The sequence below is a fragment of the Microchirus variegatus genome (genome assembly GCF_963457635.1).
Source record: "Microchirus variegatus genome assembly, chromosome: 4".
Taxonomy (NCBI): domain Eukaryota; kingdom Metazoa; phylum Chordata; class Actinopteri; order Pleuronectiformes; family Soleidae; genus Microchirus; species Microchirus variegatus.
Genome location: NC_139805.1, coordinates 9,998,173 through 10,132,413, shown reverse-complemented (window position 1 = coordinate 10,132,413; position 134,241 = coordinate 9,998,173). Strand labels below are relative to the sequence as shown.

The window sequence follows — 134,241 nt, the reverse complement described above, 5'->3', positions numbered from 1 at the left end:
TTGTTAATAATTATGATCGTGAGTCTGCAAGATTTCTGGCCTGACTTTGCTTTACATTTTTGTGATCATTATATTAATATAATAATAATTATAGTGAGCTTTATTTAGAAACTTCACAATTAATATGCACTTGAATTGTACAGGAGCTGGAAAAGTGTTCCAGTTCTTGACCCAGGTGTGTTCCAGCTGTCTGAACCAGTGAGTAGGTGCTAACACTTCAGAGACCACATCAACAACATCAACAACATCAACAACATCAAATTCACTGGTGAGGATGTTAAAGATAACACCCTGGCTTTCTTGGACTGTGCCAAGGATCAAAACAGTTAATGACTGATGTGGTTTTCGAGTGATGATAAGAGTGAAAAGTAAATAATTCACTTGTGTATGTCACTGTATAATTTACTTTACATTGTCCTTCCCCACCCCTCCACTCCTTTTGATTTGCCATGATCCGTATTTGCTTGAACTCATTTGTATGCTTTATAACTTAGGTTATTTATGTGTATATTTATTTTCACTACATTTGTTTGGTTATAATTTGTGTCTGTGTATATTTGTCAGTGCCTAAGGGGCGGTGCTCTCTCCACTTCTTATATTACACCCATGCACCAGACTTTACTACGGGTCACACATATCAGTCAGGAGAGGTGAGGGTGTCAGTGGCGCCAAGATCCTCTGTGGACAGGATATTTCACTCAGTGGTGAATTTCTGACTATTTTTTTCCCTCAATGCAGCCACCATTTGCTGCTGATATTCTCTGGCCGTTATTTGTGTGTGTATGAAACTTTATTCCTATATACAATACTTAGGAACTCACTATCATGCAGTTTTGGGGTTTGTGGAGAGTAGATGACTTGGTAAGTAATGCAGATGCATTTTTTCTGTTAATTTTTTTTTTTTTAACTAAAGACCTAATTGTATTTTTATTTTATTTATCCTTTATTTAGCCAGGAATGTCCCATTGAGATCTATTGATCTCTCTGTGGTTCTCAAACTGTGGTACACTTGCTTCCTCTACAGTGGTATGGGTACAGTGACATACAGGGTATGTGATTGGAATGGAGCTGAGGAATTTTGTGTGTAAAAAATGAAACAAATAATTGTAGTCACCTTACCTCTCTTAATCACCTATTTACCTAATGTTAATCACCTCATCTTAATCTAATTTCACTAGTGTCTGGATGATGAGAGGGCAAATTATGTTATTGGGAATAAATCTGCCTCCTGTAAAAAGTCTGTAGTTGACTATTTTAACGGTGATGTTACTTCAAGAGGCATAATTAGAATCTTGGATGTTGTAAATGGGCAGTATAAATTGATAGCGTTATCATATTAGCAAACAGCTGCTTTATTACACATGCAGGAGACACAGACCTGAGACCAGATCTTTCAACTTGAAGGTTGTGTGTTCGATTCTTAGCCCCGCTATTCTACATGCCGATATGGGCAAGACACTTAACCCCACATTGCTCCTGACGGCTGTGCCGGCAGCGTGTGAGTGGGTAAGAAAGTGTGAGTGAATGCGTTTGAATGGGTGAATGGGAACTGTAGTGTAAAGCAGCTTTGAGTGGTCATCAAGACTGGAAAATCGCTATATAAACACAAGACCATTTACCAAAACCATGCAGTTGCCCCGACTCTAGTCGACACAAGCCAGTTCTATAATATTAACAGTATTCGGCACATGCTTCCTTTTTTATAATGATTCAAATCTCACTTCATGTTACATGAGTGGGAGTAGTAACTTTGATTTGCTGATATATATACACACACCTGCACCTGTACAGTCAGTCTCCTTAAAAACACAATTTATGTTTTGGTGCATACCATCCATGGATGTGAGAATAGATCACGTTCCATTCAATGCCATGTGTGAACAGTCATACTTCAGATCTCTCTCAAGCAACTGGCATCATTTCACATTTGTGATATTGGCCACAAACAATCTAACAGCATGATTATTGTTCTTCTTAGCTGAGAACAGTTACATTTGGAGGTAAATGTCCCGTTCTTTAGCTGTAAAATGATCCACTATAATGTTCACCAGTTGCATTTGGTGCTAAGCTGGTTGTTGTTAATCTGTGCTTTTGCTAGTGAAAACGGCAAAAGTGAATAAAAACTGTGCAGACTCAGGCTGTGAAGTCAATTTGCTGAAATGCACTCACAGCGTGAAGTGTTCACCTTCCTCTCCACGCTTTGCAGTCGACTCTTGAGTGTTTGTGCAGTACTCAGAGCTCACAGCAGAGTGAGAGCTCTTTGTTTTCTACACTCTTCGTGTTGGCATGAACAGCTGAAGTCAACCAGTGCACTGGATCTCATTCAGACATGTTGTGCATTTGGTCTTATTGCATAACATAACCTGAGCTGCCTGATCAACTGGATAGGGAGCAGAAATACAGCGTTTATTAAACCACTGAAAGTGTTCACACTAGTCACTTATTGCTACTTCACTTAGGAGTGTACTTCCTTAAAATATGTTCAACAATTCAGTTTAACTGTCTTGCATATACACTTGTTTCATTCCCACAACTGTGTGTGGGATGATTGTATGCAAATATGTATTCGTAAAACGTGTCATTAAGTTTGCAAGTAAAACAAAAACACTGTAATAAAATGTATAAACAAAAAACATATTTCATATGTCCACCTTAAAATGAGGCCCCCAATCCCTGAGTAAACTGTGAACGGTTATATTTTTCTACTACTTAGCCTTTCTGTGTGTAATTTCACAGGACACAGAAAGCACGACACTCCAAATGAATCATCTGATAATTTTCACTACATTCAGCCCTGGTTACCCATCATCCACTTCACTCCCATTAGGTGAAGCTGAGTGGGACTGGCTCCTCAGTGAGGGTCCTCATGGAATTAGAGGTTCTCATCCACCTACCAGTCTTACACAAGGCTCTTTACGCACTCTCGTTTCCACAGAAACTCATTCATGCTGCAAACACAGCTTCCTTACATGGGACACACACACAAAAAATCTAATTCTGTTGTGCTCAAGTGTTCGGTCTTTTGCATCATTTGCAGATTTATAGTCCCTGGAAATGTCTCCATGTCTGTGGTAAATGATGATGATGTTGAATTGCTGAACCACTTGAGCACCTGAGAGTAAAAAATATTACACGGTCGCTACAAAATACAACACAGTTGCTGACTCTTCTCGCCAATATTAAAAACCCATACTGTCCTGGAACTGATGACTCAAGGTCTAAACTAAAATCTAAAGGTGACCCTGGATCTGCTGCTGTTTTTTCCTTTACCTTGAGTACACCTTTCTCAAAGCCACACGAGGACTAAGTTGCAGCGAAAAATATTTTCTAAAAATGCATCCTAAGATTTGACTTTTAATTTCTGTGCATATAACCCTGTACTTTGTGATACATGCAGTTAGCATGTATGGTTATGTAGCTGTATATATAACAAACTCTCCCTTTATGATGGCTTCAGTGCTGCGTTTGTGCTGAAACTATATTTTACGGAGGTGTTGGTTCAACTTTCTGGTCTGTTTAATAGTTGCATTTGACTTATTTTGTGTTATGTAGACATCTGATTTTAGTTTTTTTATTTACCCAGTGTATTTCAAAGAGGACGGGCTGGATTACAATGTCTATTAAACACTATTATCTTCTCGAAGGCCTTATTTATTTATATGTCAAGGTTCAAACTTCTGACTTTTCTCCTTGTTCAATCAAAATCTAGAAAATGAAAACACATACATTGAAACACCCATAAGACCTACAGAATAACTCCCTTGTATATATACTAAAAGTCTTTTTTATTTACTATGAAAACATATCAATAACAATGTAATATTGCGATACAATGCTGTGTCAATACACACTAAGAAATCAAAGTACGAGACTGCTTTGTACCCTGATAGGGTACAACTGGAGCGACAGCAAAAGGTACAGTCTTGTACTTTGAGTTCTTAGTGTGTATGTGACCAGCTGTTTTATCTTGTAATGTGTCCTGCTTTGCTCTTTCACAGTTTTGTCACTGATATTAAGACGACGCTGGCCTCAGCAGATCTTCATCAGTCTCACGCTAAAGGCGCCTTGGTGTTATCAGGGTCAAAGGGCAGAAGCACGGGACCATCTTCCACAGGTCAGCCAGATAATCCTGCTTCATTATCTGTCGGTGCAGAGGTCCCTCAAGTTTTAGCATCAACAGAATAGTTACATTAAACATTATATACAGAGTGATTCTGTATTTGTGCAGCAAGAGAGTTGCACTGGTGCAAGTTATTATTATTCTAAATGGAGTCATACTCTTTGTCAAATTAAAATGCTAAAGCCACAAGTTAATGGCAAACTGGTTTGAGGTTAAAAAACGTATTGCACATTCCTGTCTGAAAATATTGTCCTCCAATCAGAAAATCATGTTCTTAAGCCCCCTGGTGGCATTTAACTCTAATTCACGCATGTGATTTCACTGGTTTCCTCTTCAGTTTTTGAAAATGTGTCAAAAAGTCAATGAGCATAACAGTAAACTGTACCAAACTTAGGAGAAATCATTCATTGATAAAAAATGATCCGATAAATAAATGATATCAGTTGATATGTGTTCATCGGACTTGCACTTGTAAAATATAAATGAATATAAATATTTAAAATTAAACATTACAATCAAATGTCTATGGTGCAGCAATCTAGTCCTTTGTTTTTACTGATGTAATTGAACAAGGATGAAAAAAAAAGAGCTTCTTACAACTGAAATCATTTTTCCTAATAAATAGAGCAGCCATATCTTACAGGGAGATTGTCATTATCTTTACTTTAAATAATAAAACAGTTCAAACAAGTTTGTCAACTGCACTTTAAACCATGTAACCTTTATTCCTTTTTTCTTTTGTTTTACCCTAGGTGAACTCACCAAACTGCACTGCACCAAACATAGTAGAACAAAGTCACATTATTTACATATACCATTTGAAAAGAAGGTGTGCCACTGCGTCTCTTCACTGCTGTCTGTCCTGCAAACAGTTGGACTGGATAATGAGATGTTACGCTGTGTAAAGGGCTGCTGCAACAGCAGAAGTTTGGGCCGTGTGTAACTGCCACGGGTTGGTTATCTTTTCCTCTCTCATTCATTTTACTAATAATAATATAATATAATATCTAAAGACTTTCCACAGTATCCAAATAAGACACAGTATGAAACTGATCATAGGTTAAATCAACATATTGTATTAACAGAAAAAACATACAGTTCAGCTTCTAATTTGGTTGTCTATTGATCCGATTATTTTAAGCATAGATTATAATACATATATCATTTGGTAGTGCCTCAGTGTCAGAGTGACTGTATTTAACCCTGCAGGGACACCTTGTAGCGTGTTGTTTTGCAGATAACAGGAAGAGGGCGCTGTTCTGTTTGTGCAATTTTCCTTAGCGACAATGTCAAAATGACATTGAATTGATTTTCATGGCACCCTTGCCTCTAGGTCTCATCATCACATGCCTTTGGTTTTGTTCCAGCTCTGTGTGTAGCACGGTCTCACATCAGATTTGAAATTAAAAATGTGACTCAAACCTTTTCACCGTGTCACATGAGGAGAATCTGACTCACATCTCTATCCACAGCCGTCAAGGCAAATTGAAACACATGGTCACAATAATAAAAAAAAAAGATAAACAAAATGTAGCTGAGCATAATTTAACAGTCATAATAGCTTAAATGAAGAAGGCACTGGAGGCTTGACGGTAATCACACCATCAGGACAATATTTGTCCTGCTCTGGTTTGGTTTGGTTTGAATACAAAGTACAGGACACATTCATGCCATTTCCCTCTGAGAAGCCTGATCAAGCTGTTTCACCACATGTGGTAATTTGATGGACTCCAGTCCCAGTGGAAAATCTCTCATACATCTTGACACACTGATGTGTGACCTCATTTTGTCCTCTAAAATGATATTACAAAGATTGGAACAAGACAGACAAACATTACACTGAAGGAGAAGGTGAAGTCATTTGAACACACAATTCCCAATTGGACTGAAGAGAAAGCTTTGGGAATACTAACAATATATATTTGCATTTCTATTTTTATTGTTAATTAGTTTTTTCCCCCCATTAATTTCCTGAAGTAGACTACTGTAGACATGTGACTTTGCATACGTCTCAAATGTCACACTAAATGTTCAAATTTCACTATCCAGTTTTCCACAATGTGTTTTTATATTCACTGGTATTTTTCCCTCATACATCTTACAAGTAAACTAAGCCAACTTCAGGATAGAATATGTGCCATAAAAGCTGATGTATGAGCCTACGATGAATGTCCTACTTCTGTGAACCAGCACAGACTGATGTGAATGGCTCGTCCCAGCTGGAAGAATATTTGTCACTAAATCTCACATAGGTATTGTTGAAATGTCAGTAAATGTTGGGGGTTAATTCATTAAAATGTCTACGTAGGATATGGATCTGTCTCTAAAGCTTTTTTTTTTAATATGATGAGAGTTTTGCACTATAATAAAACACAGTTTTATGCCTTGCCTGAAAATAGTTTCGATAATTTTGTTGATTCAATTGGTGATTTAATTTAACACAAGAAGAATCAAACCAGGTTAATGTAAGATGCATGTAGACGAATAAAGTAAAAGCAACAATGCTACACAATAAACAAATATACTCAATCACTAGTGAAAGTCCTGCATTTAAAGTCTTAAATAAAAGTACAGAGGGATCGACATAAATGTGTGATTCAGTGTTATTCAACTGCTGATCACTGTTACTGAGCAATACAATCACCAGTAGGGTGGAAGCTGCTCATGAAGGAGATCATTTAAGAACATTGGCAATATTTATTTGAGATTCCGCTTCATGTTGACATGATCATGACATAATTTAGGCGGATTTATCAGCTGCACATTTATACTTGCCAGAGCTCGTGACTGTTGAGGGTTTTTGACCAGAATCTTTTATTGAAACCAGTCGGGGATGATATTGGCATGTGGCACATCATCATACTGAAAGTAACCATTAAAAAGATGAGCAGACTGTGGTCATGAAAGGAAGTACATGGCCAGACTGCAATGGCCCCTTAAATAAGCTGGGGCCTTCACACAATGATTGGTTGTATTATGGGACCCAAGGGTGCGAGGAGTCATCCATGCAAAGAGTCACAGCAGCAGCAGCAGCAGCAGCAGCAGCAGCCGCCTCCGAGACAGTTAACACAAGGCAGGGGTTCCATCTGCAGTCTTTAAGTGTTGAGTAGTTGAGTAGTAGTAAGTATTGAGGTAGACAACATTTTCAAGTCATACTACTAATAATAATAATCAGTTTATTTTTCCGCCAAAAATAGTTGCCCCTAAAATTCAATTCATCCTGGTGTCAAGACATGATTTGATGGTTAAATTGTGGACCATATAAGCTTGCTGTCCAGGTCATCCTCATTGTCTCTCACATGTACCCATTCATTCATTCATTTATATCTATATATCTATAGACATACAGAAACATATGTTTATTTAAGGTGGCATTGAAATGTTAAATTATGTTTTACAATGTCCATTGTGTTGGACTGGAAATAATACACTTATAGGTTACTAAAGCTCTATTACTAATAGACTCACTAGACTCTTTATTTATCACAGCTTATCACATAACCCTTTTCCTGAAAGAGTTACTCAGAATCTGACTGAGCTGATTAAAACAAATGAAAAAAATGGGTGTCTATTTGGGTGTAATGTTCCTTTAAAGACTGATTCCCCTGCAGCTTCGTCACTGCGCAGAACAGTTTGAACCAAAAAGCGGAGTGACCTTCCTCCGCTCTCAGTCTGACAGGGGCAGCACTGAAGCGATAAGCCGGTCTCAGCTCCCACCGTCAGCCGCACTTGCCTCAGAATGAACAACAACTTAGTCGGAGATGAAATCGGGTAAGAGCCATTTAATAACGCTTTCAAGTGTGAACGCCGTAGTAACGGACAGGTAGTCTGCTCTGCTCTGTGGTCAAGCTGTCATCCGACAGCTAACGCTAGCTAACAAGGCTAAGCTAACCATAGAAACTCGCTAGCCGAAAGACGCAAAGACGGGCAAAAAAAAAGTGAAAGTAGTAAGTGAAGTAGCTCCGCGGTTTATGGTGCCGTTAGCAAAATAGCACCGTTGGCTTCAGCGGTGTCACTTCGCTTTTCATTGGGACTCGTGAAAGTGCACTTAATTGTCTCAGTGTTGTTTTCATTTAGCTTGCAGCAGCTCAACTAGCATAGCTGCCGCTTGCCAGCGAAGCGAAACTCTCCTCTTCTCGACTCGGGCACAGTGCGAGGACATTTAGCGGGCACTGCCGGAGGATGGAGCATCCTCGTCCGCAGTGACCCTCCGCTTTTGTCACAGTCGCTGCATTTATGATGGCTGCGTTACAGCAGGGAGCCAGGCGACAAGATCGCCCAGCAAGTGTGGCACTGTAGTGCCTTTTAAAACTGCTGTTAAACTTCCAGCACCGGGTTCAGCGGTCCGCATGCAGCTGCAGAGCCAGAGCAGCCGCTCTCCTCTCCCCCTCTCCCACTGGAAACACTCGGGTTACAGTGGTGGAGGTTGGCTGCTGCAGCATCTGGAGTCCGCGCTCAGTCCTGTGTTAGCCCTCTGAACACCGTGGCTCTGTCCCGGAGTAACCTACGTGGCAGCAGGTTCATAAAAGACCTTTATTGCCGAGGTCATTACAGTGAGGACAGCCACGACCAGGGCTGGATCTGAACGGGTAAACGTGCAGGATATTTTTGCATGTTGCAAATAGAGACGGACCTATACATTTTTAATCAAGCTTATATATATTTATTTTTGGACATTTAAAACAATTATTTTATTCTGTTTATTCTGATTATTGTGTAAGTTTTTTTTTTTTTCCATTTACAATTTTCCAAAACATAGCGTTTGATCTCCTGTTTCATTTAATTCGTGCATTATTATATTTTTTATTAAAAGTATATTATTGGACTCCAGTGCAGACAAAAAATACAGATTGGCAAGACATGGTCTGTCAACAAAAAACAAAACAACCCCCCCCCCCCAAAACATTCAATATAATTTTCCTGTCATATTTAATCAGATCGAGGAGAAATTATAACTGTATTTAAAACCAAAAATATTGACAAAACAATCAACAACGGTAAAAAAAACCAAATCAGTATATTTCTTTTAAAACACATCTATTTCCATTAAGAAGCTCTCGCAATAAGTGGATTGTGGTGAATTTCCATTATGGGGATTTGTTCAGTAACTTTCAGAATACAAGCATGAATACAAACAGATGTCTGTATTTTCTACACATTTTCTCAAAGTGTACAGATGCAAACAAGAAAGGTGAAAGAATAGACAGAAAGCCCTGTCCGTTAACATTTATAAATAATAATAAAAGAAATGCATATAGTTAAATCTTTACAATTATTGCACAATGCACTAATGGTTTATCTTTGCTATAGTTGTGAAATTGTTAATCTTCACCTCCAGGACATAAGTGCTTTCAGACTTACCACTGGACAGACAGCATTTCATATAGCATCTGTTTTGCCTTTGTGTGAGACACTCTAATGATGCACAAGCGGTTATGTCTAACACGGACTCAGACTAATGATGAATGACTGACTGGTGGTACTTTGTCTATTGTTCCAAGGAAACTTTTTGTGGGTGGATTGGACTGGAGTACCACACAAGGTAAGTTACGCTTAAAAGGCTCAGAAACCTTATGCATAAACCAGTAATGATTTAATGAATAGAAATGTTTCTGGCTGTTGTCGTTTCATCTTTATCAGACTGGAGAATGTTTTCTTGTTCACTGACTTGTCAGGACCCTAAGTAATTAAACCATAACTTCAGGTCACATTTGGTTTGCACTTGAAATATTGGGTGCGTGGAGTAATATTTTGTTTTATTCAGGGAAAATAATCGTATGACTGTGCGGAGACGCACACAAATAGTGTTTTTGTGAAGCTTGGGGGATAATGTAAAATGTAAATGTGTCCTGTGGAAGGTCATGTTCGCAGCACTTGGTACTGAAGGTTGAAAGAGTCATATTGACATCAGTAAAATACTGATGTGTGTATTTTACTGATCTGTGTAACTTGCAGGTTACTTCCATTTCTGCCACACAGTCACCGTAATTACAGATGCTACCAAATGTTGTGTGACTAAATTTGTATATTATATTAATAAGTCATTGAATTGAGAGTGACAAATCCGGGTTATATATTACATTTATAAAATATCAAAAATCACTGTAGTGATAATGTATAAATATCATAATTTAAAGTAAACAAAATAGCTTATTCTCCTTTTTGCCATTTTATAGTCTGTGATGCTCAGTCGCACTGCCCTTGTGGTAGATCCCGCATGATAGATTAGGCCACATACATTCTCCTCTCATTTGGAGCTGCCCAGAGTAGGTCCAGTTCAGTTCATCTCATGCTTGGCTGGCCATTGTGTAACTTAGCACAAAGGTTTGTCTGTGAAATAGCGCTGTTAACAATAAGATCTTACCCACAGCACTGTGTTACTACTCTGTGCTTGTGTCCCTGGCGATGCCCTGGGGCTTCTCAACAATGAACGAAGCAATTTCGATAACTCCAGTGTGACTCCTCGTTTGTTCAAACTTGCACGCTTGTTTCAGTAGGCGTGTGCGGGCATTACAGTAGCTGGTTGCACATTTGTTGCCATTGAAGATGACAGTGGTCCAGTGCTATGTTTTTGTGAATGTCAATATGCGACATGAACACAGATGCAGTTCCCAAAATTCTAGCACATGTGCAGTTTTACATTCAGTCAGGTTTTGGTCCCAGTTACAGTTTTAGCTCAGGTTGGTGATAAGTTAAAAATCATTATGACGCTAAACCTGGGATTAACCTTGCATATTTGCCACATTATTGTATTAATTTTTTTGAAGCTCCTCTCTTACTTCATCTCTCTCCTCTCTCAGAGACACTTAGGAACTACTTCTCACAGTATGGGGAAGTAGTAGATTGTGTCATCATGAAGGACAAAACTACAAATCAGTCACGAGGCTTCGGCTTTGTTAAATTCAAAGACCCCAATTGTGTACGGACGGTGTTGGAGACAAAGCCACATAATCTTGATGGAAGAAATGTGAGTATTTTAAATCAAAGGACCAGAATAATCTGTCTGTCCTTTGTGCGAGGCAAATTAGTAACAGCATTTCATTATTAACAGTAAGTAGAAGTTATTCAAGGAGAAATACAAGTTTGAGTTGGGTCGCACCTTACTGCAGTCATTATTACAGATGTTTATTACCCAACAAGGTGTTCCTGTTCACAGTTAAATTAGTAACATTGACAGTTAAATCTAGATTGCTCAGAGATGAGAAACAAAGGTTTTATGAATGTTTGCCTCCTGTGTTTATTACAGGGTATAAACTCTTGCCACATTATGTCAATTAATACAGGCCATGACATGTGCTGATCTGTAGTATGAAACAATGAGCATTTGAAGGTACTTTTACTAAGAGAAAATGTTTTATTTCTCTCTGCTCTCAGATTGACCCTAAGCCATGCACCCCCAGGGGAATGCAGCCTGAAAAGTCTCGAACCAAAGAGGGCTGGGTAAGAGGAATCTGATTTCTTCTGGGAAGGCTAGGTATTTTTCCTGGACTACGGCTAAGGCCACTTTCAGATCAAGCTTTTCTCCTCTTGAGGTTGAGCTCAGGCTTCAGTTCAAGGGCTATGAGAAGACCTTGAGCTCATTCAAGTTTACTTTATTTTTAAATCAATAAAATGTATTTTATTTTACATATCAAGTGCATATGCTTTATACCTTTGATGTCATTTGAGGTCTTGTATATGCACATATATCATTTTAATTAGTCTCTATCTATTTGTGAGCTCAACCATACAACAGTATCAGCAGATAGCCTGTCTGTTTCACCTTGTTAAACACTGGAATTTTAAAAACACTTTTGCATTATCTTTTTTCAATTTTCACTTTTTTCTTTTTCTTTATGTTAATCTAGTTGTTCTAGCAAGTGTCTTATTTACAATTACATTTTTAAAAGCTTAAAAATTGAAGATACTATAATATAAATCATAGAAAATAGCTTTCAGCAGTGTAGTTTTTGTTAGGCTGAAATCCCTGCACCAACTATGGGTCGATCAGCAATGCCATCAAGCCCCTGCAGCTCTTTTATATTCATTTTGTTCCAAGCCAAGTGTTAAGTTATTGCTGTCAATAAAACATTTCTATAAGTCGCACAAATTGCTGTATGCACAGATTCTATATGTTGGAGGCTTTTATAAATGAGACCCTCCTCTTCCTCCTGGAATTTAAGTCGTACAGTTGGTACAGAATATTTTTTACTGACAAAGCAAAAGATATAATTGGTAAAATCATTGTCGCTGTAAGCAGCCTCTAGCATATATAGCAGGAGTGGAGTGCACAGCAGTGCTTACTGGATGAGAGTAAGTGGTGGAAGCAGTGTTCTCTGATCTGTGGAGACCAGTGTTTGCATTGACATGACATGTTAAGAATTATACCCCAGGGCAGGAGAAGAACCTAATTTCTTCTGCACTGTTTGAATAGATGATGGCTAACTGGCCCCCACCTAAAGCAATCCCTCACACACATTGATATCCATACACTCCGTTTTCTTTCAGAAGGGCAGCAAAGCTGATAGCAATAAATCAAAGAAGATATTTGTAGGTGGAATCCCCCATAACTGTGGCGAGCCTGAACTCCGGGACTATTTCAATAGATTTGGAGTGGTGAGTATTGTCAATTGCATGGCGCAAATCAGTTCATATTGTGATTACATTGCTTTAATGATATGACATTGAACAGGTTCAATACTACAGTGTGTTTTCTATTTTAGTGGGGTGTGGTAGGACAATGATATAATTGTCCAAATTAAGGCTTAATATTTAATTGGAATTTAGAAGGGAACCTGACTGGTTTTCTAAATGGAGCCACTGTTTCCCTTTGTCCCATTCAAGGTCACAGAGGTGGTAATGATCTATGATGCGGAGAAGCAGAGGCCCCGAGGTAAAAGCTGATCCCATTTTTTTCTCTCCATACCTTACCATCTTAAATCTCATGGCAGACTATTCTGGCCCAAAGAGAAAAAATCCATTCAATTAAAGCACTGTAACAATTAACAGGAATTGTCTGTATGACAAAGACACATGATAAACATAACGTATACAATGAAACACAAACACAGTCATTGCTGTGGGCATTATAGAGTATGAGGTGAAAAGATATCACAACATTCTTTTCTTAAACGTAATGGCAGTGCCTTTGGTTTATGCTAATTTGTTCAGTATTACGTGTAATAGCCTCACATTAAACAGTGGCAGGTGGTGTCTTTGCACTGTCTTTCATGACCTTGTGGGACATTGTCTCCCTGTTTCATACACACATTTCTACTCACTGCTACATTTTCCTGAAAATAAATCATTGTCCAGCCACTGTTACAGTTTTTCTAAACCCACTCTGATATAGTCACATCAGTGAATGATTTTCAAATTCTCAGTCATTTTCTGTTGCATGGCTTTTCAGTTAATTATGTAAAATGAAGAAATGTCTTATTCAGAATATGGGATGACGGTTATAAATGTCCATTATAATGCCTTCACTTAAATTAAACAACTTCAAATAGGGAAGAGACATACTAACTGAAGCATAGATAACACATTCTCCAAAATTCACAGTACTTTATCACAACATGCAACTGGCACATTGAGAGCCCGTTCACTATCTACAGACATTAATGTCTGATTATAATAAAATATTGTCAACATAACTACAATGAAAACATTTAAAATGTGGGCTCTTTCATAGTTTCGGACATGACAGTGACAGATGTTAATATCTCGCAGGAGTTTTATGCAAATAAGTCATAATTGTTTAATGTGTGCGTGACATGACAGCATGGATGGCTTCACCGGGAGTCAGACCCGCGCTACCAGCAGTGTTCTGGTCAGACTCGGTCTGCTGAGTTCCAGTCACACAGTTGCCTCATCTGCATCTGCATTTGTCCTACATAGCAACAATGCAGTGGTAACTGACCCTAAACATGTATTACTGCTACCATCAAAACACCACCCATTCTCTGTTGGGAGAAACCCAGAATAGTTTGTCATTGATATTTAACATGCTGTATCAACCATTACACAATTTTTAATAGTATAAATGATTTGTCATACTAAAACCATTAGACCTTGAACATTGGTGTAAGTTTTCTTTACCTTGATTTAGATGTACTCGATAGATTTATCTTAAACCGCATAGTGTGTGTTTTCCCATAATATGTAGAAAGTTAAGTATTTTTGTAAGTAAGCCCTTTCTATTTTTCTTTCTTCTGTCCCCCTTCTCTCTGTGAATGGTTTGATTGTGATTAACTGTCTCTTAAGATTTGTCTTTTCTCCTTTAGGTAATTGTGCATTGACTGGTAGCACAGAGGTACAGGCCAAACGTAAAAAAATACCCAGCTTTTTTTTTCACTTGATCAAAACGGGGTGTCCACAAAGTTGCATCAAACTATTAATTGGGCTATAAGCATAACCGTTTCTTCAGACCTTCACATTATTTGAACTATTTAAGTCTGTATTTCTAATCTTAGTATTTATTTTTGACGGAAAATAGACATCTAATTTTGACTTGAATTACACATGATTTTTTGGCCAGTCAGTTGTGTAAAATATTAAGAAATAGCTGAAATTGTATTGATTAATTTATTTTAAAATGTTTGCCATTTTTGCATAGAAACAAACATTTGGTAATACATTTTCTAATTATGTCCTAGTTCTATAACATAACCTGATTGGTAATTGGTTCATAGTTAGTTTTATTTGTATGCAGAATTATTTAGAGCCTGTCTGTTTCATTTATAGCTAATTTCTAGTTTGAGTAACAAGCCAGAGATTAATTTGTGTCTCCAAGCCATGTCTCTGTAACCGAGATGTGTCAAAATCTTTTATGTGTCAACTTTGAGCTTTGAATTTAGATCAAGGACGGGTCAATGACAGATGTTATTAATGGTGCCAGATCCTGAGGTTTGGGAAATGGTTGACTTGTTACTAGACGTCTCTAAAATCTCTGTTGTCTCACAGGATGTACAGTTGGATTGAGGTTAAGTCCCCAAGTAGAGACTTACACACAACCCAATTCTGCCACAGAGGAAAGTTAATCAAGTTGAAAGTAGATCACTGCAGCACGCGGTGGCCTGCTGCTAAAAGTTTTGTGACAGATAGAGTAGTTTACTTAACAGTTGGTGCAGCTGCTGGGCTTTACCTGTGTGTTGATGAATGTTGTGTATCCCCCTTTTGTAAAGTATTTAGCCAATTTGGCAACTTGTCACTTTGGGTAACCAGTTATGGCCTATATCTTTGTGTTATTGTTGAGAATTATTCTAATTGTCCATTTTAGGCTTATCCTGGCTGCCTCAAAAGTAAAATACTGAAATTGGGAAAGCTTGGAGAAAGCTTTAGGCATTCTACAGTTTATGTTTCTTCATATTTTTGTGATGCATTAACAATGGCTGTTGCGAGTGTGTGCTCCAAAGCAATTTACCAAGGGACAGATCAAGGTGGGGTTTGGATGAAACAGCATGAAGTAACACTATGTAGTACTGGTTCAATTGGCATTTATCAGTGTTGGAGGATGAACGAGAATTTAATTGCAATTGAAGTGATGCATTTCTCTTTGAATCAAATGCTACACCTGTGATTCTGCATGTTTAGCAGGTAAACACTCTTGTACACTCTTGTTATCTTTACAAAATATTTCTCTGCGCAGTAAAGAGAAGTTTCCCTCAATTCCCCAGGCTTTAGTCTTGGATTTGTGTTGTTCTGCAAGTCTGCGACATCATCCGAACCCCAGGAGCCTCTTGCTCAGTCTTGACGGATCCTCACTCTGCTGGAGCCCAATACTGTTCTCCATCTTGTGTTGTCACAACCCCCTGCTACCTTGATTCACTCTTGGTCGTTGGCTAGGTTTTGGATTTATTACTTTCGAGGCCGAACAATCAGTGGACCAGGCTGTCAACATGCATTTTCACGACATCATGGGCAAAAAAGTGTGTAGTTGTAGTTTTATTTTACCCTTAATATCAAACAGAGGCTTGGGCGACAGAAAGAATTGTACTATTAAGCTGTTTTGACTTTTCCAAGGGATTTTCAGTACTGACTGAAAAAACATATAGTAGAAATGAACATTTAAGATGGTAAAAATGATAATAATCAGGCTTTTATCTGCACTATTAGTTTCATAGTTTTTATGTAACTCATCCTCAATAAATGCCATTATATTACAGTTTCAATTGTCGCCCAAGGCTTTGTTTCAACTGACCACTCCTTTAGGATGTTGTTAGTGTAATAGTACTCAAAGCATTGCAGTTCTACTTTATTGTGGCCTTTTATGTCCCAATGAAGTGAAAATGAAATAAAATATAAAATTATGCTGATAATATACTACAAATCACCTAAAGGATTGGTCCATTCTCTCCTGTTTCTTTTGTTTTCTGATGTTTTGTTTTCAGGTCACTTACACATCAACATGCATATATTTTATTATTTTTTTTAAAGTTAAAGAAAAAAAAAAACTCAGTGACCTCAGTTTAAGAATCTCCATACTGTGTCCCCTAGTTTTCCCGACAAAAAAAATCAAAAGGGTGTCAGTAAAATGCTCCTTAAGATGAGACATTAGCCTCACAGTTGCAGCTTCAATTCATTTAGAGTTTACTTTAACTCGGTGTATGCACCAGATGGATGTGGTTTACAGCTCAAAGACAATCCAGACGATGTCATATACGCTGTCCGTCTGGAAATAAACAACAAAAACAAATAAGGAAACAAAAAAAACAATGGTGTAGTATTTAAGCAAACTTCATAAACTTCGAGCATCTTTTCTACTCTTCTGATGTGTGACAAACACCACACACCTGCCTCCTCAGCTGAACAAACCAAACCAAAGGCTCATTGCATATAGAGTTTTCTTGGACATGCTCATTAATTAACAAACCCCAAATTTTCCCTAGTAATGATAGTTTACAATTGGCAACTTTTAAACTAAAATACTGAGATACCCAAAGAAAGAGTTTCCATTTCGACAGTGTAGTAATTTATGGGCATAAGAATATGATCTTAGTCAAACACAGAGTACTTATTCCCACTCTGTCAAATAATGTACTGTATATCCTTTGACATTTAAGTATCAGAAATATTTTATGGTCAGTCTGCCATACATGACACACCGTGATGACCCTTATAATTTATTATTAATCTTGGGTTTTATTTTAAGTAGTGTCCATATTTGGTGGTGATTGTTGTGGCTTTTCCTCACATCCATGATCGTTCTGCTGCATTTCAGTGATTTTTCTTAATGGAGCTTGAAGTTCTTGTATTGGTGCTAATGATCACAATCTGTTCTTTTATTTGAGAGTGGACAGTTTGAGATGACAAGCTTGTCAGATTGCAATCCCACTTCCTTGGTAAATGATTCAGTCTAACCTGTGTGTTCTCCGATGGTATCCCTCCTTCTTGACTTTGTCCTGGTTTTCAGCAAGAAACAAGGCTTGACTTAATCCATTGTTCTTGACTTGACATTACCTTACACTGGGATTTGAGGGAGCCTTGGAGATATGAGTTACAAAATTAGAAATTGGAGCACATCAAACTGTGGAACAAATCCCAGCTCTGCTGTTGGGGACCGTACAGAAGTCATGGTATCCATCACTCGTAGCTGTGATGCCCACGGGAGAACATGCGCAGGTTGCTGCCGGCGGCAGCGAGGCCACTGCCGGAAACATGTGCATGTAATTAGGTCGACAGAGAAGGAAGAGGAGGCTTGGGGAAGGTGGCAACACCTTAACGCAGGGAGGAATTTGCAATCCGTTTTCCTCCTGCAAGGTGACCCCAATAACTCAACCGCTCATTCTATTTCTGGTAGGCTCCCCCTTAGTCTCAGCCTGTTTCCTTGCTCTGGTTAACTGCTGGTAGCTTTGCCTAGTTACAGACAAGAAAGTTTTTATAGTGGGGCAATACCTTAAAGTCTCACTCAAGGCATCAAACTTTTTAATTGGATGCTACAGTATTATTTATAAAGGAGGGAATGATTAAAGTCAATTTCTGAGCAGAATTAAATCAACAGTGTAAGATGGTTCATTTGAGTGCCACATTTTTTAATGTGTGTATATTATAAAAGAAACATGAGGTCATCATGCTGACTTTGGAGGCAATGTGCTCAATTTAACATTATATCACATTTTAAATTCGAATTTTTTCATTTTTGACACAGTATGAAGATTCATTTTTACATTTCAAATACAGTTCATTTGTTCTATCTGCATGTTTACTTTATGTTCTGTCAGAACTTAGATACAAATTCCTTTCTACAACACCTTCCCTTCAAAAACATAATATTCCAAATACAATTTTAAAAAGTATATGTTCTTTATAAGATTAGCAGGAAAAAGGTAAGTTATGTCCTTCCATTAGATGTCTTAATCATATACAGGGCAGACTATTTGAGTAAACAATCTATGTCTCTCAGGTACATCCTAAGAAGCTGAAATCTATATAAAAAAGCTTTATCATTTACATGTGCTGTCTTTGCAATATGATTTCATTAACCCTAAAATGCTAAATAATAGGTACCTGAGACACATAGCTGTGCATTTCCTCTGGTTACACAGTAATGTTAACTAATTTAGTTGTCCCACATTACTCTTATAAACATAAAGTGATACAGTTCAACCTGGCCCAAACTATTAAGTTTCAGTATCAGAGGTAGGGCAGGTCTGTCTAGGTGAGGGACGTCAGGATCCTGCACTGGTGTTGCCAAATGTGTCCTCCTTGTCCTTTGTCCAGGTGGAAGTAAAGAAGGCTGAGCCTCGTGACAACAAAGCTCCTGGCCAGCTTGGCCCTGGCCAGTGGGCACCCAGGGGCATCTTGAGTGCAGCTAATGGTTGGACAGCACAGCCTGCCCAGGGCTGGCAACAGGCTTACGGGCCACAGGGTGAGTGGGAACAAGTCCCAGAGCAGAGCAGAGGGTGTGAGGCTTTCTGTTCAGAAGAAAGCCTAGTAAAGACATTTGAAAATGTGTTTAATCCTCTGTTCTGACATGAACCTTGTTCATGGTTGTTACTGCTTACATTGTTTGAATGTTATATTGAATTATGTGATTATGTGTTTGGCACTCAATCCATTTTTTTTTTTACTTTTTACAGGAGTATGGGTGTCAACTACTGGACAACCTATAGGTAATGCATTTGCCCACACACAAAGCATATTTAGTATTTCCAGTCCAGTGTGTTTTTTGTTTAGCAGTGCATTGATCACATTGCAGATAGACATGTGCTTACCATGTGATTGTGGTCTTATCTTGAAATTCTTGTGTAGAGGAAAAAAGTCTGCAATGAGTGAGGCCAATACGCCGATGACAGTTAACAGCACGTGTTATCACTGATTCATAATGGCTGAGGCTGCTGATAATATTCTGCTCGAGACAGATGGCAGCGTTGAATGTATTCCGGCCTCCCTCTGCTATTGGTCAGGCTCAGTTTCATATCCCCACCTCCGGGTCAACCTGCAGGACTTGCTGCAGTATCAGCACCATACTCACTCAAACTGTACCTTCTGTACCGCTAGGTGCCAGATAGTGTCCTGTGAATTAAATTCTTCGAAACCATTTGCGATCTTGTCGTTGACAGCTGTTCTGTAAGACCGAACTAATGCAATTCAGATGTAGTGTTTGCTTTGTGCCTGTCATACAAGCCTGTGGGGGCAGTGTTATGATCTGGGGCTACGCCAGGTGGTCAGGGGTAGGTTGAGCAACATTTAGTTTCCAAAAATTAGGTCAGCCAGGTTTTTCAGCATACATTTCATGATCACAGTGTCGGGATGCACCACTTATGTACGAGAAAGGACTGAACACAGCTTAAATATTAGCAAGCTGTCAATGAGTTTAAATTTGATTATTTTAAAAGTGCATAGGTTTCTTGTGTTTTCTTAATGTGTTCCAATAAAGTGATGGAAGCATAATTAGCATTACCAAAACAACAAATCTAATGGTGGCCTGAACTGATATTTATTTTACACATGTCTAACAAATGGTTCTGTTCTCTGTTGGTGCAGCCGGATATGGACCTGCATTGACTGCAGGCCGGGGAACACCCACACAGCCTCCATCACCTTTCAACGCGTTCCTGGTCACAACACCCGCAGGTGGCTTTGCTGCACCTCAGGGCTACCCTCAACAGGGCTACAGCACAGCACCTCATTTTGGTCAGTAGTACAGGACACACTCACTCATCACACTATGGCATTTAGTTGACATTACTACAGAGTGAGAGTCAGATGACATGTGTAAGGATACACTGTGATTGAGGCAACATATAATAAGTTTTGCCTTTTCTTTGGAAATGTCAAATGTTTTAGTTGAGTCAGAGTCAGGTTTTCCTGGCAGCTTTGCTGTTGTAGTGGTCAGGGAGGAACCTTCATCTTATCAGACATGGACAGATGCTGTGTGAGCTGCATGAAATGCTACCGAAAAGGCTGCGGGGAGGATTTTCAACTTGCTCCAATTAGTTGTCACCAGGCCAAGCTACTGTATTGCATCATGAACAATATATCATTAAAAATATTTAAATAAAATATAACAAATGCCCCGAGCAGATGACAAATTAATCTCATAGGTGCTACATTTGGTTTGGTTAAACAACTTTTATTCATGCAGACTAAAACCAGTTCATTTGTTGGTGAAACTGATCAATATCTTGACTTGTAATAGTTCTCCTCTGTTATAGTATAGTTAACTGTATTTTTTTTTTCGAACAAAATGGTCATTATTGGTGACAGGAGTTGTCTTATTATCCAGCAGGTTACAGTTTTGGCACACCCCAAGCAGACCAGTATGCTCAACAGGTTCCTCCTCCACCCAACACTCCAGGAACTGCACCTCTGGGCTTTGCCCCCGCCACCACACCAACTCAGGACTTGAGCAAAGCTCCCGCTGGGCAGCCTGACTTCTCTTATAGCCAGTATGGTAAGAAAAGCCTTGTGCATCAAGAAGTTTGCTGCCCTTTTCTCTCCCATTTAAATCAGCTCTCTGCCTTGTCCATCTCCCTTGGTATTAATGGTTTCAAGTACAGTCCATTTAAGTTCATATTTACAATCCTAAAACAAGCTGGGCTTGCTCATGGTTCCATTTAGCTTGAACAGCTACACATGCATACATGCTTTTTGCATACATGAACCTCCCTGGCTCTACCTGAAGATGCTGCTCAGATTTGACCACATCCAGGAGTCTTCAGCAGGCATATCTGTCAAGTGTTTCCAGTTGGGCTGTGGATAGGTAAAACATTGGTAGGTTGGAATTAGATCATCCTGCCTTGCAGTGTTTTATGTTTTGTTTTGCATTCTTATTACAATTTGTTTTTTTAGGGGGTTGCAACCTTCTCCTGACAGACTGTACCTGACATTTGACTTGATTCAAATACTCCTCCCTCTCTTCTTCCCTGTGTGCGACTTTGCTGGTTTCTTTTCCTTGACTTGGTACAATCGCCATAGAAGAGCACCAGCATGATAGTGTTGTGTTTGTGAAACCTTTTTTGGGAGTAGGCATGTCCAACCTGCCAAGCTACCTATCAAAATGTTTTAACATTTTCATCACAATTTCTCGCAGCTTTGCATGTTCTTTTTGCGCTGATTGTAGGAACAGATATTAGAGCTTTGTGCAAGTCATTTTGATATAAATGTAGATAATGATTGATGTGCCTCATTATTTTCTATAAGTTACATGCTGTATTTACGGGTAGAGATCATGCTAGGAGCGCAAATGGAGGCTGAAGGTTTTTAGCTCTGAACCAGAACACAGATACAGGGATCCAGGGAAAAAGGAACAAGCTTTGTCTTCACCAACATTTCGCCCTTTCAGCGACATAATCACACTTTCAGGCAAGAATCAAATACTCATTGAATAGCTACATGCAGTTTTTTTTGGCTGGCTAGTATTTTTCTCCTGACTTTGCTTAAAGCAGCTTCACACTGCTGGATCTATAGTCACATGATCACTGTCAGTCATGACAGGTGCCCCTTTTGTAAGGTGCTATCTGCCATCCAGCTTTTTGTCTTTAGGTAGAAAAGACAGCAGGGAGTCACGATGGTTATGTGAAATGAGCAGAAAATCAGAAATACTAATGTTCTAATCCAATCTCACATCCCAACAATAAAGTTCCGACACAGTTATTTAAAGTTAGCAAATGGTTGATGTTGGATAAGGTGATGTGAGGTAATCCTTTATTAGTCTTCCCTTGGGGGATATTTATTAAGGCAAATTAGGTGAGTTTGTATTCAGTCAAGGTTCAGTTTGGCTGTCAGGAGTGGGTTATGTTGAGAGTAAGGATTAAAACCTCTGGTTTCATATGTAATTTAGTAAATTATTAACAAACCATTTTCTGATGCATACCATATATATTTAGATGATTCCCATCTCTCCATGCACAGACAAAATTTTAATATAGTACACCATGAAACTTATGAACCTATTTCGTTGTGGGATTTTTGTCAAAATCCCTCAGTGAATGGAAGAACAATTAGGAAATGTAAGAAATGACTGCTAAGCAACTATCTTTGATAATGTTTGTTAATTGTTTCCTAACCTACTATTTTTGTGCTGGTTTTAAGAAGAAAGATCACTAATGGAGTACATGTGGCAACTTTTGGATGTTTAAATGCCATTTAATGGCCCTAAGTTATTTTGCTGCTCCTTTTGATGTCACGCTACTCAGAGAACTATAGACCTGTGCCTTTCTAAGAAACGACTCACAACAATGCTATGTGATAAAAGGATAAATCTGGCATTATGCCCATCTGAAAGATGTTTCAAGATAATTGCCACACCGTGCTGAAATGAAAGACAAGTTGTTGTGGGTTGTGAGATCTGAGCTGAATCCAAAAATTTATGGTATGCATTGGAAGATATCAGTGACATGTATTCAAGACATATTTGGCGCATTACAACATGCAGAACTTCTGGCGTTGTTCTAGTTCGCATTTCCTAGTCTCCTCATAATATTGTGGGGTGGGAAAACACATTTATCACATTATTGAAATCTTAGCATGTGCACATTTCATTAGATTTCCTGAGACCAGGCTGGCATGATTAAAAGGTTAGGTGTGCTAGCAGATAGCTCACGCACTCACCCTCCATTTTGTTTTGACGTTCCAGATGATGCTGAGCAGCGGTGCCTCACCAAGCATAGTGCAGCCCGAGTAACCTAGTATATTCCCACCCTGTTAGCTCAGTAAGGGGGGACTATTTAAAGTAGTTGGCCAGCAGCATCTGGGTTCAGTCAACCTGGTCTCCTCATCTCATTGATAGGCTTGGGTAACTACCCACAGGACCCCTCTGCCTACGGACCAACGCGTCCTTCTCACAGTTATGGTCAGGATGAGCAGGGAGGATATAGTGCAGGTAGGTGCCAGCATTGTCTTCTCCACCCACAAAAGTAGCTTTTGTTCAATACTGTAGTGTTTATAGAGCAGCAGCCTGGTACTGCATCTTTATTTTTTTTTGCTCTATGTTTAGTATTTTGCATGTACATTTTGCATGTACATACAAATGACTTGTCTGTACTCTTGCGTAGTAGAAACACAGCCCCTCTCTCTTTTTGCTGAGTCAATTTGAATGCTGTTTACATAGAAATTGGGCGTTTTAACCTCTAAGCATGTTATTCATCTTCCTCAGGGGCTGTAGCTTTACTATACAAAAAATGACCACATCCTCCTTTCTTGTTTTACTCACTCTGTCTGCATTGCTTTGCTGATTATAAAAGGATGATCTAATTGTCAGAAATTGTGTTCATGGTTCAGTTGTCTCTATGCATCAACGGTCCAATCACCCGTTGTTGTTTTCCTCATGTACTGTCTCCACATTGTAGCTGAAGGGGTGAGAAAGGAAAGAAGATTTAAAGGACACAATGCCAGTAAATTTTCAGCTTCTCACAGATTCGTCTGTCTGATGCTCCTGTGGGGACTGTTCCCCGTTATCAGACTTTGAGCTCTCAAAAAGACATGTTTTTCTTTCAAAATGTCTCCCTTTTCTCTCTCTTTTAGTTATGTATGACTTTCTGTGATCCTATATTTATGCTGACATGTCAAAAAAGGGTCTGTTGCTACCAGGGTTTTACCAGGGCAGGGAAAGAACCATTCACTTGTAAAATGCTGTAAAGATTTAGCTGCAGCTTGGTTTTGCAATGCTGCATTAAAGCAGCATTTTTCTTCCCATTTTATCCCAGATAAGTTTCCCTCCCTGGTGTCCCTTGTCTTTTTGCACTGAGGTGGTGCCATCTAGTGTCTAAGTAGTACAACACTGTGCTTTTTGCACAGATTAAAACCTTGACTTATAGGTTTAAATACAAATTGTACCATAATGGTACTATTCTGATATGCAACAGTGCAGTGAACGGTCACTGATGGAGTACGAGAGTAGAAATCCACCACAAACCATGCAAGACTTGATGGAAAATCAGCTGAACAAAAATAGACATTAACCTTCAGCCCATTTTATTGTTTTATGTTGAACCTTTATTCAAAGTGAAATTAATTTATAATTATATGACCATATAATTACTTGAAATGACATGTTAACAGGAACAAAGACAAAATTTGTGTTGAATAATCTTTTGATATTTCGTTTAGAATTTGATTAGAAAGTGATCAATGACAAGTTCTCACGGCACAAGGGAAATTCTCTTTTTACAATGACAAACGGAAGAAATAAATCCCAATTACTTCAGGGTCTGTGTTATGTTTATAGATCCAGGGGCAAAATGGTAACAGAGTATTGTGATAACAGTAATATTTGAATTTCACATAGATGGATGTCACACTGTGTACTTTCAGCTGCATCACAATTAAGATTCATTAAAAAAATAAAACTGCATCACCTGCAAATAACAACAAATGTACTTTTCATCATGTACCAGTGGAAGGGTAGGTGGTGGATTTTTCCTCTACTTCAAACTTGTGAGAATTTGACACTAAGCATGTCATGAAAATCCATATTCTAGAGTAAGACTTCTCCTTAAATGATGTCTGGTGACTCTGACATTAAAACCCTTCTTCTCTCCATCCACCTCTCTCTCTGTTTGTCCACCATCAGGGTACGGCCAAGAACTAACAGCCTTCGGCCACAGCTTCGCTGATCCCAGCCAGCCGACGGCTTCGTACGGGCCACCAACAGCACAGCCCGCCGCTGCACCGCAGTCTGCCGCCACTGCATTTGGCAGAGGGCAGAATCACAACGTACAGGGCTTCCACCCATATCGACGCTGACTGCCACTTCTGGCCATTGGCGCTGTGTAAAATTGAATAACAAAAAACAAAAAAAGAAGTCAGGGAAATGTTTGTTTTTTGCGAAAAAGCAAAACGAGTTCTGGATCGTTCTATGGGATTGTTGTTGAATACACGCAGTTTGTGAAACCGGAACCTTTATGAAAGCAGGGATTCCGGTAAATCCAATGGGGTGTAATGACCCCCACCCTTTTTTTGCCTAACTTAAAGGAACATTCAGCAGAAAGAAGCTTTTTACCCCCCCTCCCCACCTCTTACCCCATGTTTTGTAGTAGAACTCAACTACGTTGCAATAATTTTGATTGTCTGGTCAAACACTAGCACAGAGACTATGTAAAGAGACTTGCATATAAATATGTATATTTATGGTGGACACAAATGAAAACAGGGTCTCAAGTTTCCTCAGCTTTAAATTCTAGGGAAAAAATGTTTTTATTTTTCATTTGGTGAACTTTGTTTACTTTCTGAGCCTTTAAAGTTTGTTTAAAATGGAGAGTATGAATATATATATTATACACAAACTGTGCAATTTTTTAAAAAGAGAATTTTGTACTATAAATGTACACTTTGCTTGTTTTTTTATTTAAAGATGTAGACTTCCCTCAGGTTGCTGTTTTGGGTGCATTTTTGCACTTATGCAAAAGAAAAAAAAAGAAAAATAAATGTTTTATTGATACAATGCTTGTTATGGATGTTGGGTGAATTTGCTTCTGGTGTTTTAGTGGAAGGAGGGCTGTGAAAATCAGTTCTGTAATCAATCAGTCAGCTGTAAAACTACCATCTACAACAAATCAGCATCTCATCCAGGCTTTTACAATGACAGTTTTGGGACACAGAATGGCTTCTGGGTGGCTTATTTTTGCTTTAGGATCAACAATTCTATTTGCAGAGTTTAGTCTAGACTTATATTTTAAATAATTGACAGTGATTTATAGACCAAACATAACTCTTGGAAATGTAAGTTTTCAACACATTAGTTTGGACAGAAATGACAGCTAAAATAGAAACATTATTGAAGACATTATGTGCTGTCATGAAGTTATTATCCTACAAAATGTACTATTGTCATACAGTAAAATTTCCACAGTTCTTGAGCAATGCAGTAATCAAATTGATAATAGCAGTAAGAGCATCTACCAGTGTGGTGATTTGGAAGTTTTCTCTGGTTTAAATCATTATAGATGCTTGGTTATTCATAGACTTAACAACAAGTCTTCATTGCGAAAATAATCGATTACTCAAATTAATCACCAGTGAAAACAATCATTTGCATGCTTGATGTAAGGAGATGGATCACTGGATTATTTAATGAATGATCATAACTAACTCCTCTTTAACAAACTTTATTCGACTTTTAAAAATAATTAATTCCACAAATCGAGAAATAAATGGTATGGTTGAATAATCAAACAGCCCCAAGATTGACGGATCATATCCGGGTTAGAGGTTGTGAACTTCTATGTTTGATTCCCCAAGTCATTTCCTAGTTCTTAGCATGTTAGCACCAAGCTAACTACCTTCCCGTATTGAAAGTAGTTGACTTCTGCTAATCCACTGAGATTTACACACGGGCGTTTCTTCGACACCGGGACGGGGGAGTCTCGACAGGTCTGCGGCTCGAACGCGTAAGATGTAAATGAATGATTGTTTGGCTGTTAGAGCTGTTTTTACTTGCGTTCACTGAAAGTGTCATTAGCTAGCGAGTCGTTATTCTCCGTTTAACGAGGAGCTAACGTGTTAGCATCATCACAGCAGATGAGGGATCATGTCAAATGGAAATAAAACTCAATATCAATCACACCAGTGAGTTTAAAGGGCATTCACTGTGCATGAACTGACAGGACGCTGCTGTTTACGTTTTAAATGTGAGGAAAATATAAAAAAAGGTGCTGATTTTATTGTGTTAATGCTGCTTTATTACCTCAGGACACCGCATTTATTTGACAGCCTGGCTTCCTTTAGCTGGTATTTGTGTCAAACATACCTTCAATGTTTTTTCTTCAAACAAACAAATAATAATCACCTGGTTAATGATGGCATTATTTTGCTGAATGATGATGCAACAAATCAGTCCTGACACCAGGATGAAGTGACTGAGGTTGCTTTTAAAATTGTCATAAAATAATATCAATAGATTTAATCATAGGATAGTTTTAATAAAGGAAATGAAATACACATTAATTGGAAAATAGTGTTCTTATACAGCACTAAATACTGTGTTGTGTTTATGAGCAGGGGAAGGCATATATCATGTTCATATAGCCTTTTCTCTCTTTCAGTACATCAGTGTTGTCCTGCAGGCACATGTATCTCATTCCATAATTGTATTGTTTTTGTCAGTCAGAACAACGGCTTGGAAGTTTGCATGTTCTCCTATGCATGTTTTATCCAGGTTCTCTGGTAACTTCTCACAGACCAGAAACATGCAGATTTGGGGATTAGGCAAATTGGACATTCTAAATTGACTGTAGGTGTGAGAGTGAGAGTGAATGGTTGTTTGTCTCTCTGTGACCCTGTGATGGACTGGCGACCTGTCCAGGGTGTACCCCACCTTTCGCCTGATGTCTGCTCGCGTAGGCATCAGCGACCTCCGCTACCCTCATGTGCAGGATGAAGCAGTAGACGATGAATGACTTAATAGATGCACAACATTTAAACTGCAGGGTCTAGCGCCCTTATGCCACTGTGTACAAAATATTTTTGAAATAATTGATTTTAGTTCTACAAAATGAAGGGAACTGTGTAGGCATCAAATCATCCTGGCCTACAGTATAAGGTCTGCAGTAAAATTTAGAGTAAGAGTGTAACATTTGCCACAGTCATGGCACAGACGTTGCAAGGTCACGAAGAGTCTTGATGCTGTGTCACTAAGAGGGAGATTTCACATCAGAAGTAACTCACAGCTGGACGAGCAGCAGAGAACAACAGCGGCTCATCAATGAAGCAGCAAAGAGACGTCTGCTCTGAATGGGGCCGTCACATCAGTAATAGTTTCACTGATGATAGCATGTGAGCTTAGTGTAGGACAGGATCACATTGTTTTCTTGTTACTTTTTGTTTTTCAGTTTGGTTAGAGTAATGTCAGTTAGGCCAGGTGCTGCTGCCCTGAACTTTAAACAAACATTTGTTTCACATCTTTATTTCTCTTCACATCATAGGGTGTCAGTTCTGGTCCTGGATCGCTAAACAGTTAATGCACAGAGTAAAGAGGCGGAAAATCGTAGACAACGCAGAGGACGGCGAGGAAAGGTATGGAACCTGTTTTACTTGTAGTTTCCTGAACCACATTCATTTAGTTTGTCATTTTCATTCACTTTGATGTGTGAAATATTTCAACCAATTTATGGCATTTCTATTGTCTTTGCTTGATCAAGACCTAAAGAGCAAAAACCTGCTACTTGACACTGTTGGCATTTGGATTTCAGTTTACAATGTATTGTACAGATTGTAGTGGACTTTTATTAAAGTTGGAAAATAGACAACTACACAAAAAACAGCGAACAAACTTTAAAAAAAGAAGGGACCTTTCACATGCAGCGCCTAAATGCTTAGAATACGTCAGATGTTTTTTTTCCGAGGTGCTTGAGTGTCTTGTTGTGTCACTCATCGCTAAGCAACCAAAAGCTTGGTTGAACAAAATACACTGCATGTTAAGGCTGCCAGTGACAAACCCATTTGAGAATAAACCTCAAGTTTAGAAGGTTTATAAAACTAGCTTTGCATAGCTATTGCATTTATTTGGAAAGTAAACATGTACATTCATAGACCTGTAAATCCTGTCTGATTTACTGATCAGCGCCAGCGTCTGTCCACAGCATCCGAGTAGCAGCAGTAGGTATGACGGGGGTGGACGAGCTGTCGGACAGCATGGAGGTGGTGGAGATGGAGGACGTGAACCCCGTCCACTTCCAGGTGGGGAAGCACACGTGGGACGGCCTTAGGAAGATCATTCACAACAGCCGCCAGAACACCGGCATGTTCATCAACAAGGCGCCACATGATTTCCAGTGGATCCAGAGGGATGAGTCCAGCTCACACTCTCACCGTATCTACTACCTTGGTGAGCTGGGAGACGTGAACCCAGAGCTCTGTGATGGATTAATTCACAGGCAAATAATCTCACTTTCTACTATAAATGTCAGAAAATAAGGACGTCCAGCAGAATTTTGTTGTTCAGACGTTTGAGTTGTGGAACCCACAGAGTCGGATGCTTCAGAAGTAGCATGCTTCTGTGAATAATCTGTGGACGCAGCTGGTGAGTCAGAGTTGCCAGCCTGGAACTATTTTCCTGCTCATTTGAATTCTGAAGATCTGCAGTGAATGTATTCAGTGTGTGTGTGCCGGAGATAAAAATGGAAGTCAACACCATTTTACACTGTACATACTGTATTTCTGTTGCAGCTGCCTTGCACAGGATGTCAGCAGAATGGTCTCAGTTTCTTAGCTGCCACATCTCAAGCAGTTACATCTGATGTGTGATATAAGTTTCCAGACCTGGATTGAATTTTGTAAAGTGTGCCAGGTAGAGTCTGTAGAATCTGTGGTAACTCACTTCATGACTATACCACTTTAGAAATGATAGGTTGAATTTATTTTAACTTAAATCAGTTCATCACTTTTTTGCTACTCAATCTTATTGAGCAAATTAAAAAAGTTCTGACCTGGTATTAGCATCCATCCTATGTGGTCTGATCTAAACTCTGCTCAAACATGAGCTCATCTACAACACAGAAAAGCTCAGCTTCATTCGGACATTCACTCTTCTTATTTTGTATTTTCTTTCTAACAGGAATGCCGTATGCTAGCAGGGAAAATGCTTTGCTCTACTCAGACATTCCTAAGAAGATCAGGAAAGATGCACTGCTGGTTTTGTCATGGAAACAGATGCTTAATCACTTTCAGGTGAGGATAAATCCTCCTCCTCGTGCTCCTCTCTGATGCTGTTCTCACCAGATATTTAAATCTTTAGGGAATGACTGTTAATCATGGTCGTAAATTTCTCCACTGAGGTTGAATTTCTGGGTCCTTACTCTGCCAACATTGTCTTGTTTATGCACCCTCCTGTCATTTCTGACCTCAGGCCAGTCCACACAGCAGGGGCATCTCCCTGGAGGAGGAGCTACTGCGAGAGAGGAAGCGCTTGGGGGTTTCTGGTATCACCTCCTATGACTACCACCGACCCAGTGGCCTCTTCCTGTTCCAGGCCAACAGCAGTCTGTACTACTGCCATGAAATCAAAAACAACAGCCTCATTGTGAGTTAAAGGACAATTAAGTAACACTGTCATAAGATTGTTATGGACATGCAGGGGTTTGATTTGTTTGCTGATAAGACCAAGGACAACAAATCCTCCCGAGATTTGTTTTTTGAAATCACTTTTGGGCCTCGACTGAGATTCCCATATATAAAACGGATTATGATATATCTTAAGTTTTTTCACACATCGCACTCTGAAGTTATAACCTCCTCCTATTTTATATTTGCTTTACACTCTGGCAATATTAGCTTCATGCAGATAGGTCAATATTGACTGAAATAAAGTACAGACTGATGTGCAACAAGTAGCTACGGAACACAAATACCAGAAGTAAACTGTGTTTCATTACACCATAGTCATTGTTATTGCAGATTTGCCTGGGAATAGTGAAAATGTCTGTTTAATTTTCTTTTAAATAAATGTGACACCAGAACTAAAACCCAGACATACAGAAGTTGAAATACTGAAATGTATTTGTTGTTGGAAATTTTTTCAGAGGATTAACGCACTGTTACACTTCTGTGTAACAGTTTTTTTAAACTTAAAAAAATACCCGTTGATGTTCTGTTTTTATTTGCTGTCTCACTGATTTATCCTTAACATATAAAGCCTTTAATAAGAGATTTTGATTGCACATCTTTATGTAGACTAAAAAGGAGGATAAATGTTTAAACCATGAGAAATCTGTTATCAGTGTTATGTTAGGAAAGGAGTTAATATTTTTTATGACTTCATCGTAGGTGATAGATTTTTGATTTCCTCTGTTTTCTCTGCGTGTCTGTGCAGACTTCTCCAGTTAGTCCTGTAGAGATTAAAAGCCAAAATTCTGGCACGCGCATGGACCCCAAGATCTGCCCTGGGGATCCCAACTTTATTAGCTTCATCAGCAACAATGACATTTGGGTGACCAGTATCAAGACGGGTGAAGAGAGGAGGCTCACTTTCTGTCAGAAAGGTCAGGGATGAAGCAAGTCACACACACACACACACACACACACACACACACACACACACACACACACACACACACACACACACACACACACACACACACACACACACACACACACACACACACACAGAGTCTCACCTGGTATTCTGATTTTCTTTCACAGTGTTTTCTGATAATCTTTTTTTTTTTTTTTTTTTAAATCTTCAGGTATCAATAACCCAAAAGAGGACCCCAAATCTGCAGGTATAGCCACGTTTGTTACACAGGAGGAGTTTGATCGCTTCACTGGATACTGGTGGTCACCAGCTGCTCCAGAAGGTGAGTGGGGAACACGCTTTACAAAAATGCAAAATTATCAACAGGAAACACAAAATATTAGTCATAAGTAAAGTTTATTAGGAATTTCATGAGGGGGGGGGATCATTTTTGAGTCCAAAAGTGGTCTTTCTTTAGTTTAACTAAGTATGTGTAACTCTTTCTTTTAATTTGTACCTGTTCTCATGTTTTTCATGTTTGTGGCTCAGAATCAGACGGAGGTAAAACTTTACAGATTTTATACGAGGAGGTGGACGAGACTGAAGTTGAGATCATCCATGTCCCTTCTCCGGCTCTGGAGGAACGTAAGACCGATGTCTACAGATACCCACGTGCAGGTAAGCAGCAACTAACAAAAAAAAAAACTTAAGAGCTGCAGCAATTATTAGTCCATTGTATAATATAAATTGAGAAAATTATTTGCAATAAGTAACGTGTTGTTAGGTTTATATATTTTTTTTAAAGAATTTACCAACTGTTGGTAACTATGTTTTGGTATAACTCGGTTTTATTTACTTTCAGGTAGCAAGAATCCCGATATAACTCTCAAATTAGCAGAAATCAAGATGGATAATCTCGGCAAAGTGAGTACTCATCCGTTGATTAATCCTCCCACAGTGAATATAACACTGAAACTGTCTGTGATATATTGAACTGTGTGGTGTTTTTTCTCCCCTCAGATCATTAGCACACAGGAGAAGGAGCTGCCTGTTTCTTTCACCAGTCTTTTCCCTGGAGCTGAATATATCACCAGAGCTGGATGGACAAAGGATGGCAAATAGTAAGTTTCTTCTGCTTTTAATGTTGGACTCACACATATGTGGTAGAGGTGTCATCTGAAACGCTTCTTATTCACTTTGAGTGGAACGTCACCAAACTGCGTTGTGGGTCTGTTGGTTCGCATTGCGGTAGATTCACTTCACAATCGATTTAACAAAGCCCACCGTCAAGCATTAATGTGACTCCTACAGTATGTGTGAGTCCATCACAAGTGTATGCAATGTTCAATGTGTCTATGTATGAGTGTATGAGTGCCACATCACAGGAAAAAAATATTAAATACAATAACAGCTGCCAGAACAGAGATTCATATTTGATAAATCAAGAGTAAAACATCTTCATAAAAGTCGGTGTTAAAAGGTATGTAATGTAAGCCTGTTCATATAAAAGCACTTAAACTTGACCATGTTATATAAAAAAGTTGGCTGTTGATTCAAAAATTGATATATTTTTCTGTATTGTATGTACTGTATGTAATAATAAAAATGTATTTAAAAACAAAAGTGAACCTCCAAAACCCAGACTGAGCTAACATGGTACACATTTTACATTTAACCTCTCTCTGTGTCAGTGCGTGGGTGGTTCTTATGGACCGACGACAGCAGCATCTCCAGTTGGTTCTCCTCCCTCCATCACTCTTCGTCCCTGCACATCAGGATGAAGCCAGCAGAAAAAAGAGTCTGGAGGAACTAGGAGACACGATCCAACCGTTCATCATCTACCAAGAGACCAGTGACATCTGGATTAATGTAAGGCTTGATCTTTGCATACAGTTTGCATACAAATGTTTTAAGATGGGAAAACGTAATCATTTGTGTTTTTTTGTCCTCCAGGTCCATGACATCTTCTATCCTTTCATCCAAACCAGCGATGACGAGATCACCTTCATCACTGTGAATGAGTCTAAAACAGGCTTCTGCCACCTGTATAAGATTACATCAGTGTTGCAGCGGGGCAGCTATCACTGGGCCAAAGGCTACACACACTCTGAAGGTAACACTGGGTCAAGAACATGGCGTCCTGTCACTTATTGATCGCTGAGAAGTGTGGAGCAATGAGATTGAGTCATATATAAAATCCATAGTAATTTAAAACCGGAGAAAAGACTAGATCCAACCAACTTTTATTGTTACTGATCAGTAACACAAAAAAAGTTATTTTGAACTACAGCAACGTTTGTACAAAGCACAGTGTAGTCTTGAAAAAAGTTTTCCTACCTTAGGCTATAATGTTACTGACAGTCCTGTATTTTCTGGGAGTTTTCCCCCCTACATATTAGTTTTCCACCATTATCCACTGATTATATCATACTGGTTTGAACCATTTAGTTGTTATTTATATAGTGATTATAGGTGTTAAATGGGTGGACTATTACCACTAAATGTCCGTGACATTTGTGCTGCTCTGTTGCTCAGATGACTTCAAGTGTCCGGTCAGAGAGGAGGTGACTGTGACCAGTGGGGAGTGGGAGGTTCTGGCCAATCACGGCGCAAAGGTAAAGAGCATATTACTGTGTCAATGGTAGCTTTAAATGCACTGCATCATGGGTATTTGAAAACAAGATGCAGACATGGGACAGGTTTATGCTTCGATTTCTAAATGCCGACATTTTCCACATCTTTAATTGGCAGTAAAATAAAAAAAATACATAAAAGACTTCTTCTGTCTTCAATGTAAGTGTCTAATGTTTACTCACATTTATGTGTGTGAAGAATATCAGAAAATTTCTGTGAAATCAACAACATTGAATGTTTCAATTGTACAATTCTTTGTTTTGAATATATGATATTAATGCAGTAAAGAACATTCTTTACAAACTATTCAGAAAGGGAAACATAACATTAGATGTACAATGGACACTTTATTCTTTCTTCACAACACATGCATATTTACCAGCCTAAAAAGTGATTGATGAAATATGTGCACAGTTCATAAAGTTTGATAAGTCTTTTTTTTTTCCTATTAGCAAAACATACCAAAGTTTTTTCTTCTTGTGTGGCATTTGCTTTAGCGTTCATCTAGTCCTCAGATTTGGGTGGATGAGGCAGCAAAGCTGGTTTATTTCCAGGGAACCAAAGACTCTCCTCTGGAGCATCATCTGTACGTGGTGAGCTACGAATCTCCTGGTGAAATCGTCAGATTGACCAAACCTGGGTTCTCCCACAGCTGCTCTGTGAGCCAGGTATTGAAACACACGCACACAGCGCATGACATATTTTTTCACATAAAAGGCTATACTCGGTTGACCTGTAGTCTTGAACTGGTTTAGTTTAGAAGACACTCTAACCAAGGTTAAATGTGCAAGAATTAGTCACATCTAATGGTGAGAGTGTAGACTGTAAACAAATGGAGGAGGACTCCACTGTCAGGGAATCATGGTGGCCTTCACATAACAGGAAGTTTGTGAACCAGGGATCTCAAACTCAAATGACCTGCGGGTCACTGAGCATCTGGTCTGGCCAGTGAAGTGAAAAACTTTTTTGGAAAAAACGCAAGTCTCCTGTAGGAGTATGGACGATATGAGCTTAAAATTATATCATGAAATTACATTGTGATATCACAATTATAGATAGTTCACAGAATTTAAAAAAAAAAGTGTCTGTGCTGATATGCAACGACGCATAGCTCACAATAACTAGTGCAAAATGAATCTATTACTAAAAATAAAAATTAAGTGTTTTTCATAACCGTGTCCACTCTCTTTTTGGACTGTTTGGGATTTGTGGGTAAAGCCATTAACCGTCACTTGTGTTGTTTTGTTTGGGCTGCCCTCAAAACATATCAGCCTCTGTTAAGCAAGCCTCTTATTTTAAGTGCATATAAAAGGGGTTATTCTAAGGTTACAAAGGATTTTAAAGGGATTATATACCACCATACGCACTTACTTATGGGTAGTGTATTCAGTTTCTTCCAATAAACTCTAGAATATAATTTGCATCAGGAATTTAAGCTCCATTTGTAAACATGAAAACAAAACAATTGCAGATGAATATACAGGATATTAATTATAATCCAACTGTTTTTTCTGTTCTTCCTCGCAGACGTTTGACATGTTTATCAGCCATTACAGCAGCTTGTCCACTTCACCCTGTGTCCACATCTTCAAGCTGACCGGCTCAGAGAGCGACCCGCTTCACAAAGAGCCGCAGTTCTGGGCGAGCATGATGGAGTCTTCCGGTAACGAGCAGTTTGTTTATATTACGGACCACGCCGTGTCAATCGACCGTGAGACGCTGTAAAGAAATTCTTCGTTTCTCGTTCGTTTCGTTTCAGGTTTTCCGTTCGACCACAGTCCTCCAGAGATTTTTAACTTCACAGGGAAATCGGGCTTTAAGTTGTACGGCATGTTGTACAAACCACACAACCTGGTCCCTGGCAAGAAGCATCCCACTGTTGTCTTTGTCTATGGTGGTCCGCAGGTTTGATCTCTTCCACTTTAAATACAGACAATTGGTAACTTAACTGTTTAAATTGTTTGCAAAACAATTGCCTTTTATTTTATTTGTAAAATAGTTAATTGGTGATGGAAAATAAACACCTTTTCTTAGCAAAAGTACAATTTTAGAGTAGTAGTAGCACTTGTTTCTGCTTCTACCCATGTTTATTCTCTTATTGCTTAAAGTTTGCAAATATGATCCACAAACGCATGAATATGTATTATAATTGACTGCTGACACATTAGGAGGTGATCTCACAAGCTACTAATGATCCAATCCAACTTTATTTATAAAACATTTTAAAAACAACAGCCCCGCTGAAACAAAGTGCTGTACATCAGAGATATATAAAACAAATAAAATATAAAAACAAGAGACCTAATAGACTTAAGAACAAACAATACAACATACACTAAAATACTGTAGAAAGTATAGAAACAACACAGAAACAAGTCAATAAAACTATAAAAAAGTCTCATAATGGGTCGAAAGCCTAAGAGTAAAAATGGGTTTTAAGATACGTTTAGAATAATGATTATAATCCAGTAATGTTACAGAATCTTGTATGATTATGTGTCATTTAAATTTACTTCATTGTAGATACGTTTTCCTAGATAGATAATACTGTTCTAAAGTAAAACTATAAATAAGCACTAAGTACATGTAGAAACTAAATCCAGTTCAGATGTAGTGCAGGTTAAGGATCAGGAGTCTGTTCAAACTTTGTGTGAAACTAACGAGAGTTCTCTGGTCTTCTTCCAGGTGCAGTTAGTGAATAACTCTTATAAAGGAGTGAAATATTTGCGGTTGAACACTCTGGCGTCTCTGGGCTACGTGGTGCTGGTCATAGACGGACGAGGTTCCTGTCAACGAGGACTCCGGTTTGAAGGAGCTGTAAAGGACAAAATGGTATTTATATCACATCAAGCGTCTATAGTGATGAAGTGAGAGCAGTTTCCTGCTTCCTGATGTTTAACAGATATAGAATAACGGAAGAACATGACGTTTTTAAGTGCTGTGTTGTTGAGAAAAAATGCTTTATGTGCATATTAATTAAAACTTTTGTCTTCTCGTGTGCAGGGACAGGTGGAGATTGAAGACCAGGTGGAGGGTTTGCAATATGTAGCTGACAAGTACAAGATTGTGGACCTGAGTCGTGTCGCCATCCACGGCTGGTCATACGGAGGCTTCCTCTCACTCATGGGCCTCGTTCATAAACCCGACATCTTCAAGGTCAGAACAATGAACACCTGGATTAATGACAGTGTCAGGACATTTTGTTGTGATTAAAACAACAAAACTTAATCAAATGAAATGGAATGGATGGTTGATATGCATACTTTACTCCTCCAGTTAATGAAATAAGCGCGTCGATTCTCAACTGTCTGAAGTAAGAAATGAGTTTGAAATCCTTTTTGCTTTTCTTTTTTTCCTAGGTTGCCATTGCAGGAGCGCCGGTGACGTTGTGGATGGCCTACGACACCGGCTACACAGAACGATATTTGGACACGCCTGAAAAAAACCAGCAGGGATACCAGGCTTGTTCTGTTGCCCTGCATGTTGACAAACTGCCAAATGAGTGAGAGCCATGGTTTTAAAGTACACATTCTTATATTACAGCTTTTAATTTAGTGTCATGTTTGTGTCCATCATCAACTACACTGCAACATGATTCTAGTAATTATGGTGCAGTCTACAAGTCTTGTCATTAAGGGCAGTGTGTGTACGTGTGTTTCTGCTGTTCTAACAGTTAAATGACACAGCTACATGTTGTTTTATTTCCTCTGTACATCACAGGCCCAACAGACTGCTGATCCTGCACGGCTTTCTCGATGAAAATGTGCACTTTTTCCACACTAATTTCCTGGTGTCTCAACTCATTCGTGCAGGGAAACCATACAGTCTGCAGGTACGAGGATTTACTTTACATTACTGTCTAGGTTTGAGAATCTGAATGGGTTCAAAGTAGGGCTGCAACTAACTATTGTTTTTGGTTCATTTGTCGATTCTTTTTTTGGATTAATTGAGTAAACGTTTTGATCCAACAATCAATCTGATCTGTACTATTGAATAAAACCCCTTAAAACAATTATCAAAATAGTTGTAAATTTATTTAATTAGTAAGTTTAGTAATTGATTAATAATCAATTATTAATACATCAAGTAATTTTTCATCATCAAGCTTTTTGTTGTAATTATTCAAACAACTTGTTACAAAGAAGATTTAAGCCTGTGTTAATGCGAAACAGATTTTTTTTTCTAATTAAGTCCAGAAAAAGTTTCAAATTCATGCTTTTTTTTTTTAACCCTTTCCTCCCTGTTTCCCCCTGTACCGGGGGCAGCATCACACGCAACAACAAAAACATCATAACACCATATCTAACTTAAACAAATACAGACATGCGTTGTTCATTACAGAGCGACATTAGATCGTTCTGATTAGAGAAGAGTGAATGTCCGCACAAATGTGTCATATGCATTTATGTCCTTTTGACTCGCTAATGAAGTGATTCACACGCATTTGGAGACAGGGGTCTGATTCTACCGGTTTAGAGATTTAAAACGAGCTGTCAATCACCCACATTGACCAAGGTAAGCCAGAGCTATGGCTCTACGTAACGTAAGAGTTATTATTACGCACCGCAGAGGAAGCAACAATTTACAGCCAGTTTTCATACTTTTTTTTCAAAACAAGTTCTTTTTAGACCAACAGTGACATGTAAATAAAATTAAATGGGTTTTAATAATTTGGTACCTAAGAAATCTCAAATGGCACAGATGGTGCCAAACTGTGCCAAAAGAGAGAACGCCTAGACATCTCTTCACTAAAACCTCTGTCATTTTACTCTGCTTCACTTCAGCAGCATCAGACTTTGCACAGCTCATGCCCACATGTTGTTACATGACCTCCATGTATTTTTAAGCTCCTACTGCATATTTTAAGGTGATACTTGCTTTAAAATGCAATATTTTTTTTAGGCGGGAGAAAAAAAATCCTTAATTTATGCTGTGTTCCATGTGCATTTACTCTGACACAGTGCTTGTAGAGCTTCTACTTGCAGAGATTAATTCTATTAAGTTTGGGCATGTCATTTTTGAGAAGGGAAAAAGAAGCTTAGGGAAGAAGAGGTTAAATTTGCCATTTGTCATGAGAAGAACGTCTACAAACCTTGAAATTATCATTTCTTTTGAGGAAAAAAAATAACATGTGAATCTCTCCATATCTTTTCCCACATTGTTAATCTGTGCTTTTGTGCCTTTCCTGTTCTTCCAGGTTTATCCCAACGAGCGACACAGCATTCGATGTCCAGAGTCTGGTGAACATTACGAGATTACGCTGCTGCACTTCCTCCAGGAAAACCTCTGATAAGCCTTTCTACAAGACCTGACCTTTCCTTCCTTGCACCCTGACCTCACTCTCCTCATCTCCTCCTCCTTCATATTTCTCCTTTTATTGAAACTTGTCATTTTCGTCCTTCACTCAATTTTATTAAATGCTCAACAGAGGCTCTGCCAAACCTCACCACACCTCAACAGTCGTTAAATCAACAGTTTATTTTTAGTGTCACTGAATCATGACATAAGATTAGTATGATATAGATGTTAATGTAATTATCATAAATGAGTGTCTCGTGGTGTTGAAGCTTAGTGTTGTATCTGCAGAACCAGCAGAGGGCGCTGTTTAATATAAACAAAGATATTTGAAGCTTTCTGACGTGATGCAAACTTATATTATCGCATTTTTTCGGATGCAACTTTCACATATCCAACTTCAACAATGCAACAAAAAAAGAAAAGAGAGGAGCTGTGTTGAAACCTTCAGTTTGTGTCGACTCGTCTTTTATTCCGTGAAGAAACACTGGAGCAGTTAGAAAACATAAACCTCCACAAGAACATATAAGCAAGCCTCTTTTTTTCCCTTATAGATGATTCTTTAAGATTAATGTGTATAATTTTTTTTTATTGTGTATCATTCCAAAAATCTTTTTACGAATTTTGATGCATCCATACTTTGTGGAAATATGTTGTGAGCTCTTGTTGTTTCTCCCGCGGCCGCTTGCTTTTTTTTTTTCCTCTGCTGCTGACGACCGACTTTTGCACATTATTTGCCCTTGTGCCAACAGACTGAACTATGACAAAATGAGTTCCACAGCGGTTGGTCCGAGGAGCCTTGTAAGCGCTTATGGGTGCCTGCTCTTATAGTTTATATCAGGGAATCAATCCGAGGACCTACAGTGATTTAAAAAAAAAAAAAGAAAAGCCTTTTTATATGTGGACGTCTGATGACCATCGTCAAGATGAGCTCCCATCATCTGTACTGAAATCAAGAAGAAATAAACACAAGTGAACAATATCTGAAAAAGTGGTTGTTTTGTGAAGAAAAGTAGACATTTAAGCTTGTGACAACCTTCTGGTGTATGTTTGGAGTTCTGAGCAGGGATGTGAAATGTAAATACATTAGAATAACCTCAGCAAATGTGCCGGATTTAGAAAGAAAATGTTTTGACTTCAGGTGGTTCTTATTAATGCTGACAAAACCTGAGACAAGTCATGTTTTCTTCTATGATTCTGCGTCCACAGACACAGACACTGTTCGAACAGCAGCTCCTCTTATTGTAGTGTGAAGCTATAAAGTGAAAGAATGTATTTTATATTTTGATCCAATTTTGAACTGAACATTACAAACAAAGAAAAATTAGACACATTAGTTTGAAGAAATCCAAGACGTGGATGCTTTTGCAATCATTTGTCCAGCAGGTGGCAGTAGTGCTGAAAAGATCCTGGTTTGAGGAAGCGTAAGGTTCCTCTCTTATTTGTTTATTTTGACACTAATGAAAAGGATAAAGGACAGGACAGTTGAATGCAGCATAGTTATGTTTTCTGCTATTGCTGTTTGATATATTTTGTTTTTAGTAGAAATCAAGACATTTGAATGAATGCTGTTGTCATGGAAACACCATATTGAACTGGTTTACAAACGATCTATTTCCTCCAACGCCTTAGGTCGTTTGGGGCAAGTAAACAAGTTGTTTTGTTTAATACGTCTGTGGTAATTTCCAGAGTGTGAAATCAAATCTGCGTCATCAAATGGAAATCTGCTCAAAGATTGTAGGTCAACCAGTTGAAAAATGCATGAATCATCTTTTACCAAAACAACATGTTGAAACATCTGAGTACGGACTGGTAACATCTGTCTAGAGGTTCAGGGTTCCACAGTTTAAGGTAAGGTAATAAGGTTTGACTGAAAAAAAAAAACGCCCTTGTACCGTTGAGTCAATTTTGAAACTAAATATGGAACTTTAAAGAGCCTTTAACACCGTCCTCTGCTCATCTTATGTGTATATTTATGTGTGTGATTGTAATGTTTAACGTCTGTAGTTTTATTTCTGTCCCTGCAGTGGTCGATCATCCACTGCTACCTCCGTCATTTAGTTCATGTGTATTATTTTGTGACTTAAGCTCCCAGCTGTAAAAGGCTGCTTTGATTGTCAGATAAAACACAGGTTTTAAGATATCACACACTTAGACAGATGTTAATGTTATCAGTTGAGCTTTTTGTTAAATCTGTTGTCTTTTTTTCTTTAGACCACACTGTTTTCAGCGGCTCGGGTTGGTTCATGGGATCAGCAACTGATAAAGCACATTAAAGCGTCCCATAACCTTACAGTAAGGTGAACCTATGCCAAACAAGATTCTTCTTTTATCCTTGACATGAGGGTTGTGGTGGTTCGCCAGTCCATCACAGGGTGATTTGGTGTATTATGTCCATATAATGTCCACTGTGTTATTTATTACTCAGTAATTATAAGAAAATATCTTCTTATTTATTTATAACCCACCGGTCAGTTTGTAAGATTAACTCATGTATGTGTTGAGTCATATTTCATATTTCAAGTGACCTGTGAATGAGAGCCACGCTTTATTTACCCTTTAAAAACTTTATTTTCATCCACATCATATAAATGAAATATAGAAAATTCAATTCAAAGTGTATACATATCGACAGTCAGAAACTCTATTTGAATACAAACAAGTTAAAAACACACAGCGGTCGTATAAAAACAGTATAAACACACCCTTACAAAGGGAATAACGTCACACATCAGTCAATATGACTGTGTGTGATGAATGGTGATCATATGGCACAGCATAGAAATATCACAACCTCAGGGGAGATTATTCATCTTCTCACTACACGAGTGTAGTCATTTCAGTCTTTTTTTCTGTTGGAATATAGTTGCGACAGACTGAGCAGCTTATTGTTTTATGGTGACAGGTGTGATCTTCATCACTGTGGTCCTCAGAGAGCTGCTCTGTCCTCTCGTCGACCTCCAGAACATCCTCTGACTCTGGTCCAGGCTCGACTCTCCGGGGAATCCGCCGTTGAGATTAGACTCCCCACAGCTGCTGAACCACCATCCACCTGCAACAGAAGAGCATCCACGTTAAAAAACTCACACTTTTCATTCTCATGCAATCCTCTTTCTGTCCCACGATAGAACGCTTTGGTGTGCAAGAGGGTGAAGAGCATTCGTTACCTGAGAGCAGCTCAGCACAGTTGACGTCTGCAGAGAGGTCGCTGTCCTGATCGGCAGTGGAGAAGGGAAGACCAGTGGACATGACGTCGTCCCCCTGGTGTCCAGGCGACGTCTCCTGCTCCAGGTGGACGGTGAACTTCTTCTCTTCTCCGTCCAGACGGAACTGATAACGCACCGTCTGCCGCTCTCCTGCCTGATCAGAGAGCTCCACCTGCAGGACGTACTGGCCTTGTTTGGAGAGAGAGTGAATGTTCTCCAGGCCCAGCCAGAAGTCACCTGAAGGACGACAAAGGTCAAGTTTAATTTTTTGCCTCTAAAGAAATATTCATTATTTATTATTATTATAATTATATAACATTTTAATGTAACTATACTGACCATTGAGGCTGCCAAAGCCTTTCTTATAGCTGTCCCACTGCTGATTAAAGTTCTGGGATCCATCGTGACGTTTCTGGATGACAGTCCATCCACCTTCTGCAAACAGAGCAGAGCAAAGGTTGAGCCAAAAAAGACACAAAAATGTGAAATGACACATAATTATTTAAAAAAAAAAGAAAGCAAGAAAGGAATTTCATGTGTGTATTTGTTTTGTTTTCCTTGTCCTCTCACCTGAAGTGATTTCACAGAGGACTTTGAACGGAGCGCTGTTGCTGGGTTGGACTGTGTAGACGCCGCTGGCTCGCTGTCCTCGCACAAACACGTCGTTGCAGTCTTTGGGCAACTCTGAGGATATCAGAACACAGGAAAAAACCAGATTAGATAATTCAGCATTATCTCACCGCATCTGAGCATAAACAACATAAACTGCAACTTCCTCTCTGGACAGAAAGAATGTGCGATAAGAAGTCTCACTGTGGTTTACAATCATAAAGTACAGTAGGTGTGTGCGTGTGTGTGTGTTTTCCAGTTGTCCTCATTTTCCTGATCTTTGGACTGTGAGCTGCTCTGCCAGTCAAGTCTTTTAAAAATCAGGTGCAAAGGTGAATGTTTTTCGCCTTTTATGTCACTGGCACTGACTGTAAATCATTTGTGACACAAACTGAAAGAGCTGTTTGTTTAATGTGACCTGTAGACTTGTGCTGGTATGTGGTCATCATGCTTCATTTAACTCTTTCCTCATCCTCAGTACAATGTTGTCCCTTTGTCGCTCTTACCTTGTGTTTCTCTGCTGAGCTCTGGTTCTCCCTGCAGCGCCGTCCCCTCTCTCTGTCTTTGTGATTTCACTCTTTTCTGTTTGACCTGAAGGAAACAACGCAGAGCACCAGTCGTTAGTTTTAATATCGATCGCCCTTCGTCTCAGACAGGAGCGAATTGCACAGTATAAAGTATAAGTGATGTATAAGATGACTCACTTTGCTCTGCAGTGCTTGCAGGTGCAGACTCTGCTTCTCCAGCTTCTCTTGTTGCTGCTTGATTTTCTCCACCAGTTGATCGATGCGTCTGTTCTGAGCTGCCAGTATCTTCTGGAGACGGCAGGAAGACAAACGTCAGCTTTTTTTTTTTTATTAAAGTGTTCACTGATTTGTCTTCATCTCAGCACATAAACTCATTGTGTGCAGTCGTCTCCACTCACCTGGATAAATGGAGCTCCTGAGTGATCGCTGTTGTTGCTGTCCAGGTTTGGCGCAGTCAGGACTTCATCCACCTTCTCCTCCAGTCTGTCCATTCTGGAGCTGATGTCCTTGTTCTGCTTCTTCACCTCCTCCACGTTCTCCCTCACCCGGTCAGCGAGCCCTGCGACCATCTCCACTGCTGCACCTCTGGTCTGCAGAGCTCCTTCTCCTCCTTCTTCTTCTTCTTCTCTCTGCTGCTGCTTCTTCTCCAGTTCCTCCACTCTGCCACCAAAGTCTTTGAGCTTGGCGTTGACTTCTCTCATCTGGACTTTGGTCTTGTCCACGTTCTCCTTCAGGGCCTGGCCCAGCTGCAGGAGGCCGTGAGCCACCACGTTGACATCGTCCCAGGCGGCGTACATGTCCCGGCCCGGCACCGCTCTTCCACCAGAGGGGAAAGCACAAGCTGCGTGCACCAAAATGGTGACGAGGAGGACGAGGAGCTGTGGCATCTTCATCTTTTTTTCCTTTGTGTCTGCTGAGAGGGTCAGTGTCTGTTCTGATGTGTCTCTGTTTGCTGATGAGAGGCACGGTGAGGCTTTTATAGCTGCAGTGCCGCAGCAGAGGTCTCCTCTGATTGGCTGCTGCAGCTTGAAGGGGGGCGTGGACAGTTTTTCATTGTGGTTACCCTTCTAGGGACGAGTGAGGACATGATGCAATGACACATCTGCATTACTCGTTACACTGATACAGGGATGTGACGGGAAATCAGTTTTATTCTTTGAAATTCAAACTGTTTTTATTCCACTCATACACAGCTGGTAAAATGACATCATGTCTTTTATATTTGCTGATACTATGGATATTTACTGGAGGACAACAATCAAATCAATCAAATATGCCTATTTTTATTATCTAAAAAATATGAATGAACAATGCTCACAAATCAAACTTTATTTATGTCTGTATCATAAATGTGAGTTTGTCTCACAGGACATCAGGATGTCCTTTGTCCTTTGTCCTCAACAAGAGGGAAGAAAAACTAAAATATATTACACCGTAACAAAATTCAAAAAGATTGAATTTAATGTAATGTAAGAAAGAAGAAGAACAAGAATATGAGTGGATTACTAAATGTGAGAGATTAGATTTTGTGGTCTATAATTCACAAACTCATACAGCCTATAATAGCCTGTATTTACAGCTTTATGTTTGTGAATATTAACAGGGACACACTGACAGTCTGTTGTTGTTGTATCTCCGCGTGTCTTCAGCGTGAATGAGGAATGCTGGAGAACATCGGGAAATGGAGGAGTGACTGTGAGAAGTAGGGGAAAGTTCAAACCCTGGGCTTTTCTACACGCTCACTCCTGACAGTAAAATCCAATGTCTCTCTCTCTCTCTCTCTCTCTCTCTCTCTCTCTCTCTCTCTCTCTCTCTCTCTCTCTCTCACACACACACACACACACACAGCAGACACAGGGCACGTGATGCGCTGATGAGACACAGATGATTTTTGATTGTTGACTTTAGACTTTGGTCAAGTTGTATTTTTAGACTTTAAAAAAAAGAACACGTATTTTCCTAGAGTTTTCGCAAACATTGTACAAATACTGTACACAGGTTAAAATCCGGGGACTTGCACTTTAAACTTTAAAGTCTAAAGTTTAGACTTAAAATAACTTTGGATTATTGTTTTTACTGTTAATGATTCATTTGAAACGTTTAAAAAAATTGTTTGTTTTAATCCTCAGTTTCTCATATTTGAGGTGGTTTATGGATAAAACTTTTTTTATTTTTATCAGTTTTTTGTCTTCTTTTTAAAGCACACAATCTCTTACTTAAGCAAATATATTAATACCGGAATGTATATTTGCAGTGACTTCAGGCGAATGCTGATAGGAACATGAATGTTTGAATCAAACCACGATCATATAGTTGATGCAACGTTGCACTTGCTCAGTTAAAGGGACAGTACCATTTATTAGTGAAGTTACAGCATGTGTAGTTTGATTTCTGACAAATGAAAAATCACTTACACTTATTTTTATACACTTGGATTTTTAGATTCATAAACTGAGGTAACATGAATATCTGAACCGTATATATAATCTACATTTTACAGTGCATTTAAATACCATTTAGAAATGACAGTATCTATTAAACAAATATAGGATGGACACATGAACATCACACCATTATTTATTAATTCTTCTGTGGCTGCATGTATTCTTTTCTTTAATTTAATATGGACAGATTGTGGGATATGCTGAGTATTCATATAAAACAAAAATAGTTTATAATATATTATATGAATATATATATATATACATATATATATGTATATATATATATATATATATATATATACATATATATATATTATATAAACAAAAAGGAGGGGTCAAAGTTTGAAAAGTTCTTACCACAGGGATTATTTATTACAATTTCCCCCTTTTTCCTTTCGTCTTCTTTTTATTATCATGTTTGAAAATAGATTGAGAAAAGATTCTTTTTTGTGATATTAAATTAAAGGCCTGTTTAATCACAGACATTTTACCCAGTTACAAAGTACAAGGCTAAAACAAACAGTGGCACGATGCCATAATGACAGGATTTCATGTACATTTACATTTTTTTCCATAACCACTTTTCCTGATGACAGGGCGTACTTTACTTTTCACGTCAGGAGTGTGTACGAACACTGTCGTCAGTGCACGTAACTGAGCTGCTGATCTGCACGTATCCTGCAAACTGCTGCGCTGAGCTGACGTGAGGCCGAGCACAGAGTCAGAGTCTGTGGCTGCAGCCAGGAGCTTTTTTTGATTCATCAGTGTGCGAATCATTGCTTCTTTCATTCTTGTATAAAGTACCTTAAAGGGATACTTGAGTAAAAGTACAAGTATCTTCACTTTGGTAGAAGTCACTTTTTTTTATAATATTACTTCAGTAAAATTCAGTATATGACACTAAAAGTGCACCAAAAGTCCATTCATCCATTTTCAACCACTTTATCCTTCACAGGAGGGTCACAGGGGGCGCTGTGCTGACCTTCAGGTCACACCCTGGACAGATCGCCAGTCCATCACAGGGAAACAACCATTCACTCTCACATTCAAACCTATAGTTAAGCAATTATTAATTATCCCCAAAGTGAGAACCAAAACGTTTATATTATTATTTATTTGTACTCTTGTATTTAATTTAAGGGTCTGACACAAACTATTTGATTCACTTCATCTATTTCATTACATTTTATCTGTTACGACTTACGTTTTTAATTTGTCATTTCCCTTCCATTACCTCCTGTTTAGTTTCCAGTGTTTTCCCTCGCCGGCTGTTTGTGAGTTTGTTTCCTCACTTCCTCCATTCTTTTCCTCAGTTCCTTCTCTTACTTGTTTTCCTCACGCTTCACTTCTCCACTTCATTTCTGTTATTTGTTTTTATACATTTACACCAGTCTTTGATTATGTTTCTATCCTGTGAAGCGCTATGAGTTTACATTGCCTTGTATGAAAAGTGCTATATAAATAAAGTTTCGATTAATGTTCCAAATCAAATTATCCACAAATTTAGCTGTACTATGGAACTCATTTTTAAATGTGGATGCTGATTGCAATCGTGTTAATATTTAAGCCTTGAAATATGTAATCACTGCATTAAAATGAACAAATAAATCAGTAAAATGTCTCATTTGTTTCCCTAAACCTCACAGAGAAGAGAGAGGTCACGTGCAGAGCTCTTCATACTGTGATGTTGACAAGTTAAGGCAGTTTTGGTCTGTGAATGAAATATTCCTCAGCTGTTGATTAATCCTGAGCACGACATAACTGAGCAGATTATGACAACACAAGATGTCCCATCAGATCTGCACATGTACAGTACATGAACTTCCAGCTTCTGGTGCAGCAGGGTGGTGGTGGTGGTGGTGGTGGTGGAGGAGGAGGGGGGGAGGGGGGGCACGTTTGCTTTTAGGCACCAGTGGGTTAGTGTGTGAAAGGTGAAGCTGGGTTTGGTTAAACACGACTCGTGGGTGTTGTCACGTGCCTGCTATGTTGCATCAGCCTCTCCTCCCCACTCTGGAACTGTTGGGATCCAACATGCAGGAAACCAAATCCAAGACAACAACAAACATCCAAAGATCTACAACTGTTTTGTTTCCTTTAACCTTACATGTTTAGTAATCTCTCCATCTCCTGGTTTGATCATTTAATCTGAAGTTTTTATAGATTTGAAGGTTCCGCCATAAATCGCACATTATAGACACATTATAGCTGTAGTGGTCACACAGTGTCCGACAATTTCTCAAAACTATCATTTTAAAAGTCAGTGCGTACACTTTGTGTTTTTGGCTTATATTGATAGAATAATCTTTACCTATTACAATTCTGTTTACCGCAGAGGTAAGTAGTTAAGTATGTTTGAAATCTACTTTTTCAAACTTTAGGAGAGAGAGGTGAATGAGAAAACTGATGCAACTCCACATTAACTGATGCAAAGCCTGCAAGCTGCATGCCCATATGCATTAGTCACGCCACACACTCTTTATTTGGTGAGCTATTTCATCTATTTAAATGTTCATAGCTCTTCTTCCTCTGGCTGTCAGTGCTAATACTGCCCTGCACTGGTGTTGCTGCTCTTATTTTATGCTGCACCTTCACTCCAGCATCCACCTGCAGGCTCTGACAGAGGGTTCAAGATGCTCGTTCATCACTCACTGATGTCTGAGTTTAGATGCCAGAGCCAAAACATTATATATTGTTGTGTTTTCTGACTGAAATACTGATTAATGTAGCATTAAGAGCAGAGGCAGAATAGACAGGGCTGATCCACGTTATTCAACAGTTAATTTTTCTGAAAAACTCTGACCAAGATGAGAACTTCAGAATTCAGAAATTCAGAGGAAGTGCATCAAGACAAGTACATTTTATTATATTTTTTCAAAAAAACGACATAGTATTGTATGACCTTTTTGTCAAATTTTGGACCAAATTGCTTCTTTTTTTAAAAAATTTTAAAATGTTCGACAACATAGTATAGTATGGCGTTTAGTATCGTATGACGTTTTTGTCATATATTGGATGACATAGAATGACTTTTGTCCCAGTTTGCACTTCTTTTCTGTACTGTATAGCACTTTATCACATGTTTTGCATAAATACACTGCAACTATTGTGTGCCATTTGACATGTGCTGCCAAAACCCAGGATTGAACCAGGGACCTTCAGATCTTCAGTCTGACGCCCTCCCAACTGAGCTATTTCATTATGCGTCATATGAAAAAATTTAAAAAAGATCACATAGTATAGTATGACGTTTTGTCAAATTTTGGACCAAATTTTCTTTTTTCAAAAATGGTCAAATATTGAAAGACATAGTAAGGCATTGTTGTCAAATTTTGGACAACACGGTATAGTATGGTATGATGTTTTTGTCATATATTGGATGACATAGAACGACTTTTGTGCAACTTAACACTTTTTTTCTGTACTGTATAGCACTTTCTCACACGTTTTGTATAAATACAATGTAACTATTGTGTGCCATTTGACATGTGCTGCCAAAACCTGGGATTGAACCAAGGACCTTCAAATCTACAGTCTGACGCTCTCCCAACTGAGCTATTTCAGCTACTTAGCGTGCATCATTTGAAAAAAAACAAAAAAAAACCGACATAGTAAAGTATGACGTTTTTGTCAAATTTTGGACAAATTTTTTCTACAAAAAAACGACATAGTATAGTATGACATTTTTGTCAAATTTTGGACCAAATTTTCTTTTTCCAAAAATGGTCAAATGTTGGACGACATAGTTTAGTAAGGTGTTGTTGTCAAACTTTGGACGACATAGTATAGTATGAAGGTTTTTTTTTTTTAATTTTGGGTAAAAAACTTTTTTCAAAAAAAACGACATAGTATAGTATGACATTTTTGTCAAATTTTGGACCAATTTTTTTTTCCAAAAATGGTGAAATGTTGGATGACATAGTTTAGTAAGGTGTTGTTGTCAAATTTTGGACGACATAGTATAGTATGAAGGTTTTTTTTTAATTTTGGACAAATTTTTTTCTACATAAAAAAACGACATAGTATTGTATGACCTTTTTGTGAAATTTTGGACAATTTTTTTTTTACAAAAAAACGACATAGTATAGTATGACATTTTTGTCAAATTTTGGACCAAATTTTCTTTTTCCAAAAATGGTCAAATGTTGGACGACATAGTTTAGTAAGGTGTTGTGGTCAAATTTTGGACGACATAGTATAGTATGAAGGTTTTTTTTTCTAATTTTGGGCAAAAAACTTTTTTCAAAAAAAACGACATAGTATAGTATGACATTTTTGTCAAATTTTGGACCAAATTTCTTTTTTCCAAAAATGGTCAAATGTTGGACGACATAGTATAGTAAGGCATTGTTGTCAAATTTTGGACGACATAGTATAGTATGAAGGTTTTTTTTTCAAATTTTGGGCAAAAAACTTTTTTAAAAAAAAACGACATAGTATAGTATGACATTTTTGTCAATTTTGTACCAAATTTTTTTTTTCCAAAAATGGTCAAATGTTGGACGACATAGTATATTATGAAGGTTTTTTTTTTCAAATTTTGGGCAAAAAACCTTTTTCAAAAAAACGACATAGTATAGTATGACATTTTTGTCAATTTTGTACCAAATTTTCTTTTTCCAAAAATGGTCAAATGTTGGATGACAAAGTTTAGTAAGGTGTTGTTGTCAAATTTTGGACGACATAGTATAGTATGAAGGTTTTTTTTTTTTTAATTTTGGACACATTTTTTTCTACAAAAAAAACGACATGTCAAATTTTGGACCAAATTGATTTTTTTTTTAAAAAATGGTCAAATGTTCGACAACATAGTATGGCGTTTAGTAGCGTATGACGTTTTTGACATATATTGGATGACATAGAACGACTTTTGTCCAAGTTAGCACTTTTTTTCTGTACTGTATAGCACTCTATCACACGTTTTGTATAAACACAATGCAACTATTGTGTGCCATTTGACATGTGCTGCAGAAACCCAGGATTGAACCAGGGACCTTCAAATCTTCAGTCTGACGCTCTCCCAAATTAGCTATTTCAGCTACTTAGCGTGCATCATTTGAAAAAAAACAAATAAAAACGACATAGTAAAGTAAGACGTTTTTGTCAAATTTTGGACAAATTTTTTTTTACAAAAAAACGACATAGTATAGTATGACATTTTTGTCAAATTTTGGACCAAATTTTCTTTTTCCAAAAATGGTCAAATGTTGGACGACATAGTTTAGTATGAAGGTTTTTTTTTAAAATTTTGGGCAAAAAACTTTTTTCAAAAAAAACGACATAGTATAGTATGACATTTTTGTCAAATTTTGTACCAAATTTTTTTTTTCCAAAAATGGTCAAATGTTGGACGACATAGTTTAGTAAGGTGTTGTTGTCAAATTTTGGACGACATAGTATAGTATGAAGGTTTTTTTTTAAATTTTGGACACATTTTTTTTTACAAAAAAAACGACATGTCAAATTTTGGACCAAATTTATTTTATTTTTTTTTAAATGGTCAAATGTTTGACAACATAGTATGGCGTTCAGTAGCGTATGACTTTTTTGACATATATTGGATGACATAGAACGACTTTTGTCCAAGTTAGCACTTTTTTTCTGTACTGTATAGCACTCTATCACACGTTTTGTATAAATACAATGCAACTATTGTGTGCCATTTGACATGTGCTGCAGAAACCCAGGATTGAACCAGGGACCTTCAAATCTTCAGTCTGACGCTCTCCCAAATTAGCTATTTCAGCTACTTAGCGTGCATCATTTGAAAAAAAACAAATAAAAACGACATAGTAAAGTAAGACGTTTTTGTCAAATTTTGGACAATTTTTTTTTTACAAAAAAACGACATAGTATAGTATGACATTTTTGTCAAATTTTGGACCAAATTTTCTTTTTCCAAAAATGGTCAAATGTTGGACGACATAGTTTAGTATGAAGGTTTTTTTTTTTAATTTTGGGCAAAAAACTTTTTTCAAAAAAAACGACATAGTATAGTATGACATTTTTGTCAAATTTTGGACCAAATTTTTTTTTTCCAAAAATGGTCAAATGTTGGACGACATAGTATAGTATGAAGGTTTTTTTTTTCAAATTTTGGGCAAAAAACCTTTTTCAAAAAAACGACATAGTATAGTATGACATTTTTTGTCAATTTTGGACCAAATTTTCTTTTTCCAAAAATGGTCAAATGTTGGATGACATAGTTTAGTAAGGTGTTGTTGTCAAATTTTGGACGACATAGTATAGTATGAAGGTTTTTTTTTAAATTTTGGACACATTTTTTTTTACAAAAAAAAGGACATGTCAAATTTTGGACCAAATTGATTTTTTTTTTTTTTTAAATGGTCAAATGTTTGACAACATAGTATGGCGTTTAGTAGCGTATGACGTATTTGACATATAACGACTTTTGTCCAAGTTAGCACTTTTTTTCTGTACTGTATAGCACATTGTGTATAAATACAATGCAACTATTGTGTGCCATTTGACATGTGCTGCCGAAACCCGGGATTGAACCAGGGACCTTCAGATCTTCAGTCTGACGCTCTCCCAACTGAGCTATTTCGGCTATTTAGCATGCCTTGTTCTGAAAAAAACAGAAAAAACCCGACATAGTATAGTATGACGTTTATGTCAAATTTTGGACCAAATTTTTTTCTTCCAAAAATGGTAAATGTTGGACGACATAGTATAGTAAAGCGTTGTTGTCAAATTTTGGACGACATAGTATACTATGAAGGTTTTTTTTCAAATTTTGGACAAATTTTTTTCTACTAAAAAAACGACATAGTATAGTATGACATTTTTGTGAAATTTTGGACCGAATTGCTTTTTTTTTTTAAAATGGTCGCTCTCCCAACTTAGCATTTTTGAAAAAAAAACAAATAAAAACGACATAGTAAAGTAAGACTTTTTTGTCAAATTTTGGACAAATTTTTTTTACAAAAAAACAACATAGTGTAGTATGACATTTTTGTCAAATTTTGGACCAAATTTTCCTTTTCCAAAAATGGTCAAATGTTGGACGACATAGTATAGTATGAAGGTTTTTTTTTCAAATTTTGGGCAAAAACCTTTTTCAAAAAAACGACATAGTATAGTATGACATTTTTGTCAATTTTGGACCAAATTTTCTTTTTCCAAAAATGGTCAAATGTTGGATGACATAGTTTAGTAAGGTGTTGTTGTCAAATTTTTGACGACATAGTATAGTATGAAGGTTTTATTTTTTTAATTTTGGACACATTTTTTTCTACAAAAAAAACGACGTCAAATTTTGGACCAAATTGATTTTTTTTTTTTAAAATGGTCAAATGTTCGACAACATAGTATGGCGTTTAGTAGCGTATGACGTTTTTGACATATATTGGATGACATAGAACGACTTTTGTCCAAGTTCGCACTTTTTTTCTGTACTGTATAGCACTCTATCACACGTTTTGTATAAATACAATGCAACTATTGTGTGCCATTTGACATGTGCTGCCGAAACCCGGGATTGAACCAGGGACCTTCAGATCTTCAGTCTGACGCTCTCCCAACTGAGCTATTTCGGCTATTTAGCATGCCTTGTTTTGAAAAAAACACGAAAAACCCGACATAGTATAGTATAACGTTTTTGTCAAATTTTGGACCAAATTTTTTTCTTCCAAAAATGGTAAATGTTGGACGACATAGTATAGTAGAGCGTTGTTGTCAAATTTTGGACGACATAGTATAGTATGAAGGTTTTTTTTTCAAATTTTGGACAAATTTTTTTCTACTAAAAAAACGACATAGTATAGTATGACATTTATGTCAATTTTTGGACCAAATTTTCTTTTTCCAAAAATGGTCAAATGTTGGACGACATAGTTTAGTAAGGTGTTGTTGTCAAACTTTGGACGACATAGTATAGTATGAAGGTTTTTTTTTTTTAATTTTGGGCAAAAAACTTTTTTCAAAAAAAACGACATAGTATAGTATGACATTTTTGTCAAATTTTGGACCAAATTTTTTTTCCAAAAATGGTGAAATGGCGAAATTGGACAAATTTTTTTCTACATAAAAAAACGACATAGTATTGTATGACCTTTTTGTGAAATTTTGGACCGAATTGCTTTTTTTTTAAAAAAATGGTCGCTCTCCCAACTTAGCATTTTTGAAAAAAAACAAATAAAAACGACATAGTAAAGTAAGACTTTTTTGTCAAATTTTGGACAAATTTTTTTTTACAAAAAAACGACAGTATAGTATGACATTTTTGTCAAATTTTGGACCAAATTTTCTTTTTCCAAAAATGGTCAAATGTTGGACGACATAGTTTAGTAAGGTGTTGTCAAATTTTGGACGACATAGTATAGTATGAAGGTTTTTTTTTCTAATTTTGGGCAAAAAACTTTTTTCAAAAAAAACGACATAGTAAAGTAAGACATTTTTGTCAAATTTTGGACCAAATTTCTTTTTCCCAAAAATGGTCAAATGTTGGACGACATAGTATAGTAAGGCATTGTTGTCAAATTTTGGACGACATAGTATAGTATGAAGGTTTTTTTTTCAAATTTTGGGCAAAAACCTTTTTCAAAAAAACGACATAGTATAGTATGACATTTTTGTCAATTTTGGACCAAATTTTCTTTTTCCAAAAATGGTCAAATGTTGGACGACATAGTTTAGTATGAAGGTTTTTTTTTTTAATTTTGGGCAAAAAACTTTTTTCAAAAAAAACGACATAGTATGACATTTTTGTCAAATTTTGTACCAAATTGTTTTTTTCCAAAAATGGTCAAATGTTGGACGACATAGTATAGTATGAAGGTTTTTTTTTCAAATTTTGGGCAAAAAACCTTTTTCAAAAAAACGACATAGTATAGTATGACATTTTTGTCAATTTTGGACCAAATTTTCTTTTTCCAAAAATGGTCAAATGTTGGATGACATAGTTTAGTAAGGTGTTGTTGTCAAATTTTGGACGACATAGTATAGTATGAAGGTTTTTTTTTAAATTTTGGACACATTTTTTTTTACAAAAAAAACGACATGTCAAATTTTGGACCAAATTGATTTTTTTTTTTTAAATGGTCAAATGTTTGACAACATAGTATGGCGTTTAGTAGCGTATGACGTATTTGACATATATTGGATGACATAGAACGACTTTTGTCCAAGTTAGCACTTTTTTTCTGTACTGTATAGCACTCTATCACACGTTTTGTATAAATACAATGCAACTATTGTGTGCCATTTGACATGTGCTGCAGAAACCCAGGATTGAACCAGGGACCTTCAAATCTTCAGTCTGACGCTCTCCCAAATTAGCTATTTCAGCTACTTAGCGTGCATCATTTGAAAAAAAACAAATAAAAACGACATAGTAAAGTAAGACGTTTTTGTCAAATTTTGGACAATTTTTTTTTTACAAAAAAACGACATAGTATAGTATGACATTTTTGTCAAATTTTGGACCAAATTTTCTTTTTCCAAAAATGGTCAAATGTTGGACGACATAGTTTAGTATGAAGGTTTTTTTTTTTAATTTTGGGCAAAAAACTTTTTTCAAAAAAAACGACATAGTATAGTATGACATTTTTGTCAAATTTTGGACCAAATTTTTTTTTTCCAAAAATGGTCAAATGTTGGACGACATAGTATAGTATGAAGGTTTTTTTTTTCAAATTTTGGGCAAAAAACCTTTTTCAAAAAAACGACATAGTATAGTATGACATTTTTTGTCAATTTTGGACCAAATTTTCTTTTTCCAAAAATGGTCAAATGTTGGATGACATAGTTTAGTAAGGTGTTGTTGTCAAATTTTGGACGACATAGTATAGTATGAAGGTTTTTTTTTAAATTTTGGACACATTTTTTTTTACAAAAAAAAGGACATGTCAAATTTTGGACCAAATTGATTTTTTTTTTTTTTTAAATGGTCAAATGTTTGACAACATAGTATGGCGTTTAGTAGCGTATGACGTATTTGACATATAACGACTTTTGTCCAAGTTAGCACTTTTTTTCTGTACTGTATAGCACATTGTGTATAAATACAATGCAACTATTGTGTGCCATTTGACATGTGCTGCCGAAACCCGGGATTGAACCAGGGACCTTCAGATCTTCAGTCTGACGCTCTCCCAACTGAGCTATTTCGGCTATTTAGCATGCCTTGTTCTGAAAAAAACAGAAAAAACCCGACATAGTATAGTATGACGTTTATGTCAAATTTTGGACCAAATTTTTTTCTTCCAAAAATGGTAAATGTTGGACGACATAGTATAGTAAAGCGTTGTTGTCAAATTTTGGACGACATAGTATAGTATGAAGGTTTTTTTGTCAAATTTTGGACAAATTTTTTTCTACTAAAAAAACGACATAGTATAGTATGACATTTTTGTAAATTTTTGGACCAAATTTTCTTTTTCCAAAAATGGTCAAATGTTGGATGACATAGTTTAGTAAGGTGTTGTTGTCAAATTTTGGACGACATAGTATAGTATGAAGGTTTTTTTTTTAAATTTTGGACACATTTGTTCTACAAAAAAAACAACATAGTATAGCATGACCTTTTTGTCAAATTTTGGACCAAATTTTTTTTTTTCAAAAATGGTCAAATGTTGGACGACATAGTATAGTATGGCGTTTTGTCAAATCTTGGAGGACATAGTATAGTATGAAGGTTTTTTTTTCAAATTTTGGACAAATTTTTTTGTCAAAATTGTTTTTTTTTTTAAAAAACGACAGTAGTATGACCTTTTTGATAAATTTTGGACAAAATTGCTTTTTTCAAAAAAATGGTAAAATGTTCGCCAACATAGTATGGCATTTTCTTTGGGTATATTCCAAAAAACTAACACTAACACTAAAACTAATAACTAAAATAAAAATAAGCATTTACAAAAAAAGAATTTAAACAGACTCATTTTCAAAACAAAAACTAATGAAAAATCCCAAACTATTATAACCTTGGTGTTGAGGGTGAGCCACAGTGGTCTGATCTTATAGAAATAACACACAAACAGAGCACACACAACTACCAAAAGCCATAAGAAGGAAAGAAAGAAAATGAAATCAATAAGAATTGTGAATAATAAACATCACAATTCATACAATTCTAAGAAGAAGAATCCTGGCCAAGATATTGAATTACTGGAGACCATCGTCTCCCCACAAAAATATGGCATATTTAGCTGTTTTCCATGATGTTAAATGTGTTTTTTACTGCCACTGGATGATCGTAGGAGGTTTCATCCGATTCATCGGAATCATTTTCCTTGCTGTCATCAATGAAACATGCAAAACATAACTCTGAGCCATAGTAAGCAGGCGGTTGGGGGAAACATCCAATAAAAACTGGAGTCCACAGGGAGCTCTGCTGTTCCTCCAGCGTTTGTTAGTCAGTCTTTTTTTTTTCCAAAAATGGTCAAATGTTGGACGACATAGTATAGTATGAAGGTTTTTTTTTCAAATTTTGGGCAAAAAACCTTTTTCAAAAAAACGACATAGTATAGTATGACATTTTTGTCAATTTTGGACCAAATTTTCTTTTTCCAAAAATGGTCAAATGTTGAATGACATAGTTTAGTATGAAGGTTTTTTTTTTTTAATTTTGGACACATTTGTTCTACAAAAAAAACGACATAGTATAGTATGACCTTTTTGTCAAATTTTGGACCAAATTTTTTTTTTTCAAAAATGATCAAATGTTGGACGACATACTATAGTATGGCGTTTTGTCAAATCTTGGAGGACATAGTATAGTATGAAGGTTTTTTTTCAAATTTTGGAAATTTTGGTGTTGAGGGTGAGCCACAGTGGTCTGATCTTATAGAAATAACACACAAACAGAGCACACACAACTACCAAAAGCCATAAGAAGGAAAGACAGAAAATGAAATCAATAAGAATTGTAAATAATAAACATCACAATTCATACAATTCTAAGAAGAAGAATCCTGGCCAAGATATTGAATTACTGGAGACCATCGTCTCCCCACAAAAAATATGGCATATTTAGCTGTTTTCCATGATGTTAAATGTGTTTTTTACTGCCACTGGATGATCCTAGGAGGTTTCATCCGATTCATCGGAATCATTTTCCTTGCTGTCATCAATGAAACATGCAAAACATAACTCTGAGCCATAGTAAGCAGGCGGTTGGGGGAAACATCCAATAAAAACTGGAGTCCATAGGGAGCTCTGCTGTTCCTCCAGCATTTGTTAGTCAGTCTTTTTTTTTTTTTTTTTACCTTCCAGTCAAAATCTGTATTTTTATCTCTCTATATATATGTATAATCCCAGTCATTGGTGGAGTGATGTTTATAACACATGAATTAAGTTTAATGTTGAAGTCTTCTCGTGGTTCAAAGTGTAGACGTTATTGTTCTGTCCCGGCTTGACTCCTCATGTTGAGTAAATTTGGCAGCACAGAGAAGTGTGTGAAAGGTAGCTCCCGTCTTCGCCGTCTCCTGAGGACGAACGTCACGACGGCTTCATTTAAAGCAGCTGTTATTTACAGTGCAAAGTTTGATTCTCCACTCATTCCACTGACCTTTTACCCAGATTCCTCACTCGTGCAGCATCTGCATCCATGTGTTCCTGCGTGTTTGGACCTGATGGCTTTTTTCCTTTCATTCTTTTTCCCTTCTTTTTTTTGTGTGTGTGTGTGTGTGGGGGAGGAGGCGGCTGGCTTGAACTTTAACCTAGAAAACTGTGTTGTTTCCCATCAATTTTATTATGATTATAGTGAGTGAGGGGTCGGCTGCAAACTGCATCATTTATCTTTTCTCCGTGTTAATGACGATTGATTGATCGTCAATTGATTGTTGCTAGGAAGTATACACACTGTCACAAGAGCATAAACTGTAAAGACGTTTAAAAGTACTAAAATAAAAAACCCGTATCTGCAGCAAAAGGTTTTGTCATTTAATTGACACATTTGAGTGAAATAACCTTCAGTTAACCTCTGATCGAAGCACAATCAATCAGGGGTGAGTCAAAATATCGATTTGGTGATGTACATATATTGTCGTCCTTCCTTGTGTTATACGACAATCGATCCAGGGTAAATATAGATATTTTAATGAACAAATGAAGACGCTCTCAGAAGTTAGAAGTGGGATATGGTGGAGAAAGCTACGTTGAGAGAGAGATGCTCCATTCATTTATGCACTTTGTTCTCTATTTTGTGAATAAATAGAGAAATCCTGAACTTTTAACTTTTCATGGACGTTTGTGTTTTCTTCAGTGAGACAGATATTATTGTGATTTTCACAGAATCGTTGCATCGTGATATTATAGCTATGGTGGACTGCGTCTCGTACCCTGTGATTCACACCCCTACAATCAGCATTTCAAAGGTTGTTTCTCCAGTGATATATTTCAGTATTCACTTTGATATTCACATTCAAACAAAAATGAAACCTGTTTTAGATTCAGTTTATTCCTTGAGAAATCACCAATGACTGAAATCACAGCTTTCTATCATTTATATAATAAAACTGAGGCGTTTATTTCCCACTCTGACTTCACACTGGATCATTCATTCATTAATTTACAGCTGACTAAATCACTGTAGTGCACATTTGTTCCCCAGCAATTTCCATCTACCTAATGACCAGGTAATAGTGTGGTGATAAATAGATAATGTTATAGTCATACCATGTTATTTATCAACTAATTTATTAGTAATAATATCTTGGTAATGAGAATGACTGTAGGTTACCGTCAGTGTCATACCTGAAAAAAAACTAATAATGACCATATTTTAAAGTGAAAAAATAACACAGCCACATATTTTATTGCCAAGCTATTAGTGAAATAATGTTCATACAAAAATATGACTTTAATTCCAAAAATACGAGCATCACACTGTGACTGCTGCTGTTCTGTACAGTAGTTACTGTCTGAAGTGATGACTGAGTGACGACAGCCCACTCGTGTCCCTCACATCTTCAGGCACGTGTCTCCAAAAAAAACATTCCTTCTTCCATGGACCTGTTCTGTGACCACTAAAGATCTTTCCATTTTTAAATGTAAACTTAAATATGTTCTTGTCTTTCAAGCTTTAGGAAAGATGTATTATTATTATTATTTTATGATTTTATTCAGTCTTGTATAACGTACCTAAGATACCCAAGTATCTTACCAGAAAATGACTTTGGTAGAAGTTAAAACCCATTTTTCTAATATTACTTCAGTAAAGTCTTAAAGTATATGACATTTACCATACTAAAGTATCAAAAGTCAGTTTCTGATATAAAATGTACTTTTAGAAGTAAAAGGAGTGAGGATTGTGCCATGGTAGCTCAGTGGTAGGGCGAGTTGTCCTTTAACTGGTAGGTTGTGGGTTCAATTCCTGGCTCTGCTAGTCTATATGTGCCCTTGAGCAAGACACTTAACCCTATGTGGAAGCGTGTGAATGGATGAAAACTGTAGTGTAAAGCAGCTCATCGAGACTAGAGAAGGTCTATATAGTCTATATACTGTAGTCTATATAAATACAGACCATAATACCAACTCCTCTTCTTCTGATTTTATTTGGTAGTAACGAGTAACAAAGATAGTTAGAGGAAATGTTGCGGAGTAAAAGTAAAAGTTGCTAGAAATAGAAATCTCTCTCACATCTGGTGCCAAACAAACAAACAAAAACATCAGTTGTACTGGTACCTGTAGATTGTAGATTTAATCCATCAAGATTGAAACAAGTGTAAGTGTGACTGACAACCTGTGTAAACTCACCACCTCTCAGTATCTCACTGCATGTAATGGACTCACTTTACAAACTCTGCTCTGTCTCTGAAAATAGAAACCTCACCCACCCTTTTTTTATTATTTGTTGTTGTGGTATAACCCTCACAGTCCACGTGTCTATTTGCTCACATGGGTCTTCACCGGTTCAGTGGACGCTCTTTCTCATTCTATTACTTAACTGGTCTGCATGACCATGACCTGAGCTGTCTGTCAGGTCACTGAGTGCTCAAATACGTTTCACCTTTTACCCAGAAACGCAGAAACGCCTGAGGCGTGAGGAGAGAGAGAGAGGGAGGGAGAGATGGAGAGAGATGGAGGGAGGGGAGGGAGGGAGGGAGGGAGGGGCGTACTCACATTCTCCACAAGAAACTGTTTTTCTAACTAGTAGTTAGAAAAACAGTATTTATAAAATGTATAAATGTCTCCAAGTGGTACTTTTTGATTTTGATTTAATACTAGAGCTGCAACTAGCGATTATTTTCATAATTGATTATTCTGTCGATTATTTTTCTCGATTAATTAATTAATCGTTTGGTCCATAAAATCTTGTCCACAAACCAAAAATGATTCTGTTTTCAATGATTTATTTGTTATGTGGAGAAAAGAAACCACAAAACACGTTCAGAAATCTTGTTTTAATCATGAAAAAAGCTTGAAACCGATTAATCGATTATCAAAATAGTTGTCATTTAATTTAAGCTCTACTTGACATTAATCCCCCAGAAGTATTAATTCTAATTTACTGTAATTGTTTGGAGTTTTTTTATTTAGTGAAATTGTGTGGTTTGATGTAGATCACTGATCCAAACACTTGGATCACTTGGACGTGTTGTTTGAATTGTTGTTTTTTGTCTCCCGTATCTGCCATATCTGCCGATATCAGTCCAATATAGTCATTTTAGACCTTTGTGCCATTTGAAGCTACTTTAAAAAACATAAGTCTTCAGCTGTGTAACAAATATGTGATGTATAGGATTTTTGGATTGTGTCGGCTTTTACATTTTTATCCGATCCAGTGATTTTGACCAGTATCGGACCGATACTGATAGAGTATCATGTCGGCTCATCCTGCGTTACAAGCAGATAAGCTCCTGGAATAAAAGTTGGACAAACTTACAACATTCCGTCTATTAGGATCATAAAAGCAGATGATAGTTTCCTTCCTTTGTCAGTGTTGTACTTGCGCTACAGTCAATTATTAATAGATTGAGAAGAAAAAAATAACACAGAATAGACAAGGAGTTCATTTCCGTCCTTTAACCACCAATGAAAATGTGTTTGTGTCTCTGCCCCACGTGGCCTCTCCCTGAAGAAAACATGTTTTGCTGCCACTCTGTCTGGACTTTGATTAGTGCTCAGAGTTGATGGACAGGTATCCAGGTATCACTGCCTCACTCACTACTTTACAGGTCACTGTTCTGATAAGATTCTGCTCATGTTTGGCCTCTAACTCGATCCCCGTGTGTCAAGGTTCCAACAAAGTTGTATTCACCTCAAACTTTACTCCAGTGCAAACACCTCAGCTGATTTCTGAGGCCTTTTAATGTTGTTTTTCTCATGACCTGGCCACCCAAATTTTCTATTAAGAAGAAAACTATTTGTTAAACTTTTTTTTTTTTTTTTTAAAGTCATCACCAGTTAAACATTGTAAATTGTATCTTCTCATTATTTAGATTTTTTAAATGTTATTTTTCGTAGAACATGAGTGAATGTTTCAGTGTGGATTAAAAAAAACAAAAAAACAATGACTCAGTCAGAAACACACCTCCTGTTTGTGGGAAGTCTACATGGAGACAAAAAGGAGACCAACACTTTTGTTTTGAAGAACCTCAGTCCTGAGTGAACATAAGTGAAGGAGGGGGCGGAGCTATTGTGAGGAGAGGTTATGTAAGACCTGGGTGTGTGCGTTCAGCCATATCGTCTTTGTTTTAAGACCACACTGAAGGAATGGTCTGGTCTGGAAATCATCCATCCAGCAACTAGACTTCACAATAAATAGTTGAAATAGTTACTTGGATCTCTGTGTTTCAATGTCCTCAGCAGCTGGAAGTTCATCCAGTGACAGTCTCCTTAAACCAACCTCCTTAAAGCTCATTTATTCACATTTAAGTTTGCTGTCTTTTTCACTGGTGCCTTATTTACCCACAAAAGTTTATAATAGCTTCACTGTTCAGCCTCAGGATATGCGATTGTTTCTTATCAAAAGGGCCTTGAGTGAAAATGTGGTTTCTAACTTACATTTGAACAGATCTCAGGTGAACAAGAACTAGCTTATAGAGATACTGCAATCACGCATACACGGCCAATAAATCAATTTTCTCCTCCGCACAGATACGGCAAATAGTCCGATTGCCCGTCTTAGTCAGACTACAGCCTTAGCTCGATTAAACTGTGCATGTAAATGTGACCTGAACGTCACTTCTGTACATTGGGTGAATTAAAACTTCAATCTTGTCTTTGGTCCCTATCAACTGGGCAACTCCTCAGTGGCTTTTCTGCAAAACAGTGCACTCAGTTGTTATTGAAATATTAAAGTGCATGTAATGTGTTTAAAAAAAAATAAAAAAAATCTCCTCTGACTTTTTCACCCCACAGCAAAATGCGTCACTAACCGCCTTGCCAAATTTGAACAATTAAAACAAGTTGCTAAGTGTTCAAATCTTGTAAATTAATATAAAATCATACACAAATCCAGAGTCAAACCTCCTGTACATAAACACATTTTCATTTTCATGCAACTCACAAAGCCACACGTCGTGGTCACTTGAACAGTTGAACCCATCCTCGCTGGGTCTGTGGTGGTTCGTGGCTGTTGTCAGTGTCAGGTTGACCATTTAACCATCTTTAGTGAGATAATATTGTGGGTCAATGTCCTGTTGTGTGAGCTGGGGCACAATGACCTGCCACTTCCCTGAATGAGAACAATGCAGGTCACACCGGCAGGAAAACTTGGGCCTTCCTTTTGAACAATGTTGCACCGTAAAAGCTGCTGCTGTGTTAGTGTGTGAGTGTGTTTAGTCACATCCCTAAAAAAAAGAAGTTTTTTTCTTCTGCACTAAAGAAGCTTAAAGTTAGATGTAAGTGCTGCAGACTTTATATTTTACAGATGATAAATAGCTGTTTTAATTCTCTAATCTTGATGACCACTCAAAGGTCTAGCTCACATTTGTCATATCTATTCACATGCTGGAGCCACGTAGGGTTAACTGTCTTGGGGTCTCATCAGCATGTAGACAAATAGATCTGGGAATCTAACCCTCAACCCTCTGGTTGAAAGGCTCTACTGTTGAACCACCCGCTGTCTCCCCACTGAGGGTCCAAGTGGCAGTCAAAACAGCAGACGTTAAACAATGCAAGCTCTAGTTTGAAAATAAAAATAAAAATCTAGTCAACGTACATTACATTGTTTTTGACGACGGCGACAACAACAACAACAACAACAACAACAACAACAACAACAACAACAACAACAACAACAACAACAACAACAACAACAAAACCAATAAAAGAACTCGAATATGCAACGGCATTAACTAAGCATTAACTCTTCCACTGTTGTGTGACATGACACTGATCTCACACGAGCATCACCTGAGGTTTAAACTCACAAATTCACACAAGACACAATCCTGCTGAGCAAAACATCTACAGATGTACAGTATGAATTCACCAACCACTAGGGGGCAGGATCTCTGTTTTCCATCTTAAGTGGTTACATTTGAACACAAAATAAAGATTTTTAACATTTAAAATGTATAACAAAGCATGTTAAATTATGTATATGTATATATATTACAGCATTTCATTTACAACACATTTGTAAGACTTTTAAAATGGATTTGAATTTGTATCTCGACGTGTTCAAAAAAGACTAGTTTAAGTTTGAGAATAAAAAGTAAAAGTTAAAAGACGAGTAAAAAGTTAAATACAGTAAAGTAAAGTAGTCTTTGGTGATTTATTCACTAATGGCAGATCAAATCTGCCTTTGTACAATGAAACTGAACAGGTGATTCTGCTAGTAGAATAGTTTTCAACTTTAGAGACAATGGCGCCCCCAGCTGCTCCAAGGTAGATAATGCAGTTTATTAGGATATAATGAAAGCTTGAGCGGTTTGTTTTTATACTTCTCTACCTATAATACACACAGATTGTAAACACTGAGGCCCCAGACCTCCATGTTTCCTCCATAATATTTAACTCTACAAATTTAAACAAACTTGAATTTGTTAACATTTTTGTTGGATTGTTGTGGTTTATATGAATTTGTTATGATATTATTTCTTTTTCGTGTTATAATAGTCAATAAAAAAAAATCTAACTATGAAGAAATATCACATGTAATTATCAAGAAAACAAGTTGCAAAAAAGTTACACAAAGTTGTTCTCTTTATTGATATTTAATATTTGATTTTCAATTGTTCTTGCTGTAAAATAACAGGAAATACAGCAGGACCATTAACTTTATTTATATATATGTCTATATATATATATATATATATATATCACATTTAAAACTGAATTTAGACAAAAGTATCTTTGAAATAAAACCTATGAGCACTGATTCCTTTTAATATAATAACAAATGTGGAGGAAAATCAAATGATGATAAGTCATTAAGACTTCACACTTTGCCGTAAAAGGACAGAAGTCATTGGGAATAATATAAACAGATTAAACGTGTGAGCACCATGAATTATTATCTCATAATCTGGAGTAAAATGGATTAAAGAGTCTTTGTAGTCACTTTGGCGCCATATGAACTGACTAGTAAAAGTCCCGCCCCCCTGTCGTCGCCACCCAGAGGCTCAGCATCTTGTTCCTCATTGGTGGATTGAGATGTCTCTCATTGATTTCTTTAAACTTGACTCAGTGGCAAAGTCTAGACAGCTGAGTCAAGTGCAACACATTCAACCAAGACCTTACTGTAACAGGCACGACTGTGCTGTCACAATAAAAGCACAAAGTGACTTCAAATTCAAATTTTAATCCAGCAAAACTGAAACATGTGATTAGTCTTCTCGTCTGTTTTGTGCAGTTGACTTAAATTGCTTTAATTATTCTCACCGTGGTTGACAAAAAAATCATATTCATATCGTTGTGATACAGAAAAGGTAGAGGTCTGAAAGATTGGAGAAACTATAAATAATTAAATTTAAAACACACATAACTGTTTTAAATGTGGCCATGTTAAGTATCATGGAGTAATTTATACGCAGTTCTACAGGACACAAGGTTAGAGAAGTCTCCTCCACTAAAGAAACTGTACAAACTGACAGTTTTTATTTAATTTTTGGTAAAACGAATCGCAGCACAGTAAAGCATTTTTGACCACATATAGACACTGAAGACAAACGTAAATTGAGAATAAACATAAAATATATACACAGAGACAAAAACAAATACCAAACCGCAAATAATAAAACACAAGAAAACCTGAAGAGATTCAAACTATGTTGTTTTTGTTTCTGAACTTTGTTCACTGGGCTTTACAAAACATTTGTAACACAGCACAGCACTGAAAACAGATAGAAGTAAAATAAAATAAATATACTGAAACAAGGAAATCAACACATTCACTACTTCCACCACCACCACTACTACTAGATTCTTAAAATAATTATTATAAAATATGAAATTCCAAGTTTGCTGGTGATTTAAAACAGACCTGAAACCTAAATAAGTGCTTTAAAAAAAGAAGTGAATAAAATGAAGCTAAAATTAGAATTCAAACTACTACTACGACTAGAAAGGACTGAGTCACTTTTTACCACACAAATGCAGTTGCTGAACAAACTGGAGAAAAATACACGTTTTACTGCGCCTCACGTGGTACACGTGGCAGTTTTATTTTGAAATCCCCAAACCGGAAATGGTGTTTTAAATGTCGCGTCTCTTGACACTGGTGGTCCAGTCAGTCACTAGGGTGGGATTTTTTTTTTTTCTTTCCTTCTCCTCCCAAACTTTGTCTACCTCCTCCCAAAGTCATGACAAGTCTCAGTGTGACTGAACCAAGAGAAGCCACAAGGTAAGGACACACACAGCCCGAGGGACACACACACACACACGCACACACGACACTGACACACATCGATTAGTCGATTAGTGCTTGACTGATCGACTGTCTACGCAATCATCTGAACATTGTGCGTGCGTTGCGAGCGGATCTTATGTTGATAATAATAAGTGATGTTATTGTCTGAGAAATACATAGAAAAGCACGTTATTCTCAGTAATGACTGCGGAAAAGCTCACATCCTTTTAGTACGTTCACTATTTATACTGTAGTTAGTCTGCGCTTTTATTAGTGCTTTACAGTGTTTGTTGTTGCCTCAGTCATCCAATCTGTCAAAAGAGTCTCGTGCTTTCTATTATTGTTGTTTCCATTTCAGTGTATTTAAGTTGATTGTTATTGTTTGACAATGTTAACAACTCACACACACACACACACACACACACACACACACACACACACCACCTAAAGCATTTGTTAAGGGACTTTCTTGATCTTATTGGTCACAATAATGTTATCTCTTTGTTGTACTTTATATTTAAACCTACAATTTGCCTCTGTTATTTAGCGTGATTGTCCTGGTGTTATTGATGAGACAGAGAACAGACATGTAGTAAAATATAATCCCAGGAGATAAAACTTGTTGTGCTTTATTTGCTCCTCCAATCAAAGTCCTGACAAAGCCACACATTCTTAATAATCATCTCAAACCTCATGATATTTGGGAAAAGTCCATGTTTCTTTATTGATATTGATTTGCAGTCAGATGTTTGCTTGTTGTTAGATCTATAACACATTGAGGAGAAAGCTTTCATGTTCTCAGACAGTGTTGTGGGTGAGGCTGTTACAGAACCTTGGACGGAAATCCCCCCAAACACTGTTGTCAGAAGTGTTTATTATTACACTGAACATAGTCTCAGAGTTTTCCAGAGCACAGCTTTTTGTTTCATCTGTGGATGTTTAGACGTACGGACAGTGGTCTGACGACCAAGACCTTTAGGCAAAGGCCACGTCTAAGGCTGACCCAAATATGAGAAATGGTTTTTATACGAGTCAGTATTAATAATGAGAATTGAAGATTAAGCTTAGGTCTGATGTGAAAGTTGAAGAAACCTGTTAATATTTGTTTTCAAATACTTTATGGACTGTAGAAAAACATTTCACAAACCGAGTCAGTTAATAGTAATTGTAGTTTTTTTTGTCACATAGTGCTTACACAGTGCATACAAAGATCAATATGAACCTGTGGTTCACAGATATTGAGGACAATTATATTGCGATGTCCATTGTTCATCATGTACTAGTCATGCTAAGATATTTCCAAAACCCTTGATTTAGTCTGACAATGAAATGTAAGTTCTGCTTAGAGTTTCTTCCAATTATTAAAAGACATTTAATTATTGGGAGAAAAACCATGTAGAAACACATCTATCATGACATGTGCATGTTAAAAGTGAATATTTCCTCCCTGGTCTTTGACCCGGAAGTAAAAGAAGACGACATATGAACTGTGAACTTTCGAGAACGTCGCCATTTACAGCTTTGACAGACACTGATCAACGTTTTTTAACATTTTCTGACATTTTATGGACCGAACGATTCATCGATTAATCGAGAAAATAATCGACAGATTAATCGATAGCGAAAATAATCGTTAGTTGCAGCTCTACATGTACAGCAGGTACAAAACCTACAGAACCACAGCACGATCCATCTCACCGTTCACTGTGATGTAAAGGTCAACAGGAAACTGATTCAACGCACATAGAGAGATACAGCGCCACCTACAGAGCTAGAGTCAGACATACACGGCCAATAAAAACGATTTTCTCCTCTGGGCAAGTTGTCCGATTGCTTGTCTTAGTCGGACTAAGGCCTTAGCTTGATTACACTGTGCATGTAAACGTACTGAGTGATGTTGTTTGACAGTTTTGGAGAATCTAAATGATGACAGCTTGTTGGTTTTGTCTATGAAAAGCCAGAGATGTCACCTGCTTTGAATCCACAATTTTACATATGAATGCAGTTTCTTTTGGACCAGTACGTTGTCCCTGAAATTGACTTTGTAATAGCACAGAGTTAGGAGTGTACTTACAGTTCAGGACAGTCTACAGTTTTTTTTTTCTTTTGCTGTAGCTTTGATCTTCCCACAACAACCTTAATAGTCGCTTGACCTTGCCTAAACTTTAATCATAGTTTATTTCCATAACCACCATCTTTCCCCAAACCTTCAACACAACATACTGTAGTGTTCCCGCAGAGATATCGTGGAAGAGCAATAATTTGGTTTTGAATGCCAATACAGTAATGTGGGGTTTTGCTGTATCGCCCAACATCAACATTCAGCCTTTTGATGGTGTGTTTTCTCAGATAACCTGGAAGGTTCATAATGAAACCAAAATGAAACTTTATTCTGTTTATTAGCCGAGTCGTGCTACAACTGTTTAGTGGAAAATCACAGCAGAAAAAGAGCAGGCCACACACATACTAAATACTTGACACTTTAACCTGTAGAAGCTTTTTTTTCCCCCGTGTATTTTCTGAAAGTGATTAATATTGAACGGTCATTATAGCATTGATAAAACGACCAGTGATGCAGTGAGATGAGTAAGAAAATAATTGTGATAAATTGTGTTATTGTGTTGATATCATCATGTCAAATCACTTTAAAGCTCTCAACAGTTTTCCTCAGCTTCCCCCAGGGGAAACTGTATTTGTGCAACAGGACCCTGGGGTTTGACTTACTGCAGTGGCCTCAAAAATAGATGCTCAGTACGAGGTGAGCGGGGGTGACAGTGACACTCCTGTCACAGTCTGGATGTTTCCCTCTCTGCAACGTCCCAGAACAGTTTTGGGTGCTCGTACGCTATTTTTCTTCTTCTCTGACACACACACACACTGCCTTCCTTTCACACCTTGTTTACAATTTGGAGCTGGTTGAGAGTTTATTGAATTACATCTGAATTAGATTTAGGTCTGCGCATATGCTCATGAGTTGCCCTGCTTAATAAAATACATGCTGCCGTATTTTTAGAGCTATTACAAGTGCATTTAAATTTAGCCCCTCGAGACTGAGAGTTACTCAATGTGCTGCAGTGACATGATGCAGCCGGGAAAAGAGAGAACAAAAAAGAAAATAACTGCTGGACTTGCATTAGGTGCACAGATACAGTAGTGCGAGACACTAGTCCTACAATTAAAAGTACAGTGTGAGACATTTTGTAAGGTTTAGCGGCATAAATTGAATGTTTTACGTGTATATTTGCTTTAAAATAAAAATAGTTTGGTTTGCATAGCCTTTAGGCAAATGTTTTGCTGTACAGACGCCGCCATTCTGCGGCACTATTTTTTCACAGCAGCCCAAACGGACAAACCAGCCAGTGTCTGCGTTTTGAAGGAAACGTTCAAAAGAAGCAAGCAACATCCTTTCTGATATGCAAAGGCCACCATAGTTTTATAATGCACTTGGGAAAGGGGTAGGGTAGGTGAGCGGAGGAGTCCTCTGAAACAATTACTCAACGAATCATCAACTATTTTGAAACTGTTTTTCAGGAATTAAAGCAAGTTTTCAGATTTTTCAGCTTCTTAAATGGTCATATTTTCTGGTTTCTTTGCCCCATATAATAAGAATCATTCAAACTGAATCATTTTTGGCTATTGGACAAGAGACATTTGAGAACATCACCATTTCCAGGTTTGAGAAAGACACAAACACAACGATTATTCGATTAATATAGAAAATAATCGACAGATTAATCGATTATGAAACTGCAGCCCTGGTTTGCAGTCTCACCATTAGAAGTCACCAATTCTTACACAGTGGACCTTTAATACAGTCCATTAAAATTATAACATTTGCATTTACACTGTGTTGATCTCGTGGTAGTATTTCAGAACACTTTTTATAAATGGCAGTGTTCTATGGTAGCTCAGTAGTAGAGTGAGTTGTCTTTCATTTTGAAGGTTGCGAGTTTGATTCCAGGCCCTGCTAGACTACATGCTAATGTGTCCTTGGGCAAAACACTTAACCCCATGTTACTCCCTATGTCTGTGATGGCAGCGTGTGAATGGGTATAAAGGATGTTACGTTGCAGTAGCAGCTGTTTGCTCTTGTCCTATTATGTGATTCTTTGTCATAGAATTCATAGAGCTGTAACTAACGATTAATCAATTGATCGTTTGGTCCATAAAATGAAAATGTTAAAAAAAGTTGATCACTGTTTGTCAAACCTCAATGTTCTCGAAAGGCTTGTTTTGTCCACAAACCAAAATGATTCAGTTTTAAAGCTCACATAGAGTGGTCCTGTTGCACATGGAGGTCTACTTACATACATTAACTTGTTTTTATGGTCAAAAACCTCCTAGTTGCTGTAAACGAGCTGATAGGAATCTTCTTTTCTGACGCTGTTGCCCAGCCGTGATATTTCAGTCTCAACTCTCACCCCGGCTTCCCAACTGTCATGTGATTGGCCAGTACCCGGAAGTGACATATTCAGCACACCCGCTCTCAGAAGCGCAGCTCCCCCCTCTGGAACGGTGGATGCACTGCTGCTCATTATCAAAACATTGTTTTAACAGTGTTTAAAAATAGTTTCGTCACGACTCCCCGATTCAGTCCCTTTTATGACTTGGACCCGGAGTCAGACCCAGAGTCAGAAGACACTGTCGCTCGTGAAACACCTCCACAACGGACGTTATTCTTCTTCTGCGGTTCAATGTACGCAACCGGATGTGCCCGGACTAGTGCCCGGAGCAGGACGATCTGCTGTTCCGGAGAACTGGTGTTTACGTAACTATAACTGGATTTTCAGAGATCTCGCTGAGCCCGAGATTACAATAAAACACAGCATTCTCAGCAGTGGCTGAACTGTTTGTTTTGAACCTTCAGGGCTTCGTAAACAAGGTAATGACGCAGATACACGCTAAAAAACAGTGTTAATGGGAACTTCCGGTCTAGGTCCGCTTTAATGATTTCTTTGTTATATGGGACAAAGAAAATATTCACATTTACGAAGCCAAAACAATCAGAAATCTTGTTTTAATAATGAAAAAAGCTTCAAACCGATTAATCGATTATAAAAATAGTTGACGATTAATTTAGTAATCAATTAATATCGATTAATCGATTAATTGTTTCAGCTCTTGAATTTGTAGCAGACAAAACCATCAGTATCATCTGAGTTTGTGATCTGTTTGACATGACTCTTGTGTAGGTGATAGATAAAGATAGTTTGTCAATCTAATGCACTGTGTCAGATTTCATCACTGACCTGAAAGCAGCATGAGTTTAGCTGGGGTTTGTGTTTTTATTTTTCCTCCTTAGCTACAGCTCCTTTTCCACTGGTCAAAAAAAACCCTCCTAACAGCTGCTAACATCTTGCTTTTGTCTGCAGCTGGAATGGATGCAATCAGTATTCACTCCAGGGTCAAATCACTCTGCAAATGACATGACTTTTATTGCATCTGGCACTGATTGTCAAGTAATTTGAACCTGACACTCCGTGAACATGCTCGTTTCATCTGCACCTTCTCCTTCGTGACATTATCACGCGCAACTTTCAAGCGGCGATCTAAAGTCACTCAGTTTGAAAGAGGGACACAAGTGAAAGATATATATACATAATACCATAGCTACAGTGTCAGTTTCATTGCTGTAGTTAAAACAGATCTGCTGCACAGTGTGCTAATAATAGGGGCCTTATATAATATTTGATGTACTTTATTTAATATTGAAATAAACAGTGATTGTCTGTCTGTGTGGGTGACCTTTCAGCTAAGTATAACAGTTTTGCTTGACTGTTAATTTGGTAGATTACAGTCAATAACAATGTATGAACCTGACATTGTCACCTGCACTTTTGAGAAGTGAGAAATATAAAAAAATAAGCTATTGGTTGGTTTGATACGTCAATGAGCGCTGCCGGAGGCTGTGGGGCATGGATGTATTATATGAACTGTGTTTAAAAGACGCTGAGGTTGTAGGCCGTGTTTTCATTATTACATGATATTAGTGGGGGGCCGCATGTAATCGATTGGGGGGCCGCATGTGGCCGCCAGTCTGAGTACCCTGGTCTAGGAGTTACAGTAATGAGACCTCCATACTCATGAGGTCAAAACAATGTGCATCAAGTGAGTCAGTCCCAAAGAAGAAACACCCAACAGCTGTTATGATGCTGAGTCAGATGAAGATGTTTGCCAAGCTGGAAGCGAAAGTGACTCAGTGCACAATAGAATCTGAGAGTGATGACTCTGATTCCTCTTTTGTTGAGATGTTGGAGGCGGCAAACGTGATTTCTACTGGTTGCGGTCACATTAATGTAGGGTTGAATGTTCTCATGTGAAATACGTTCATTCAGCACTTCATGTACATCAATGAGGTTTGTTTACATTTTCAAGCATTTCTTTTTCTGCGGCATCAATTCGTTTTAAGCGTTAAGCCTCTGTGAAACTTGATAGCACGGGGCTTTCATCGTAACTAGCATGCATTCAGGCTTTGAAAGTGGAAATTGCCCCTTTATGCTTCACGCCTCTTCCCCTGATTGGAGTGGCTTCCCAAACTGCCAATGAAAGGAGAAGATATTCAGAGGTTTAGTTCATGCTCGAAAGGCAACCGAGAGAGGGGAAGAACACTGAAAAAAAACTTGTACAATAACAGTAAAACCTGGGCTTTTGAGTTTTGCTCCAAGCTCCATATGAAGTACACAGACATCACAATACATTACAAGGCAACTGTCAACGTAAGACAAAGGTAGTTGTGGTTGATTGTGAAGGTGTACTGCAGACAGAACAAGTTCTAGATCTAGTTCTAGAACTTTTACCTTCATGGATTTAGAGAAGCTCAGAATTTTGTTTGCCCCATTGTCTCAGGATCATGAATTATTTACCTCGGGAAAGCAATTTGTTGCTGCTATCCCCAGATTTAAGTTTGTTTTCTGCATAAAGATCCTTCATGATTTTTTTTTTTTTTGCAGATGTAATACAATTATGTTGGACATGGTGGTCAGACCATGCTTATTTTATCATCAGGCCATTTGTCCTGCCTTTTAAATAAATTCAATCAGTCCTTTTGATATTACGCAATTCTGTCATGCTAATGTCATAGAGTCACATTGTATCTCAACAAAATTAACGTGGAACAACAACAACAATGGTTTAATTGTTTGGCAGCGTGTGATATTGCACTTAAAATAAAGTATCTAAGAATGTTAGTGATTTGAGATGAAGCAAGTGAAATTGAATGGACCATGAACTACTTTTATGTCGTTAAGTCACATGACACGAGTAAATTGTGGCACTTCTTGCAATTGTTTTATCATTTATTTTATGTATTTGTGTATTAGATTTTCTTTTATGTATTGTTTGCTGTGCACCACAGTTTAAAATGCAGTAAGTTTCAAAGAGTTTAGAGCTTTTAAAAAGTTAATCAAAGGTGACGTATAAGGCCTAACTAGCACTACAAATACAGTATACGATTTTTTTCCATGGTTAAGAGAATACAAAGAAACTGATGTTACTGCTATAAAGCTGACAATGGTTAGGATATGGTGTAGCAATTCTAACCACAGCAAATCTTCTTTGCAGGCTATTGTACACACCACAAACTGGTCCACCAGTAGTTCAGTCGTTGAAGATGTTTTCTGACAGTGTCTCCACTTTGCCTCAGACACGCCCTTAATACTGTCTTTGGGACACTTGAGTAATATATTAGCAAAAAGCAGCTTATCTTTGTTAATGAAATTACAGTTTGTTGAACATCGTCACGTTCGTGAAAGACTTTCCCATTTCGAAAAAGTGTAGATTTTAAGCAATACGTCATGTAACTCGATTCCAAGTGGTACCCACCCATTGATACATTGTTCAGTGGGATCTTCCTCGGGTTATGCCCACCCCACCCCTCTACAAAATTAAATGGAAATTGGTTTATTAGTTTTTGAGTAATCCTGCGAAAAGACAGACAACACCTAAAACACAATGTTTTTGGTTATGATGTATATTTGCTCAGACAGCCAGTGACAAATAACAGGGACGAGCTAAGTGAAAAGGGGCTTGCGTATGGATGTTGAATGTAATGGAAAATGAACTAACTTGTCTCTCTGAATGAGATATAAGATATAAGTAGGCTCTGGTCTGCTTATTACACTTACTGACCTTTTTTAAACTGTGAGGACGAGGACAAATTCTTCAAGGGGTGGATGCAACTTAATAACTAGCGCCGAATCATAACATACATCATCTCAAGGCACTGTACATAGACAACATCATGCAGAGCAGAGAAACCCAACCCCAAATTTACACAATGAGCAAACACTAGGCATCAGTGGAGAGAAAAAAAACTCCCTTTTAACAGGAAAAGAAATCTCTGACAGAACCAGACTCAAAGATGTGTGGCCATCTGCCTCGACCGGTTGGGGTCAAAGTTCTAAGTTTATACATTAGTAGTAGTAACGTTTAAAGTTCATTGACAAGGCTAGTGATTTTCTAAACTTGTGTTGGTGTCACCAAATCAAAAGACTTGCCAATATTTATTTATTCAATTACAAACTTACATTTAGTGTCTTACCAAGGGACAATGTTAACAATTGAAGTACTGGTAATTAAACTCTATGTGCACCAACATCTGGGTGAGAAAACACCAAAGTAACCAAACCCTAAATTCTTCTTACTGATAAAGTGGTAGTGGCAGACAGACAAGTGCTGAAATCAACAGATTCCTACTCTGCCTTACCCAACTTTTTATTTTTCTTTCTCCAAAAGAACCAAACCACAACTACTTTTGGAAACCGTCACTGCGTGCCACTGTGGTGCCAATTCAGTTTTGGAATAAACAATGAAAGTTTTGTGGTTGTACTGAGACTCTGTGTGTGTCGCTGTCTTCAAAATGTATGTATTGTTTCTGCTTATGAATCTGATGCCTGAGAAAAAGCTTGTAAGGGGCGAAGTGAGTGTGAGGCCTTGAACTCCTGTTTCCGTCTCCAAAACTGGGGCCTGTTTTCCCAAAAGCAGGCAGCACAGAGATCACCTCTGTTCACTGGCTCATAATGGAACAAATGTTGTGTTTAGTCCTGAAATGCCTGTGGAAAAGCACCTCTGCCCTATGAAGTCACAAAGGAAGCCATGTTCAGACCACAGTGCAGCTGAAAACTCTTCATTTCTCTTTCTCTACTTTGCATGTTCTTTCACCTTTTCCCTCTTGTGTTGAGTTTTATTTGATGATCAGTCACTCTGTGAAGTGTATCTTGGTGCAGTAATTGATCATGAAAATTATAGTAGACTAATCCTTCCTTCCTACTGGTAAAGAAAACGACTTAAACTTGGATTAAAAAGGGTTTTTTGATTAGTGGGAATGTCTTTAATTGGCATTCACTCCTGGCTCAAATGACTGCAATGAACGCAGGTTTTTTTAGTTTTTTTTTATCATCTTTGGCTCCAAATGGCATCAGTAGTTCCCACTAAAGAGCTGAGTAAACATGATCATTTCTTTCTTCATTTCTGGTGCAACGCTAGAAAGCACATTTGCTTTCTGGCAGTTAGAATAGTTGTTAGCCTACTCATTATTCATGAATGTTTTTACCGTATGTTACTTTTTCCATCTCGGGACAGCACTTCACTATTTATTTTTCATCAATCAGATCGGTTGTGTATTTGATTGAGAGTGTAACGGTGCTGCTGCGTGTTACCACTAAGTGCCATTGATACACATTTAACAGGCAGGCAGTGGTAACAGTGTTAAGGAGTACAGATGCATTACTAATATTTCACAAAACAGAACAATAGCGGAGAATGAATATGAATTCAAAAGTGACAACCAAAAAACACAAAACTTTCAATTAAGTACTAACATTTATGGTGTGTAGTGTATTGTAAATTTGTACTCATTTTATTAATTATATTTAACAATTCGTCATTAGTTACAAAGCCATTACTTAAAACGTACTATGTGTACAAAGGGTGCTTTTCTTTGCAAATAAATAGAGTAAAAGTACTGTTTGAATAACATGGAACTATAAAAACAAAGATGCAAAACGATGTCAGTTTAGTAAATAATCTCAAGCTTTAATCAAGGCAACAATACACTGAACAAAAGTCAAACTTTATGAAAAGATCCTCCTGATCATTGATATTGTCAGTGTAGTTCCAAAATACCTGACACTGAACTCTGACATCACAGCAAGAATGAGCTGCCTAATCATGACGGGCTAACTAATTTGGAGCATTATAGAAAACGGAGTTAGAGGCCACAAACATGCATTTTCCACAGGAGCAGCTCAGTAATGATGGTTTGTTCTCGGGAGACATTTTCAAGGTGTTTCAAAGACGTGTACATATCTCCTGCCTTGTCATTAACCCCGTGCTTCTTCATCAGAGAGACGCTGAACTGGTATCATTTCTAACAAAGTTAGAAGTAACACGAAGACAGACACGCTTTAAAGTTGTTACTTGGCAGAAGACGGCAGAGGCTGACATCTGGTCTTGTTCTGTAGTTATGTGAATCAAACATCTGGAGGCTCCAGTTGCTACTGTTGTGATCTTGACAAATGGGTCACAGTCTTCTCCTCGACACAAATCTGCAGAGCAGATATGTGGGTCAGCTTCACAACCGTCGACATGCTTGAAACGTGTTCACTTTTGTTATTCGCTTGGCGGGGAAACGAAAAGAGCAGATGTGATTGAAAGAAAGAGGAAATGAACAGTCATTTTGCAGTTGATGGAAAATTTTGGTCGAGGCGAAACACAAACTTTCTATACTAATTCTGAGAAGGTGTGGTTTGTCGTCTTTGGCAAATAAACCAGGTAAACTCGGTAGATTTGGTTCGAAATGCAACCTGACATCAGAGATGGAAACTGGCTACTTGGATGAATACTTAATTTATGAGCAACTCTTTGTTCCAGGGAGGGACGACCAGCCAGCAGACATTGGGACTGTCTCAGTCTCAGTTTACTGGATGTTGGTGCTGGGATGCAAAATGTGCACTTTAAAGCTTTTTTAGGCTGTAAAATGATGCCAGCGTCATTGTTTCCACAAGTCAGGTCGTGTGGTTTTCCATGTTTACAGGGTGAACAACAGTGATGCAGTTTTCCCAACAAATGTTCACTGATGGTTTTGGCTTTCTTCATCGTCGTAGAGAATCCATACAAAAATACCATCTCAGCATTTCTGTCCGTTTATGTGACTCAGTGATTCTGATTTCAGGGCTTTATAGAGGTTGTACCAGCAGCTTCAGGTCTCCATGTGTTTCTTCGTGTACTGTCATGGATAAGAGTCTTGTAGTTCTGTTGGTTGTGGAGCTCCGTAAATTCTTCATTTCAGTTTCGGTGTCACTTCTTCATCAGTCTCATAAAAGAAACCCCTGCTCTGACCTCTCATCTTTGTAGTTTCCTCTTAGTAGAACTTTCTGCAAATACAGAAACTAACAAGACAGAAGAGATGATTTTTTTATATGCGTCAGCATTGAAGCAGATTAGCTCCGACATGGAGCTGAAACACTTGTCTGGAAGCAGATTGTTTTCATCTGGAAATGCTGTATTCAAATGGAAACATAGTAATATGGATTTAGCCTCAGTTTCCAGAAAATTCTGTGGAAAAATTGAAGCACTTGTACAGAATTGGCCTGAACAACAGGGAAGGATTATTTTGGTTTTATTTTTGCAGGGTAACAAACAGTACACACTCAGGGTGAGGTAACTTTAACGGAACAGAGCTTAAGAGATACAGTGTAGAAATGTTCTGAGGGACTTCTGCACTCCACCATGCTGCCACCTTGTGGTAATATATACCCTACTAATTAGGAGGTCATCGGTATGGAAAGCTTGCAATAATAAGCGCTGCTGCCTGCAATCGCTAGTAAAATATTGTTTAGTGTTGTAATAAAAAAAAACACATTTTTTATTCATTATCACAAATTCCCTTGTAAAATAGTTACATATTTTTAAGATTATATTGCAAACCACATGTGGAAACTACTTCTTGTGTGCATGCGTTCTTTTAATTAAATTCCAATAGTTACGACCATATTACAATGGTTCCTGAAAGTCCCTTCACCAAGAAGCTTATGGGTAAGCATGATGCAGACAGCGGCCCTCTTATCGACACATAAACCGAGATATATATAACATGTGGAAGCAGTGTTTTTGTTTGCAGGGTAAAGCTAATCAGGAAGTAAGGATATGTTGAATGGCCACTAGGGGGGAACTCTGGTGGTTGCAAAAAGAAACTCTATTTGAAAGGAAGTGTATGGGGAAAAGAGCCTAATTCTCAGTTAATGAAGTCATTAAACATTTTCTGGAGGAGTTAATGATCTCAATCGCGAGTTTAAGGTCGAAAATTGAAGGCACATATAAGATAAGATAGTCCTTTATTCGTCACGCAGTGGGGAAATTTCCAGTGTTTCTGAGTGGACGCCAGTGTGAGTGTCCAATAGGAGCCTGGTAGCAGGTCACACGTCTGAATTTTCAACATCAATATGAAGCCAGTTACATCATAAGTCTGGAGGCTTCAAAACGTGTCTATCTGAAGCTAAGATTCTTATGGATAAAGGCAACACAACCTGTTGCCTTTTGGACATGAAAAAAATAGTTTTGGCTAATTTTCTGCCATGTTTGCAAACCTGTCCATCATCATCATCGTGTTATATGGTCAGACTAAAGTTAAAATTATGACGGCACTGGTAGTGATTTAATGACCACTGCAGTGCTGCTGTTAATAAACTGATTTGCAGCTCTTATTTTCCTTGTCCGGTGATCAAATTGAGACAATCACAAGACTCGACTTGTTACGTCAGATAATAGTCAGTCGAGAAACTGTGAAACTGCGATGTGGAGGAGTTGAGGACACCATGCAGTAATCAAATAAACTATAATAGTATTATAATCATGTGTTTCGTGGGGATAAATAACCGTGTTTTTCATATTTCATGCATTGGGGGAATGTGAGTGGATTTCTTCAGATCATGTGTGTTCACCAAACTCATTTAGTCAAGAAACAGCTCCTCAATTGTTTTAAATATCCGAGACCAGGCAGATTCGACAGCAGCAGGATTTTCCCTGTAAGAGTTGTCACTGCATGTCAGCCTCCATGTTCTGGGTTTTTCTTTGTTTTTCATTCATAGCTTTGAGCCTTTCACTAGACACTGCCTGCTCATCTTGAAACTGTCCAAGTGCTGGAAGTTGTCCAGTAAGTTTGTTGAATTCACTTTGTGACATTTTGTGACATGACGGGGGGGAGGGACCCGGCGAGGCCTCGCTCAACTTTTTTTGGAAAACAACGTGGCCACAAAGAGGCACAATGACTCATTGTGAAGGCTGAATGTGCCCAATTGTGTTTGCTGGAGGATCTGGAAGGAAGAAGGAGGGGAAGCAGGACACGTGTGATGTTTGAAGTCAACCTGATTGTGATTAAGGCAAAAATGTAGTTTATTTTGCTCTACACAGTTAGTCGGATGCAGTTGGTTTTAGCTATGTGGCAATTTGAGTATGTGGTGATGAGATTAGAGCGAGATGGTGTGTGGTGATCATGGGGATCACCTAATGTGTGAGCTTTATCGCACACAAACACTCTTAACCTTGAACCTGATGCATCATGTGATGTTGACCTCTGTGCTGAAGTGTGTGTGCATGCCTGTATGTGCGTATATGCGTCTGTCACTAGTTTTATTTGTTCAGCTTTCAGTTTTTTGCTCGTCTCCTCTCCAGTGTTTTCATGCTGCCTTCAGGAAGCAGCTTTCAGGATGGCCCGATGGGTTTCCTGGCAGGACCTCCCCCCCCCCCCGTACCTATTGGGAGACAATGGGGGGTCTCCCACAGGGCATGTATGTGTGTGTGTGGTGATAAGGGGGATTTATTAGGGGAGTAGTGTGCTTCCCCTCAGGAAACTGCAGATTTATCCCAGTAGCAGAGAGGCCCTCCTGTGTCCGTGCATGTGTGTACACTTGTATTTTGCGTCGATTAGACCAAAATGTTCTCAGACATGAAAGAAACGTTTTCTTTGTCTCCAACTAATGAGGTACAGCATTACGAGTCCACGTCTGAGAGTGCTGTCACATTTTCTTTGGTTCGCATTGTTTGGTCCAGACTTTTCAGTTTAGTATGAAAGTTGTAAACAGTGCTTCCATCAATGGTTAGGACCAAAACACGTAAAGATTTGGTCCTGGTCCAGATCAAAATAAAGTTTTTTTTGTATTTATTGTTTATTTTGTACAGTAAAAGTTAATATCAGCCAGTTTTTGGCTTTATAGTTTTACGGTGTCTTTATATTGTGTTTTGTTTGGGATTTATTACCTCCGCCAAGGAGGTTATGTTTTCGCTAGAGTTCGTTTGTCTGTTAGTTAGCAACATAACTCGAAAAGTCATGTACGGATTTGGATGAAATTTCAGGAAATGTCCGCAATGGGACCAGGAACAAGTGATTACATTTTAGGCTTGATCCTTAGACACTATCACTGGATACAACACTCACTGTCTGACCATAATGTTATCACTGGTTACAACACTCGCTGTCTGACCCAGGCGCGCTGGCAGTCTGCGCTCTCCGAGTGCTTTTCTAGTTTGAAAATGTTCTACAATTTATTCATGAATGTCAATCATGCTGAATCAAAAATATTAGTGTAATAATAGTACTATCTCACGATTGCATGAACTGATTAGCCCAATAAGACTTTTAAAAAAAAGAAAAATATTGGTGCCAGTGTAACGGAGGCCTGGGAATTAACACAGGGAAGGTCGTGTGTATGTGGGCATGCTGTGAATGAGTGTAGGAGGTCTGGGTTTGTTTCTGTTTCTGTGTCCAGATTTCTGAATGGGCTTTTTTCTTATGTAAAGTGGTCAGAAAGTTGTTGACAGTGTGACAGGATGTCGTTTCTCCCTTCCTGGTTTGCCTTCTTGTGAAAAGGGTGGTGTTGGGAATGAGCTCACAGTTTCAGAACAAGGCTCCATGGAGCAGGACAGCTCCTTGTCCTCGTCTTTTTCTAATATCACATCGTTGACTCTGCTCTGTGGTGCCAGCGTGCTCCTCACATGTTTCTACCGAAGGGAAGACGCAACTGAATCAATGAACAGTTCTTCTGCAGTTATTATGCTGATATCTTTAGGGAAATACTTTTGGTCACTGAAATTCTAATCCTGATTATTTATAAAATTCCACAGATCTTGGCCAAGTTCACTAAATCTTAGATGAGAAAAAAAGCATACTGTTGGTGTGTAAACAATGAAAATATATTGTACACTGTACACCAAACATAATCAACTAAAATTCTAATAGGTCCACTTTGAGAAAATTTCCTCAAGCAAAGGTCCGGAACATCATAATGTCTAACTTGCGTTATTATTTAGTAGTGGGTTGTATACTGAAGTAGCCTAGTAGTCTGCATGTAATCAACAACTGACTGTCAGATCAAATACAGAAAGAACTATTCAAAAACATTTCGACAATATTTATTGTCACTTATACACAATTATATAGATGTAACACTGAACATATGTAGTGTTTTCTTCTCTCTTAAAGGAAAAGAAGCTCTGAGAGTGCTTATTTTCTGTGACATAAATTCAGATGTGAACTGTCAAAAAGTGTTTGGTCTCATAGTGGCATTTCACGGTGCAACTTTTTACAAGTGCCACTGTCTCTGAACATATGAGACAGACTGGGTTAGTGCTTCCAGGGTGAAGACTGAACATGAATGAGTCTGTCCATCCTGGGTTGAAAGCTCTATTTTCGCCATGTTAATTATTTTTCTCTGGCACACTCTTCTCTAACTGTATCGCTTACTTGTCTCTGTAATCTCTCGCTGTAAACTCTCTTTTCTCTCTGTCTTCTCTCGCTGTAAACGCACTTTTCTCTCCGTCTTCTCTCGATGTAAACACACTTTTCTCTCCGTCTTCTCTCGATGTAAACACACTTTTCTCTCTGTCTTCTCTCGCTGTAAACGCACTTTTCTCTCCGTCTTCTCTCGATGTAAACACACTTTTCTCTCTGTCTTCTCTCGATGTAAACACACTTTTCTCTCTGTCTTCTCTCGCTGTAAACGCACTTTTCGCTCCGTCTTCTCTTGCTGTACAGTACCTCACCATGTGACGTAGTAAGAATACATTTTGGCATTTGATTCCTTTCATTTCAGATTCCAGCAAAGCTTTGTTCATTTCTCAGAACAGGGAACACAGTGACGGTACAGCTAACAGGGCAGGAAACACTCGAGTCGTGTGTGCGTCAAAATTCCCGATTAGCCACACCCACTGTTCCATCATCACCAGGACTGTGTGTTCTCATCATAGTTCACTTCCAGGCTTAAATAATTGTGTCCAAAAGGGTAATTTCATCAGGGCTGCAACTAATTATTATTTTGGTGGTGAATTAATCAGTATTTTTTCATTTAGTCACAATTAATTCTTAACTATTACCATTATTAACACAAAACAAAAATAGAGAACTACTTCCATAAATGACTGCACTTGACAAGTTAGCAAACATGACTTATCACATGGAGAGCCTCATATTGTAGTGCAGTCATTTTACCAATGTTAAATTCTTCAGAGACATCTCAACTACAATGGAATATATTTCTAATGTTAAATTAAATGTATGTGAAGAGCGTGGTTATATTAATAGATCAAGAAACCATATGCAATTATGAACATGATGAGCCACAGTTTGAAACACTCACCATATATAGAGATAGACCGATATGGTTTCTTCAGGGCTGATTATTAGTAGTCAAGAAGCCGATAACCGAAACTTGGAGCCGATATTCATTTGCAGTAAAAGTGAAAATATTGGCGTCAAAATTTTGAATAATACAAACACCAACATTTAACTTTAACGTTTAAATGCCTTTAAGAATATGTTTATTGAACAGTTTTACAGATTTGCATCAAAAGTGTATTATTATTTATTTTTTTAGTCTTAGACAATAGACATCTTTGTTTTAAAATTCTAACAAAAAGTTCAGGAAGCTCCAAGGCTCAGCAGCATGTCTGATAAAGTTAAATGAAAACTAGCTCCCTGAAGTTTTCTTCAGTAAATAAAGTTTTCCAAAATTTCAATATAACTGTAATGATATTTTATCTTTCACTTATCTTTGTTTTAAGTTCAAACAAAAACAAAAAAGTGCAGGGAGTTCCCAGGGTCAGCAGCATCTCTTATAAAGTTAACTGAACTTTTAAATAAATAAATAAATCAATCAATCAATGAATAGCTTTGTGACTTTTTATAAAATAAATTGATCTCTTACCAGCTGTCAGATTAAAAAAAGGCTGATGCCAATGAGGAATGTCAGCAGCGAGAATTGGCCCGTCGATGTTATGTTTTGCTATAGTAATGAGCCACTACCATAGTGTGTTTTTAATATTCTTCTCTGATTTTGGATATTTTAAGGTGCCTACTGTACACAGATGAGCATTTAGATTTGTACGGCAGATGAATAAAAATGTGAACCTAAATGAGCATGGGACTTGGCTTTGTGTATACACAATTATACACAATTGAATAATAGCAAAATTATAAACTTTAACTTAACTTTTATAAAACAAACTTTTATATAGCCTTTTTAATCAGTGTTACAAAGTGCTTAAAGGTGCCTTATGTAAGAATGTGGCCAAAAACCGTTACTACGTTCAAATTCAAAATACAGAGGTCTTTTAGGTTTTGTTTTCTGACGTAACTGGCAACCCGTGGTTGCTCGGCAGCTGAGACTCTACTGACTGCAATGATTGGTAGACGGCGGTAGGTGGCGCCACATGCCAAATCATGATTTCAAAACATAAACATGATTTGCAGTCTGCAAAATATTTTTTTACTGCAAATATTTTGGCTGTACTGTCGTTATTGGTGAGTTCAGTTTGTTATATGAACATTATTCCTGAGTCTCTGTGACATATTAGGAGGATTTTATGGCCAGTTGCTTTAGATTTATTACATAATGCACCTTTAACAAACGAACAAGCTGTTGATTAAAAGTACATGAAGACTTATATTTTTTATGACACTGCGCTGGTTTGATCTGCCATCAGGTTGTTGATAACTGCTCTGTGTAGCCTCCCACTTTCCAACATTAAGGCCCAAGTTCAAAGAACTATGATCAGTGTGGACACACAAAAAAGGGTATTTTCCCCAACATTTCTATAGAACTACATAAAAGCACCTCTGCTGCAAAAGCCCCTATTATGAAACACTCCGACAATGTGAACGTGTGTTTGTATGAGTGAGTTAGACATGCAGCTGGTTGGGACTTGGGGTGTCGAGAGAAGGAATGCAGTGTCTCACTTCAGTCTGTAATTTGCTGCCTGTCATCAAATCAGAGAGAAAAACAGCAACTTTTGAGAGGAACTGTGTGTGTGTGCACGTGTGCGTGCATGTGTGCGTGTGTGTGTGTGTGTGTGTGTGTGTGTGTGCGTGTGGAGAGAGTGAGAGATGAGAGTCATGTGAGGAGAGGGGAGGAAATGTGAAGGGGAACTGATGAGGACAAAAGGAAAGAGAAGTGAAGAGTTGAAGAAAGAGGAATGAAAGAGGAAAGTGTTGGCAGGAGAAGAAGAGCAGAGCAGGGGTGTGTGTGTGTGTGTGTGTGGGGGGGTAAATGTGCTGTCACTTACTGTTGGTGTACCAGTTAACTGAGTATGATTACATTTTCTCATTAATGCTTTAACCAGAATTCAGCTCCTGCTCCTGTATATTAAAGATTACTATTTTTAAAGCTGCTGATTTTTATACCGTGTGTCTCTTGCATTTGTATTGTTTGTTTTGTTTTGCTGCTGAGCACAGACAAAGTGAAACTATGGCTCCGTCCCAATACCTCCCCCTTAATATTTCCCCTTGGTTTTGAGTGCCGTCAACCGTAAATTCCCCTCGTTGAGGGAAGTGGTATTGGGACATCACATCATACATTTTCTACCAGTGGAGCGTGCTACTATTTTCATTCAGGAAAAATGCCGGCGGATCAGCTGTTTGTTTTTCTCCGTCGACGCTGGTTTTTCTCCCTCCTCGTAAACGCTATATCGCGAATGTGATTGAAATCTGACAAGTCCATGGTATTCGTGTTCAAGTGAACGCCGGTACACACACCCACACACTGACAAAACTACCCAGATGTAGCAGAGCTGGCTGGCGGCTGTTTGCCGGGTGCTTAGAGAGCGTTTGCCCGCCATGCAGCGGGCGTGCTCGCTCGGGGCGCTCAGCGGGTAGCCGCTCGCTATCTAGTTAGCTGGCTGCTTTCATAAATTGTCAGTCATTTTCTGACATTAGTGTGCAAAGCTCAATGGTCCTTTGGATGTGTATCAAACCAACATATTCCAACACAATTCGACATTGTAACGTGCTTATTTGCGAAAATATATTACAGCAGAATAATGTAGGGTTTAGTGGAGGTATTGGGACAGGGCCTAAGATGCCATTTTAATGAAATAATGCTGTAGATACCATCAGTGTAGAGCAGATAAACCACAAATCCATCACTGAGAGCAGTCGGCATATTTCCCATACCATGAACTTTGGAGAACAGGAGGCTTTGGTGTGAGGCATTGCCCTCTGTTTCCAGTGTTGTTGTGTAGTACTGTCTGTATACTGAAACACACATCCTGTCTTATTGAACCTGGAATGTGGTATTTAGTACCGCCTTTACAAACGGTGCCAACATTCTGTTTCAGAAAGGATAGAACAATGACTAGTGGGGGGGGAAGCTGACTGTGACTGCGCTTCTGTCTGTTGACACCCAGGTGGCTGTATCAACACTGGAGAATTAGGTTTTTTATTATTTGTTTGCTTCATAAAATGTAAAAGATGCTGTTTATTTTCAACTGTCATTGAGAAACAAAGAAAGCAGAACAGAACATGTCCAATAATAAATGCATGGCCGAAACTGATGCACTGGTGCAAAACAAGCGATTAGATTATCAGTTAGTTGACCATTAAGAGATCACTTCCCAGAATCCCAGGCTTTTTAGAATACCACCTTTCTTTTTTCATAAAATGTTGTGACGGTGAAAAACCTGCCTTAAACTCTGTGACTTGTTCTGCTGAGACCTCAAATTGAAAGGATTTCCTGCAGGTTTTCTTTGGATATTTTGTTCACAAAGCAAATATGGCTAGTGGGGTCACACTGACCTTGGTCTATGACCGGCAACACATTTTAATCAGTTCAAACGTGAACATTTTGTCCTTATTTGAAGAAAAATAACCAATCTTGAGAAACAAGGACGGGGCAGACAGTCCTCAGGCCTCTGGCTGTCACCAGGCACTCGGGCATAAAAAGGCACATTTTTGTGTCTCTGTTTGATGGCACAGTGAAGGAGAAACAAGAGATGGGGTGAGAGAGAAGGGAATGATAAGCAGGAAAATGTCTGGTTGTCAAAGAGCCAAAGCACTGACATGGCATGAGGTGTATGCACTGAAAGTTTTCATCCCAACACTTTTGCCTTGGGGTCACCCCAGCTTTACAATCTGTTCAAAATCACTTCAAACAGACCCTTTCGAGAGCTACATGACAGAAAAATGAGCACAGAAAACACATACTCGTACCATTAACTTGTACCAAGTCAACAGTCCAACACATACGATGCCTACTTGTAGTGTACTTGGCTGTGAAAATAGAACCAAGCAATGGTGTCAAGTTTTTCAGAATCCCTACAGGACCTCACCCCTTTCAAAAAACTAGACGTCGTCTGTGTCTCCAAGTATTAAAAAGACAAGACTGGGGTGATGCTACTGCAGTCAAAGAGGCTCACGTTTGTAGTGCTCACTTCATTTCAAGTTTTATTTATCAGCTCTTTCTATGCTGCCTAAAGTTATGTTGTGGTCTTGGACGTAGCTAGCTTGTTGTTAGCTGCCGGCCAGCTAGCTAGCACCAGCTAACCCTATTATAGGCATTAAGCGACTTGTTAGGGGGCATGTTGGATTCAGGTTGACTTTCTCCCGTGTACAGGCTTGGTTTATCTAGAAGGTAAGCGTGAATATCTGGCCACTTGCTAATATCATCTACCCAATCTTTTATGGATGCTCGGTCAGGCGGGCTAGGGTTAGGGTAAGGGTTAGGGTTAGCCGTCGGTAAGTAGTAATTTATTTAGGTATTGTTCGCTGTCCTTAATCGACAATGAAAGAGCATATTCAGAATTATTCAGTGGAAGACCGTGGACATACGTGCTCTTCGCTTACCTGTTGTGACGTTTTCTGACCACAAACTGCACGTGCATCCTCGCTAGGCTTGGAATATTTGTATATGAAAGGGTCTATTACAAAGAAGAATTTAATGTTTCTAAAACTGCCTGATAAACAAACTACAGGTGACCTGTGTGTGTGTGTGTGTGTGTGTGTGTGTGTGTGTGTGTGTGTGTGTGTGTGTGTGTGTGTGTGTGTGTGTGTGTGTGTGTGTGTGTGTGTGTGTGTGTGTTTATGACCTCTGGTTTGCTTGTTGTCATACTAAAATGAAAACTCAAACTGCTCCACTCAGATTTAGACCAATGGAAACCACTGTAGTCAGTTCACATCCTTAAGGATTGTTGTGCCCTTGTGTGACTTCCTGGTGTGTGATTGGTCCAGATGATGCTGCTGCTGCTGCACCATGTTTACTGTGGTCTGACCTGAAGGAAGCTGCTGACAGGAACACTGAGCAGAAACAGAGCAGCAACTGATAACAGCAGTGCAGGGACATTGTTCTCAGTTATTCCCACTGCACATTTTAATTAATCAATTGTCCATACCATCCCATCATATAATTTGTGCTAATTGGTATTCTTGTCTGGCTGAATGCCTGTGGTCTTTGACAATCATCTGTCTGTCAGCTGGAGACTGAGATGACAGACAATCTGCCTGTGTGTGTGTGTGTGCATGTGTTAAATGTGCGCGTCTGTGGGTTATCAGTAGTGAGTAAGTCATAAGGGCGACCAGCGTGTTGCAGCAGCATGCGTCACTGAAGGAATGTGCCTGAGGCTGCTGAAAATCTGTGTGAGAGTTAGGCACAGAATGAATGATTGCATGTATCTAGGGTTTAGTGTGTGTGTGAGTGTGTGGAGTAGGTGGGTGCAAATTATTTTATCTGCGACTGTATTATGTTATGTTGTTATATATTTTCATGTTTCAAAGACAAAGTGGAGTGTTTTTGTGTAACACACACAGCTGTTAGGGCTGAACCAGAAGAAGCACCATGAACACACGCACACACACTGGCATTTTGACACACAAAGACAATAACCTCTATAATTTTCTTTGTAAACTCACACACTTGTGATTGTGAAGTGTGTAGCAGGGCAGTTAGAGCGTCATAAGTCATGTCACACTGCACGCTCGTCATTGAGAGGACACACAATTTAGTGATGCTGGGTGAGATCGGGTAACTGCAAGGAACATGTAAAATGATGTATACGTGTGTCATTTTCATATTCAAACCGTTCATTCTATCGTTCTTTGCATCAATTAAACTTTTTTTTTTTTTATTTCAGTTCAGTTTTCCCCTCAATGCTGTTCTTGTTTTAAAAGATCTCTTCCTCTGTCTCTCTCTTACAGGGCTACATGGAGCACTGAGGAGGGAACCAGTCTGAACTCCATCTGCATGAGTCCTTCACTGAGTAGCTGAGAGGTAATCTGAACAAAGCACAAGCTGCTTGCATTTTCATTGTAAATATTATTTCTTGTGATTGCAATAGTCTAACCAAATGTCCTGCTTGTCATTTTGTTGAAACCATGGTCTCTATGACTCAAAAAAAACAAAAAAACATCGACTACAACAGATGTTTTCTTTTGACATTCTTGATCTGAGAGCACACGTGTTGTCATGGAGATCATATGGGGACATAATGCGATTTAAATGCCTCTTATTCAAGACGATGTGTTTTCTTTTTCTCAGTAACTGGTTACTATTTACTTCATGCAAAGGTTTTCATCTCATGTCAGGGACACTTACTAACTGGCTGTTTTTTCCTGTTGTAGAGGAAGTGATTTTAGTTTCCTATTTGGAAAAGAAAATTGTATTTAATTCTGGGACATTTCATTCAGATTGTATTTGTTTCTTAAATGTTAATTAGACAAACTTACTTCCTGCTCCAATCAGGCTTTTTCATAATCACTTTATTGATGTAAGTGTCATTTTCCAGGTTTTATTGTCCTGTATTGTTCATAGGACTGAGTAAATGGACACTATGCTTGGAGGAAATAACTGATCTCCCAGTGAAGCAGTAGTAATGTATGGTCTTGTGGTGGAGAGAATCCTGTGGTTTTTCACTCTGGATGGTGTAATGTTGTTGTTGTAATTGAGCAGCAGTCTTGAGGTGTAGGTTAATGACCAACACTTTGTTTTTGAAAATCTTTCTTGGATATTTCCTGATTGTTATTTTTGTGTTTAGTGCACGCACACACTCATTGTCAGGAATGAATTATGTTTCACTTAACATCCTTCAACACCTCTGAGGAGGAAAAGCAAACACATGGTCCTTTTAACAAAACCTCTTTATCTCTGAAAGAAGCCAATTCACCTTCTTTTGAATTGAGTCATGGGTTATCACAAGTGCTAACAAGCCACAAGAAAGCACACACACTTCTTCAGCTCTTTCTGCCTTTTGTAGCAAGTTAACAACTCCTGCTAAGATGCAATGAGAGGTGGAGCCAATTTGGAGGTTGTGTAAATCTGTCTCCCATTAACAAAATATGCTGATGTGGAGCACATGATGTTCATACTTTACAAAAAAAATTTGATGACACAGAATCCAAACCCACACTGGCACTTCTTGACAGTCAGTACAAATGGTAGGCCTCCTGCAAAGTTGCATAGTGTGGTGTCCTCATGACATCAAAATCAACATTTTGGTTATTTAATCATGTATACATTGCTTCATATGTCACATAAAAGCCTGCATACATATTTATATATACAAAATATGTATAAATATAAAAAGAGACATTTTTCCAATACTTCTATTAGATTTTAGAAGTAAGTGTGCCCTCAAATTCGCTTTGAGACCCATTTTGCATTTGTAATATACCAAGTTGCATCCCGACATATCATTCAGATGCATCAAATCAATTATGGGAATGAGCCTGCATTCCTCAGCAACTGCCCCAGTATCAGCTATCGGTTTAGACACATTTCCCATTCACTGCTAATAGCTTCTCCAAGCAGCAATCAGTACAGTGACAAGACTCTCCCTTAAAGCTCGTTCAAATCAGAAATAGGTAAATATGTGGGAGCTTCTACTGCTTTGATAGCCATGTCATAACAATGTGTTCCTGTCACTGTGTTTTCTTCAGCCAGGTGCTGATTCAAAGCTGTGCGTGCTAAGAAGTTCCAGTGCTGAAAAATGACTCAGTCGGTGCAAGTTAACCCAAAGCTGCCTGGTAGGAAACCATGAGAAGATGTCTCCATTTCTGTATTTTCAAGTACCTATTTTGAGCAATTAGTGGAGAAGATGAAAACAATTTGTGAAACAGACAAGCAAAGATACAAAAAGCAATTTAAATGTGAAAATTTTATATTGGTATTGCAAATACTTTGTTCAATAATCATGTTTGTTAGTCCTCAGCGATGAGTTGCCAATGATGTTTCAGTGTTGTCAAGATACTCGTCTTCTTCCCCTTCAGAGTTGCGCTCTCCATTCATCTACCCCAGTCAGGAAGAGGCTGACCAGTCTGTGCCCTACTCTGTCCAAACACCATATGGTTTCCAGCTGGATCTGGACTTCCTCAAATATGTTGAAGAAATAGAGAGTGGGCACAATCTCCGCCGGGGACCCAACTCCCGCCGCTTGGGCAGAGGGGTCAAACTCTCTCAAAGGACTACAAGTGTGGGTGGGCGTACCAGTGGCTGGACATCCACAGAGTCCCTTGCTTCACCGGGCAGTGAAGATGGGAGAGTACCTCCACCTCCACCACCACGCAACCGCCTTGGATCAGCACCCTGTGAGGGACTTTCTGTCTCTCCTGTAACCCTCCTCACTGTCCCTCCACTGTCTGCTGGAGTCAAAGTGCCACCTCCTCCACCACTGCGCAACCCTAGAGTTGAACGGACTCTTCTGGAAACCAGCCGGCGACTGCAGCAGGAACAAACCCACCAGCATCAGAATGGTGGGCGATTCCAGCTCGCAGATCCTCCCAAACAGCACTTTCCCTTCTCATCCACTCAGCCCCTACAGAGCAACTGGACTAAACCCAGTCCTCAGACCTCTGGACACAGCACACCAGCTGCTGGAAATTCAATGACACCGATCCCTCCCAGCCAGCTGCAGACAGTGAGAGAGCAGATGGCTACAGCTTTGAAGCAGCTTAAGGAGATGGAAGAGAGGGTAAAAGGTGTTCCTGCACTGGAGAAAGAGGTAGCCAAGCTCCGTGCTGAGAAAGACACACTCTTGTTAGCCCTGCAAGAGAAGAAATTAGCCATGGAGGAGACCCAGAAGAAGCATCAGTCTACGGAGTCATCGACCCAAACCCTGGAGACCCTTCAAACACAAAGTGACCACCGTATCCTCAGCCGTTTACCAGGCTCTCCAGGTCACAAAGGCCTTGCAAAATCTGGGGAGCTGAAAAAGCTCTCAGAGATATTTGAGGGTAAGGAAGAGAAACCTACAGAACCTTCATCAAAAGTTTTAGTAAAGGCTCCAGAGAAAGTTTCAGTTATTGAAAAGAAATCAGTGGCTGCTGGGGATGACAAACCAATGGACTCTGTCATTTTCTACCACAGCCAGGGTGTGAAAGATGCTTCTGTTGGCACCAAAGTGAATGTTTGTGAGAAATGCACAGGAACAGAGGCCCCTCTGGTTCATGAGAAGGGGGAACAGGTCACAGTTCAGACAGAAGATGCTGCGGTTTGGGTCATGGAGTCACTACTTGGACTCACCAGTGAGACACAACGGGAGATTGACACCTTACAGGACACCATTAAATTCCAGCAGGAGACAATCCTGAATCTAGAGGATCAGCTGAGTGTAGTTGATAATGATCTTGGGACGCTTAGAGCCCAGATAGAAGAGAAAACCTGCAAAGCTACATTTGAGAGAGGGGTTCTTGCAAAACCAGAGACAGCAGATGCCCAGGTAGAGACTCTGGCTTCTGTGTTAAAGCATGTTGGAGTTTTATGCCAGCAAACGATGACCGATGCATGTGTAGGTGAGAATTTGATGGTAGTTCAGATTGAAGAAGGGACCCAGACAGAGGCTTTACAGAAACCAGCAGAACCAGCTCCTGTATTACTGGTCAGCACTGGGTGTCAATGGGAGAACTTGTTTGGAGAAAAGACTGAAGAGCAGAAAGTTGTCGTGCCAAAAAAGAGACAGTTGACCATTGCAGAGTACAAGGTTTCTCCAGAAGTAGAGGTGGTCAGCACAGCCAGTAAGCAAGAAGAAGACCAAGGACATGAGACTGCACCCAGCAACTCCAAGACAGGTTTGGAACTACAGTAATTACTTACTGTTTACATTCCTTTGTGTGAGGCATGTGCCTATTCCTATTGTTTGACTATTGTGCTTCCTTCATGGCAATAGGTATGCTGAAATCAATCATGAAGAGGAAGGATGGGAGTAACCCGGGCGAGAATCGCACCACTGGCAAGAAGAGCCTTCAGTTTGTTGGTATTCTAAATGGAGGGTGGGTAATATGAAACCTACATTTTTATTTTTTACCACAGCGACAGAAAGTCTAGAGGTTCAGAATGTAACTCTGTCCAGGTCACAGATTTGACAAGCAACAACAAGAAACAATAGCTTAGTTGTTTTTGGAAAAAGTAGATGGTTAAGTACACATGCAAGAATTCTTGTATGATGTTTGTTACACCTTCCAGGTATGAGTCAACTTCCAGTGAAGAAGAGGAGGAGGAGGAAGAAGAAGAAGAGGCGGCAGAAGAGGAAGAGGAGGAGGAGGAAGAAGATGGGAGTTCCTCTGAAGAAAGTGAAGAAGGCGAGTGCTTGGATAGCACAGAGGAGGACGAGGGAGCTCTTGAGGAAGAAACATCTGAGGAGGAGAGAAATGTCAACCTAGATGAGAGTGACACTGATGAGGAAACTCTGAGAACTGCAAGTTATTCATCTGATGCTGTGAAAGAGAAGTAGGCCATTATTTATGACTTACGCGGCAAAGAGTCATAACTTTTTTTTTTTTTTAATTCACGCACTCAAGGCAGTGACTTGTTTTAAGGTCTCTACATTTGTGTTTTTGTCACAGGTTTGAGTTGAGCTCAAAAATGCGTGAAGCTTGCCTCATTCTGAAGAATCACCTCAATGACGACAGTAAATCTCTGAAGAGTAAGGAAGTGGTGCGTCCCTGCATGCTTCTTCAATTAACTATCATTGTGCTTCCTTTACTTCACCACTGGAATAATGCAAAGTAAATGATAGAAATTTGATGCCATAAATAGTTAATGTTGAAATGATGAAAGCTGTGTGACTATGTCTTATTGTTTAAATAATAATAATGAACACTTGGATGCTTGGAAACTGTTCAAATTATTTAAAAAAAAAAAATGACCAAGACCACAACTTTGCAACCTCACCCTCAGCTCTCCAGCACCCACACTGTGCAGCTCGAGTGGTTTCGAATGTCCAGCGCAAAGATGGCTCAAACCTCACGGGTCTCCGACTACCTGATGGCGTTCTCTGAGGTGTCATTGGCTCTGCTGGAACATGTAGTCAACATGATTGATGGCAACGGCAACACAGCGCTCCACTACAGTGTCTCCCACTCCAACTTTGGAGTGGTGGGACTGCTGCTAGACACAGGTCAGCGATGAAGTGTCTTCAGACAAGAATCATCCAAATTACACCGCAGGGCAATACCACACAGACTGCAATAGCATTCCAGTTCATACAATAGTACACAGAAAAAGTGTGTGACCAAAATCACGGATGGATTCAGCTGATGTTGTTTCCATTCCATTGTCTATGTTTAGATCAGAATATGTTAGGATTTTAATTGATGGTAATGAAAAGGCAGTCATTTTATGGTTATTTAATACATTTGGTAAATGCATGAATACATTTCTGTTAAAAAACTATTATGAATTTTGATAGAATGTGTGTGTATTTACATATTCTAGTACAGTCAGGCCTAACAAGAGACTCTGTGAATGAACTGCCCCATTTTGGACTTTTCCATTCTCATATCAAAACCGCAACTTGTGTTGATAAGCATACTGTGAAACAAGCATGACTAGTACTACTAGTATAACATTGGTAAGAATTAAAAATTGATGATGTATATGTGGACCTTTGTGAATCACCTGGACAAGATGTCACAGTAAACAAAGCCTATACTCTACAGGTGTGTGCAGTGTGGATAAGCAGAACAAGGCGGGCTACACAGCCATTATGCTGGCTGCTCTCTCTACTGTGAAGGAAGAGGAGGATATGGCTGTGGTCAAGAAACTCTTCAGTAAGGGCAATGTCAATGCCAAGGCCAGCCAGGCAAGTGAACGTCACAGTTCAGAGTCTCTTCTTTTATACACACATAATGTTTTGGGATGCAGTTTCCCATCAGTCAGAATGACATTGTACTCATGAGATTGGGGTAAACTGATGTCGGCATTGTTGGATTTATCCTGGAAAACCACAATTTTAACACAAGATATGGGCATTCTTTAACTCAGAACTGTGAATATATTGTGTCCAAAATGTACACAAAGAGCCTCTGTAGATTGGCAGTCACCTCCATCAGCCATGTTCCCTTTTAGATCTGTTAACAGTCTACTTATTACATAGAGGTATTGTGGGAGAAGGAAAGTTTCAAGAGGATAATGCTCCTTTTGTTTGTTATATGTTAATTTTATGAGGTGTGTTGGACATTTCCTGTTTTGTCCTGAGAAATAATTGATTAAACGTTAAATTTGACTGCAGAGCCTGGCACAGCCTGACGCTAAAGTCATTACTGAGAATCTTGTTGACTTTAAGTTGTCTTGTTGTTGTTGTCTGGCTGATCTAATTAGGATATGTAGTGTAGAGTATGTGCCTGACAGGATTCATAACTAGTCATCAGACTTCATGACTTAATTTATTACATTACAACCACAAATCATATTACTATCACTGGTTATGAAATACTGGACATGCAATGCTTGTTTAGAGACATCATTTTAAGTGAGGGTATAATATATAACTTATTAAGTCTTTGTAACAACAACAACAACAACAACAACAAAACATGGCTGTTTTGAGGAAGCAGGAGCAGGCTTGTAACATAAAAGTTGAAAAGTTTTAAGTGCCTAGGGTTAACTGGCCTATATGAAAATATACACACACACACATATATATATGTATACATATATACACACATATATATACATACATATATATATATATATATACATATATACATACACATATATATATATATACATGCATACATATATATATATATACATACATATATATATATACATACATACATATATATACATATATGTATATACTGTATATATACATTTAAACAGCAATGCTCCAGTCACAAGCACACCTGGATTTTAAGGCCAATGTCAAGTGAAACTCTGATTGGCTTACTTGATGTTATGCCCAAAACACACCTCCAAATAATTCACATTCACTTCAGTACTTCTGTAGATAATCTAAGGAGGGCCCCTAAAGTAGAACAGTGCTGAAAAAGAGAATATCATGTGTGCTTAAACGGTCTAAAAATAAGGAACAGAGTAGAACAACAGGACTGGTGTCGGAAGATCACTGGTGTTGGAGGATTGTCATATGTTTTTTTTCTTAAAGTACATGAAATGTTCCTATTACTTCTATCCAGTGTGACAGCATTTGAAAAATATGTCCTAAGAGGAAATGTTTTCTTTACTTCTTTTGCAGGCGGGCCAGACAGCATTGATGCTCGCTGTGAGTCATGGTCGTCAGGAGATGGTGCGGGCACTGCTCGAGTGCGGCGCCGACGTTAACGTGCAGGACGACGAGGGCTCCACGGCGCTGATGTGTGCCAGTGAACACGGTCGAGCTGAGATTGTCAAACTGCTCCTGGAACAGCCTAGCTGTGACATATCTATTGTGGATAATGTAAGCTATTTATAATTTAGCATGTAGATAAAGCAGCCACTGAGATAAACCTCCAGTGACCTTTTTTGTCAGAGGTAAAAAAAAAAAAAAAAGAACCCATCTGCTCAACTGGACTGTTGAAAACGTCTGAGCGTTTTCTCATCTGGGATTCCGCTGAATTTGAGCTCAGGAAATGGCTCCTCATGGGAAACTTATCTATGCACTCTCCTCTCCTCGACACCTCTGTCTCGCCTTCTTCTAAGGTTTAGGAAGCTGGAAATATAGGCTACAAGCTAAAGAGTCAATCGTTTTCATCTGCCTCCTGCTCAAATCAACACTGTTTACAGGAAATCCAGTCACTGGTCTAACCTACAAGCCCCTGAGGAGTGAATTAAAAAGCCACAGCACTTATGTTCACAGCCAGACTTACAGATTTGAGACACAATGTCTTGCAAGCTCTTGCTCAAACATACAGTACATTACCACATGGCTCATACACCAGGCAACAGCTATTACTGATTTCATAAATCCTTGTAGGAAATGTGCAAATCTTACTTTTAGACCTAGACTGTATGAGATTAAAAAAATTAATTCTTTATAATAAATGAAAAATGTCCCTTCAAGTATTGACAAAACTGTAGAATAATTTAAGGATGTAGTCAGTGGTGCTGTTGTTCATTATGTTATGTTGACATGTGTTCTTATTATTGTGTCCACCCCATACATATTAATGATAGGTTAAACAAAAGATGCACCTTTATGTACAATGCGCCACAAACTTAAGCCTCCACAGTGAATTTCCTGTAACGAAACTCCTCTCATTTCCTCTCAACTGCTTTTTAATCTGCGTAGCTGTGCATATAAAGTGATTTTACAGTGGAGTGGTTTGAATGCTTGAAGAGAGGCCAGACAGACAAATATTTGTTGAGCATTCACATCTGTCGTAGAATAAGCTGGGCATTTGGCACAGGCAGCTCCTGGATAGCGTTTCATTTCAGCACAGCTGGACCACGAGGTAGACCCAGAGGGGGTGGGAAAATATTTGGAAAAGTCTGCACCTCCTGTGCTACTTAAACTCAGAAGACCATGACAAACTGTGAGTGTGAAGCACAGTAAGGATACACTCGATACAAGCCTGTAAGAATTATTTAAACATTTAGGTTTAAATGGTAATAAAACTGCACCAAATGACATGGGCCAATCAAGAAATTATTAAACTTTGGTCTCAGAAAGTGATGTATGGGTCGTATGCATTTAATATAAATTCAAATTGAGGTAGAAAGAAGTACTGCCAAAGTTGAAGCTATTTTTTAGTTTACCTTACCATTTTAGTCTGTGAAACTCAGTGTGAAGACTGAACTCTGAAAGCTTTGGCAGTGTAGTGACAGTTAGTTACATGGAAGTGAAGACTTAGACTAAATTAAATTAAGGAATTTGAAATGTAATATGTTTTGCATGAAGATCTTATCAATAAAAGCAAGAGCATGTTGATATAATACTGGATATTAATACTGACTTGAGTTTCCAACATTTAATAAACAATGTTATAATAAGTGCAGGATGAATTTCTTAGTCCAGGCCAGTGGAGACTGAATTACTCCAGTGATGAAAATTCACAGCATTTATCCCAAGACAGTCTTTTGTCTCAGCATGTGCTGAAACAGTTGAGAAAGGTAACAACCGTGTCCAATGTGGCTCACATGTCCCATCTCTGAATCTCTGTTCTAGTTAGAAACTCAGTCTCATGTTTTAAGAGTCAGTGAACCCACTCTGCCTTTCTGATCGTCCCTCTCTTCTCACTCTCTTTCTGCAGGATGGCAGCAACGCTCTGTCCATCGCACTTGAGGCATCTCACAATGACACAGCTGTGCTACTTTACGCCCATATGAACTATGCCAAGACCCAGCCTGCTCTGGTGAGTCCAGCCTCCCACTGACCCCCACCCTCATGAGGACTGAGACAGGAATTTAATATGTATCTAATCTGAGTCAGGCAAAGTATTATAGCATAAACTTCCTATTACAATTGTTATCGTGGACTATATTATGAAACTGACAGAGTCTCTTATGTTGAATGGCTGCTCAGTTCTAATTCTACTGTGGTGCCGTTTTTACTCTGATTAAACTTAGTCTAAAAGAGCGAGAAGAATAAACGGCCACATCTTCAGGCTAACGTTTCAGCTGATGGTGTTTCCCCTTTCAGTCACTAGCTCAAAACCACCCGTTTATAATCAGCTGGAAAATGTCATGCGAGTAAGATGGAGTTGTTGCAGGTCACACTCACAGCATGACCGCTCAGTGAGCTACGTCTCTTGTATTAAAAGCAAGTCAAATCAGTTCCAGGGCAAGTCTCCAAGCTTGAGTTTGAGTGTGGGCAGCATTGACTGTGCACTGCTGCCTCCTGTAGGTGTTTCAGCCATTGTCTTGAATGGGTCTTCACCTTAGCCGCATTGTTGATAATTAATAAATAGCTTTTACTGCTCAGTAATGTCCCACTGTCATTCTTCATTCCCACATTTAGCACTTCATCCCAACTTGTTAAAAAATGTTAAATTAATGTAAAAATAAATAAATGATTGAATGCGTCTGCCCCTTTTTCCAAGATAACTTTCACTTTCAATATCTGGCAGTTATTCAACCGTTTAGGAATCACAGTATTGCGAAGCTGACGCTGGTTAATCTTGTCTTTCATTGGACGGTCGTTCCGCAGAAGTCCCGAGGGCTACCGTAATGACAAGTATATGGGCACGAAGCTTTATTTATCTGCTTTCCAGTATCCATCCGTCTTCTACTGCTTTATCCTTCACATGAAGGTCACAGGGGGTGCTGTGCCAATCTCAGCTGACATAGGGCATTTTTAATGTTCTTGGTATCACAAATGGTCTAAGAGTTATGGTAATGAGAAGCATGCATGCCAAATCCTGTCGTCGACAACAGGATGGTGACAGAAAGGTTAAAGCGGAACTAGACCGGAAGTTCCTATTATCGCTTTTTTTTTTTGGTGTGTATCTGCGTCATTACCTTGTTTATGAAGCCTGACGGTTCGAAACCAACAGTTCAGCCATTGCTGAGAACGTTGTGTTTTATTGTAATCTCGGGGCTCAACGAGATCACTGAAAATCCCGTAATAGTTACGTAAGCAGCGGTTCTCCTGAACAACCGATCGTCCTGCTCCGGGCGGTAGTCCGGGCACATCCGGTTACGTACATTGAACCACAGAAGAAGAATAACGTCTGTTGTGGAGGTGTTTCACGAGCAACAGTGTCTTCTGACTCTGGGTCTGACTCCGGTTTAAAGTCATAAAAGGGACTGTGGTGGGGAGTCGTGACGAAGCTATTTTTAAACACTGTTAAAACAATGTTTTGATAATGAGGAGCAGTGCATCCGTCGTTCCAGAGGGGGGCGCTGCGCTTCTGAGAACGGATGTGCTGGATAGTACTGGCCAATCACAAGACTCTGTCTTCTGGGGGTGAAAGTTCACTCTGAAACATCGCGGCTGAAAAACACTGTCAGAAAAGAGGATTTCTATCGGCTGGTTTACAGAAACTAGGAGGTTTTTGACCATAAAAACAAGTTAATATATGTAAGTAGACCTCCATAACTAACATATATGTGCAACAGGACCACTCTATGTGACCTTTAAAGGTGATTTATATAAAGTGTGCAACAGTGAACTTTAGTGTCTAAATTAAATATCCACTGACAAAGTGATAGAGAGAGAGAGAATGTTGCTAACCTTGGCTGACATTCCCTGTTTTGCTTCCCTGTCTGAGAGAAAACTATCCACCCTGGCATGTCTGTCTGTAACGTCCTCTCTACTTTCAGCCGTCTATATTTGAACGCGTCTCCACTGCAGACCCTCATTTTGCTTCTACTCAGGTTAAGACATTTTTGAGAGGGGTTACAGAGAATTGTTAATAACGTTTGGTAACATTCAGCAACATTTGATGGTGATGCAACAGACCAAAACATTTTATTTATTTATTTTGTGCAAACAGTGGCAGCTCTATTGTTGTCAGTGAAGACAGTATTTAGAGGCTGAGCAGTCCTTTTGTAATTCTTGGAATTTTTTTTGGTTTCCTTAATCCCTGACGACGTCATTTACATTGTGTCTTTCAGGGAAGTCCAAAGGCGCAGCCACGAAGCCCCACCAGCCCCAACAAGCCCTGGCCTGCATACTGACCTGATCATAGCCGCGTGCTGAGGCGGATACATCAGCAAACATAACTGGATATGAGTAAAGCTCCACTGGAATTTACTTAGATATATGTATTTATATATTGCCATATGTCCTGCAATTATAAGTATTGTTAATATGAAAATATTATTTTTCCATAAAAGTTGTGAATGGTATATTATATACTTGACTAACATGAGCTTCTAGCATGTCCAAATAACAATTTCCACCCCTGTTTCTTCTGTGACAGGAGATATGAGGCCTTACATTTATTATTTGCACCCCACTTATATTTTTGCTGTTACAGTGGTGCCATCCACACAGTCACAAATACATGCATCATAACATGTCAGTTTTCTTATATAAACAATGATAATGCTCCAGAAAATATATTGCTCCAATATACTTAAGGGATGAAGTGGACACCTTCATCATACATTAAATTATTCAGTTCCTTGACAACATAACACCCACAAAACAAACCATCATCAACAGCCCACTGAGTGCTGGTTTCAAGGTGACTATGACCTGGATGGCTGAGAATATTCAACCTTTTTTAGCACTGTATATCATATCGACTCCCTGATTTTGCTCTTTTAATTTTACTCCTCTGTACGTAACCGTCTTCATGTGGCCTATTGACATTAAATGAGAACAGCACAGCTGTTCACAGTCTGCACTAACTGACCATGCATCGTATGTTCATACAGTAAATACGGTATATACATATCAAATAAACATATTTACCTAAAATTTGATTTGAAATGTGTGTGTTTTTTCTGTGGCAAACTATTTACATTCATGAAAAACATCCTTGTACTGTGTGCAGGTGGAGAATGAGCTGGAAAGCACATGTTCACTTAAGGGTTGACACTTATATTATCTGGAAAGAAGCTGTTTACAGTGATTGAACTGTTATTGAAGTCAACATGTATAGCACCAATATCTGCATTTATGTACAAATGTTTTTTAAAGCAGCTCAAATTAAGTACTTAATTTGAACCTCTGTCCTTACACTAATGTTGAGACTGTAAAGAGAGTTAATGATAGTCACTAATCAAACTGCCACAATCACACCCTGCAAGCTAAAAAAACATAACTAATGCAAAAACATGAATGGTTAAAACATAATTTAACTGATTAAGAACTAGTTTGTCTCACAATGTCATTTAAAAACTGTAGGTTGGATACTGCTGGTCTGTAGTTATTAAGAACTGAGACCTGGTCTATTTTTCCACATAAGGGATTTGAAGCTGAACAAGGGCCTTTCTGCATGGACTTTGCATGTTCTCCCCGTGTGTGCATAGGTTTTCTCCTGGTTCTCCGGCTTTCTCCCACAGTCTAAAAACATGCAGATTTGGGGATTAGGTGAATTTGTCACTTTAAATTGACGATAGGTGTGAGAGTGTGAGTGAATGGTTGTTTGTCTATGCAGGGTGCGATTTGTAGGGCGGGTGGGGATTGGGGATTCCCCCCCTTCCTATCCCCATCTCTGGTACACCGCAGGGGCGGTGCGCAGAAAAAAGGCCCGTCTGTCTACACCAGATGAGGGGGCACTACCACTTTTTTTTAAAGTTGATTTATTTTACTTTTACAGTGGTATGTAAAATTTTGGGCACCCCTGTACATTTTCATGAGTTTCCTTTATAAATCATTGTCGTTTGGATACGAAATTTTAGTTAAATATCTCATATAGGAGACAAACACAGTGATATTTGAGAAGTGAAATATATTTATATGATTTACAGAAAGTCTGCAAGAATTATTTAAACAAAATAAGGCATGTGCATAAATGTAGACACCCTTCTCATTTTATTGATTTCAATACCTTTAGCACTAATTATTGGAACTCAAAATTGGTTTGGTAACCTCAGTGACCTTTGACCTCCATACGCAGGTGAATCCAGTCATGAGAAAGGGTATTTAAGGAGGCCAATTGTAAGTGTTTCTCCTCTTCGCATCTTCTCTGAAGAGTGGCAACATGGGAGCCTCAAAACACCTCTCAAATGACCTGAAAACAGTGATTGTTCACCATCATGGTTTAGGGGAAGGATACAGAAAGCTATCTCAGAGATTTAAGCTCTCAGTTTTAACTGTGAGGAACATTGTGAGTAATTGGAAGACCACAGTTCTAGTTAAGGCCCGAAGTGTCAGACCAAGAAAAATCTCAGATAAGCAGAGGTGAAGGATGGTGAGAACAGTCACAGTCAACCCACAGACCAGCTCCCCAGACCTACAACATCATCTTGCTGCAGATGGTGTCACTGTGCATCGTTCAACTATTCAGCGCACTTTTCACAAGGAGATGCTGTTTGGAAGAGTAATGCAGAAAAAACCTTTTCTCTGCACCCGTCATAAACAGAGTCACTTGAGGTGTCCTAAAGAATATTTGGAATAAGGTGCTGTGGACTGATGAAACTAAAATAGAGTTATTTGGGGAAAAACAAGGGGCATTATGCATGGAGGGAAAAAGAACACAGCATTCCAAGAAAAACACTTACTACCGACAGTAAAATTTGGTGGTGTTCCATCATGCTGTGGGGCTGTGTGGCCAGTGCAGGGACTGGGAATCTTGTTAAAGTTGAGGGTCGAATGGATTCCACTCAATATCAGCAGATTCTGGAGAACAATGTCCAGGAATCAGTGACAAAGTTGAAGTTGTGCTGGGGCTGGATCTTTCAACAAGACAATGACCCTAAACACTGCTCAAAATCTACTAAGGCATTCATGCAGAGGAACAAATACAACATTCTGGAATGATCATCTCAGTCCCCAGACCTGAATATTATTGAACATTTGTGGTGTGATTTAAATCAGGTTGTCCATGCTCGGAAACCATCAAACCTGACTGAACTGGAGATGTTTTGTAAAGAAGAATGGTCCAAAATACCTTCTGCCAGAATCCAGACTCTAATTGGAAGCTATAGGAAGTGTTTAGAGGCCGTTATTTCTGTAAAAGGAGGATGCACAGAATGTTTATTTTTGTGCCTAAATTTATGCACATGCCTAATTTTGTTTAAATAATTCTTGCACACTTTCTGTAAATCATATAAACTTTATTTCACTTCTCAAATATCACTTTGTTTGTCTCCAATATGATATATTTAACTGACATTTCTTATCCAAACAACCAATGATTTACAAAGGAATATCATGAAAACTTACAGGGGTGCACAAACTTTTGCATACCACTGTAAATGTGACCAACATTGCATGGCTTGTTTTAAGATTCACTGGCCGGTGTTATGACTTGTGGCTGATACCAATTATGTCAACATGGTCTCCAAGAAGAAGATGTGACGTTGAGCACCATGAATGAGCATGAATCTATATCATTCTTGGAAGTAAAAAAGTGAGTGTAAAGAACGCGTATGCAAGCCCATGAAGAAGTATGAAGAACAGATTCAGTCACAACAGAAAGACACAACACATCATTTGACCATTTCACTTCCCACCAGATATGTTTTCGAATCAATTAGGTTCAGCTGAGGCACTTGAGGTTTTTTACATTCATTTTATACATTGACTCGTGGTTTATTTTCACAGAAACCACTATACCCTGTGTGCAACAACATTGGGTAACAAAACCTTCGTGAATAATGAGAATGGATTATCCTCAGTGCTCAGACACTGTGTGTGTGTGTGGCGCCTCCGGGGGAAACAGCATCACATTTTCTCAAGCAGGAGAAGCAAATTTTAAATTCTTGCTTTAACTGCCGTGCAACAGCATCTGACTGGTCCTGTGATTTAAAACACCACACACTATGCTCTGATATCAGTTTACAGAGAACTGCAAAATGATATATGACCAACAACAATACTTTGTTTAACATACACAAGACAGTCACGTGGAGTTATAACTTATGCACTACAGTACAACACAAAAGAGGAATGATTAATGATTGTGATTCTCGGTATGAAAAATAGGTGATGCAAAACAACATGGAACAATGTCATAAGGTCAGCTTTTGTTCTTTGCACTACTCAGGTTTCTAATAGATGTTTAATTACAGTTACACTTTAAAAATAAATTGTACTGCAGTAATAAAACTGTAACGCAAACGCTGTTGACAAAACTCACAGGGAACGCAAATTAATTCCACACCGGTGATTTCAGAGAAACGCAGAGGTGGTTTGAGTTCCTTCGATGTGTCGCCTAAATCAGCAGTTGCCGTGTGGTTAATGTTAGTTGGCAGCAGCTTGGGGTTAGCGGGAGGAGGTAACGTAATCGTGGTACAACGGCTACAACCACAACACTGTGTATTTTTCCCTCTGGACGCTTGCAGGATGCCACACTGTGGGCGTGGTTAAATCCTTGCTTTCAAAGGTCGAGATTGTGACGTCGTTTCTATCGATAGTCGATTTACAATTGAGATCATAACACCCCTAATATGCCATTGGTTAGTATTGTACTAAGATTAAGAAAAACACAGATCCACAGAAATCTATATTTCCTTATTGCCTTGTCATTTTGGTCACCTTTTAATGACGTCATACATTTTACCTATCACTGCTATAAATTGCAAAGCCCATTTATATATATTTGCTATTACTCAGTAGCCAGTGTGTTGTCTTTTGTTTTGTTTTCATACATTTTAGATGTGAATAAAATGGTTCCACATTAATTTTCTTTATTGTAAATAAACATGTGACCGTTTACTTCAGGAAATATCACTTGAGTCAAGTCAGAGCGTGAAAGTTCCAGATAGTTTAAGTAAAAACACGGGACCAGTCAAATGCTGTTCCTGGCATTTGATGCAAAACACCTTGACAATTGATTTCTCCTGCATGAGTGTCTTGAGGCTCCTTTGAAGCTTCTGGGCTCCTCGTCAGGCTTTATAAACCAAGGGGACATCCTTCCTCAGCCAGAACGACTGAGCTTGTTTCATTGTATTGTTATCATCATTGAAAGCAGCTCTACAAGCCAGAATGGAGTATCGCCATGCCTCAGAGATGAACGGAGTCGTGTCCGATTACCTGACCAAGTGCATCGAGCCTAAACATAATTGTACGTGCAAACAGGAAAAGGAATCCAAGGAGGCTGCAGATTCCAAAAAGCTGGCTCTGATGGAGAACGCTTACAGTACCATACTGACTGGGCTAGGAGAAGACGTGGACCGGGAAGGACTTCTAAGAACACCACTGCGTGCTGCCAAAGCCATGCAGTTCCTCACCAAAGGCTACAAGGAAACCACTCAAGGTAAGAAAAAGTACTTCTTTACTGAGCTGTAACAAGAGTTTGACAACACTGAAACAAGCTGTGCTGTCCTTTCATAAACCATCATACTGTGTTTAATGCTAGATCTTTAAAGTGGACACAGTCACTACTTGTTCTCTCTCTTTTGAGTAGCTTAGTGTTAAACTTACGTTTAATTCCCACACAGACATTTTGAATGATGCAATCTTCAATGAAAACCACGAAGAGATGGTGATCGTCAAGGATATCGAGCTGTTTTCTCTCTGTGAACATCACCTGGTGCCCTTCTTTGGCAAGGTAATGTTGTATTTAATGACTGAATATGTATGAGAATACAACATTGGGCCTGTTAGAAAACATTTGCACATGCAAAATGATTTGTTTTTATCATTTCAGGCCCACATAGCATACTTACCAAACAAGAGAGTGGTTGGTCTGAGCAAGCTTGCAAGGTAAGAGACACACATAGACATACACATACAAGCACACACGTGCAAACACATGCAAATGTTTGATTCAACCCTTCACTTTGTTTTTGTATTATTTCAGAATTGTTGAGATCTACAGCAGGAGGCTTCAAGGTAAACCAGTTGACTACGCTTTATTTCTTATTTACCTTTTGATTTCTTTTTTTCTTCAGTTTCATTTAAAGTGAATCTCTCTCCACAGTTCAGGAGCGTCTGACCAAACAGATTGCTTCAGCCATCTCTGAGGCTCTGGAGCCTGCTGGAGTTGCAGTCGTGATTGAGGCTGTGTGAGTATTCAGAGCTTTTCTCACAGAATGACGTTGTATGTATGCAAATTAAAAGGGAATAATACATCTAAGCAACCAACAACTATAAACTTAGGCTTGTGTAGTATTTGTATACAGTTGTATTAAATGGAATTTGTATCAAACTTTCTGAAACTAAACTCTTAACTTCATTGAAATAACTGTTCTGTCACATTTGCAGTCACATGTGCATGGTGATGAGAGGTGTGCAGAAGATGAACGCCAGTACTGTTACAAGTGTCATGCTGGGAAGATTCCATGATGATACCAAGGCCAGGAAGGAGTTCCTTGCTCTCACACTGAAGAAGTAAAACTTTTTTACCTCAACTCACTGTTACATAGGGTATTGTACAGTGTTTTAACGCCAACGTGTTCCTTTTTTAATTTAAATTTTACATATATATATGTATATATATGAATATAAAATGGACACAAAAGTCTTTATGTCTGTATTTTATCAAGTAAATTGTTGATTGTCAAATTGATGTCGTGTGTGGATTGAATTATCACATTAATTCAATCCACACACATTAATCACAGTAATGTGCCACAAAGAAAAACACATTGCCATGTATGATTCATGGTCAAATTAATGAAATTACAAGAAAATGTTTCAAAGTGTAAATGTATAACTCTTGTGAAAATAAAGGAAAAGCTTATTCTTAGCTTCCTGCAAGTATTCTGGTCAGTTTTGACTTCAACCTACAGCAAGTGGCTATGAGGTTATAAGGTTATTTCTTCTTAATATGCAGAGTGTGATTTACAATTTATTGTGTCACAATACAGAACTGGAGAAATGTGCCTGATTCTTTGGTGTGTTTCAGTCTGTTGTCTGATCCTTGGTAGTTTGTTATTCAATTCAGCACCAATCAACATAAGGTGTCAACAGGTACCAGCAAAAACTCTTTCATTCATTCATATCTTAGTGAGAAAACAGGAGTCAAAAGCGGTGCAAATGATAATATATATAATAATATAAATAATAATTTTTGACAGTTTCCTCACTGCGAGCTACAGAAGACTTCACTAAATTACACTAAGTTAAATTCACTAAAAGTATTACAGTATGTGTACCTTAGCTTTAACATAAATATTGGTGAGGGAAAAAACTGGATTCCTAGATGCACCATTGACTTGAGGTCGATAATACAATTCATTTGCCACTGCTCAGTCACACTGATGTCGTGGAGCAGAGTTACTGTTAAATATATGAATGATTTTGCATAATAAAATCGGCTGAGGAAGAAACAGCTCATTGTCTCTCTTCCAGCTCTGTTTCAGACACTATATATATATATATATATGTGTATATGATAATATAAAATAAAAATAAAAATAAGTCCATGTCTGGGTGTAACCCACTCCTGCTAGACTGAATTAAGTGTGTTGTAAACTCTGCTTTTAGAGCCTCACTGTTGTTTCTTTTACAGCTTTCCTCATAAATATATTCAGTTCCATTATTTTAAAGCTGTAACTTTTAAATACACAAGAACTCCCTTAACATTCTAACCACTATCAAATGAGTTCACACATGGCCGATCGAGCTTTATCCTGTCGCCAAGCCACATTCTCATCCTGCACACTAAGTTGATCTAATTACTGTATTTTACGTCATAACAGCTATAAAGTTAAAGTCAGAGACACACAGTTCTGCAGGCTCACCTGAGGAGTGGGGAAAGTCTGACGTCACTGCTTGCCTCCTTGACTGAAAACACCATGTAAAAAGGTTCCTCCTAATTCTCAGAGTCCTGACGTGCAGACAGCCTCTGCCTCATTGTGTGTCACAAAGCTGCAGCTTAAATGCACTGTGGTTTCAAAGGAAAACAAACAAACTATGCACCAAGATGCATCAACAATTGTTTCATTATTAAATTGTGGGGTCCCTAAAGATTTATATATCTTACCTGTACACATGTTCAACTTGGCCAATTTATGCCACAAAACTGAGAGGGAACATTGCGGTGAATGTGGAAATTAACAATACATCAACTAGGAAAGGATTTCTTCTAAAGGAAATAAATACAACTCTAATATCGCTGATTCTCAAGAGACAAAGTGACGTCGTGTGTCATAATGTAGAATGTTGTAGTTCTGAATGTGACATGGACCCGAAAGCAGAAGTTACACAGTGCTAAAACAGGTGATGCAGACCTGCTCAGGCTTTGACAGGGGTGCCATTCCTGTTTTAGGTTGATGCACAATCAATTCACAATAATTTTGGAGACATTATGTGAAGGTTGAAATCTTATCTTCCACAATATGCCACTTTAAAGGGATAGTTCAAGTTTTTTGAAGTAGGGTTATACTGTTAGTCACTCCAATGCGTGCGCCACCTTCACCAGGTACCTGGCTAGCTTGCTCGAAATCGTATTTTCAAGCACATCCAGATTGTATCTATAGCTTGATTTTGTTTGGCAGTCTGGACAGCTAAGAAACACACGTGAGATCTGATTTTTCCAAACCTTCAAACCACATCCAGAGGTGGCTTTGAATGCGATTCTGATTGGAGTTTTACAGATCTGTTTCCATCTGAAAGTCTCAGGACGCTCAGATAGGATTACAAAGTGTCTTCTGCGTCACTCGCAGCGTGACTCAAACGACGACAGCAACAATGATGTAGATATGGACGGAGAGACGGAAGTTGATTCGAGGTGCATTAAAGGACAACACAGTGGAAGACAATGGTTTGAGAAAAAAAAATGGGATAAAAGTATGGGAGACGACAACAGACCGTGGGTCGACGAGGAGATTGCTCCACTGCCATTGCAGCAGTGACGGCAGCAGGAAAGGCAGCACAACTCCGCTTCCTTGCAATCAGAAGAACGTTTGCAACACACAACCATTTGGGACAGAAGCGGGTCCAGATTTCTATTGTCCATATTGTTTATTTTGTTTAGACTACATGTTTTTCAAAGGCTGCGGCCTTTAACTATAGAAATCCATGTGGAAAACTAGATTAGACGATGTCAATATGGACACACGCAGAACAGATCTGATCACTTACAATTATATAATGTGTTAGTCAGTTAAACAGTTAGTCAGGAAGATCAGATTCGGAAACGGATATGCTTACAAATCCGATTTGGGCCTCAGTGACTCAGTGGCTTCCGGCAAGAACACAGGGAAAAATTGATTTTAGTCAAATCAAGAAAGATTCCCCTCATAAAATGTATGTCAGCTCAAGTGGTCACTGTCCTAAGCAGTGTTTTACAACCACTGTGCTGCAGCAGTCATGTGATCATCGGACTAGCCACGAAAAACGATCACATTCCACTCAATTGGTATGGAAATTGAATGTTAAGCTTTCCTTCACACAGCTCTTGTTGAACATATGGACGTGGTACTGGTGGTCGGCCACCATCTGATGTAATTGATTTTTCACATTTAAACAAAATTAGAGATGCAGTTGGGCAGCTACTAGAAGTGAAAATGCTCACCACAAAGATGAATTAATGCTTGAAGTGCAATTCACTGAAATGAGTTATGCTGATCCAACAGTTTTTGATTGACACTGAGACCGAGAGCAGTCAAGGAAGAGCTCTGTGTGTTCTTTCTTTCAGGTCCAGGTTAGGCACGTTTCTGTGAGGTTTCATTTGGTAACATTTGGGATGGTGTGTCGTGATTTTTTTAGTGTGAAAAATGTGTGTGTTAACTCGCTGTTAGACAGTATTCTCCGACAGGAAACTAAAGATTGTGTCGCTTTGAAAATCACTCACTCGCACACACCAGAGTCCATATAGAAAATTACATTTAGGATGTCACACACAGGAGTGGGCCACACAGCAAGAAGATCACTAGTTCGGATCCCAGTTCAAGCCAGAGCCTTTTCTGTGTGGTCTGTATGTTCTCCTCGCGTGTGCGTGGGTTCTTTCTGGGTAATCAGGCGTCCTCCCAAAGTCCAAAGACATACAGATTAGTTTAGTGGAGTGTGACCCTGTAGTAAGGTGGTAGAAAACGGATGGAAATGTAATTTGTAGTGGCATAAATTACATGTTGTGTGTATTACAAGAATTGTTTTTATTGTAAATAAACTGATGGATTTTATCAAGCGGCAACAAATGTGAAACTAATAATTGTTCTGGTATCACAATTGCCAAAAGCTGTCATGGTAAGACAGTTATATGCCTCTGCTTGGATGAGAATTATAGTTCAAATCCATTCACTACCACTGTTAACTTCAGGAAATATCACTTGAGCCAAGTCAGAGCGTGAAAGTTCCAGATAGTTTAACTAAAATCACGCGACCAGTCAAATGCTGTTCCTGGCATTTGATGCAAAACACCTTGACAATTGATTTCTCCTGCATGAGTGTCTTGAGGCTTCTTTGAATCTGTAGCTTCTGGGCTCCTCATCAGGCTTTATAAACCAAGGGGACATCCTTCCTCAGCCAACAGAGGAGGACTGAGCTTGTTTCATTGTACTCTACAGTTTCTTCCATTGAAAGCAGCTCTACAAGCCAGAATGGAGTATCACCATGCCTCAGAGATGAACGGAGTCGTGTCCGAATACCTGACCATGTGCATCGAGCCTAAACATAATTGTACGTGCAAACAGGAAAAGGAATCCAAGGAGGCTGCAGATTCCAAAAAGCTGGCTCTGATGGAGAACGCTTACAGTACCATACTGACTGAGCTAGGAGAAGACGTGGACCGGGAAGGACTTCTAAGAACACCACTGCGTGCTGCCAAAGCCATGCAGTTCCTCACCAAAGGCTACAAGGAAACCACTCAAGGTAAGAAAAAGTACTTCTGTACTGATCTGTGTTTAACAACACTGAAACACTACATATTGAAGATGTGCCGATGAGCTCAGTGTTAAATTTAATTCCCACACAGACATTTTGAATGATGCAATCTTCAATGAAAACCACGAAGAGATGGTGATCGTCAAGGATATCGAGCTGTTTTCTCTCTGTGAACATCACCTGGTGCCCTTCTTTGGCAAGGTAATGTTGTATTTAATGACTGAATATATATGAGAATACAAAATTGGGCCTGTTAGAAAACATTTGCACATGCTAAATGATTAGTTTTTATCGTTTCAGGCCCACATAGCATACTTACCAAACAAGAGAGTGGTTGGTCTGAGCAAGCTTGCAAGGTAAGAGACACACACATACATATAGCACAAGCACACACATGCAAACACATGCAAATGTTTGATTCACTTTGTTTTTGTATTTTTTCAGAATTGTTGAGATCTACAGCAGGAGGCTTCAAGGTAAACCAGATGACTACGCTTTATTTCTTATTTACCTTTTGATTTCTTTTTTTCTTCAGTTTCATTTAAAGTGAATCTCTCTCCACAGTTCAGGAGCGTCTGACCAAACAGATTGCTTCAGCCATCTCTGAGGCTCTGGAGCCTGCTGGAGTTGCAGTCGTGATTGAGGCTGTGTGAGTATTCAGCTCGGCTCATGGAGCTTCAAAAAGGAATAACATCTAAGCGACAAAAAAAACGATCAACTTAAAGTTCTGTTGTAATTGTATACAACTGTATTATATGGAATCTGTATTAAGAAAGAAAATGTGTTTCAAATGAGTTTCAACTTCATTGAAATAACTATCTTTTCTGTCACATTTGCAGTCACATGTGCATGGTGATGAGAGGTGTGCAGAAGATGAACGCCAGTACTGTTACAAGTGTCATGCTGGGAAGATTCCACGATGATCCCAAGGCCAGGAAGGAGTTCCTTGCTCTCACACTGAATAAGTAAAACATTTTTACCTCAACACACTGTTACATAGGGTATTGTACAGTGTTTTAACACCAAGTGTTTATGTCAGTATTGTATTCAGTAAACTGCTTGGTTAATTGTTTAACTAAAATTGATGTCATGTGTGTAGATTGAAATATCACATGAAAGAAATGTGCCACTACATTGCCATGTAAAATGATTCATTGTCTTTTTTAAATCAATGATTAATTAATGAAATTACTACAAGATGTGTGACTGTATAAATGTATAACTCTTGTGAAAATAAAGGAAAAGCTCATTCTTAACTTCCTGCAAGTATTCTGGTCAGTTTTGTAAAAGACTTACACCTACGGCAAGTGGCTATGAGGTTATAAGGTTGTTTCTTCTTGCACAGTATGATTTGAAATTTATTGAATCACAATACAGAACTGGAGAAATGTGCCTGTTTCTTTGGTGTGTTTCAGTCTGTTGTCTGATCCTTGGTAGTTTGTTATTCAATTCAGCACCAACCAACATAAGGTGTCAACAGGTACCAGCAGAAACTCTCATTCATTCATATCTTAGTGAGAAAACATGAGTAAAAAAGTGGTGCAAGTAATCATCTGAGCAAAAACTAGAAGTACTTTTGACAAAGTTTACTCCAGCTCCTCCCACAACCTTCATGTGGAGGATAAAGTGGTAGAAAATGGATGGACGGTCACAGAAGTTGCTGCTACATCTACTGCTGCCACATCTGTTAAGTTTGTGGCAGCAGTAGACACAAATAAAAGATGTCAAACATTAAAACAAAAGTAAAACAGGATGACTTACTGAAGGAGGTAACATCAGAACAACAACTCTCGAGCTATGATATAAAACTGTTGATTTTGCCATACCGAACAAAAATGTAAACGCACAAACTTGAAATGGTGAATAAAAATATTATGTTATGTCATTTGCTCAAATTCTTGATGCATTTGTTTATGAAATGATTTGTTTTGCTCAAACCCAGTAGTCCAGTGTCACTTGGCCACTCCTATTGACTACAATCTCAGATTGAGTATTTACAACTCACCAGAGTCATAGAGCATGGCAGAGTGGTGGTCAATATGTGTGACCAGTACACAGACACTCCTTATGGTCTGGTTAATAAAAGGGCACACCAAAATGTGGACTTTTGTCACTTGTCAATATGCCACAGATGTCACAAATCAAGAGTGAGCGTGCCATTGTCATGCTGAGTGCTGGGTTGAGGGTTACAGCAGTGGCAACACAACTGAATAATGTGCATCATTCCACGATCATTCCAGGCCTCGATCGACGACCTGGTGATGTCTATCCGTCGCCGGTGTACCGTAAGTGAACTTGGATCATCGACCCCCATTGTGTTCTTTCTGCCATTACTCCAGGACTTTTGTTTTGAAATTGATCCTTATGCTCGCAAATTAAGGCCATTGATAAAGTTGTACTGTTATTTTGGGATAGTTACTCTGTTTTGTCACATAACAATAACTAAGTTTTTCTTTGTGCGTTTATATTTTTGTTGAGTGTATATCTGTTCTGTATGATATGAAATGTAAGATATGAAAGAGGTATAAGCCTAGTTTATGCTTGCTCCTAATTGACTATAGTCAGATAAGGTTTGGCAAAGATTATTAGGGGAATATTATCAAAAACATTGTATTCTACCAGAGAACCAAAGTCAGAATGATTGCTACTCGAGTTTATATGAAGTATTACCTGAGGAAATATTGACCTCTTGAAGTATCACCACCGTTCAAATACAGTGGTGTAAATAGACTTTTCACAGGAGTTATTCCCAAGAAGATAATTTGTCTCATTATCCTCCGCTTCCTCACATATACTTCACACACTGATATCGTGGGATTAGATTAAGATGGAGCGAGGGAAAAGGTGACTAATTGTTATTATTATTTAATCTTTTGTTATTCGTTTCATTGTTATTTAACACACTCTGGTCCAAATCTCTCATATCCACTCAGAGGAAGTGTACCATAGTTTGAGAACCATGGTCTGATACGACATTGTTAACAGCTGTTAATTGTTGACAATAATAGCGGCACATTAGTTATGTGATATTTGTGTTATGACTATGATGATCAACAAAAATATTGGCAGTAACTAAATGCTAAAACACAAATGATCCTCACACACAATCACACACTTGGTTGTTGCTCAGGTAGAGTAGCGCCCCCTGTCTATCATCTTAATTACTCAGCATGTGAGGTCTGAAGAAATTAAAAACAAACCAAAGTAAAGAGAAATTGTCAGTAATTTGTCAGTCTCAACAGAAATGAACAGGCTAACAGTTAACTATTAACATCACTACTAGCTGCTGCTAATGAAGGAGCTGATAATCCAAGAGCTCATTCCAAATGGATCTGAGGCCAGGCTGCACCCAGAGTGCCCTCTGCTGGACCATATGGTAATTAAAGACTGACTTGAGGTTCAAATTTCATAACCAACTTTGTGACAATCCTAGTATCTACAGCAAGTAGCTGAGCTGAAAATGTCATAAAATCATGTGGGGCGCCCTTATTGCTCTTTCTCTGCAGCCCTCATGAGTGTGTCAGGAGACAGTCACACTTGTTTCACACCATGCAAGAAAGTATATAAGATAAGAAAAGATAATCCTCCATTAGTCCACGGTGGGGAAGAGTGAGAAACTGTGTGTTATCTGGTACAGTATGCATAAACTTGTTGTTTTTTCATTACCCCAAAATGAGCTGTTGCCAGGATGAACCTAAATTATATTCTTGAAAATGTAACTGCTGTAAAAAAAAATGTAGGTCCCTTGATTTCTAAAATAAAGTCCTGACAGATGTGAATAGCTAAGAACATTCTTCTGAAGCACAAGACAGTCAGCAGGATGAAGGACAGCATTGTGTCGAGTAAAAAGCTTGACGTATGACCACAAGTCAAAAGTCAATCCAGGGGAAATCTAGCAGCTGACTTTTACCTTGAAATACAGTAGCTTGTTATTAGTTTGTATGTTGTATGTTAAAGTTCACAGAATTGAATTAGACAATAAATATTTTAAAAAAGAATTAACTTTGGAGAATTATATTTTGCAAGTGTTGAATGTAGCAAGCAGTAACCATGTGTGGCTATTTTTTTTTGATTGGCAAAAAAAAAAAGGTCACTGCAACAGTGTTATCATACTCCCTGTCATGTGACATGGCTGAGGAACAGATGGAGATGAGACAGAGGTGGAACTAAACAAGGAACCAGCCAGATAAAGGCAGAGGACATAGCCCAGAGTCCAGTCAGATTGTAATTATCACACTGATAATAATAATAATAATAATAATAACGGAGAATGAAGCAAAATCAGTTGCAAGTTACAAGTGTATCTGTAAAGTTATCACAACAGGAATTTATAGTTCTAAGAAAATGTGATCGGGCATAATTAGTGCAACTATATCTCAATCTGCATGTCATTGGTTTTCTTGGAAGCAGGTGAGTGTGTTTTCAAAGAAACAAAACAAGGAAACATCTGTGCAAAACCAGTGTACAAAATTGACTGAAATTCTTTCTATCAGCAATTTGGTGAATCAAGTAATTGTTGTAGCTGTGACATTTTATTTGTATTTTTTTTAATGTATCTTTGTATTTTGTTCATATATCTGCAATATTGTGTTATTTTCTCCACAGTTTATCTGACCAAACAATCTGTTTACCTCTGAGGCTGCTGTGTTGCAGTGGTGGTTGAGGCTGTTTACCTCCTTTATCAGTGTTATACTTAATTACTGACAGTGTCTTTTTTATCATCTTACTCCATATTGGATAAATGTGTTTATCATGGCTACTTTTATAATGACGGTTACACTGGCCAACCAGAATGTGGTACATAAAATGTAAACTCTTCACCTTATTTTCTGTGCGTTTCATGGTGATGAAGGGCGTGCAGAAGATGAAGATGACGTTTCCAAGATGCTTGGAATATTTCATGACGACCTGAAAGCCAGAAAGGAGTTTCCCATAAATATAATATCCTATTTTCCTGTTTAATTATTCAATATTATTTAATGAAAATACCTATATCCAAACAGTAGCAGCCCAATACATGAGTAATATTATTTTCAAACCATTATACAGTGGGCACGTACACTTCTTAATCCTTCCTAGTTTATTTAATCTGACAAATATAACTTGCATGATACAGTGCAGACAGACACAGTCACTGAAACTGTAGTTCAGGTGAATCAGTGCTTTTTAACAATTAGTAATGCAGACAGTGAAGAGGATACAATTATGAGAGATTTTAGAAAATCAGTTTCTGTGATAAAACACCATACATCAGCAGAGATATTAGGATACAATAAATAAAATGGCTTTTTTCACATTTATAGAAACTGGCTTTAGTCGTCATATTTCACGGGAACATTTGATAAACTACAAATAAAATGTTAGTAAAAATCACATTAGGTTTCTGTGACACACAAATACCAGGAATCCAAACAGGAAATGACTGCCTTCTCCTGGTCTGCCTGGTTATAACTGCAATGGCTGGAGGGGGGGCTGTGTCTCCTGTTTTGTCTACATTTTTATAACCTTTAATTCCACACCACTTCTTTCATTATGCTGATCTGTGAAGTGGAACACAACACTGGCAGAGTTGAGAGGTCAGAGGCTCCTGCTGCCTGGATACATACAGTCTAATATTAGAACATTTCTTTGATTTGTTAGTAGCATCTCTGCTGACTCCTGAGCACATGGCAACCAGCCGGCCAATAGGATTTCAGGAGACCACTAAGCCCCTCGCTCTGTATAGCAACAGTGGCATCCTTCCATTATTTATTTATATTGGACTTTTTTTTTTCCCACAGACTCATTCTCATGCTTCTGTCCCACCAGTGAGCATCCACACTGTGCTGCTGTGAAACAGCGACAAAAAGAGGAATAGTGCTTTGACTTTTGCTTTTCCTTTTACCTGTAGAAGCTCTAAATCTTACACAAGGATTCATAGTTTTTTTCATCTTGACAGGTTTTTACAAAGCACCTGACAGAGCAGAGGAATCATATCCATTTGAAAGAGAGCAAGTAAAAGTAAAAACAGAGTGGACCAAATGTCTTGGAAAATGCTCGATTTCTGTGACGACATGAGATGTACTGGTGAAGGAGGGAAATACGGAGAGGAATGGCATCGTGGGAAAAAGTGCCACTCAGGGGATAAACCAAGTTTACAGGACCTTTAAAAGATGGAGGACACAAGAGGCGGCACGGAATAGGAGGAGTGGGGAAGGAGGGAGGGGACATGGGATGGCGTGAGGACCGAGGCCAGTGGTTGGTTTGATGTGAGCCACGTGTGTGTCCAGCCACATCTCTTCGCCGCTTTATGGACGTCAATGAACTGTTGGCTTCCCCCATCGCCCAGCCGATTCGGTTTTGGCCCAGGTAGGTGCCTATAGTCTTGTACTGGGATTCCTTATATGTCATTTTTCAGGCTGTTTGGATTTTATCTATGACAGTTCTCTGCATGTTCAGTCGTCATATCTCTGTCATCCCAAGCGTTGGAGGATGATGCGCTTGACGCTGGCGCAAATATGGCGTAGGTCAACTGTTAATTTTTTTGTGATATACACTGATTAAAAAGAAACTTCATTATTTAACAAACACACGTTCAGGACAGTCATCATCAGCAAAATAAACACCCTCAGCATTAACGGCAACATTAGGGAAATAAAGATGTCTCCAACTTCTTCGTGGATCAAATAAACAGTTTACTTTGTTTTGATCAGGTTGTCAGTAAACAAACCTACGGAACAACATGTTCCACTGACTTTTTTTTCAATGACTATCATTATGAAAAATTTAATGATTGAGGTTTTTGTTATTTTGCAAGGACACAGATACTGAAATGTTGAAACGTAATAATCAGACTTTGCGTGAGATCATGTTCACTGTCCCACATCGTCTCAACGGGAACAGGACTGTATGTACTGTGAACATCAAGCTGCAATTATAACTAAATGGCTGCATAACATCGGAAACATTTTGATGGCGACGCCATTTCTGATGTTTTGATATCTGCATCGCTCTGCGAATTTATTTATGACCATATCCTGCTTAATTTGTCCAATCATTTTAACACAAGTATACTTCATTTTATTTGACCATCATTACTGTGATTTTAACAATTACAGCAGTAATATTTTTATAAATAAATATATATATTTATAAAAATATTACTTTCATATATACAGTTAAGTAAAAAATTACCCATTTGCAAAAAGCAAAATCCCCGAAACAAGATTTTCAACATAATAAAAAATAATCTGCTATATTTTTTTTTCTGTTGAGCATATTGTGTCGGTTGTGCTAAAGAATAGCAGATGTTACATAACCAGATTAACCTCTTTCGTGTTTAATATTTACTAAGAAGTTAACATGGCCATTTCTGACTTTAATTAAGCCATTTGATTAAGCTGTGTCAAATATTCATCAGATTAACAAAAATATGATGGACTCATTATTGTTTTTTTTAATGTAATTATCAAGTGTTTTAATTTTTATAATGAAAACATTTAAGGAAGAGTGATAAAAAAAACCCTGTGCATTTATGATTATTATATTGCATGCTAGGATGAGATTCTGTCATTTTATAAAAAGATGTGTAGATTATATGAGAATTTATCAGCTGCAGTCTTCAGTTTTGTGATTTTGTGGTGCAGTTCATTACAACACATTTATTTCAGTCTGTAGCAAATAAAAGCAGACATAGATTCAATTCATGTGGACTAAACAAAGTATTATCCCTAAACACATACAACGCTTCCCTAAATCCATACTACACTTAACCAGTTCCTCACAGATAAGGGACTACTGGTCCTGACAAGGTCAGCGTTTATGCCAGAAAATATCCTAAAGACGTCACACGGAATAATCATGAAATGGTGAGCAACATGGGTTAAAAATTATCAGGAGGAGAGAAAACAGAAAATACTTTACATTGTGTATTACACAATTATTGTATTTGGCGTAACTTGTGGAGTGTGTAATAAATATTCAATAATAAACTATCAAACATTCAAACTCTACACCTTTTCTGTTTCAGGTACGCAGACACGGAGGTGATGCACAAGACCTTGACGAGGAAAGAGTCACGTTTGAGTCTGTCACTCTCCAGTGGGTTTGCAGCACAATAACAAGACAACCAGCCACTGTAGTTGACTTCCAGGTGTGGATCCATTTAAGCAAATGACCACCCATCAGAGCAGAGCTCAAATACCGAAAACTCCTCATATACAAGTAAAGGAAGAATAGGTGATCTGCTTGCAATGTCATCACTAAATCTGGGAAACATGCTCCATCACTACAACACTGGACGTCCATGAACTTTGCACAGTCACTCAATCCTCCACCATGAATGTAACTTTAAGTTGATAGAATGTGATAAACAGTGCTGTGGGATCTAGCAACTTGCCATTTCACCCCCTCAATAAAACCAGGTCTGTGTTGTGAAAATGGCAGAGGAGTCTTTCCAGCTCTCTCGTGTAGACAGCAAAGACCACACAGAGGACGACAAGCTCCATCCAGCTGTTACTGCAATGCCATCACGAGCATCCATCCAAAGTGACAAGGCTGTGGTCATCAAGAAAAGCACCATTAAGAAGGGAGATAATCCTGAGGCCCCATCTGTATTCCCTGTGATGATGTCATCACCTGTTAACCAATCACTGCAGAAGACCGACATATCTATGGCTATGAGGCCTGAGCTTTCACAACCAGATCGAGGTAAGATTAAAGGTGCTTTATTCAGCAGCAGTACAGATAATCCTGACTGTGTGAATGTTTCTGTCGTCTTTAAATGATTCACTTTCCCTTTATTTAGTTTCAGGTAGTTACATCTAGATGGAGTTGCACTTAAAGGTCCAGTGTGTAAAAACTAAGACTGCAGATTGCAACTAAGCGAAGGCTTTTCTGCTCTTGCATCTCTTACTCAAAGTGCCCGAGGAAACTACGGTGGCCCTCACATACCAGAAAGGATGTTATTCATGTATTTGTGTCATAAGCATCCACTTCTTACAGTGGCCTCTGTAAAGCAAGACCCTTGCCTAAAGTGCATATTTACTTGGCTAAGAAAACCAAACGAAGTACATTCAGTTTAGGCCCGGGCCAGATTTGTTGAGAAGATTTCAGGCCAATGGTCCATTCAGACGTTCTTTTAATACTAACATTTACATACAATTACACTGTTTTATAATTATTTTATTATCATATTATTTTATTATCATATTATCATATACACTTATCATTTTTAAATGTCAATGTAACCAAATCTAAGCCATGCAGGAGTGAGAAAATGCTGCCTTTCTATCACATCCTGAGTGATGGATGGATTGATGGATGCATCAGTCTGTCACGGCTGAGTTTCAAACACAGGACGATGATTTGAAAGTGCACCTCCTTACCAGATGAGCTAATGAGGATGACATGTAATTTGGGCCGATTTACTGTTTGAAATAAATAAATATATAATTCATTATAAAATGAAGCTGTGGGCTCGTACAAAATCCGACAGAGGACCATGATTGGCCCACGGGTCGGACTTTGGACATCCCAGGTTTAGGAAAATAAACCCTCCTAAATGCGACACACTGGACCTTTAAAATGAGACAGTTTTTCATGATGCAGCAAAGATTTTTATACCAGGCAAGATTTGCCAGTTTTTGAGTTTCTGCCCCTTCTAAATTTTACAACGTTACACAAATGATTCCTCTAACATAACTCTGTCTGCAGCAGCAAGTTAATGCAGGCATGCCATCGGAAACGCTAGTGTTGAAGAGACGATTTAGATCATGTACCCGCATACCTCACATGTTCGCTTGTGTGGATAGATACATACTGGTAAACACAAACAATTGACCAAAAAAATGCCATGCTCTTGGAAATGCTCGACAGGCAGGTCCTCACCTTTCCCAGCTTCCCTAATGCCACATTCAAACACTCACGTGGACAATACAAATAAAGAGAATCACTGGAGAAACACTCCAGCTCCACTCCTTCGGGGCTGACATGGCATCTCTCTGCAGACAGCTGTTGTTTGTTAAGCGAGGCGAGGCAAGGCGAGGCGAGGTCGGGCACTGAGCAGCACTGAGTCTGGCTGAATGTGCTTGAGTGTTGAGGAGTGCCAATTCTGGTATTTTAGGCAGTCAGACAGTGTCACCTGTCAGCAGACTAGTCTGGACAGAGTCTCCCACATGGTGCAAGACTGAGCAACACAACAGTATGTCCCTCTCGAGGCCTTGTCAGTGGGCCAGCTGTGTGTGCTGAACAGCCACAAAGTGCACATAACCACATACACACTGGCCTGAACTGACATCAGGGGTAAAACTGGGACGTTGTATGGTGGGTGTTTCAGAGTCATTGGAGTCTGAGGTGGACCAAGTCGACAGGGAGGTTCAGCCTCACACACAGACAGCGATTCTGCAGGATCTTTCTTCCCTTGCTGATCACGATGATGTTTATCCTGCACTAAGAAACAACGCAGTGATGGAAGGAGGTACTCTTCAACATATTTTGAGACTTATTTAACCAATCTTACTCCATAAGAGAATAACTACACAACTATGTCATGACTGTCAGCACATAGTGCACCTTAATTTAGTACCCTGCGTTTTTTTAAATTAATTTACTCTCTTTTTTGTAGTTTTGTAATTTTTACAATTAAGTAGTCAGTAAATGAACTTTGAAGTGTCAACAGTCCTTCCATTTGGTGTTAGCTGATCAGCAAAAACATGATGCCTGTATGTAAATAGGATGTTGATTATGATAGATGTATTTTAGACTTTAAAACAATTAAGGGGGGAAATAGCTTCTATGTGCAGATTATGCAGTGTAGATCTAGATTGTTATCTTAAATTGGCCTACATTATATAAGTTAACATTAAAAAACAAAAATTAAAAAAAACAGAAGACTTGGAGACCTACTCCAAGTCTTCTTGGAGACCTACTAGTCTTCTTGGAGACCTACTCCAAGTCTTCTTGGACTCTGCAGACTACTCTACTCTACTGCAGACTCATATTCTGGATTTTTAAAAACTAAAATATTTTTGTGACTTTCTTTGTACTCAGAAAAACCCATGAGTAACACAACCAAAGTAATGGCAGCGTGTGAATGCAGTGCCGATGACAACCAGCTGTCCAATGCAGAGTGGTACTGGGGCAGCATCTCTAGGTATTTAATGTTTTCATATTCATCAATGTATCTTGAAGCATTTGCACCTCATTTTGTTTGAGTTCTACATGAACTGTTAGGTAACCTCAAGTCCTTTACATGAACCCTTTGAAAACCACAAGTCCTTTGTCTACCATCTAGAGAGGAAGTAAATGAGATGATGAGAAACACTCCTGACGGCACATTCCTGGTCCGCGATGCTTCCAGTCAGATTAAAGGGGAATATACTCTCACACTAAGGTAAATATGTTTTGCGTTATTTATTTTTGCTGAAGAAAGTCACATTTTAAAAAAGGTTAGCCAAAAGTTTGAATTAAAGTATGCATAAGTCTCTGCCTCATCAGTCATGTATATTTTTATGAGTACAAATGTCCTACATTGAAAACATGCAGTGCTTTCAGATTAAAACGTTATTTCCTTCTTCCACATTCGGTGTCTCTGGTTCAGAAGTCAAACATTATACATTTCTGATATCTGTCTAATTTTAGCTGAATGAGGACAGACAGGTCCTGAGGTTTCAGATATAAAGCTTTGTTGATTAGAATTTGGCATGAACTCGAGCAGTAAGCAACATAACACCGTCTACACAGTCAAGTTTTTTTCCAGTCATCTCTCTCACCCTGGTCTGAAGAAAAAGATACTTCAAATTAAATCAATGCTGTCTACACAGCCCTTCTTATACATGACACTTGGCTCTCTCTCTCAAAACTGTGATCTTAAGTTTGTATTTGTCTTCAAATGTAATGTTGTTGCTGTTTTAGTAAATGTAGTTATTATTGTATTAACTGTGGATGACCAGATGCACTACAGACTGTAATAGAGGACTAAAGCTGCTGACTTGCTGCTTCACTACATCACTTCACAGCTGATGTAGACCAGGTGTTAACGTGGCTTGAGACATAAAACAGGCTTGGTTGGATGAATGTATCCAGATATAATTATTTGCAGAACTGTGGTTAGATTGAAGACAATGCACTCACACCACCAGTTAAACCTTGTAAGGGATGCATATTCATTTGATATATGTAATTTAATTCGACATGCTTGACTGACTGCCCCTGCCCACATCAGAGTAAATATATCCCACTCCCAGAACATTTGTGAGTCTAGCAGTAGATGTGGGATCTCAATCATATTCTAAACCCTTGAGATTTTTTGGATCCCACACTCAAGTGTAACTAAACACTGGTAAAACTTGATGACCGCTTGGAATTTTACTTGCCACAACGTTAAAAGCTGCTGTCAGTGAATTACTAACGTTAAAATACGTGTTAAATAGTTTTTTGACAGCTGTCACTAAGTGTTTGGGCACTTTATTCATCTCAGGAGCTAACACTCCACAAAGAGGCCGTCTGCTCATTAGATTAGGCTGTTAATCTGTGAATAAATGCTCTCCCTCGAGTCTGTAATTTGTTTATGAAAAACTTATTTGTTGAAATTCAATTACATTTTTCATATTTAACATTTCGGCATTGTTTAGTGTGGTCTTACATGTGAATCAGACATAATGTAGTCAATGTGAACGCACCTAAACTCAGCTTCCAGCAGCTGTCAGCCACTGTGTGATCAGGGTGAGGCTTTGACGGGAAGGCAGTCAGAAGGGGGACGTATTGGTTACAATTTCTCCAGAGTATTATTTTGTATTGTTAGCTTTCCCAGACTTTAGCTTTACCAGAAATGTGTATTGTACTAGTCTGCCATGTTTATAGAAATCTTAGCCCTGCTTTCTGATTTGTTTCAAACAAAAGCAGGTGTTGTATTTTAGGTAGGAGAACAATAACAGTGTTCTTTAGTACTGGTCTATATGCTTTCAGTAAGTCATTTTTTTTAAATATATTTTACAGAAAAGATGGTTCAAACAGACTGATAAAGATATTCCATCATGCGGGGAAATATGGCTTCTCGGAGCCACTGCTCTTCCCCTCAGTGGTGCACCTGATCCAGTATTTCCAGAACAAATCACTAGCCCAGTACAACTCCAAGCTGGACACACGACTACTCTACCCCATGTGCAGATACCAACAGGTGGGTTCATGAGACCTCTATCTAACAATGCGTGTTGTCTAATCTTCATCGTAAGGACTTTTTTTGTATGTCTACGACTGGATTGCGCTCTTGCAGCAGTTCAATTCAATCATATGTTCAAAATTTAATTTGAGTTAATTCAAGTTAATTTATGGCCAAAACACGTGAGGTCATGCAGTGAGCCATTAAATCCTGTCAATTCATGTTTAACTCCTAACATTTGTGCCAAAGAAAGAAATTAACTTGAATGGTTCCAGACTCTTAATGTTAAGACTTTTGCTGATACTAGCAACTGGCCATCATCACTATGGTTTTGGCTATATCATGTATATCATGTATAGCTCAGACACATATGTTGTTGAATTTGGTCTTGAATCTCCTTAAATTCTTCTCTGTACAGCAGCAGGTTGGAATGGAAGTTGACATTGAAGCAGTTGGAGAACAGCTGAGGATATTTCAGGATCGATTCAAAGAGAAAAGCAAAGAGTATGACCATTTGTTTGAGGAGTTTAACCAAGCATCCCAGGTATAACAACAGTGATCCTTTGGTGTCGTTTGCAAATGTCTGCAAACTTAAATAGAAAAGTAAACATTTGTTCCTTCATCTTCCCAGGACCTGCAGAGCAAGCGCACAGCCATCGAGGCTTTCAGTGAAATCATTCGGATCTTTGAGGAAGAGTGTGAACCTCAAGAACGCTACAGCAAGGAATATATCAACATGTTCCTGACATTACACAGCAGTAGAGAAACTGACAAGTATGTTTCAAATACCAACTCTTTTTTATGTGATAACACATTCAGAAGAGTGGGGGAAAAACACTATGTCCATTAAGCAGAATTAAGAGGTTCTGAATCTCTACAAACATTATTTTGTCTCTTACTCCCAGGATTCAAAGCAATTCTGATGAGCTGCAGCTGAAAGTGGAGGAAATCCACAACAGCAAGAAGAAGCTTGAGGAGGAACTAAGAAAGAATTCTCTGGCTCACATGGAGGTTGACAGAAAAATTAACAGTCTGAAGCCCGATCTGTTACAGCTCCGAAAGATCAGAGATCAGTACCTGCTGTAAGTTAATAGGTTTATTGTGTTTTATTAGTTAAAAGTTAAGGTTTCTTGTAATTATCAGCTGATCAGACATGATATAAATCAGATACAAAGCTCAGTTATTAACCATGACCCACTTTATCTCAATGCAAGGATATTTGTGAGTATAATGGGATGACTACATTTTTTCAAGCTAAATGTATTCGCTTCTAAAAAATAAATGTAAACTTATGTAAAACCTGTGCCAATGGGTTACAGTTTTACTGCAATCTCACTGCTGCAGATTCAAACCACTATATGGTACATTAGTTAATACTGCTTTTTGTTTAGACTACCTTTTTTGGTAGTAAAACCATCCATCATACTATGGTAATTCAGAATGAATGAAACTCATATTCAACTAATGAGTACTAAATGTTTTGTCCATGTTTCAGTTGGCTCACTCAACATGGCACGAGGCAGAGCCAGATTAATGAGTGGTTGGGGGTCAGGACTGAAGACGAAGAGTGAGTATGATCATTTAAGCAGGCCAACTGAACTCACCGTCACACAACCCCAGAAAGGTGCAGAATATGCATGCATTTCATGCACCTTATGAAAGACAAATATATGTTTCTACTGCGTTTGCCCATGTCTGTGTTCAAATCCCATGTCATATGTATCAAGTGTGAAGAATGGCAGCCAAATGTCAATAATAAATGGCATTATCATATGGCATTGTTTTTCATGATCTACCATTAAAAGTGGCGCTTAACTACAGTGCAACTCTAGCAATACTACAGGCCATGGCATTCACCCATCAGCCGTGATTGATAGCTGTGAGCTGCATGAATATTGTTTTTAGAATCAGTGCATTTCTAAAATGTATATTTTTTTTAGAACTAATCTAACTGTCTAACCCTCACGTTGCCTTTCAGCCTGTACACCCTGGAAGATGATACACATGAGGGGGAAAGGACCTGGTATGTTGGTGGTATGAGACGAAAGGAGGCAGAGGAGCTGCTGAAAGGCAGAAGGGATGGGACTTTCCTCATCAGAGACAGCCAGACTCAGAGAGGCTCCTTTGCCTGCTCTGTTGTGTGAGTACTTTTACATTTGTATATTTTAGGTATTGAGGTCATATTATATTTAAGATCCTTTTGAATGTCTTGGTTTTGGACACATGTCTGCGCATGGGTCGAGCAGAGACACAGGGAAACATAGGGATCAGGTTTTTTGGACCCTGATCCCTATCCTAATTCAATTCAAAATGTTCTGATGTATTACCTCGCTCGATGCAAAAACACAAAGAAAAGCTATGTCACTTTATTTTAAATTCCTAAAGATAAGAACATGAAGTACAGAAGAAGAACAGACAAAAGTTGGTTCACAGTCAATTATTATTAGTCAAAATTTTAAACATTATTATATAATGTTTAAAATTTTAGCTGCACATAAGTTATGTCAGACTAATAAAACAACAAGGCTGTTGCTTGAAAAAGCCACTCACGTCACGTTAGGTTGTAGAGAATCTTATATTGTGAAAGTTTAGTTTAGTCACAGTATGTGGAGACAGAGCAGGCTACAGTGTAGGCTATAATTGTCTCTCTGAATAAACAAAAATCCCCTTTTAAAGTCATTAACAAACTGGTGGTGTGGGGAAACACGTGAGCAAGATGCAGCTTTGGTGAATGTGCGCCCTCTGCTGGAATAATTCAATAAGTAATAAGGAATAAGTAGTCAACTATTTATGTCATCTAAAAAAAATGAATAGAAGGCGAAGGGCAGCTGTCGGCTTTCTGGTATTGCCCATCAAAAACACAAAGCAAAAAAAAAAGAAAGAGATAGAGCTGGTTAAATGTGAAACAGGAAGTGATGGGTCTCTTCTCATGCAGAGCGGACGGGGATGTGAAGCACTGTGTGATCCACAGGACGTCCACGGGGTATGGCTTCGCTGAACCCTACAACTCCTACTCATCACTGACAGAGCTGGTTCTCCACTACCGACACACATCCCTGGTCCAACACAACCAGCAGCTGAATGTAACCTTGGCCTGGCCTGCTCTCAGCCAGCAGTCCAGCTGAGAAACACCAGCACGTCGCTCTGATGGAGCTTTCCCAAAGCTCCACTGTGCGGTGAGAATGCACCTTATCGAATACTGCTACCAGACTCCAAGACTACAGTACCAGTTAGTATCATATTTTAAGTTTCAGTGCCAAGATCAGGATATGTTATAACCCTGCACTGGTATGACATCACAGCAAATACACAGTATTATTAGGTTGATTATGTCTGTCATTGTCAGCTTTGTTAGTTCAATACAATAGTTTCATAGTTAGATCCTGGTACCAGTCTGTCACCTAATTCAGTGAACAGGGATGTAGATTAAGATACAGAGAATTATATATAAATATATATATATATATTAAAAAAGTATGTGAAATATTATGACTTTTCTATATTTAGTGCTCATAAAAGACAAGTCACAAGTGTAGATAAACACAATTTGCTTAAGCTAATGGGAAAAATGAAGGAATTTTGCATTTAGTAACTGTTTTAATAATTTAACTGTTACAAATACTGCTTTCAACAATTCACGTCAGCAGAAACTTAACAGAAAAGTTATTAACTTATTATCTAATTGTTAATGTCGCTGTAACCCACACCTCTAATCTTTCACTGAATTGACTCCAGGTTTACCAAATCCTGACTTCAGGTATTGTTGTTCTTCTTTTATTTTCATTGTCAAAACATGAGAAAGTGATACAAATGTTAAGATAATTCTAAAATGGTTCACTACTTTCATGCCACTGTGTTCCAACTGATAAAAATCATATTTAAAGTTTGTCAAACAAAGCGAGGCTGACTAATTTACAGAATAAACACTTAAACTAAACTGTGCCGATTAAAATAAAATAGTGGTTTATAAACGCAAAATGATGGAAAGACAAGATCCTAGCATCCAACATTAAATTACTATTCTAAATTAATACACAGATTCAAAACATGCATGACCTATAATCTAAGAATTCCTTATATTTTTATAATATTGAATTTGTTTTTCCTCAAAGAGAAGCACAAAAACCATAAATATCAGCTAAAACGTGCACTTCATACTGTATAACTTTGTGTCTCTGTTAGCTAGCCAGTCTGTTCTGTAATGCACCTCAAACCTCGTTTTCCAACAAGCCACATTAACTCTCCATAATATTAGTAACATAATATTACACTCGTCCAAATATTCAGTGTAGTAGTAGCACAAGTGCACGATGAGTGACGTAGAAACTGAAGACATGCAGTACTTTATTTTAAACAAAGACAACCAGCCTACAGAGACAGATGGAGAGCTCAGAAGTGTAGATTTTTGAGAATTCACCAGCCGTGATTTAACATTTTGATCACTAGTTTTCTGTCATTATAAATACTGTATACTAGTTAGATTCTTGTTGGCACTAACCTAGAATAAAATCTCCTGGTTTTTTTTCTTTCTCTCACTTTGAAAATGAAATTTTTTTATATTTTTTTTAATTGGAAAACATGTGACAATCAAGGCAATGTATGTTGCTTAAAGCTCACTCATCAACACCTCAGTTATTTGAAGGGGTTTCACTTCCAAATAAGTGAGTTGTGTACAAGCAGTTCTAACTATGTTAACAGATGTTAAGTGATAATATTCTTGCACATTTGCAGTTCTGCACAAAGTGCCTTGAAGCGCTTCTATTCCAGTGATAGTTATTGTAGACAGCAGTTATGATAAACCAGGCAGAGAAAGTGTCGAGACAGATTTAACGCCACAATAGTGTGTGTTCACTGAGGTGTCACTTCAAATCCCCTTTAGGCTTATTTAGACCTTATTCCTGGCAACAATGCCACTTTGGATTTACATCGTGTGTCGAGAGCCCAAAATGCCAGAAATTCAAACTTTGAAAACATTTTCATAATGGTGCAAAAATGACTTTCTGCTATGGAGCAGTGGAAAATGTAATACAATGAAATAATTATGAAAACAATTGCACTCACCTGTCACTTTGCTTCTATTCTGCAGCAGGTGTGATGTCCATCTATGGCAGAAAAAGAATAATGATGACATTGTTATTATTACATTATTTTCTTGTTTGATAAAATGTTGACAGCAGTCAAACATACACTTATCTTCTTTCATAACTGCAGAACATTTATTTCTTGATACGTGTCAAGTATACATGGTGATCATAGAATATAATGGACATCACTCTTTTCAAGAGGGCATGAGTGAGGGAATGTGGTGCTTATGGGTTACAGTGAATTGTTAAAAATCATTAACCTGAAATAACATTGTCACTTTATGTGTCCCATCAGAGACAACCAAATAAGTTCATTTTACGTTTTGTTGTTGGCTTGATCAAAATATTCTATTGTGTATTAGTTCTGTTCAATAGTCACTTAATGCACTAATCACTTAATGCTTGTAGCGTATGGACACTTACACGTTATCCATTTTGTTAATTGCCCTTGAGGGAAATTGTCCTATTCTTATACTTTGCGGCAGTGAAAAGGTGTAGAGTACGTTTGATTCTGCATGCCATCATTGTGTAACAAGTTGTATTACTAGTGTCTTTAATAGGGACATTGTGGTTGGATAATGATTTGATGGTGGTTCTGGTACCAATTTCACCACCAGCTAAAACAAATGTTTTGTTACCCCCTTTCTATAATGCCTTTGTTTTTCTTGTTTTATTAACATTTTTATTTTCCTTGTCTCAATGTTTGTTCCTGTAAATGCTCCACACTGAGATCAAGAGTTAGTCACTACTGCATGACTTCTAGTAACTCTTCTCAATACGTCTTCTGTTCCAAATCAAATGGAAAAGCTAGTCTGCAGTGCTTGAATCTACATAAATATGTGATATAGTGTTGCACAGTGGCGAAATGTCAAACTTTGGAGCAGTTCACAAAGTTTTGTAACACTCTATGTAAACGGACAAATAGTAAAAGAAATGACAACTTAATTACGATTAAAAAGTCGACTGAGCATGCTGTCAATTTAGCAACAGAGAACCTTTACATGATTACCATCCCCATACTGTTGCTCTTTCCAAAAAAAATGTTTGTCTCATCATTCAAGCTGTCTTTATTTAACTTTGCACAATGAGTATTTTCGTAAGTGAGTGTTTTCGTAAGTGCATCATGACATGGAGAAGTATATTTATTTAGTACTGTGGATTTCTTTCTCTCTTTTTTAAATGAGACATTACTGAGTTAGTTCTGTAGTAGGAACAGTGAAGTTTAGAGTGAAAGCATAGCATTTGCACATACATGTATCTCATATGAGCTTGAGATACGACAGTCTTCATGTCCATCCAACCTTTGACTGAAACAGGTGGACATGTGATGGTGCTACATATAGACATGATGATAATGAATACAGTATGTTGTAGCACTGATTAAAGCACTCATATGTTTTGTTGTTCCTGTGTGGTATCTTCAATGAACTGACCTCTTAACAGTCCTTCCTGTACGTTCAGGACATCTTTTAATTGTTTGTGTATAATCTGGTCTTTTCCTGTTACTGTCAAAATGAGATCACTTTTGTGTTTCATCACTGTGGAAACAAAACTGAACAAAGAAAATGCCAAAAACACTTTAGAATCACATTCAAAATTTCATGGCACAGTTATTGGTGTCTTATGTCATCAAGTACGTGTCATTTTCATAGGGCATTTGTTTTGTTTTCAAAGTTGCAAACACATAATGTCAGGTAGCTCTCTGCATAAAGTAACTTTTCATAAGTCTCTCAATCACTGTGCGTGTGACTACATGAAAAAATGTGATGTGCATTTTTTTTTTTCACTGAGTCAACTAAAACTTTCCTACCAAGGAGTTAAAAAGAATATGCTGGATGCCATGGGTTTATGGCATGATGGAAGCCTTTGTTTTGGTAGATCAAGTCATCATCAAGTGATTTAAAGAAAGACTGTCCAACTTGGTGTTTTAATTAAGACAATTAAGTTGGATTGAGGAGATGGATAGAATGGATAAATGTGTTTAGGTCAGTTTCTCTGTGGTGAAGGATGTATTTTGACCTTCCGTCTCTCCAGAAATTACAGTATGTACATATCTGACGATTAAACAGTGTGTACTTGGTGGGATATTGTGGTAGCATTTGACAAACAATCTAGCTCAAGTTACATAAGACCTTAGTTAACTTTTAAAAATGTTTGCGGTCGTGTGATTTGATGTATTCAGAAAGGTTTGTTTCACTTTAAGTTGTGCTTTTAATGAAATACCTCTACTTGTCTCTGCATTGCACTTAATGTACCTGTAAAATCATGTTTGTGTAACTTTGACTTTCATTTTTGTTTTTAATGTGACTTTATGGATCAGACTTTGTGCTTGAGTTATACTTTGTCAATAGCTGTGAGAAAAGAATTATTGTAAATGTTAATTTGCTGTAATGATTATGACATTCAGTTATTTGTGTTTAATCCACAAACCATGTTTTCACTGTAAGTCAACAATAAGAAAACAATAGTTTACTTTTTTTGATGTTAGGCCTGACTTAACCTACTTTCTGCACTTTGAGATCCTAAAATAAAGATGATGATGGTTTAAACGACATTTGAGCGAGTATTATTACTCTGAAGATTTCAACACTTACTCAAGGTTTATGGCACGGTCAGACAACAAGAAAGAAGACAGATTCACATTTATGTGTGATTAAGGTGTGAAGATATCAAATTTTTGACACTGTAGAAGACGTGAATATCATTATTAAATGCTGACTTTTATATAAACATCCTGCAAATTACTTTTGTTTTACGTGCCTCCTAATAATTAATTTTTAAATTAAGTTTCAATCTAGGGTCTATGGTTCTTTTACCATAAAAGGACATTTACAGTATCAAATATATAATTATACAATTTATGAAATATAATTTCAATTTATGAAAATACTTCCTTTTATTTTGTGTTTTTATCAGATGTACAGTTTACCCACTTAAAAAAAACAACAACAGAAAATGGAATTTCCACCGATAAAGTAAAAATCTGTCACCGGTACCGTAAGACCTCATATAAACGAGCATACTTTTTCTATTAGCTAAAGCTAGCTTGACCGTGATTCACTCCCTAGCATAATGTAAACTCAATTGACCGCAGTTTTTCAAGGACACACAAGTGTGTGTAGATTATGGTTTATTATGATTCAGATAAAGCAGCGTTGACAGGTAACTAACAGTAACTTGTGGGCACAACACCTAGCAGCAGCGTTGGCATCATAGCTAAGTTAATGCTAATAACAGCCAGGCTTATGTCCACAGCACATAACATGGATTTATTTATTTTTTTTAAAAGAAAGAAAAAAAAGACTATCAACGTAGATTATTTGTATTGCGTACTTACGACTTTAGAGGGAATGACAACAGTATGAAATCCCAACGTAAGCCAAACTGTACCGACGTGGAGTGAGTGGTCGCGTTTGATTCCGACACCTGTGGCAGGTTAATTGGGCGGTGTCACAGCTGTGTCTCACTGTAGTTTTACTCGACCCGAAAATCCCTCCACAGCGTCTTTGTAGCGTCCTAATAACTTATTTAATGTCATGTTCTCTATAGTATGTGCATTGTGGTTTCATTGTTTTTATACTAACATTTCTCTGTAGAGCTCTGGAGTAGGTCAAATTCTGCCTGTCACTGTGCTGCTGTAACACAGGCAGTGAAAACATCTATTTATCAGTGGCGTGCACAGACATTTGGAAGGGCAGGGGCGAAATTAAACAGGTGGGGCAGGTGCCACCAGTAGCTTATGGCAGGCATGTCCAAGTGTGACCTGGGGCCAAAGACAGTTTTATATGGACCTCCAAACATTATAGTTTAATTAATTTCTATCACAGAGATGGGCATTTTTTATATAGCACACTGAATATAATTTCCTCTAAGGGCACCCTTTAGAATACTTTGGGAAACTGCCCCTTGTTGTGGCAAAAATTTAAAAATCAAAATTTACGTAGCGTCCGATCAGACGTTAGAATGACGACGAGCGGTTGGGCCGAAAAAAAAGTACACTGGATACACCAGCTTTTCACCACCTGACCGCCATCTGGAGATACATCCGTGACAGCGGAGAGTTTTTCCCTTTTTTTTTGCCCATCATTTTTATTAGCGCTGCTTTGATGGTCAATATTGGACAGTACAGCCATGTTTTTGAGCTTAAAATTCATTAGTACAGTGAAGAATAATTTCCACCCCCGCAAAAAAAAAACTAGACAAAATTTGACACTAAACCTTGACAGTCAACTTATACAATAAGTTTGCGTTATTTGTTTACATTTT

At 38.3% G+C, this 134,241-nt stretch overlaps 7 protein-coding genes across 9 annotated transcripts; 6 read left to right on the top strand and 1 right to left on the bottom strand.

Annotated features, from left to right (window-relative positions):
• Positions 1-7,859: 7,859 nt before the first annotated feature.
• dazap1 (DAZ associated protein 1) lies at positions 7,860-25,669 on the top strand (the record flags this gene model as incomplete). The annotated part of the gene is made up of 11 exons (XM_083888075.1): positions 7,860-7,891; positions 9,622-9,662; positions 10,921-11,087; positions 11,495-11,560; positions 12,608-12,715; positions 12,944-12,992; positions 15,944-16,026; positions 18,818-19,001; positions 20,084-20,240; positions 20,836-20,993; positions 25,113-25,669. 11 exons carry the CDS (start codon positions 7,860-7,862, stop codon positions 25,283-25,285), a joined length of 1,218 nt encoding a protein of 405 aa, XP_083744201.1. The 3' UTR covers positions 25,286-25,669.
• Positions 25,670-26,809: 1,140 nt separating this feature from the next.
• On the top strand, positions 26,810-39,568 carry LOC310926484 (dipeptidyl peptidase 9-like). 2 transcript variants are annotated; one of them, XM_083888626.1, is made up of 21 exons: positions 26,810-26,928; positions 28,462-28,552; positions 29,119-29,363; positions 30,093-30,205; positions 30,384-30,557; positions 31,347-31,515; positions 31,720-31,830; positions 32,037-32,165; positions 32,350-32,411; positions 32,508-32,608; positions 33,179-33,356; positions 33,441-33,600; positions 34,023-34,102; positions 34,619-34,789; positions 35,649-35,784; positions 35,881-36,026; positions 36,807-36,953; positions 37,125-37,277; positions 37,481-37,623; positions 37,842-37,953; positions 39,319-39,568. In XM_083888626.1, the coding sequence occupies exons 2-21, from the start codon at positions 28,497-28,499 to the stop codon at positions 39,409-39,411; spliced, it is 2,679 nt and encodes an 892-aa protein (XP_083744752.1). In that variant the 5' UTR covers positions 26,810-26,928; positions 28,462-28,496; the 3' UTR covers positions 39,412-39,568. The 2 variants fall into 2 exon arrangements, with proteins under 2 accessions (XP_083744752.1, XP_083744753.1); XM_083888627.1 differs by having other exon boundaries at positions 26,826-26,911.
• A 2,531-nt stretch (positions 39,569-42,099) lies between these two features.
• Positions 42,100-44,651, bottom strand: LOC310926531 (angiopoietin-related protein 4-like; the record flags this gene model as incomplete). Its single annotated transcript, XM_083888682.1, has 7 exons — positions 42,100-42,468; positions 42,584-42,859; positions 42,962-43,057; positions 43,193-43,306; positions 43,738-43,822; positions 43,936-44,046; positions 44,157-44,651. The coding sequence occupies 7 exons, from the start codon at positions 44,649-44,651 to the stop codon at positions 42,302-42,304; spliced, it is 1,344 nt and encodes a 447-aa protein (XP_083744808.1). The 3' UTR covers positions 42,100-42,301.
• A 22,206-nt stretch (positions 44,652-66,857) lies between these two features.
• Positions 66,858-101,781, top strand: kank3 (KN motif and ankyrin repeat domains 3). The gene is made up of 12 exons (XM_083888637.1): positions 66,858-66,954; positions 89,414-89,486; positions 91,151-91,237; positions 91,481-93,277; positions 93,376-93,478; positions 93,672-93,935; positions 94,052-94,142; positions 94,386-94,605; positions 95,147-95,289; positions 96,685-96,885; positions 98,678-98,779; positions 100,983-101,781. The coding sequence occupies exons 3-12, from the start codon at positions 91,201-91,203 to the stop codon at positions 101,043-101,045; spliced, it is 3,021 nt and encodes a 1,006-aa protein (XP_083744763.1). The 5' UTR covers positions 66,858-66,954; positions 89,414-89,486; positions 91,151-91,200; the 3' UTR covers positions 101,046-101,781.
• Positions 101,782-105,969: 4,188 nt separating this feature from the next.
• On the top strand, positions 105,970-107,320 carry LOC310926505 (GTP cyclohydrolase 1 2-like; the record flags this gene model as incomplete). Its single annotated transcript, XM_083888649.1, has 6 exons — positions 105,970-106,240; positions 106,425-106,534; positions 106,634-106,689; positions 106,787-106,818; positions 106,907-106,991; positions 107,191-107,320. The coding sequence occupies 6 exons, from the start codon at positions 105,970-105,972 to the stop codon at positions 107,318-107,320; spliced, it is 684 nt and encodes a 227-aa protein (XP_083744775.1).
• Positions 107,321-111,470: 4,150 nt separating this feature from the next.
• On the top strand, positions 111,471-112,722 carry LOC310926574 (GTP cyclohydrolase 1 2-like; the record flags this gene model as incomplete). The annotated part of the gene is made up of 6 exons (XM_083888738.1): positions 111,471-111,741; positions 111,845-111,954; positions 112,054-112,109; positions 112,198-112,229; positions 112,318-112,402; positions 112,593-112,722. The coding sequence occupies 6 exons, from the start codon at positions 111,471-111,473 to the stop codon at positions 112,720-112,722; spliced, it is 684 nt and encodes a 227-aa protein (XP_083744864.1).
• Positions 112,723-117,563: 4,841 nt separating this feature from the next.
• LOC310925461 (phosphatidylinositol 3-kinase regulatory subunit gamma-like) lies at positions 117,564-132,502 on the top strand. Of its 2 annotated transcripts, none has more exons than XM_083887426.1 (12): positions 117,564-118,101; positions 119,762-120,441; positions 122,069-122,209; positions 122,782-122,884; positions 123,026-123,124; positions 124,729-124,909; positions 125,313-125,435; positions 125,523-125,665; positions 125,797-125,973; positions 126,387-126,458; positions 126,870-127,031; positions 127,827-132,502. In XM_083887426.1, exons 2-12 carry the CDS (start codon positions 120,171-120,173, stop codon positions 128,014-128,016), a joined length of 1,662 nt encoding a protein of 553 aa, XP_083743552.1. In that variant the 5' UTR covers positions 117,564-118,101; positions 119,762-120,170; the 3' UTR covers positions 128,017-132,502. The 2 variants fall into 2 exon arrangements, with proteins under 2 accessions (XP_083743552.1, XP_083743551.1); XM_083887425.1 differs by having other exon boundaries at positions 125,310-125,435.
• The last annotated feature ends 1,739 nt before the right edge of the window (positions 132,503-134,241 follow it).

Excerpts from the sequence above, each read along its gene's own strand:
- LOC310926484 (XM_083888626.1), top strand. The coding sequence starts at position 28,497 with ATGCACAGAGTAAAGAGGCGGAAAATCGTAGACAACGCAGAGGACGGC. Across the intron at positions 34,103-34,618 it reads TGGCCAATCACGGCGCAAAG|CGTTCATCTAGTCCTCAGAT; the intron begins GTAAAGAGCATA and ends CATTTGCTTTAG. Across the intron at positions 35,785-35,880 it reads GAGCATGATGGAGTCTTCCG|GTTTTCCGTTCGACCACAGT; the intron begins GTAACGAGCAGT and ends GTTTCGTTTCAG.
- kank3 (XM_083888637.1), top strand. The coding sequence starts at position 91,201 with ATGACTCAGTCGGTGCAAGTTAACCCAAAGCTGCCTG. Across the intron at positions 91,238-91,480 it reads AGTTAACCCAAAGCTGCCTG|AGTTGCGCTCTCCATTCATC; the intron begins GTAGGAAACCAT and ends CTTCCCCTTCAG. Across the intron at positions 93,278-93,375 it reads ACCCAGCAACTCCAAGACAG|GTATGCTGAAATCAATCATG; the intron begins GTTTGGAACTAC and ends TCATGGCAATAG.
- LOC310925461 (XM_083887425.1), top strand. The coding sequence starts at position 120,171 with ATGGCAGAGGAGTCTTTCCAGCTCTCTCGTGTAGACAGCAAAGACCAC. Across the intron at positions 125,666-125,796 it reads AGCAGTAGAGAAACTGACAA|GATTCAAAGCAATTCTGATG; the intron begins GTATGTTTCAAA and ends TCTTACTCCCAG. Across the intron at positions 126,459-126,869 it reads GTCAGGACTGAAGACGAAGA|CCTGTACACCCTGGAAGATG; the intron begins GTGAGTATGATC and ends GTTGCCTTTCAG.